This window comes from Thamnophis elegans, chromosome 12, assembly GCF_009769535.1.
Source record: "Thamnophis elegans isolate rThaEle1 chromosome 12, rThaEle1.pri, whole genome shotgun sequence".
Lineage (NCBI taxonomy): Eukaryota > Metazoa > Chordata > Lepidosauria > Squamata > Colubridae > Thamnophis > Thamnophis elegans.
Genome location: NC_045552.1, coordinates 54,027,577 through 54,157,156, shown reverse-complemented (window position 1 = coordinate 54,157,156; position 129,580 = coordinate 54,027,577). Strand labels below are relative to the sequence as shown.

Below are 129,580 nucleotides of genomic sequence, written 5' to 3'. Positions count from 1 at the left end.
ATGGGAGTTTAGAAGATCAACTGTGTTTTTAAAGGGAATTAAAAAAAAAAAACTCTTTTTTTTTTTTGCAGATCATCGGGTATCAGCCTGGCTACGGCACTCCAGTTAATGTGAGTTGCAAAATCCAGGTAAATGATCTTGATTTTTCTTGGTTCCATTTGCAAATTTGCACCAGGTATTCTTGGCAGCCAAAGCTATCCGACCTCCCAACTTTTTTCTTTTGAACGAGTCACAATTTTGACATAGTTCGGCGAGCGGCAAGAGGTGGTTCCTGTTTAAATCAGATTTTACCAGCTTGGGTACTCTGTAAACGAAGGGAGGAAGAGCTCTGGTTTAGCTAGGACATCCTTGGAAGTCTACAGAGTGGTGTGGTGCAGTGGTGGGTTGCTCTTACTGTCACTAGCGGTTCGCTGCTTGTGGTCTGTTCATGCACACTCACCGAACATGCGCTGCGCATGCGCCGGATGTGTGCTGTGCATGCATGCAGCCCCTCCACTGTTCCTGCTTGTTGGAGGTGGTTCACCCACAAAAGGGCGAATAACAAAAGCACGCCTGACTAAACCGCGGTGACAAAACTGCGAGTTCTAAAGCGTGCCGACGAATGAGCGCTGAAGCGCGCCGACAGAAGCGCGCTGTAACCCTAACCCTAACCCTAACCCTAACCCTAACCCTAACCCTTACCTTAACTTAAATCGTGCTTCTGTCAGCGCGCTGTTGTCGGCGCGCTGTTGTCGGTGCACTGTTGTCGGCACGTTGATGACATCGCAGTTTTAGCGCCGTCTAAATGCTTTTGTCATGCGCGCATTTGTCGGGTCACGGTTGTAGGTATGGAACGCGGGCAGGCAGGTGGGCCAAACGAGCTGCTCCTGACTACTACTGGCGTGGCTGCCCTGGGCTGTATCAGCCGGAACCCACCACTGGTGCAGAGTTCGATCCTAGGTAGAGACAGATAATCTGTTTCCTCGAAAATAAGACTTCCCCCGATAATAAGCCTAATCGGGTTTTTAAGAGCATGCGTTAAAATAAGCTCCCCCCCCAAATATTGCAACACAGTAGCAACCATGGGGTTCAAGTTTCAAGTTTATTAGAATTTGTATGCCGCCCACTCCCATAGGGACTCTGGGCGGCTCACAACAGACTACGCTCACTCCCTCCTGCACCTCAAAAATAATAAGACCTCCCCGAGCGCTTATTTCGGGGGTCGAAAGAAAATAAAACTTATTTTTGAGAAAACACGGTATTTCTCTCTCTGGGCACACTGAGAATATATCTGTTGAACAAAACTCTGCGTTGGTGACAGGAAGGGCATCCGGCTAATAATTGGGACTCGAACTTCAGTCGCTCAGCGATGTGGTCATTGAGTTGTGCCCAATTTTACATCTTTTGACCTTTTTTTGGCCACTATCTATGTCAAGCCCAAGGATCTCCTACCTCCCCTGATAGGCAATAATTTCTGTGGGATTTTTGGCAGGGAAAAACTGCACAGGCCTGTGTTCCTTAAAACAATTACAGGCAGTTCCTAGATTTACAACAGTTCATTCAGTGACCACTCGAAGTTGCGACGGCACTGAAAAAAAAATGACTCAGGAGTGTAATTCACACCCACAACCGTTGCAGCTTTCCCCGGGTCACCCAATCAAAATTCATGTGCTTGGCAAGAGACTCATATTTATGACGGTTGCAGTGTCCTGGGGTCGTGTGATCCCCCCCCCCTTTTGCGATTTTTTTCTGACCAGCAAAGTCAATGAGGGACCTAGATTCACTTAACAACCACGTTACTCATTTAACAGCGGAAGTGATTCGCTTAGCAACTGTGGAAGAAAGATCGTCAAATGAGGCAGAACTCAAAATGTCTGAGCAGCAGAACTGTTGGCCCCAATTGTGGTGGTTAAGTGAAGGACCGCTTGTAATCCAAAATACTCAGGGCATTTTGGAGAAGGGAAGGGCAATTTTTATACGATTTCTAGCCGGTTTCTACCAACGGAGTCGCCTGTTGTCGATTTGTTGAGTATGTTGAGTATAATTATCCTGTTTTGAATTGCAGAAAGGCGAACCAAGTCACCTCCAGTCACTGGACTTTTTCCCAAGCGAGACATTTGATCCCATGTATTTCCCTTATTATGGCAAACTTACGCACGTAAGTAGAAATTTAACAGTTAGATTCATGTCTGTGTGACTAACCCGTGGTATTTGAGAGGCTTTCTGGAGAGTAAGCCCACACTGGCAATCTCCAGATGTTTTGAGCTCCTGGAGATACAGTCTATACAATTCTGCTGGATTTATCCCTGCTCTGCTGGGATTGAGAAATTATTTTACGATTTTGTATCCAAGTTACAATTGTGTTTTTAATGACCTAATATCAGCTCACAGAGAATAACAGAATTCGAAGGGACTTTGGAGGTCTTCCACCTCCTGTTCAAGCAGGAGACTCGTACCATTTCAGACAGATGTTTGCCCAATAGAGGTAGTCATTGAGATAGATGTTAAGCCAACACAGTACTCCTTCAGACAGATGTTAGGCTGACACAGTACTCATTCAGACAGATGTTTACCAATAGAGGTAGTCATTCAGACAGGTGTTTGTCCAACACAGCACTCCTTCAGACAGACGTTTGCCCAATAGAGGTAGTCATTGAGATAGATGTTAAGCCAACTCAGTACTCCTTCAGACAGATGTTTACCCAATAGAGGTAGTCATTCAGACAGGTGTTTGTCCAACACAGCACTCCTTCGGACAGATGTTTGCCCAATAGAGGTAGTCCTTCAAACAGGTGTTTGTCCAACACAGCACCCCTTCAGACAGATGTTCGCCCAATAGAGGTAGTCATTGAGATAGATGTTAGGCCAGCACAGTATTCCTTCAGACAGATGTTTTACCAATAGAGGTAGTCATTGAGATAGATGTTAAGCCAACACAGTACTCCTTCAGACAGATGTTAGGCTGACACAGTACTCATTCAGACAGATGTTTACCAATAGAGGTAGTCCTTCAGACAGGTGTTTGTCCAACACAGCACCCCTTCAGACAGATGTTTGCCCAATAGAGGTAGTCATTGAGATAGATGTTAGGCCAGCACAGTACTCCTTCAGACAGATGTTTTAGAAATAGAGGTAATTGAGATAGATGTTAAGCCAACACAGTACTCCTTCAGACAGATGTTAGGCCGACACAGTGCTCCTTCAGACAGATGTTTGCCCCGACACAATATTCCTTCAGACAGATGTTTCTCCAACCCAGCACACCTTCAGACAGATATTTGTCCAAGAGTCGTTCAGACAGATGTTTCCCCAATACAGTACGCCTTCAGACAGATGTTTGAAAAATAGGGTATGACTCGCGTAACGAGGCTCAGCCATGGATGTTCCCAGTGTTGTCATAAATTGAGGACTCCCTGCCTGCCTTTTACGCCAAAGCTTTCTGTTTTAAATCATTGTCATTGCTCGAAGTGATAAGCCCACCTGTACAGGTTACCGCTTAGGTTGTTTTTCATTGCTTTCCGTTTAACGTCTGAAATAAAAGGTCTCGCTTGATTGCTCCTTTTCCAGGTGAACTACACACAACCTTTGGTAGCCATTCATTTCACAGGGATTACGAGAAACCAGACCTTGGACATTCAATGCCAGCTGAATGGCAAAGGGATTATCAACACGGTTAACAACGATCGTTTTTTGGGGCGAATCATTTTCACACTAACCGTCAACAGCTAAGGCCAGATCTCCCTGTCTGTGACGACCCTATTATGGCAATCCAACGTTCCTCGTTGCGGGGAGGGGGGGGGGGAAATAATCCAATTGGCCATCGACGTAGCAGCAGGAAACTCCAGGCCTATTTCGAGGGATGGTGTTTGGTATTCTTTGGAAAAACAAATAAACAAAAATAAAAATAAAAAAAAGATAGCTCCCAAGATAAGTCTACGGGACTCAACATCAAGCAATCAAAACATTCGCCCTGCAAATAAACCCACCAGCCCAATGAGAATTTGGTTTTAAAAATGCATTTTAAATTAAAAAACAACAACAACAGCGTTTTAGATCTTTTTCCCAGGGCGCATCGGAAGGGATGGTATTTGGCATCAAAGGGAGAGTCTTGCCATAACAACACAAATAATTGGTTTTATTGTTTCTCTCCCCTCCTTTCCATTATTTTTTTTATCTCCCTTTGGGGAAAAAGATAGCTTCACTGTCAGTACTGTATTTCGTGGGCCAGTATGGGATAGGTATGGAAGGAGTAAATTTGCAACATTTGAAATGGATATTCATAAATCCATTACTGAAAGGGCCACCCAAAACCTGTGTGATTTAACCACCGTAGAAGTCACGGCAACCCAACGTACGTTTAGTTGGCCTTAAGCATAATCTTTGGCCCCATCCCACCCCCTAGTTATTTCTGTCTTATTGCTTTTCCGGCTCAATATAGCGACAGTGATGTCCTCCTAGGCAGCGTAGGCCTTTTCAATCAAGATAGGTATTCCCTTAAATAGAGGGAATGTGGTTTCTTTTTTTTCCCCTGTTCACCAGCCTTGAATGCCTAAATCAGGTTTGCAAAGTGAAGACGAGAGAGGGATATCTAGGGAGGGGCCTCGTTCTTCCTCCGTCTTGACCATCTCAAGATGTTTGCTTGGAAGCCTTCACCCTCCACGCCGTTTTATTCCCACGGGGAACAGGACCTCCACGGAAGGCCCACCACCACACCATTGCGACATCAGAAACCGGGACTTCCGTTGGTCACGAAGCTTCATGTTCTTGGGACAGGGCGGTTAAGACATCTGGGTGAACCAGGAGAAACAGCATGGCACGGACTGATTTCTCGTTGGCCTCCCAATATTCCTGAGGCAGCATTTCAGACTGGGAGGGAAGGGGCTGGGGAAGGCGGTGGAAAGGTGGGGGGGGGGATCTCGGATGCTTGTACCCTGAAATAAAAGGACTGACTTACAGCCTAACAAAGCCTCTTTCTGTACTGCCCGTGGGCTCACAAAAGACTTGAAGGATGGCAGTTATATTGGCCCGCCAGCGGCCAGCAAAGTTGGCAGCAGACTCGGACAGTGAGGAGGTTGGGGAGGAACATGGGCCAGTACTGGTGTCTGCGGAAGGTTCTGATGAGAGCTCTGTGCCGGAGGCAGAGAGGGGGCCAGAGCCGTATGCCAGTTATCAGCTGCCTTCAGAGTCAGACATCAGTGAGGCAGACAAACAGCTGGAGCCTGTTCCCAGTGTGCGCACGCACAGAGTTGCCAGATGAAGGGAATAGCTAAAGGACAGGGGTCGACTTGGGAGTAAGGACACAGGTGGACAGTGAATGGCCCCTCCGAGAGGAAATAAAAGAGGAGTGAAAGGGGAGTGGTGTTTGCAGGAGACAATTAGTTCGCTTCATTGGTTCATGACTCTCCAAGACTCCTTGCCAAGTTTTGCAGATATCGGCCTTTCAGCTCTCCAAGCCAGATAAGGTCGGTGACTGTAAATCCTCCCTTGAAAGACTTTGCTGGATGTGAATGAGCAGATTTCAGTCAATTAATAAAAGGGGTTTTTGTTGGAACCAAGAGTTTGCTTCATGCTCATAGGAAGCCTCAGTCAGAACAGTCTCCTGGTGATTGGCCCAAAGCCCTCCAGTAGCTTTGAGGCCAAAGGTGGGTCTTGAACTCATTCTCTCCTGCCGATCGGGCCAAAGTCAACCGGCTCTAATGGTTAAAGCAGGACTAGAACTCACCGTCTCCTGGTTTCTAGCCCGATGTCTTAACCACGAGACCAAACTGGCTTTTGGGTCACAGCAAGATTAAGATTCCCACCTTGGAAAGCCAAGAGACTAGGAAGTTCTTTTGAACTCCTGCTTTTTTAAAACTTTGCTTAATCCCTCACCAAGGTTTCAGAGTTTGCCCCACATCTCTTCGTGGGAGGGAGAGTCAGCACAACTTCTTCCAGATATAACCAACTTTTTGCAGTCCACTTTCAGTAAAGATTTGAGCTTCCCACCCACCCATGACAACAGAATTCCAAAATGCAGCAATTCAGGAGTTTCCAGTCTTAATAGACAAAAAAAATTGTGGTGCCTTCCTAAGACAGGTTTCCCCAGTTCACAGCTACCTGGGGTTGTTGAGGCCTATCAAGTTGATCTCCTCTTCCTATTTAACCTCAGATCTGTTCAAAGCAGGCTTTCTCAACCCAGAGCTTCTGGGTGTGGTAGGATGAGAGCCCCCAACACGTAGGAAAGACCCATGAAAAGTATGTTGAGAAGGTGAGTGGTCTCAGTTTCTGACACCACCACAAACAAAACCTTGTGTCATGCCCCAGAGATTGAGAGGGCAGCCCTGTTGGCCTTGGAGGGAACTGGGGTAGGGCAGTCCAGGCAAAGTTTGGTGAATTAGTAAAGCCTGCAGACAGGGAGGAACAGGAGAGAGCGAGCTCAGGCAAAGAGCAAGGACCACCTCCTCCTGATCCAAGAGCAAGGAGAGGAGAGAGAAGGCGAGAACAACGCAGACTGAGCTGGCTACGAGGGAGGAGAGTGCCCCACCCACTTCCACAAGGCACACCTGGGGACTGAGATGTAAGGAGGTGCCGGTGGGAAGGGGCATTTGTCGGGAACAAACGTTGAATCTGTGGAGCCTCGCAGAGCCCTTGCCAATGCCTGGAGATTGCTGTACTCTGTCTTGTGGGACGAAGTTCAACTTCGCTGAACTTCTTGCTGTGGTTACTGTTTGACTAACCTGTCTTATTGGGATTGCTGGCCCTGGTTACTGTTTGATTAACCTGGGTTACTGGACCACTCGCAGCCACAAGGTGCGCGTGAGAGCTTTGCTCCAGGACTTGTAGTGAATGTGGGGACGCTTGGGGGGCACAGTTGGAGCAATAAAGGGGAGTTAGACCTGTTCTCTGGTTGTGTTACTTTCATTCCCTCCCCCTCCCCTTCCCGAGTCATCACACATTTCCTTAGGGGTCAGTACCACAGCATAACACGTCCCAAATACTCTCAACGACATGGATAGGTTTTTTTTTGTTTTAATTTTAAAAAGACAACATCCGAGTATCACATAAATGCGGAGGGAGAAATAAAAGGAAGGAAATGGGACCGAGGAGGGAAGGAGAGGAAGGGAAGGGAGATTCACACAGGATTATAATCCCCTTGACCCTTGCATCTGGAAACCATGAAAATCACAAAGCCAATAATCACCAAGACACCAGTTACCACACCCAGCACAATAGGGATGACAAAGAGAATCTCAGAGCTGCTACATTCTTCAGCTGCAGAGATAAAGATGGGGGGGGGGGGGGGGGGAAGAAAAACAAAACAAAAACAAAACAAGAGACAGAAGGTTAGTTAGTGACCAAAGCAAGTATTGGCAGTTAAATTAGCAGAAGCGCAAATAATAGTATTCTTAAATTTAATTGATGTTGGGTAAGGGGTTGGTGGGTTGGTCTTAACCACCTGGCTCTTAAGTTGTCTTCTTCCTGGTTTCCCAAACGAAAACTTACCAGACAGGACTAATTAGAGGAATCCTCTTAACCTGCAAAATTTGCACTTCTTGGTAGCTGATCTCGTGGGACGATAGGAAGACAAGGATCTTAACTGTGTTCGGAATGGCTAATAATCACCCAACCCAGCCTGATCCACGTGGCTTGGCTTACGATTACGATGATCATGTAGCCTTTCCAATAAACTGTGGCTTCGCACATGGGACGCCAACTGCCGGATTCAAAAATCTGGTTGACGTTTTCAGGCAGTCTAAGCCGAGTCAAGATCTTGGTTTAGGAATGCCAATGCTTTGCTGGTTCCAGCTCTCAACATCCCTCCCTCCACATTTATATAAATACATATTGCATTTGTGCTGATAAATAAATAAAGGGAGACAAGTAGAATCATTTCCTTGGCTCAGCTGATAAGGGAGGAGAGCGTGTGGCTTAGAGGCTAATACAACTGCCTAACATGTAAAACCAGCCCAGGTTCGAATCCCAGCAAGGGTATGGCTAGCTGATGAGAGCTAAATAGCTTGAAATAGATCTATACTAGTCTCCCTTTATTTATCTATCAGCAAAAATGCAACACAAAAATGGTTTTCTCTCTGGAAGGCTCCTAGGGGAGAGCTGAAAGGCAAAAGGGAAGCAGTATGCTACCTCCCATATTTGGGCATACCAGGTGCTTTGATATGTATGTATGTATGTATGTATGTATTAATAAAGGGTCCAACTTTTGCATGAGTTTGCAATTCTGGTTGGCTTCTTTGCAAAGGCGGTTTAAGCGAAGCAGCAGAGAAAACAAATGCAGGATATTTCAACACCCTCAAAATGCAACATCAACAGCGTTTTACAAATCTCCCCGTTTCAACAACACACTTTTTTATAAGTATGCAAGAGCACTGGTACAGAACGAATAAAAAAATATTTCAGAAGCATGCCCCGCGTCTCTCTTTCTTGAGTTTCCTTAGCAATAATTCTTCTTTCTGTTCCTTTTGAGCCCGACAAAATGATGCTATGAACATATTAAGGTTACAGCGTTGGCCGCATTTAAATCAACCCCCAAATGGGCACATCCTTGCTATGCTTCTATTGGCTTCGATCCAAATTCAGAAGACATCTCTTCCAAGCTTTTCATAACAAGCCACCAATCAACAACGGTTAACCCCAAGTTCCCTCTGTCAAGTAGAACAGCTGTTTTGTGTGATTATTTTGAAAGGAACAAACACGTGTGAGAAATAACACCTTTCAGGACACAAATCCTTCCTTCCTTGGTGGTTTGAAAAGGGAGGCCTTCACCCTGCATCGGTTTTCCGCCTCTAGATATGTCTATAGCCAGCACGATGCCGAACTTTGGTACAATATGCCATCACCACCAGCCAAACTAAGCCTACCAAGGCTATTGCCATCAGGAGTGGCACAAAGACGTTGTTGACCGCTGGGGTGCAATCTTCAGCTGGATGGAGAAAGGGTGATAAACAGAGTTAAGCAGGTGAGTTGACTTCTTCGAAGAGAACATCATTCTGGCCACTGGCCCAACTGGAGATGCCAGAGGCAGTCCACCCATGTTGCTTGGCCAACACAAACCACAACAGCAAATCAGACCTCCCCGTTTGCAAAGCCCCCAGACACCTTGGCCAAGAGAACTTCTTGTAGACCTAGGGAGCTCAACCAAGCCCAAACTTAAGGATTATGTTATGGTAACTGGATGTCCTCCAGAAATATAAAACTCAATTCCCAGCCAATATGACTTCTGATTGGAATTCTGGGACCCCAAGAGCCACAATCTGGAGGATGTCCACATTGAGAACTGTGGTTGTCAAGACTCAGTAAGGAAAGGCCAACTCTCATGTCCGTCACGTTGCTCCAGATGTTCCTGGAGAGTTGGAAATCAAAAGAAGGAAGCCATATTCCTTCTCCAACGGCCTCCACCAGCAGACACTATGGTGGTCGGGAAACCAATTCGTGGCTTAATAATAAACTGGGCCATTGCGGTTTCTTCAAGAAATCATTGTGCAGTATAAGCACCGGTAAAGCAAAATCTCCAGGAAATCTCTACACATCCCGATGAATCCATCTTCTTCCTCCTTGGCTAATTTCATTTCCATTTATTTTAGCCATGCAGGCGAATAACCAGCGCCATTTGCTTTGGGTAACAAATTCTAGCTTGTGGCTCTCACCATGGGGAGCAGAATAAGCTCTAATTCTTAGCTTCACCCAATAGACTAAGTTACAACTAAATGGACCATAGTGGCTCAATGCGCAGGACTGAAAAACACCATCGCCAGGTCTCCAACAAATGCCTACTTGGTTAATGTATGTTTCATTGGAGCAAAGATATATATATATATATTGGGGCTTACCAGGGGTTGTAAAAATCTAATAGATACCTTTCACCCTGGCTTCGGCTGATAACGGATAAGAGCCTGTGGCCTAATGGCTAAGATCTCTGCCTGGTGTGCCTAGTATGCCATATAGCCCAGGTTCAAATCCCAGTAAGGGTGTGGCTAGCTGATATATACACATATACATACATACATACATACATACATACATACATACATACATACATACATACACACATACAGAGCTCAACTCCTTATCAGCCAGGCCAGGGTAAAAGGTATATAGCTGTAGCTCAATGGTTAACACATTTGCCTAAGAGGCAATAGAGCACAGGTTCGATTCCCAGCAAGGGTATGGCTAGCTGATGAGAGCTAAATAGCTTGAAATAGATCTATACTAGTCTCCCTTTATTTATTTATCAGCACAAATATAACAAATGTAACAAAAAAGGCAACAGTAAAAAATATTGGGTTTCTGTCTGGATGGTCTCTTGTGACGAGCCGAAGGATAGAGAATGGAAGTGTGACCTTCCTCCCATATTTGGGCATACCAGGGGTTGTGACTTTAAATAAATATATATATATATATATATATATATATATATATATATATATATATATATATAGATAGATAGATAGATAGATAGATAGATAGATAGATAGATATAGATATAGATATAGATATAGATATAGATATAGATATAGATATAGATATAGATATAGATAGATATATAGACATAGATATAGATATAGATATAGATATAGATATAGATATATATTAATCTCCAAATGAACTGTATATTCTAAATTCTGGTAAGTGAAGTCCAGACATCTTAATGTATTGAGTTTGAAAATTCATTAGTGGTGCTAATAGTAACTGTGAGACGGATCTTGGGAGTCGTAGTGGACAATCATTTAAATATGAGCCAACCTTCTGCAGCAGCTGCCAGAAAAGCCAACACAGTTCTAGGCTGCATCAACAGAAGGACAGAATCAAGATCATGTGAAGTCTTAATACCACTTTATAAGGCCTTGGTAAAGCCACACTTGGAATATCTGCATTCAGTTTTGGTTGCCACCATATAAAAAAGATGTTGAGACTTTAGAAAGAGTGCAGAGAAGAGCAACAAAGATGATGAGGGGACTGGAGGCTAAAACATATGAAGAACGGTTGCAGGAACTGGGTATGTCTAGTTTAATGAAAAGAAAGACTACGGGAGACATGATAGCAGTATTTCAATATCTCAGGGGCTGCCACAAAGAAGAGGGACTCAAACTATTCTCCAAGGCACCTGAGGGTAGAACAAGAAGCAAAGGGTGGAAACTAATCAAGGAGAGAAGCAACTTAGAACTGAGGAAAAATTTCCTGACAGTGAGAACAATTAATCAGTGGGAAAATGTGCCTCCATAAGTTGTGAATGCTCCAACACTGGAAGTCTTTAAGATGATGTTGAATAACCATCTGTCTGAGGTGGTGTAGGGTTTCCTGCTTAAGCAAGGGGTTGGACTAGAAGACCACCAAGGTCCCTTCCAACTTTAATCTGTCTTTAATCATTTTTATTGCTTCATAGGCTTTTCACATCCAAAAATCTATGATTTATAAGCTTGGTAGTGCTTGGTACAGACCAGAACAAACCAAGGAGGAGGAAAAGTACTTCCTTGTATTGATATGTCTATCTTGAGAAATGCTTAAAGATACCTCCTGTCTCTGCTCAAATTGATCACAATAAAACCCCACCACTTTTAAAGGCAGGCTTCCTAGGATCTAATCTTGTTCTATCAATAGCGGAGAGCCGCGGTTATACACATCTGCCCCCTACTGTCCAAAATGATAGGAATGACCCAGCGGCTGGCTCACATCCACATGTGCAACAAGGCCTCCTCCTGGCCACCTGGGTGATGAGCCAGATGTTTAGCGAATTCCAACCTTACAACCATGGAACAGAAATTCTAATGAAGTCAACACTTTACCTTTCAGTATTGGCAGCTTCCCTGATAGGAGGTAGTGCTTGGTTGAGGATTTATGTGTTAATTTGTTAAGAAGGTGACATGAACCGACTCCCTATACAGGTGTGTCTCAACCAGGGCAACTTTTAAGATGCATGGACTTCAACTCCCAGAATTCTGTAAGATGTGTGGACTTCAACTCCCAGAATTCTGTAAGATATGCGGACTTCAACTCCCAGTATTCTTTAAGATGGGCTTCAACTCCCAGAATTCTTTAAGATGGACTTCAACTCCCAGAATTCTTTAAGATGGACTTCAACTCCCAGAATTCAGAACGTTGGCTGGAGGATTCTGGGAGTTGAAGTCCACACTATTTAAAGTTGCCAAGTATGGAAAAAACAACAACAATGGTTTACATTAAAAGACGCCTTAGCCAAACTGAGGCTCATGACAGACGATAATCGATAATAGTAAAACAATTTTCTGATGCAGAGCGCTAAAAGATTGCGAGTTTGCTTCAGACTCCAATTGAAACATGGGCAAGTTGTCTTCAAAGACTGCTTTTCTGAAGAAAGGTTTTCAATTAAGCATCACCAAATTTTCCTCTTGAACAGAAGAATTTTTATTAGAGAACTATGTGCAAACAGTCAAATTCCTACACAGAAGTACAAACATATTAAAAGACCATAATTGCGCCAATAAATTAAAAGCAGACATTTATCAGAATTGACACAGGCTGGTTACTCTATTGTTCCAACTTGTAGTTGGGTGCAAATCCAACAGAGGTATTGATATATTTTCAAGTGAAAGTACACGCTTGGTTCGGTCTTTGTAAATATCTACGGTAGCATATAAATAATGATTTGACAAACACACTAACTGGTACACACCAACACACGCAAGCACAAAAAGCTGTTGAATCCACCAAGAGAGTAATGCAAGAGTGATTTAGGTACAACCTTATTTATGGTTGCACATTGAGGAGAAAAGCAAGATATTAAACAAAGGAAGGATAGGAGTATGTTTTTAGAATATGCATCCTTATAGGGCTACGGTTTAATTCTGAGGAGAGGCCGACTGTCAGGCCTGCAGCCATATTCCTTTTAGGATCTTTGGCCTGCCACACACTCTATTATTTTACTATGCTGTTTCATTAGTGGGGTAATTGGGAGGGGGAATAGTAAGGAGTAGAATTGTAGAATGTGTTGTCAAAATAAAACATTCCTTTCTAGAAGCCCAAGATCATTCTTTGTCTCCGCACCTCTGCACCTGACTGGAACTAGATGGGTGGAAATGCCAGCGTGGCAGTGGGAGATTGGACCATGGGATGGACTTGGGGGCGTGGGGGACAAGATCATGACCTTTCAACTGGGTGGAAACCCCAGGAAGCTTTCAGATTAGGGTTTTCCACAGATGTACCAACATGTCTCTCTTATTAAATTGGAACTCTGCCTTGGACTCTGATTTAATTCTGGATGATATTTGGAATGCTGACAAATTGTTTGTAAACTAGTGAGTTCTAGTGCACTAAAAGTACCTTAAGATCCAGTTCTGAAAGTGACTGAAGTGGCAGAGAAGCCCACTGCTATGATGTTCGCTTACAATCATTAATGGTCTTTGTATGATGATTAAAACAAATAAGACCTTAAAAAGTAGCCCTTTGCACGCTGATTTTGTTAAGGCGGCTTACAATGGGGATGTATGTACTAAAATGTTACAGGCACTTGAAGGAGCAACTTTCAGAGACTAAGATCCTCAGTTCCATTTACACATGGCTGCAAATACAAAAAGTGCAAATTCTGGATTTTTGAACACCTGTCTTCTATTTGCACCCAGCTGGTAAGTAAAACCTTCAGCTAGAGAGGAATTTAAATCCTTGGACATCTACTTTTGGATTGTGTCCAAACTAAAGATAATGAAAATGACAATGTTCTCATTCTATTATTTGTTGTTGTTTAAAAAGAGGAGAGAGGGAGAGAGAGAGGGAGAGAGAATGCATTAACTAAGCTTACTCAGGCTGAAGTAGTTAACCCACTACTTTGTTCCGTGTCACACGCTGAAAGAAAACAACTTTGCAGATAGGCCTAGAATCCCAAGTTACAGTTGTTACGGCACGCAGGTTAACCATCAGTTTGTACACAGAATTAGCAAATGCTTTGATTTGCACCCCTATATTTCTTTAAAACCCTAAAATTGAGCCTGGTTAATTGAGCCGAGTTTGGCCATTCCTTAAGCTCTCCGCCGCAAGTTTGCAAAGTCCTTCTTACAATTAGATGCGATCAATTGTTGGCTGTGTTTCAGGGAAGAAGGAGCTCCCCCCGTTTCTAAACAGAGTCACAAATTTTACAGTTGGCTTCTAGGTTAATCCCCACCAGCACTGAAGAACAGTCATACCAGACTCTACAGAGTTTGGTAGCCCACGTATGTTTTCCTTCGGCCAATTAAATAAGTGGTCACTATGATCACAACCAAACCCGCCAGGGCGGCTCCAACTACAATTGGGATTAGAACAGTGTCATCATCCAGCAAACATTCTCCCGCTGTAGATGAAGAAAGGGGGTGGCAAAAAGAAAGATAGAAAGAATAAAAATCAAAAGAAGTTTGCTGAAAAGAGAACTTAACGAGTGTCAGTCTTCACTCGGACATTATAAAACCTAAATTAGAGAATCCAGATTAAGAGAGATCCTTTCGTAATATTTTCTGTGGAAATTGAAAAACAACAACAACAACACAACAGCCGACCAATTTGCAAGATGGCCTTTGGCCAACGATTGAAATGAAACCTGGCGGGAATCTCAAAATGGCTAAAAACCCAACCAGGATCCTTCATCCGCTTTTCTTTTAATATCATGGTTTCTCCCTTGAAGCTGTTGGCATCCCGGCTAGAAGTTTTTTATAAGCTCTTATCATGAGGACATCAAAAAACCTCATGAAATCTGATATCGTTTTTCTAAGTTACGGGGTTCCTTCTGCAAATATTTGGGGAATATTCTGGCTTTCTTGCATGCCAACTTACCAGCTTTTAGATTTAAATTTTCCATAGATGCTTAAAAGGGATGCAACTTTCATAAAATATATACATTAAAAAAAAAACCTGAATGTTTTGTTGGGTTAAAAGAGTGATGGGGCGGGCGGGGCGGAGGGGGAATGATCAAAGATTTAGATTAAAAGGCCATCCAAGATTCAGGTCAATCTTCTCTCAGTCCTGTCCATCATCTGAAAAGTTTTGGCTCCAAAAAAGAGGATTATGAGACATACAGAATAAACTTAATTGAACACAAAGCTACGTTTATAGCGTTTTACATTTATCTTAAGATCAATTTCTTTCAAGAGGCCCAAGAGTCTAAAGTTCTTAAGTGTATCTCTTAAAAGATATTCAACATTGTTTTGAGAAGTGGGACATAAGTGCACTTATCAACTTTGAAAGTTCTTTGCTAATTGACCCTGTAGTTTCACAGCAGAAATTTTGAATTTTAAAGGAACCGGCTACGGTTTCTAGAAGTTTCTCTTCCCTTTATGGAATTCACTCCTCTTCTGATATATCCCAAAGCCTCTGTCAGCATAAGCTCTTAATTGTTATCATTAGATTTTAAAAAAATCTATTCTCTAGCGATAACTATTCTGGCTCATGCAATTTAGGGACTGGAGTCCGTCCTGCATTTACAGCCAATAGCAATAGTTAGCAATAGTTAGACTTATATACCACTTCATAGGGCTTTCAGCCCTCTCTAAGCGGTTTACAGAGTCAGCATATCGTCCCCAACAACAATCCGGGTCCACATTTTACCCACCTCGGAAGGATGGAAGGCTGAGTCAACCTTGAGCCTGGTGGGATTTGAACAGCCGAACTGCTGAACTGCAGCCAGCTGAAGTAGCCTGCAGTGCTGCATTTAACCACTGAGCCACCTTGGCTCTTAGCCAATCCTTTAGCAGCCATTTTGAAGCTACCACCATACACTTTGGAAAATGGCGGCTTAGAACTGGTTTTTGCACTTATGACTATCATGGAATCCCCAGAATATGAGCCAAATATAGGCGCTTGGCAACTGGCACATATTTATGAGGGTCTTGTGATGGCCACTTGCGGCCTTCTGGGGAGGCTTCTTGAGAAGCAAAGTCCGTGAGGCAAAAATAAAAAAGTTGCAAAATCGGGATGGACTCTCTTCAAAAACCGCCTCCTTTAGCAAGAGAAATTCTGGGTCCAGCTTTGGTGGTTAAGCTGAGGTGTTTCCACATTTATTTGATTGTCCCTTCAATGTGCCAAAGCTGTTTTTTTTTTCCCCTTCAAGAGGCAACTGGACTTTCTGGTTTTCTTTGAAGATGTTTTGCTTCTCATCCAAGAATGGAATAAATGCATGGCACAACATAGGAGAACAAGCCCATCAGGACTAGATTCTGCATTTAAAAGACAAGACAGCAAAGTCCACATTTGGGACAGAGAGGACCGCTGGTTTGAAGGAGGGATCAGAGGCTCTCTAGGTCAAAATTGAGCAGCCCTCTCTCAACAGAAGGGGAGGGATATGACTTAATCTCTCTCCAGTTTACAACACGGTCCTCTCAACAATTCCAAGGCGGCTCCGCACTCATTTGCACCACTCAGGTGACCCTGAGGACACAGAGAAACCTCCAAGTGCCTCAACAACTCTCTAAAAGGATGCAAATGACCAGCTGTCTGCAAGGAGCATCAATCCTTCCCTTCCCCTGCTATCCTGTCAGAGCTGAAGAAGCTCCTTGGAGGAGAAGCAAAACATCTTCAAAGAAAAAAAAAACAAAAAGTCCAGTTGTCTCTTGAAAAAAAAAGCACCTTGGGGCAAGCAGGACCTTGGATGGCTGAGAATCTGCGTAGACATTTGTCCCTTGAATCTTTAGATGGAAGAGTCCTAAAACTTCCCTCGGCTTTTCTTTCTTACCTGCTGAGAATTGCCCTTCTTCCACTCCAAATGGCTGGATCTTTAAATCAAAGATGTTTATTTTATAGCCAGGGCTCACAAAGATCGATTCTTCTTTCCGGCAAAGGTAGGAGTTCCCCATGGTTGTTTCCCAGTTGTTGAGGGTGTGATTTGAGGCCGAAGTGTTAGCTGAAAAGGAAGAAGATGGTAGGTCAGCTTGGATGACAATAATGTGCTATGTTTATTTATTTTAAAATTTATATCCCGCCTTTTTTTAAAATAACTAGCTGATAACCCGATGTTGTCCGAGTGTTTATTTATAGAAGGAAAATGTCTGGACCAAACGTAATTTCTAATGTTGGGTTTTATCCCTTACCAGACGGAGACCCCTTGTGGAATACTGTGAAGTCGTTACCATGGAAACTCCATTGCGGTGTACAGTAGAAGCCATTTTATGGCAGTACAGTAGAAGCCATTTTAAGGCACAACAGGCTGTATCTTAACAGAACACCCCCCCCACCCCCACCCCCGAGTGTGGCAGCAAACAAATCAAATACTCCTTCCTCTTATTTTCCCCACAAGAACAATCCTGTCAGGTGAGTTGGACTGAGAGAGGATGGATCCCAAACTCATCCATATGACATTCATGCGTAAGGTGAGACTAGAATTCAGTGTCTCCAGGTGATTGGCCCAAAGTTACCACCTGGCTTTCATGGTTAAGTAGGTACTAGAATTCACTGTCTCCTGGTGATTGGTCCAAAGTCACCCATCTGGCTTTCATATATCTAAGGCGAGACTAGAATTCACGGTCTCCTGGTGATTTGCCCAAATTCATCCATCCGGCTTTCATGTCTAAGGTGGGATAGAACTCATGTTCTCTGGTCTTCTAGCTCAGTACCTTAACCACTAGACTAAAGTGGCTCTCCTTATATCTAATTTGACCACCTTGTTTTCTTTATACTATAGCAGAAACTATATTTCACAAGACACCTGTTTTGTGACAAGGGGAGGATTACTCATCTCTGTGTTTGACCATCATAAAAAAACTAAGCCAGGGGAAAAGTTTTCCAGATAACCTGGTCATATTTATAGGGAGTTTGTTTTGCTCAATAAAACATCTGTAACCACTTCTTTCTTTTCGTTTCAATGCTTAAGCAGTTGCTCAATATACTCTCTGCGGCTAAGGAAGCTGCTCAATGCACATTCAAGCCACCAAACGGTTTGCATTTCGTTTCCACCATTATTGAGTTATAATTATTAAAAGAAAAGCATCAAACGGGTCTCTAAGAAGCCGGAGTCAAATGAAGGACTGAAAACAAAAAGAAAGGGTATTTTTGCTGGATATATTTTTTTTTCTCGTTTTTGCAAACCATTTCAGGTAATGTTTACTTTCTCCAACCAAACCCAATTCCTGGGTTTGCCGATGACTCATTGTTCCTAGGAGCTGGGTGAGAGAAGAGAGTTACAATATTCTTCTCCGAGTCAATATCCTAAATTTGTGCCGTTCTCTTTTGGGAGGATTTCTTGCAACGTATTTTTTTTTATTAATTTTTTTTTATTTTGTTACATAACAACACACATGCCCACACCAGTGGGAAAAGAAAAAATCAAAACACAAAAAAGACAACAAAACAAAAAACAAGGCAGGGGAAAAAAAAGGAAAGACAAAAGAGAAAAAGAAAAAAAAACACAGGGATATATTATAAAAAAGTATATCAGCTGGTTACAACATGTTTTGGTGCATCTCTTCCATTAATTCATATTAATTCAAATATCTTAACTCAAATGTTTACCATATTGACATCATTATACCTCCACTTTTAGTTGACTACAGTTATTTAAGCATCTTTCATCCTTAACTATACCAAAGATTTAATCCATAACCACATGCTAGCATTTCATTTACTTGTTTGTAAAATCCTCTATTAACATCAAATCCTCATATCCTGTTTTAGCTAAACATCCATAATATTTAATACCAAAAATTCCATCTTCCATGTATATAGTTTATTATCATTCTCCTTTCTTTATGTGGATATATCGTATATCGTAACATTTTCCCCATATTAGTTAACATTTAACTGTATATAGTTTTATTTTATTTTTTAATAGTGATAATTATTGTGATTAATAACCTTTGTATATGGTCCAAAAATATTTCCAACCTTCCCTTCTCATAACCAATTATTATTTATCTATTATTTATCTATTATTTTTCTTGCAACGTATTTTTGTTAAGCAGCGCAAACTTTAAAAAAGCCTTTTACGGACAGGTGGGCTGCTAGGAATCTCTTGTTCAAAACACAAAACAAAAACATTCTACAAGGTAGCCCTCAACATACGGCCCTTGTAGGAAACCAAATTTCTGTGGCTTAAGGCGAGTCAACTCTTAAACCAGTGTGTCCCCAGTGAAATGTTGTAGTTGTTAAGTGAGGAACCCGGTCATTAAGTGAATCTGGCTTCCCCGCTGGTCAGAAGGTCGCAAAAGAGAATCACGCGACTGCCATAAAATATGACTCAACTGCCAAACGCCCGAATTTTGATCCCGCAACCGTGGAGATGCTCCAGCAGTCGTAAGTGTGAAAAACGATCATAAGTTCCTTTCCCCCCCCAGTGTTGTTTAACTTTGGTCACTGAACGAATGGGTGTAAGTTGAGGACACCTGCAGTGACTAAGCCTTTCTTACCATTTGGCGAGTCCGTCAGAGTGATATCCACTCCTTTCAGATAGAATTTTTCCGACGAGGTAGAATTTTTCTGTTTCACAAAAGGAAGCCCGGTTAACACATATACGACGACATATTTTTTACTGAGAATACTTTTCAGGGGGAAACCTAACAGCACAAACCTCACCATCCCCATTTAACGACCCCCATAATCCCATGCAGGGCGGAGTCTGGACCACTGAATGGAGCTAGTAGGGTGCTGACTGGCTGGATGCCCTTCCTTTCTCCAATGCGGAGTTCTGTTTGGCAGATGTATTCTCATTGTGCCCAGAGAGGGTGTGAAATATCCGCCCTCTACCTAGGATTGAACTCAAAGCCTCCGGATTATGAGGCGAGAGCCCCACCTCTATGCCACCGCACCATTCCTAACAGCACAAACGTACCGTACAATTTTATTTACTGTATTTTTCGGAGTATAAGACGCACCAAGATTTTGAAGAGGCAAATTTTTTTAAAAAAAGTTTTTGCACTCTGCAGACCTCCCAAAAACGGCCCATTTTTCGTGAAAACGGGCCTGTTTTTTTTTTTAAAGGGCATGAATAGCCTACTTGTATAGTGCTCCTGGGAGCTGGGGAAATTGAGCCAAAATCAGTCCTCCCCAGCCTCCAGGAGCACTCTGCAAGGCTCCTAAAGGCTATGCACGGCCATTTTGGTGAAGGGAGCGGGATTTCGGGAGGCAAAAAATACTGTATTCAGTGTTTTCAGATTTTCAGCCTCTTTTCTGAGGGAAAAAGGTGCGTCTTATACTCCGAAAAATACAGCATTTATTATGTGGGGAGAGGATTAAGGTGACCTTAAATCGCCGAGAAGCATCAGCGGAGCAGGGTGAGAAAAAAAATCAATTGCATGCTTGTTTCAGTGCAATTCACTGAATGCACTGAATCATTTTTCCTCCCTTTCTGTTCCATGAAAAAGGAGACGTTGGTTTCACTCACTCAAGCGCCTTTTAGCATGGAAGTAGATGTAAGGAATACCTAACAGACTGAACTCCCAATCAGGTATCTCGGTGTATGCTGGGTGTAATCCGATACTGCAACGGGCTGTTAATTCATGACTTAATGAAAGCGATCTAATTTTGAAAGATGGGCTGCATTTAAGGCTGGAGCAATAATTCTGGAGGAAGCTGGTTGGAATATATTGGCTTCCCGCAACACAACTTCCCAAATAGGTTTCCCTGCGTTCTCTTCCAGAGGCTTCTTGCTTTCTCAAGAAAGGGTGAATCAACTTGCAGGGGGAAATACAAACCAAATAAATAAAGTTGGCACATCAATTGGTACATGCCATGGTGGCGCAGTGGTTAGAGCGAAGTACTCCAGGCTACTTCTGCCGGCTGCCTGCAATTTGGCAGTTCAAATCCCACCAGGCTCAAGGTTGACTCAGCCTTCCGTCCTTCTGAGGTGGGTAAAATGAGGAGCCAGATTGTTGGGGGCAAGAGGCTGACTCTGTAAACCACTTAGAGAGGGCTGTAAAGCGGTATATAAGTCTAAGGGCTATTGCTATTTTTCCTTCCTTCCTTCCTTCCTTCCTTCCTTCCTTCCTTCCTTCCTTCCTTCCTTCCTTCCTTCCTTCCTTCCTTCCTTCCTTCCTTCCTTCCTTCCTTCCTTCCTTCCTTCCACCTTTCAGTGGTTAGAATGCAGTATTGCAGGACAACTCTGCCCACTGCCAGGAGTTCAATCCTGACTGGCTCATGGTTGACTCAATCTTCCGTCCTTCCGAGGTGGGTAAAAACGAGGACCCAGATTGTTGGGAGCAATAGGTCGACTCTGTGAACCGCTTACGAGAGGTTTAAAGCACTATAAAGCGGTTTATAAGTCCAAATGCTATAGCTATTGCTACTTACCACAGCAAAGAGAAAATCAACCTTATTGTTTCCGTCACTCAACCGAAGCACAGCGGTTGTCTTGCCACAATTACCAGAGGCCACTGTGCTGTTTGGATTGAAGTTGATAATTGTGGGAGCCTGAAAAACAAAACCCAGAAGCATTTCAGTGCCCCTTCAAAGTGGAGTTTCTTCCGTGTCTTTTATCTCCACCCACAAATATCTTCCCGTTTTGAAGCTCACAAAATTATCTCCAATCCGGTTGACCAAGAGAAGTGGGGTGATGCGGACACATCTCTCATGGGTGGGAAGGCCCACCAAAAATATTCGTGCTCTGTGGCAGGGGTCTCCAACCTTGGCAACTTTAAGACTTGTGGAGTTCAACTCCCAGAATTCCTGGCTGAACGCAAGAAATGAATACAAATAAATAAAGAGGAAGGAAAAGAAGAAAGGTTAAAGGAGAGGAAGCAAGGCAGGGAAAATAAGAGTAGGAGAGTGGGTGAGAAAGAGAAGAGTAGTAGTAGTGGGGGAGAGGTAGGGGAAGAAGAAAAGAGGAAGGAGAGGAGGAAGGAAGAAGGTAGAGAAAGGAAGTTGGAAAGAAGAAAGGAGCAGAGTTATTGCAAAATAAGATGGAGATACGGAGTGGCAAGAAAGTGATCCCAATTTTGTTTTTTATATTTATAAGCAGATGGTGATAAATGCTAGAAGTCAACAGATAAAATGTTAATAGTATGTACGAGGATGCATATTTGTGAATGTATATGGAAAGGAAAAAACTAAACTAAACCTTAAAAGAAATCAATAGAAATAAATATTGTGAGTTGCCAAGGTTGGAGACCCTGCTCTGGGGAACTCTGAGCTGAAGAAGCTTCTTGGAGGAGAAGCGAAATGCCTTCAGAGAAAAACAAGAATGTCCAGTTGCCCCTTGGGAAAAAAATAGAAGCACCTTTGGGATAACCGTGACCTTGGATGACTGAGAATCTCCACAGACATCTGGGAAACTCAAAATCTCTTCCAAAACCCACATCCCACCTTATTTAAAAAGGTATAGCGATGGCTAGGAGCAAGAAACGAAGCACGTCACCGTAGAAATTCTATTAAAATATCAACCCGGCCATCTTTTTAAAAAAAAAAATTAACTCAAATTTAGCTGAGGGATGGGGGGGAAGAATCTTTGGCCCTGAGAAAAAAAATACAGAAGTCATTTCTAAAAGGAAGGTGTTCCTCAAAGCCGCTGCTGCCTTTGCTTACTGATTTGAAAAGAAATTTATTCTTCTATCGCCCATAATTAACCAGCGAGGCGCCTTATAGTCTCAAGGAATCAGGATTCGCAGACAGCATTACAGGCGAGATTTGGGGAAATCTACGCTCCCTCTACTGGTGAGCCGGACACCCAAAAGCAACCAAAGCCCTTTTTTTAAAATTTAAGTTTAATAACTTTACATCCTCAACCTCAACTTGAGAGACCGCCTGCTGCCAATTACCTCCCAAAGACCCATTAGATCACACAGGGTTGGCCTCCTCCGGGTTCCGTCTACTAGCCAATGCCACCTGGCTACTATCCGGGGGAGGGCCTTCTCTGTGGCAGCTCCGGCCCTCTGGAATGAGCTCCCCGCAGGGATTCGGACCCTCACCTCTCTCCAGGCCTTCTGGAAAGCCGTCAAAACCTGGCTGTGCCGGCAGGCCTGGGGTTGATGAGTTCCCCTCCCCTCTCGACTTATATGGCTGTGTGATTTTCGTGTATTTTAATTATGTGTTCTGCTGTTTATGTTCCCTTTCCCCTTTGAATTGTTCGCCGCCCTGAGTCCCTCCTGGAGAAGGGCGGCATACAAATAAACCAAATACAATACAATACAACCTGAACTGCGACTCTGGCTCGCGTGCAATAAGGAAAACCAATCGGTAAATGTGCGCTTTAGCACAAAGGGAATGCATGAGCAATCGTTTTACAAGTTAACTCCCTGCTCTGGCTGGCTCTTGTCTTTTAACCGAGCAAGGATGGTAAGTGGAAGGAAAAACGGGATTGAAAAAAAACCCAATTTTTAGTTGTTTTTATACATCTCTCTCTCTCTCCTGTTAATGGTCAGGTCAGAGCAAGGGTTCTCTTGGCAGCTGAGAATGCTGAGTTTTTATCCTTTAAGACTTCTTTTCGTGCTGATATCCAGGGCTGGGTTTAACATGAGTCTTTCAATTTTTTCTCCTAGGCCTAGGATTAAACTTTTCCATGCTCCTTTTCAATTTTAGAAGAAAATGAGAAAAACCCTGAAACAATATATCCAGCCTTTTTACCACCCAATTTCAGCCACATTCTCATGAGAACTTTCAGAGAATTGCAAAAAATAGGGTGAAAGTCAGCCCAGAGATTGACAGAGAGAGAGAGAGAGAGGGAGAGAGGGAGGGAGACAGAGGCAGAGAGAGAGAGACACACACACACAGAGAGAGAGAGACACAGAGAGAGAGAGACACAGAGAGAGAGACACAGAGAGAGGTGGAGCCTGGGCTGTCCGTCAGCCCTCAGATGGAGAGTCAACAGCCCCCAGGTCTGGAGTGGCTAATGAGGAAGAGGAGGAACAGCTGAGTCCAGTGCCTGACGCGCGGATGTGCAGAAGGCAGAGGAGAGGAGAGCAGTGGAAATCTATGGGCAGATCCTTGGGAAGGAAGAGCCACTGCTGCTAGCGAAGCCCCACCCTAGCTCTGGGGATCAGAGGCAGGGGGCAAAGATGAATAGAAGTGGCAGACAACTATTCATCTCCCTGCCGGACGGACTTGTTAGTCTGAGGGGAGAGAGAAACTTTTTGCTGGGGGCTGCTGACGCCCCTAATAAAGAAATCTTTGCGTTAACTACAGAGGGTTTGCCGTGTTTGAGGAGCCGGGTCAGAACATCTGTGAGACACAACACTTCACAACGCCCAAGGAATAACCAAGACATTATATCTACTACACCTGCTGGGTGATGTTCAGTTGCAAACCCATGTTTGCCAAAATGCAAGTAACCGGGCCAGATTTGACGGTGTAGCTTCCTAAAGCAGGTTTCTCCTCTGGCTGGACGGTAGGAGATGGCGCTTCTGTGGCATTTGACTCTGGACTGCCAGCGGCCAAGAGGATGGATCGGCTGACTGCAGGGACAGTGGACGCTATCATGTCGTTATCACACAGAGTCTCTGGAGTGGGGGAGAAACAGAGAAGGTAGACGGTTGACTCATCCTTCCGAAATGTGGACCCAAATTGTTGGGGGGCAGATAAGCTGCTCAGTGGGGGCTGGAAAGCACTGTGAAGCGGTATATAAGTCTAAGGGCTCTTGCTCTTGCTACTCACTCTGGCTACTCAAGTGTCCATCTTGAAGGAAAGTTTGCAGAGTTACACTTTGGAACGTCTGGGTGACATCGCCACTTTTCACTATGTCCTCAGTGTCACAAGTAAACACCGTATTTAGCGGAACTGGGTTGGCAGGAAAATTGGCCACAACGGTTATTCGTTCTGTAAAGAAATCAACAAGTTTAGTCCGAGGCTTTGCAAATATAGAAACCTCCTAAATGTCTACGGAGATTCCCAACCATCCAGTTCGTGGTTGCCCCAAAAGTGCTTTTCCCAAAAGCAACTGGATTTTCTTGGTTTTTTTTTCCCCCTCTGAAAACATTTCGCTTTTGCTAGGTATAATTACAGCCTGTACAGTTATAGAGACTAATTTGATACTGAACTTAATAACGGCAGCAAGATTGTTGGTGGCGCAGTAGTGGAAGAAGGAAGAATTGCCTACTATTCAAGAATGGACGTTACAAGTAGTAAACTTAGCAGAGATGGCCAAAATCTCAGCATATCTGAAGGACCATTCAGATGAGAAATGTAAGTTGGAATGGAGAAGATGGATTGATTATATTCAAAATAAATACCGGACTAAGAAATTTCAATTAGCTTATGAATGAACAAGGAATGTTATAATTTATCTAAATTTAGTTTAACAAAAGGGGAGTTAAACTACAAGAGGTGGGTAGGATGCTATAGTTAGTTAGCTTATCTTAGTGTATGATTGTTAAATGTTTATACCCTGTATTTTGCTCTGGGAAGTTGGGGGGAGGGAGGGTTGGAGGGGGGAGGGTTGGAGGGGGGGAGGGTTGGAGGGGGGGGAGGGAAGGGGAAGAGGAAATATTTGTAAAATTTATTAAAACTTTTCAATAAAAAAAAAAAACATTTCGCTTCTCATCCAACAAGTTTCTCCCGTGAACTTCAGCGAGCTTCTTCTGAACTGAAGCAGCTTCTTGGAGAAGTGAAACGTTTTCCTGGAAAAAAAATCCCCGCAAAACTCCAGTTGCCTTTTGGAAAAAGCACCTTTGGGATTTTAAACCGAAAATTCGGTTCCACCACAAAACCGCGGACGACAAAATCGTGGTCGACGAAAGCGCGCATTTGACGTCATCACAGCGCGATGAAAACATCGCGCTGTGATCGAAAAATGTAAAAATAAAGCGAAAACCTTACCCTAACCCCCCCAAACCTAACCCTAAACCTAACCCTAAACCTAACCCAAGCCTAAATCTAACCCTAAACCTAACCCTTAACCTAACGCTAAACCTAACGCTAACCTTTAACGTAACGCTAAACGTAACCCTAACGCTCTAAACCTAACCCTAACCCTTAACCTAACCCTAACCCTAACCCTAACCCTTACCTTTATGTGAATCGGCTTGCTTTAATTTTATTTTTATTTCAATTTTTAATTTTTTTCGTCGTGCTGTGATGACGTCATATGCGCGCTTTCGTCGATCGCGCTTTTGTGGACCGCGGTTTTGACGGGTCACGGAAAATTCCTTGCAGGACACTAGAGACTGAGATAGGCAATAGTGCCCATTTGAACCAATTTAGCAATCAGGGCTTGCAAACCAGCAATCAGATTCAAATTAATAGGACAGTTGTGGCCCACCGTAGAGAGCTGGACAGTGAGGAGGTTGGGGAGGAACACGGGCCAGTCCTGGGGGCTGAGGAACGCTTAGACGAGGGCTCTGTGTCGGAGGCAGAGAGGGAGCTAGACAGCAGTGAGGCAGAGGAACAGCTGGAGCCTGTTCCCAGTGTGCGCATGCGCAGAGCTGCCAGAAGACAAGAACAATTAAGAAAGCAGGGTCAACTTGGGAGTAAAGCCACACCTTGGAGGTGATTCCCCCCCCCCCTGAGGAAACAAAAGAGGAGCGAACGAGGAGTGGGCTTTTGCAGGAAACAATTCATTCCTTCGGTCATTTCAGGAGTGGAAAGTTCTGTTTGTGACTATAAGAGACTCTGCCAAGTTTTGCCTTGCCCTTTGTTTGGAAACGAGTTATCTGGCAACTCTCCAAGCGAGATAAGGTTCGTGTGGATAAACATTCCTCTGAAAGACTGTTTGCCAAGCCTTGCTGACTGTGAATGAAAGGAATTCACAGGCGTGTAAATAAAAGAGGTTTTGGCCAGGACCAAGACTCTGCTTCATGCTTTTTAAGGAAGCCTATGCCAGAACAATGATAAGATAAATAGAAAAGACTTTCTATTAAGGTCCGTTGCAAAGAACTGTAAGGGAAGGAGGGAGAAAGTTAAGTGCTTTTAGCTCGCTCAGGAGAAACACCCAAAGTGGCGTCTTGCGTATAAGATGAGGATCAAGAAGAATGAAGTGCCCACTCAGTCTTGCTCAATTGAGCTCACCCATCTTCATGGCACTCCTTATAAAACATGAGGAAATTCTCTTTCAGGCCAGGCCAGCTTAAATTCTCAGGGAAAGGCAAAGCAAAACAATAAGTGAAGCAAACTCAGAAGCCGAAGAGTAAGAAGCGTGGGGTTTAGCAAGAGAAATGTTGCCACGTTCGGGTTTTGCAAGAAGCTCAGAGGGTGGAAATACACCACATATTTTTTTCCTCATGACAAAACCTCTTCCACATAAACCCGAGCACTTTGCACTGTGTTTAGACACCAAATTCTCCCCTTCGGGGATTGTTATGGAACAATCCATAATCCTGATACGATTCAGTTCTAGTTTCACTTCAATTATTATTATTATTATTTTTACACAAGATCATTTCTCCTGCTTTTGACGGCCTTGAGATATGAACTCCATGGGGCCTAAATAATATGAGCTGGGCGGATATGAATTTTATAACTTCAAATTTCTACCCAGAGTAGGTAGAATTCAAACTTTTGATCGTCTTTTTTGGGGGGTGGGGTGGGGGGGAAGCATTTTGAAGGAGCAAAACAAGGATTTTGACTTGTATCCAGAATGCAGCCGCGCGAGCGATATTGGGTGTACCTAGGTACACCCATGTCATACCTATCCTCCGCGAGCTGCACTGGCTACCTATTGGTCTCTGGACGCAATTCAAGGTGTTGGTTATTACCTGTAAAGCCCTGCATGGCTTAGGACCAGCATACCTGCGAGACCGCCTACTGCCACTTTCCTCCCAGCGGCCAGTAAGATCCCACAGGGTGGGCCTCCTTCAGATGCCGTCAGCCAGACAATGTTGGCTGGCGGCTCCCCGGAGGAGGGCCTTCTTTGTGGCTGACCCGACCCTTTGGAACGAACTACCCCCAGAAATCCGGGCCTCACCCACTCTCATGGCCTTCAGAAAAGCTGTGAAAACCTGGCTATTCCGGCAGGCCTGGGGCTGTTGACTTCATCGCTGAGGTCCAGCCCCGACTGAAATGAATGTATCTGTGTTGTTGTTTTTTAACTTGTCTATTTTATTTTTATTTTATTTTCTTTCCCCTCTCTGTAAGCCACCCAGAGTCCTTCGGGATTGGGCGGCCTATAAATAAAATTAAACTTGAAACTTGAAAAGCCCTGTAGATGTTTCAAAGTCAACGGTGGGAATAAGGCTGCTGGTTCATACATTAGATTGATACTGTCCTTCTTGCTGGGGACGGGGAATTCTGGGAGTTGAAGTCCACAAGTCTTAAGGTTGCCAGGCTTGGAGACCCCTCTGATCTAGCTCTATCCTGCCAGGTCAACCTCTTAATGACTCGGTCACCTAAGAGCATGACTTGTATCCTGAAGAAACCATGCCAAACTACTTAAAAAGGTTGAGGTTTTTTTAATGTGCTGGAGAACTACAATTAATCACGAAACAACCAGGCGAAGAAATCTGGCTGAAATGCTTTATTTTTCCCCGTTTTGGAAAGGATTAGGGGAATCAGGAAGGAGATCCAGTTTGTTTTTAAAAAGTATGCCAAATGTATCTTTAACATCCCACTTTTGAGATGTTTCCCCCTGTTAAGAGGGTGCATGAGCTGTTTCCAAGCTGCCACAACCCCCCAAAGGAGGTTAGAGGCGCCGTGAGAAAATGCAATGCTCCTTCAGTTGTGCGAATCATCACAGAATGGCAGATCCAAACAGGGGTGGGTTTCAAATCCCGTTCCAAGCGACATGGCGCAGAAGCCTTTAAACACCAATAAGGAGCTCGAGTGGGCGGGTGGGCCTTTCTGAGCACCGTACCAGAACGGTATCCAGTGCTCTGGACTGGCTGCCGTACGCCCATAGCGGGGTGTACCACCTGCAACCCACCACTGGATCCGAAGCAACCTGAAGTCCCCGCACCTACCTTTCCGTTTAGCATCCGGAAAGAACTTCGAGTCTCCGGTGTTATAGACAAAAGTGATGACTCCTTGATAAGTGTCTTTGGTCTTCGTAAAACGGATGGTCCAAGAATTCCCGTCCCCAAACTCGATGGAAAGGACGGGGTCCGAGGTGTCATTCCCGCAGGAGGTCCCCATGTAGCTCAGGTCTTCCGGGAGCATAAACGTAGACGTTTTCTGAAAAAGATTTCAAACCAAGCGGGAGCCTTTTTAAGCACGAATATGCACGAGACCACCGATCAGGGTGTGGGATTCAGTCGGTTTGGATCGGTTCGGGTGAACCAGATGCTAATTTTACATCTGGTTCGCCAAACTGCTAATTGCAAGAAGTGGCTGGCCTCGCCCACCCTGCCCTTCCCAGGAGTCCCCACGCCTCCCGTTTTGGATGGCAAGGAAGTGCAGGACCCACACGGAGGCTCGAAGAAGGTGAAAGACGGGCCTCCCTTTTTTGGCATCCAGAGGGCCTCAAGGGCCCAGGGGGAGGCTGTTTCTGCCCCCCTGGAGGCTCAAGGGAAGCCTCCAGAGCCTGAGGAGGGTGAAAACGCACCCCCACCACCACCGTGGTGCAGGAGGCCAAGTAGGCCACACCCACCATGGCAATTCTCACCCAGCAACCGGGGCAGAGAACCAGTTGCTAAAATTTTTGAATCCCACCCCTGCCACCGATGAACTCTCACTGGAAAGCATCCACGATCAAACATTGAGTTGGGTGGCGCACCCCATGACAGCAGTCTTCTAAGATTTGAAGCACCAGAAGGCAGGACAAGAAGCAACGGGTGGAGACTAACCATGGAGAGGAGCGACCTAGAACTCGGGAGGAATTTCCTGACAGCTGGAACAACGAACCAGTGGAACAGCTTTGCCTTCTGAAGTGGTGGGTGGAGGCTTTTAAGTGGTATTGGGAGTTGGACGAGAAGGCCAACGAGGTCCCTTCTGACTCCGTTATTTTGTTATCGCAACAAAAAACAGGGCACGGATTTTAAAGTAAAACCTTTCCTTACTGGATGGGTTTTTAAGGATGGGTGGGAATATGTTTTGCAAGCACGCAGGGAGTGCTTCTTAGAAGTCCTTGTTGCTTTTAAAGTGTGCAGATCCAGAAGAAGACACGGCTGCTTTAAAAGAACTGTAGCATACCTGCTCTCTCTCTCCCCCCAGAGGCCTTTTGGAATGAAAGCCAAAGGACTTTCTCAGCCTTCTCAGTTCTTCAAACAAATTTCCAACAGGATGGTGGAGATGCTTGCGTTTTCAGGATGTAGAGGCTTCCTCCGTATTGCCCACCGCTAGCTTAAATACCGGGAAACAACAACAACAACAACAACAATAATAATAACCAGGCATGCTTACAGTTTCATCGGTTCCTTCGTAGTCTAGAGAGAATTTCACCATCCATTTTGCAAAGAGACAAGACACGTTCAAGTCATCTTTCACCTCCAAATCTACCGCATAGGTCTGGAAAACAACTGGAAAATGGTTTGGCCAGTGAGCCAGTGATACAATTTGTGCTTAAAACATCCCACCAACCTGCAATTTAATTGATTTAATTGAGAAAAATTAAGCAGTAGAATGGTTTGCCTTCAGAAATTGTGGTTTGCTCCATCAACGGAGGCTTTTAAAGAAGAGAATGGTATTAGGGCCCTCCTACTCGAGCAGGGGGTTGGACTGGAGGACCTCCAAGTGGTTCCACCACAAAACTGCGGAGTACAAAATCGCGCTCGACGAAAGCGCGCATTTGACGTCATCACAGCGCAACGAAAACATCGCGCTGTGATCGAAAAATGTAAAAATAAAGCGAAAACCTTACCCTAACCCCCCCAAACCTAACCCTAAACCTAACCCTAAACCTAACCCTTAACCTAACCCTAAATCTAACCCTAAACCTAACCGTTAACGTAACGCTAAACCTAACGCTAACCCTTAACCTAACGCTAACGCTCTAACCCTAACCCTAACCCTTAACCTAACCCTAACCCTAACCCTAACCCTTACCTTTATGTGAATCGGCTTGCTTTAATTTTAATTTTATTTCAATTTTTTATTTTTTTTGTCGCACTGTGATGACGTCACATGCGCGCTTTCGTCGATCGCGATTTTGTCCTCCGTGGTTTTGACGGGTCAGGCCTCCAAGTTACCTTTCAACTCTGTTGTTCTGGTCTTCATTCGGAACATTTTTATATTCAGCAATTATTCAATTTTTATTTATTCCCATAGAATGTTCACATTCAGCAAACAACTTTGAATTTATAGAGGAAAACAGTTATCTGGGCTTTTCTGCTTCTCAAAGATTAATTGCGCAAAAAGCAAATGTATAAAATACATTTATAATAAATATAAATGTATAAAATACCCAATCTATTCCTCAGATGAGGGACGCGGTGGCGCAGTGGCTAACACGCTGAGCTTGTCGATCAGAAAGGTTGGTAGTTTCTTGGTTCGAATCCCTAGTATTGTGTAACGGAGTGAGCTCCCGTTACTTGTCTCAGCTTCTGCCAACCTAGCAGTTCGAAAGCATGTAAAAATGCAAGTAGAAAAATAGGAACCACCTTTGGTGGGAAGATAACAGCATTTTGTGCACTTTTGGCATTTAGTCATGCTGTCCACATGGCCATGGGGACGTCTTCGGACAGCGCTGGCTCTTTGGCTTTGAAACAGAGATGAGCACCGCCCCCTAGAGTCGGGAACAACTAGCACATATGTGCGAAGGGAATCTTAACCTTTATTCCTCAGATATTTTTAATCTGAGATCAGAGTCGGCCTTTGAGAATAGTTTGTTTTAGTTTACATTTAAATAAAGGTGCTCTGTGGTTATGTATGAATTGTAAGAAAGGATAAAAGCCAAGTTCTAGATAGCCATGATCATCTTTCTCCCTAAATTCATTTCTCTTTCGGTTCAGATTATAATTATGTTTGAACATAGGAGAGAAAGTAGCCGTTTTGTTAATGAAAAAAAAAAACTTCAGGAAGAAAATTTCCCATCCGTAATTATTTTTCAGTCATCATTCTGGTTTAAAACTGATTTTTATCTAGCCTGAATAAAACATCCACGCTTCATTAACTATGAAAAGACACTGCTGATGAAGATGCTGTTAGAGAAAGAAATATTTGCATTCTCACATTTCTTGGAGGGGTGGATGGAAAATTCATGGCACGTGCATATTTTAGAAGTCTCCCAAACCCATTTTATTTCTGCCACCCAATATTTAATAGACTGGATGTCACTCCAGTATGGTAGTACATTTTTGATGTAATTGCAATACACAAGACATGTCTCAGCCTGTCTTTCCCACAGAAAACTCCTGACACGACACTAAACAAACAGGTTTAAATGCTGGTTTAACATTAATTAAGCTCATCTTTTAATGATGTGTGGGTTTCCCCCTCCCCTTTCAAATGAGACGTGATGTGAGGCTTGCAAGTTACATTTTACCACCTGACACACAAATACAATAGCTCTTATTTAAAAAAAAACTTTTTAAAATAAGTTTAATAACTTTTTTGTAAAAAAAAATGCTCATTTGAGACAGAAACGACAGAGGTGTCTCTTGTGAAAGGCTAGGAGCATTGAAATGACAAGAAACGGGTGAAGATGCTAGAGTTTGAACGGGAAAACAACTAGAAAAGGAACTCATGCAGGGACCAAATTATTTCCAATTCTACTACAAAACTCAACAAAAAAAAAATGTAACTGGCACTACACCCCTTTCCCTAAAATGCAAAGCAAGGCAGTTATTCTATATGTAAAGATCAGCCATTTATCTATCTATCTATCTATCTATCTATCTATCTATCTATCTATCTATCTATCTATCTATCATCTATCTATCTATCTATCTATCTCCTATCTATCTATCATCTATCTATCATCTATCTATCATCTATCTATCTATCTATCTATCTATCTATCTATCTATCTATCTATCTATCATCTATCTATCTATCTATCTATCTATCTATCTATCTATCTATCTATCTATCTATCATCTTTCTTTCTTTCTTTCTTTCTCTTTCTTTCTTTCCTACTCTCTCTCTCTCTCTCTCTCTCTCTCTCTTTCTTCCTTCTGTTCATCTCTGATTTTTGGAGATTGCCAGGAGAAATCCCCACAATTCTCTTGGCAAGGTTTTTCAGAAGTGGTTGGCGCCATTGCCTCCTTCCTAGGGCTGTGAGAAAGGGACTGGCTCAAGGTCGCTCTCAGCTGGCTTTGTGCCTATAATAAGCTCGAATGTATGATATCTCCACATCTGTGGCCTGGTGCCTTGATCACTATGCCAAATGCCTCTCAAGGCCTCTACACAATGCATTTATTATGTCACCATGACACTTGTCTCCAGAAAACTGATTTCAGTCTACATTTAATTTGGTCTGCTCAAAATCTGTTGGGAGATGAAGTCCCCGAAATAATGTCCCGCTAATATTGGCTGAAGAATTGTGGTCCTCATGCTCTTAAAACTTCAAAAGATTTGGGTGACTTTTAGAAAACCTAGCTTTCTGAGAACTCATCCAAGGATGGATCTCATCGGATTCTCCCTTCGAGGACAGGGAATCCTCTCTGTCAATCTGTAGTTGACAACTGGATCATAAATGGCTGCAGGATTCAGAATCCGGCTAGAAATAAAAGGCTCATTTTATACAACATGGAGAAATTGTAAGCCACTCTTAGTTGCCGATGATGTCACAGCTAGTCACAAACAACAGCCCTGTATGCACAAGTCACAAAAGTTGACCCCTCCTGGATACAGACGAGCTTCTTTGTCCACGTCCAAGCTATGGTTTTGGCCCTTTTTCTTCTCCAACTTCTAAGAAGTCCTTCCACTCTAGAAACATCTTTTTTTTTAAACAACTTTCTCCTTAACATGTGTTTTGAAGACCATCAAAGTTTGACACGCTCAACTTACAGGGCACTACCTCTTTGCTCTTGGCAAAGTCAACCAAGTCAAAATTTGGAATCTGGGAGACCAGATCCAGAAAAGTCTCAGTTCGACTAGGGAGCTGAAAAATATCAGCCAGAAGAAGACAAGAACAAGTCAGCAGAAATCTACCTTTATCTTCTTCTTTCGCTGACAGCTCTACTTGCTTTTCAGCCTAAGTGGAGGAGGTCAGATTGAGTAAGGCTGCCTTAGTATGTATAATTTCCCTGAGCTTGTAATAATTGAGATGAGTAAGAGCACCTGACTTCTCTTGGCTAATCCCCAAAAACTACCCAAGGTTGGACCAGTTTGGTGTTTAGAAAGGAGAAATTCCAGGGCTTCAACGTAGCTTGGAAGTGAAACAGAAAAAACTATAGGTCTGTGACATCTTGTGTCCAAGAATGTTCCTGATCTTCTCAATCTTCTTCCAAGCTTTTTGGAGGGGTTTCTCCTTCTAACATCTATTGTTGACTTCTCCATTGTGAGCGGGTCAACGCAATTGCTAGCATCCCACTTCAGATGCAGCTTCATTCAATCTTTTGGCAAGCTTTTGAAGGCATCTCAGAAGCTTCCCTGCTTTTAGTGGAATCTCTCGCCCCCTCTTCTTCTGAACTTTTAAGGAGCTCTCATGGAAGCCTACATCCTTTTCACCTCCAACCATCAACTCATGTGGAAGATGCAGTCCAAGGACCCTCAACTTTTTTTTGGGGGGGGGTGTCTAAGTTGCATTTTACCTTTCTTCTATCTGCTGCCCTCTGTTTTTTCCACCCCAAATTCGGGGAAAGGGGCACCCATGAATCCTCTACAGCCCTATTCCAGGCATCCACTCACTACATTGGGGGTGTGTGTGTTCCCCCAGCACCCCCATTTTTAGGGTGTGCCAATCCCTCCACTTTCAGGGGAGCCCTTCTCCATCCCCTTCCACCACCACCCCCAAATTTGAGGGGGTTTCCCCGAATCCTCCACTACCCACCCTATGCGTCGACTCTCCAAATTTGGGGTGGCTTCCAAAATCCCTTTTAGAGCACCATCCCCAGTTCTAGGGTGTGCCTATTCCTGTTTCCACCTCCAGCTCCCCAATTTTAAGAGACCCCCATGCTCCTTTGCTCTCTGTTTCCACCCTCACATTATTTGGGGAGGGATGCCTGAATTTTCCATCTCCCCTCCCCCCTTCCAGGCAACCCTTTCTCCATCTTTAGGGTACCCCCAAGCAGCACCTCCATTTTTGGCATTCCTTCCAAGAGACTGCTTCCACCCCTCCCCATTGGAGACCCCCCTCCCCGAATGCTCCCTCCAACTTTTGGGAGCGTGTCACCCCCTTTTATCGCATTCCCAGAGCAGTCCACCCTCCCGAAAACTACTTCCGAAAGAGCCAAGGCCACTTCAATCCCGCTCCCATTGGAGATCCCCCTCCCCGAACGCTCCCTCCACCTATTGGGGGGGGTGTGTTCACCCCCTTATCGTATCCCAGCTCCCCCAAAACTACTTGCAAAAGACCCACGCTTCCACCCCCTCCCACTGGAGATCCCCCTTCCCGAATGCTCCCTCCACCTTTTTTTGGGGGGGGTTCACCCCTTTATCGATTCCCAGAGCATCCCAGACCCCCCAAAACTACTTCCAAAAGACTCTTGGCTGCTTCCACCCCCTCCCATTGGAGATCCCCCTCCCTGAGTTCACATTTTTTGGGGGGTTCACCCCTTTATCGATTCCCAGAGCATCCCAGACCCCCCAAAACTATTTCCAAAAGACCCTCGGCTGCTTCCACCCCCTTCCACTAGAGATCCCCCTCCCCAAATCCTCCCTCCACCTTTTTTGGGGGGGGTTCACCCCTTTATCGATTCCCAGAGCATCCCAGACCCCCCAAAACTACTTTCAAAAGACCCTCGGCTACTCCCACCCCCTCCCACTGGAGATCCCCCTCCCCGAATGCTCCCTCCACCTTTTGGGGGGGGGGTTCACCCTTTTATCGATTTCCAGAGCATCCCAGACCCCCCAAAACTACTTCCAAAAGACCCTCGACTGCTTCCACCCCCTCCCACTGGAGATCCCCCTCCCCGAATGCTCCCTCCACTTTTTTGGGGGGGGTTCACCCCTTTATCGATTCCCAGAGCATCCCAGACCCCCCAAAAACTACTTCCAAAAGACCCTCGGCTAATCCCACCCCCTCCCACTGGAGATCCCCCTCCCCGAATGCTCCATCCACCTTTTTTGGGGGGAGGGGGTTTCACCCTTTTATCGATTCCCAGAGCATCCCAGACCCCCCAAAACTACTTCCAAAAGACCCTCGGCTGCTTCCACCCCCTCCCACTGAAGACCCCCCCCTCCCTGAATGCTCCCTCCACCTTTTTTGGGGGGGTTTCACCCCTTTATCGATTCCCAGAGCATCCCAGACCCCCCAAAAACTACTTCCAAAAGACCCTCGGCTGCTTCCACCCCTCCCATTGGAGATCCCCCCCTCCCTGAATGCTCCCTCCACCTTTTTTGGGGGGGGTTCACCCTTTTATCGATTCCCAGAGCATCCCAGACCCCCCAAAACTACTTCCAAAAGACCCTCGGCTGCTTCCACCCCCTCCCACTAGAGATCCCCCTCCCCGAGTTCACATTTTTGGGGGGTTCACCCCTTTATCGATTCCCAGAGCATCCCAGACCCCCCCAAAACTACTTCCAAAAGACCCTCGGCTGCTTCCACCGCCTCCCACTAGAGATCCCCCTCCCCAAATCCTTACTCCACCTTTTTTTGGGGGGGTTTCACCCCTTTATCAATTCCCAGAGCATCTCAGAACCCCAAAACTACTTCCAAAAGACCCTCGGCTGCTTCCACCGCCTCCCACTAGAGATCCCCCTCCCCAAATCCTTACTCCACCTTTTTTGGGGGGGGTTTCACCCCTTTATCAATTCCCAGAGCATCTCAGAACCCCAAAACTACTTCCAAAAGACCCTCGGCTGCTTCCACCCCCTCTCACTGGAGATCCCCCTCCCCAAATCCTCCCTCCACCTTTTTTGGGGGGGGATTCACCCCTTTATCCATTCCCAGAGCATCTCAGACCCCCCCCAAACAACTTCCAAAAGACCCTCGGCTGCTTCCACCCCCTCCCACTGGAGATCCCCCTCCCCGAATGCTCCCTCCACCTTTTTGGGGGGGGGGGGTTCACCCCTTTATCAATTCCCAGAGCATCTCAGAACCCCAAAACTACTTCCAAAAGACCCTCGGCTGCTTCCACCCCCTCTCACTGGAGATCCCCCTCCCCAAATCCTCCCTCCACCTTTTTTGGGGGGGGATTCACCCCTTTATCCATTCCCAGAGCATCTCAGACCCCCCAAAACTACTTCCAAAAGACCCTCGGCTGCTTCCACCCCCTCTCACTGGAGATCCCCCTCCCCAAATCCTCCCTCCACCTTTTTTTGGGGGGGATTCACCCCTTTATCCATTCCCAGAGCATCTCAGACCCCCCAAAACTACTTCCAAAAGACCCTCGGCTGCTTCCACCCCCTCCCACTGGAGATCCCCCTCCCCGAATGCTCCCTCCACCTTTTTTTGGGGGGGTTCACCCCTTTATCAATTCCCAGAGCATCTCAGAACCCCAAAACTACTTCCAAAAGACCCTCGGCTGCTTCCACCCCCTCCCACTAGAGATCCCCCTCCCCAAATCCTCCCTCCACCTTTTTTGGGGGGGTTCACCCCTTTATCGATTCCCAGAGCATCCCAGACCCCCCAAAACTACTTCCAAAAGACCCTCGGCTGCTTCCACCCCCTCCCACTAGAGATCCCCCTCCCCAAATCCTCCCTCCACCTTTTTTGGGGGGGGGTTCACCCCTTTATCGATTCCCAGAGCATCCCAGACCCCCCCCCCAAACAACTTCCAAAAGACCCTCGACTGCTTCCACCCCCTCCCACTGGAGATCCCCCCTCCCCGAGTGCTGCCTCCACCTATTGGGGGGAGTGTCACCCCTTTTATCGCATTACCAAGGCAGCCCACCCCCCAAAAAACCCCTCCCCCCCGCTCTCACCCAGGCTGTCGAGCAGCAGGGGCAGGAGGAGAAGACAGCCGTAGAAGAACGGCGGTCGGAAGCGAAACCGAGGCGGGTCCATGCCGACGCGGCGAGAGAACCAGCAGCAGCAGAAGCAAAAGCCACGGAGCGGATCGAGGCAGCGAGACGATCCGCGAAACTCGCCCGGCCACCCAAGCCGGTCAGATGGCAAAGCCTGGGGGCGGGGCCCCGCGGGATGTAGGGGAGGAGCCTCGCGGCGGCGCCGACCAATCACGGCGCGGCTCCGCCCCGCGCGGACCTTGCGGTTCACGGCCGGCCTTTCTGCCGTAATAGAGCGGCCGGGTGGGGTTTTTTTCTCTTTTTTTCATCACAAAGGAAGGGTGGGAGCTGTCAAGTTTGTTTATTTATTTATTTGTTTGTTTGTTTATTTATTTTTTCTCTCTCTCCCAAATTGCTCCGCTTGCAAACTTGAAATGTTTAGACACACGCGCACCCCAAGCAGCCATGATTTGAAATACCAATAAAAGGAGAATCTTTGCAGCTCGGGGGTGGACGGGGCGTGGGGTGGGGTGGGGTGTCCCTTGGTGGTCTCTTGAGCTGGGTTGCTTTCTTGCAGACGTTTCGTGATCCAACTAGGTAATATCATCAGGGCTCGGAGGGTGGGAGGGTTGCGAGGAGAAGGAGGAGGAGAGGAAGAAGCTGAAACAGCAGCAGAGGAAGAAGTGGAGGAGGAGGAGAAGAGGGAGAGGACGAGGGGAGGAGGAGGAGGAGAAGAAGTGGAGGAGGAGGAGAGAGGGAGGAGGAGGGGAGGAGGAGAAGAAGAAGTGGAGGAGGAGGAGAGAGAGAGGAGGAGGGGAGGAGGAGGGGAGGAGGAGGAGAAGAAGAGGAGAAGAGGGGGAGAAGAATGGGAGTAGGAGGGGGGAGAAGAAGAGGGGGAGGAGGAGGAGGAGAAAAAGAGAAGAGAAAGAAGCTGAAGAAGAGGAGGGGACGAGGAGAAGAGGAGGAGGAAAAGAAGAGGAGAAGAGGAGGAGGAGGAGGAGAGGAGGAAGAAGAAGAGCAACAACTACAGGGTCCTTAGTGCTGTCTCAGCTTGCTAGTTTTCTTGCAGACGTTTCATTACCAAACTAGGTAACATCATCAGTTGACTGTTTGACTAGCGTAGATGTTACCTAGGGAGGGTAATGAAATGTCTGCAAGAAAACCAGCCAGCTCAGAGAGCCCCTTCTGGCGATTGTCTTGAAGTCACCCAGGTGGTTTTCTGGCTAAAGAGGGGACTAGAACTCCCAGTCTCCTGGTGATTGTCTTGAAATCACCCAGGTGGCTTTCGTGGCTAAAGAGGGGACTAGAACTCCCAGTCTCCTGGTGATATTCTCTTGAAATCACCCAGCTAAGAGTAACGGAACGCTGTTACCCTCCCATCAAAGGTGGTTCCTATTTTTCTACTTGCATTTTTATGTCCTGTCGAACTGTCAGGTTGGCAGAAGCTGGGACAAGTAGCAGGAAGCTCACTCTGCTGGGTGGCGCTAGGGATTTGAACCGCCGACCTTTCTGATTGACAAGCTCACAGCGTCTTAGCCACCGCTTCCCACTACGGTGTATATACAGCACCCAAATCGGCCTTATATGCAGCATATTCAACCGAGAAATGGCGGCTCGGCGTGTTAACCCAGGCATCGGTGCAGCACAAAAACCTTTTCGCAGAAAAACAGGCCAAGTAGCCGATCTTAATTCTGCCAATTGAGAGCTGCAGATCAGAAGGTATCTACGGTAGTTCCCCCGCCCCCAATCTTGGGAGATAGGAACTTGGATCAAAGCACCTATTGCAGTGTTTCTCAACCTTGTCAACTTGAAGATGTCTGGACTTCAACTCCCAGAATTCCCCAGCCAGCGAATTCTCAACCTTGACAACTTGAAGATGTCTGGACTTCAACTCCCAGAATTCCCCAGCCAGCATTTGCTGGCTGGGGAATTCTGGGAGTTGAAGTCCAGACATCTTCAAGTTGACAAGGTTGAGAAACACTGACCTATTGTGAACCAAACCAACTTTGAATCAACACACCTGTCTATCTTGCGCTATTGCCGAAAGCCCTTGTTTTCGTAGCAAATTCAGGGGGGGGGAAATGGTTTGCAATGAGGCTGGCAGAAGTCAAAAACAAAACAGCCAAAAACAAAGCATCAAAGTTAATTAAGTAAGCCAGGTGCTTTATTTCCACCCCACCCCCAAGGAAGAGCCTTCGGCATTTACAAGTTGCAGAGTGTTTCCCATTGCATGAGATCAAGGAAGGGCCGTTGGCAAGCCGACGCTGCTGATGGCCACGAGACTTTGCTATTTGCAACCTTGCCAGGCAGCCTTGCTCTGCGTAGGCTGAGATGGCAACTCCGCCAATTCCAGCCCACGTCTTTCCGCTTGTGCCAAGAGGTTGTGACTTCCCCGTTAGTGAAAGGCAAATTTACAACTTCCTAAAGCAGTGTTTCTCAACCTTGGCAACTTGAAGATGTCTGGACTTCAACTCCCAGAATTCCCCAGCCAGCGAATTCTCAACCTTGACAACTTGAAGATGTCTGGACTTCAACTCCCAGAATTCCCCAGCCAGCGAATTCTCAACCTTGACAACTTGAAGATGTCTGGACTTCAACTCCCAGAATTCCCCAGCCAGCGAATTCTCAACCTTGACAACTTGAAGATGTCTGGACTTCAACTCCCAGAATTCCCCAGCCAGCATTAGCTGGCTGGGGAATTCTGGGACTTGAAGTCCAGACATCTTCAAGTTGCCAAGGTTGAGAAACACTGTCCTAAAGCATTTAACTAGCCGAATAGAGTCCTTGACTTACAACAGTTTGCTCAGTGGCCGTTCAGAGGTACGACAGCACAAAGGTAACGATGACTCGTGATTGTTTTTCACACCTTAGGGCTGTTGCTACATCCCTATGATTACGCGATCAAAATTGAAATCCTTGGCAACTGGATCATATTTATGATGATTGCAATGTCCGGGTGGGGTAGGGTGGTGATCATGTGATCTCCTTTTGCGACTGGATGTTTTAAAGAAGAGATTGGGACAGCCGTCTAGTCCAAAATGGGATAGTTTCCTGCCCGATCAGGGGGTTGGACTAGAAGACCTCCATGGTCCCTTCCGAACTTGGGTTATTCTAGCAATTCAATTCTCACCTTCCGACAAGCGAATGGGGAAGCCAGATTTGCTTAACCACGGGGTTGCTGGCTTAACAACTGCAACGATTCACTTAACTGTGGCAAGCCATAAAATGGGACAAAAGCTCCCTTAACAAAGGTCTCACTTAGCAACTTACGTTTTGAGCTCAATTGGGGTCGTAAGCAGAGGACTACCATGTTTCCCCAAAAACAAGACAGGGTCTTATTTTCTTTCGACTCCCGAAATAAGCGCTTGGCCTTAATTTTCGGGGAGTTCTTATTATTTTTGAGGTGCGGGAAGCTCCTTAACCTTGGCCCGCGGCCCACGTTCAGCTGATCCAGAGAGCGCCGGAAGTTGTGTCTGTTTCTGGCACTCTTGCCAGCCCTGGCGGGCGCTGGGCCTACTCCTCTTTTTCTGGCCGCCACTAAGATAAAAGGCGCAATAGCTAGGGTTTGTGGTAGTAGTCTCTGCGGGGCCGTTTCAAGTGGATGGCAGGTACATGTGGGGCGTGTTCCCCCCTTCCTCCCCCAGGAAAGGGCGGGGACTGGCTGCGCATGCGTTTAAATATTTTAAGAAGAGGGCTTATTTTTGCACACGCGCTCAAAAGCCTGATTGAGCTTATCATCTGGGGAGGTCTTATTTTTGGAGAAAGAGGGTACACATCAATGAGTTTTTTGTTTTAAGGGGAGGGACCAGCCCAATGTCAACCCGAGACGCACCGTCGTCACAAACTCGCTCATTTCCCACACACGACCGAGGAAGACTTTAGCAACACAAAACTGTTTATTTATTTATTAAATGACACAAAATACCTAGATAACAGACTCACTCTTTTTTTTTAAAGGACATGTATTTACATTATTTACCAAAGAGACTCTCTGTACCCCATTTCCACTTTTACTTAGGAAAGCGTTTGAAAATTGTTTCGGGTTTGGTATTTTATTTGCATTGAAGGAATTAATGCGGACATGTCCCCTTTGCAGACCTGTGTAAATAGAACACTTCTATGCAATAAACAAGCACAATCTTAAATAGCCTACTGAAGTGGCTTCTTAAAAGAAACAAGGATTAATTTTTTTCCCCTCCCACTGCTGTCTGTTCCCTCCCTCCACCCGTTGCAAAGATATTCTTTTTCAAAGAATGTGTTTATACAAAAAAGTATATTACATTTTTGAATGCTGCTGGACTCTCTTCTAGAGTTTTAAACATTTAGAGGGGTGGAGGAGATGTTCTTATATATATATATGAAGTCACTAAAAGTAAAAGTGGTATTTTTCCAATGCACAAAACCAAAAATAACCCCACATTTTTATTTTGAAGAAAATTAGAAAGACAAAATGTTTTGCGTTTTGGAGAAATCGAGACAGGAGGCATACATTAAACACACAGAAATGGGGCACGCATTAAGACAGATAAAATGAGCATCTGAATGATGAATAAAGGTAAATAAAACCACAGCTAAAGTAACGTTAACAACTGTCTATTTTCTTTAAATTAACTATTGCGTACTTTGGCACCTTTGTGTATACTATAGAACAAATAATTTTGTACAACACCTTTGCCATTCATTTTGAAACCATGTGGTCGCTTAAATGTAAATCAGCAAAAAATAAAATCATTCTGTTGGCTATAAAGTTGTTTTTTTTTTTTGTCTGTTAAAAAAAAACCTTCAAACTAAAATCAACCGAAATTCCGATTTCATACAAAGGAGGCTGCTCTAAACTGCATGCAACAGGAAAAAAAAAAAAGATTTTAAAAATTTATGTCCAGACAAGCTGTGGGTCTCTGCTTTAGCCCCCCGTTAGGGGGGGAAAAAGTCAAAGTAAGTTTTATATACATATCTATTATAAATATTTGTATGGCTCCATAAAGCAGGCACATGATGCCAGCGGAAAGAAAAATTGCTGGCCGATATGGCTGAAAAAAATTGCTATTATTCAGCATCACTTGGGGAAAAATGATTCGGCGAACTGACTTAACTATGAACATTTCTCCTTTTTACGGAGTCTCTTTAAGGGAGAAAAAGAAACCCAGCATCACTCGATGATTGGAGAAAAGGTTTGTTTTTAATTTAAAAAAAAGAAACCAATTTCACTGAAGAGTGCTTGTCTCCCTGAGTTCCTAAACACAGATGTGCCAGCAAGATGGCTTGCTAAACTAGCTTACATGAAAAGTAAGACACTCGCACTTAAATGTCGCTCTTAGGTAGGAAATATTCAGTTTCATAAATTGACCGGGTTAAGGAGGTCGTGGTTAGCAAAATATTTCCACAGTGGTCTGTGCCAGGAAGGGAGGTGGCGGCTTAACGCCTGAGTAAATTTTCAATCCAGAGGTTTTCTGGGTTGGACATGGTATAGAAAAACCCTGCCAGTTCAGCTCTAAAGGGCCAGTTATGATTAGCCGCTGCATCCAGCTGTTCAGAGAGGACATGGCCACTGAATGTGGATCCTGGTATTGAAAGCGTCCGATTAAAAACAGGAGTTTGGATGGGATGCATGCACCCGGGTAACAGTGCAGGGCCTCCTGATGGAAAACCCAACTTGGGCTACCTGCGTATTTGGTGTAATAAATTAAAAGCAACGAAGGTTGCTTTTTAATATCACCCTGATGTTCTCGTAGAATTAGACACACCTGAAGAACACTCACAGACACTGGAAGAGCTGATAAACAGCTCTTAAGACTTTCCCTGCTAGTTGACTGGGGAAGTCTGGGACTTCTAGCCCAAGAACTGGACCAGGTGGGAATAGGATGGGAAACCATGTTCGGCAAATCCAGCCTGTCTAGAAATGGCCTCCTCCGCCTTCTCTCCAGAATCCAGCATGACTCAGCGAAGAGAGAGAGCAGAGGCATTATTTAGGCCAGTTTAAAAAAAAAACAAAAAAAAAAACTTGCCAACTTTTAAAACTTCCAGAATTCCCCAGCCAGCAAAGTCATCTTAAAGCTGCCAAGTTTGAGAAATGTTGGTTTAGGCTACAACTCTCCTCTTGGCTGTGGCTGGATGGGATGGAAAGGCGCTGTTTTAGAAATACCTCTTCAATTCTTGGTCTAATAATAAAACATGTGCAATTCAGCAGAAGTATAAAACCTCTAATTTTGCATTGCAGGGGAGGGAATAAACATCCAGTGCGGCTATCACATTACACCCCGATGTTCATTAATGAAGTGTTTCTGAAATAATGAGCCTCTAAAATCCCTCCCCCTTCCACACACAATTAACTCCAATATCATGAATTGTTTTCTTTTTTTTAAAAGTACTTACACTTGAGGACGAAGGAAGTGAACAGCAGCCTAATTCCCTCAAGCTTTTCACAGTAATGTTTACACCACAACTCCAAGCATTTTAGGCCGGTCCCTTTTCTGAACCTTGGGAAAATCCAGTGGCGTGTTTTTCTTTCTAACACCTACAGAAGAATTTTGTTATGTTTAGGAATACGAGCGCGGCTTTTCAATCTGAAGGCTGTCAATCCACACAGGCTTTGTTGTCCAATAAACAAACCCAATTATTTCGTATAGCGGTTAGAAATTTGCATGCAGTTTAAGCGTCTTTTTTTAAAAAAAAAAATGGTTGCAACTTGGGCTTTTTTTGTTTGCTTAATAAAAACGCCACACATTTTAAGGTTTTTTTTTTTTCTTTTCCAAAATGGGATGAGAGCGATGTGCTAAAAGAGAGGCTGTGCCTTTAGCCCTGAAGGAAAGGGTGGAATTAGAGAGACTGGATGCTTCCTTGCAATCTTCCGCAGTTCATATCAAATATCATGCAAAGAGTTCAACAGCATTCTTCGTAAAAATGTAAATACTACTCTTTTAAACTGGGCATGTAAAGCCACTGGAAAAAAAAAAAGACCACTCGACTATATTTCTTCCCCCCTCTGCCCACAATCCCATTAGAGGTTGCTTTTCATTCAGTCATTGGTAGTAGAAAAAAGGTTAATTTAATGGGATCAACAGGCTTGTTTATCCATCAGTAACCAAGAACATCGGTGTGCAGAAAAGGAAAAAAAAAAAAAAAAGGCCCATTGTGTGTTTGTTTATGCAATGTAGTTGTACTGATTGGGATTCTCCTTGTCCCTTTCCATGTAGTCTCTGTCAATTAACGACTCTATTCTCTTCTTAAGGTCAGCAGGCTGAAAAGCAATAAGAGAAGTCAGAAACGTTGTCTGCGTAAGGAGAAGGGAAAAAAAACAGATTTAAAAGAACCAACGAAGTACGTTCAAAAAGACACATTTCACATCAGTATCTCATTCTTTTGGTATGCCTGGCTTCGCAAACAGAAATGTGCTCGCACATTACATTACATAACACCACATGTGCTGACAGCAACAAGAATTGTATTTGCACAACATTGGAAAAAACGAAGACGCTCCTACTGATGAAAAGATAATTAGGAAAATGTTACGACTGTGCGGAGACAGGATAGAATGACATTAAAAATAAAAGACAAGGGAGAAACAGAATATTTTATAACACGGGACTTATTTTATCAGTGGTTAGATGAAAGAGATAGAAATTAGAAGATAAACGATTATTGTTATATAAAGGTAAATGATGAAAGATTATTATTACATATAAGTATTACCATTATCACTATTATCACTATTTATTATTATTATTAGCACAATTATGATTTTGTATAAGTAAATGTACTCAGACAATACACTGTTGACTAAAGTACTCATGTATATCAAAGAAAAAAATGTACAAATATTTTTTTTTTATAAAAAGAATTGTGCTTGTACTTTTGAGGTCTACAAAACGGGGGCATGTATTTATGTCTACCTGGGTAAATAACTACTTTTAACTTCATTTGGAATTTTAAAAAAAGGTTATCTTCCTGAGAAAAATCCTCTGTCACTTTAAATGAAGCAAATTATTTAGCTATGCTGGACCTTAAAAGTAAACGGACCGTTTGGGTTTTGAGAAAGTACCATAAGAAGCAAAGGACGGTTTGCAAAGGGCTTTGGCTTATTATTAAGTCTGCTTGCCAGTCTAAACCAGTCTGGCTAGATTTTCTTGTTAATGGGCCCAGCTAACAGCCAGACAGCTCCACCTATGGTAGCTGCACTGACTGGAATCTAACTCTAGTTTGTTCCTATCGGGAGAAGCTGAAGCTGGAAACAATGATTTGTCCTTAGATCCAGGAGTTCTTCTGTCCTGAGAACAACAACTCAAAAGTCCCTTGCTTGAATGAAAGACATAGTCATTTTTGTTTCATCATTTATAAAGAGAAGCCAATGGGCATAATAGAGCCAGTTTGGTCCAGGAGTGAAGGCCCCAGGTTAGAAAATGGGAGAAGGTAAGTTCTAGTCCTGCCTTGAGCACAAAAGCTAGCTGGGTGTCTTTGGGCCAATCGCCAGGAGACAGGGAGTTCTAGTCCCGCTTTAGGCATGAAAGACAACTGGGTGTCTTTGGGCCAATCGCCAGGAGACAGGGAGTTCTAGTCCCGCCTTAGGCATGAAAGACAACTGGGTGTCTTTGGGCCAATCGCCAGGAGACAGGGAGTTCTAGTCCCGCCTTAGGCATGAAAGACAACTGGGTGTCTTTGGGCCAATCGCCAGGAGACAGGGAGTTCTAGTCCCGCCTTAGGCATGAAAGACAACTGGGTGGGCCAATCACCAGGAGACAGGGAGTTCTAGTCCCGCCGTTAGGCATGAAAGACAACTGGGTGTCTTTGGGCCAATCGCCAGGAGACAGGGAGTTCTAGTCCCGCTTTAGGCATGAAAGACAACTGGGTGTCTTTGGGCCAATCGCCAGGAGACAGGGAGTTCTAGTCCCGCCTTAGGCATGAAAGACAACTGGGTGTCTTTGGGCCAATCGCCAGGAGACAGGGAGTTCTAGTCCCGCCTTAGGCATGAAAGACAACTGGGTGTCTTTGGGCCAATCGCCAGGAGACAGGGAGTTCTAGTCCCGCCTTAGGCATGAAAGACAACTGGGTGGGCCAATCACCAGGAGACAGGGAGTTCTAGTCCCGCCGTTAGGCATGAAAGACAACTGGATGTCTTTCAATCGCCAGGAGACAGGGAGTTCTAGTCCTGCCTTAGACATGAAAGCAGGCTGGATGACTTCGGGCCAATCACCAGGAGATGGTGAGTTCTAGTCCTGCCTTAGGCATTAAAGGTGGCTGGATGACTTAGGGCCAGTTCCACCTCACAGGCACAGGGTTGTCATTGTGGATAAAATAGGAAGAGGAAGGAATATTAGGTATCTTCACCGCCTTGAGCTATTTATAAAAATAACCAAGGCGGGATAAAAACAAACAATGAGAACAACAAGCCAAAGTTATGAAGGAGTTCTATCTTAAACACACACACTACTTCAGAAGTAACCCTGGGACCTACCTTTACTGGGAATTTCAGCTGGTTGTATACTTCGGAGACAAGCAGATTGTGGGTAAGTGTCTTGCGCATCTTCATGATTCTCACAATGGCAGCATCAATTTGGTACTGACGATCCTGAAAGACTCTCTCTGTAGTGCTCGCTTGTTCTTCTACCTGTGGAAGTAAAACAAATAAACAAAAAATAAAAGTTTGGCCTCAAAAAAGCGAACAGGAGATTAATCCATTAATTCAGGCTTTCCCAGCCCCCGCGCCAAGAGCTGTAATTAAAAAACCCGAGGTGTCGGGATTAATTTCAATTGAAATTCATTTATAAATTAATTTAAATTATAGTTCGTTTATGACCCACAGTGGTGTGGTGGTTAGAGTGCAGTACTGCAGGCTGCTTCTGCTGATTGCTGGCTGCCTGAAATTTAGCAGTTTGATTCTCATCGGCTCAAGATTGACTCAGCCTTCCATCCTTCCGAGGTGGGTAAAATGAGGACCCAGATTGTTTGGGGGTGAGAGGCTGACTTGTAAACTGCTTAGACAGGGCTATAAAGCCCTGTGAAGAGGTATATAAGTCTAAGGGCTATTGCTATTTTTCCTTCCTTCCTTCCTTCCTTCCTTCCTTCCTTCCTTCCTTCCTTCCTTCCTTCCTCCTTCCTTCCTTCCTTCCTTCCTTCCACCTCCCAGTGGTTAGAATGCAGTATTGCAGGATAACTCTGCCCACTGCCACTGCTCCTGCCCACAGGAGTTCAATCCTGACTGGCTCAAGGTTGACTCAACCTTCCGTCCTACTATAGCTAGCTAGCTAGCTCCTTCCTTCCTTCCTTCCTTCTCCTCTCCTCTCTCCATAGATCCATCCATCCCAGCTGAAGGTTGACTCATCCTTCCGAGGTGGGTAAAATGAGAACCCAAATTGTTGGGGGCAATAGACTGACTCTGTAAACCACTTAGAGGGGGCTGTAAAGCAATGTAAAGTGGTATATAAATCCAAGTGCTATTGCTATGTTTGGGATGTTCAAAAATATCGGTGTTTGGGTTTTAAGGGTACCAATTTCTTTTCAATCAGGGTGCTCCAATCTTGGCAACTTGATGACCTGTGGAGTTCAAGTCCCAGAATTCCTCAGCCAGCCATGCTGGCTGTGGAATTCTGGAAATTGAAGTCCACAAGTCCACAAGTCCACAAGTGGCATGGTTGGAGACTCCTCGTTTTAGACCAGGGTATTTCTGAAGAAAGCCAAACAAATTACCGTTTCTTTCATCTGGATCTGGTTGATTTTTATCCGGAAGAGTTTATGCCTGAAGTCGTCATTGCAAGTGAATTTGTCTCCATCTTCTACGTCTTTGCCTTTGGGACTTTTGGCCAGGACTCGGGCCTTGCCGCAGGCTAATGACTGGAGGGTTCTCCTTAGCTCTCCGTCCTCTGTAGCAGGGAGAGAGAGAGAGAGAAAGAGAGAAAACAGAGAGAGAGAGAGAGAGAGAGAGAGGGAGGGAGGGAGGGAGGGAGGGAGAGACAGAGAGAGAGAGAGGAAGAGAAATGCACACGTCAGCATCTGAATTGTGCATGCTCGGACATTACAAGCAGCCCTAAAATACTGACCTATTCCAGTCGCTTGTTTTATTTCTTCTAAACTGAATTCTTCGCCTTCGTTAAACATAAGTAGCACTAAAGTCTGGAACAAGGACACCTGGAGCTCTTTCTTGCCCTGCCGGAAAAGAAAAGATGAATTGAAGAAAGACGAATGGGTGAAAACGTCATGGTGAAAGGCTTCCTTCAAGGTTATTGGAGTACTTGCAGAAACAACACCTGTCATTATCACTGTTATCATGATACTAAAGTTCTTATGATCTACCGTGTTTCTCCGAAAACAAGACAGGGTCTTATTTTCTTTTGAAACCCCCCACCCCCCGAAATAAGCGCTTGGCCTTATTTTCGGGGAGCTCTTATTATTTTTGAGGTGCGGGAGGCCCCTTAACCTTGGCCCGCGGACCACGGATTAGCTGATTCAGAGAGGGCTGGAAGTTCTGTCTCTGTTTCTGGCAAGCTCTTGCCAGTCCTAGCATTGCTGGCCTCTTTTTGTGGCCGCCACTAAGAGAAGGGGCACAGTAGCTACCTCCGCAAAGCCGTCGATGGCAGGTCCATGTTCACCCCCCAGGAATAGCAATAGCAGTCAGACTTATATACCGCTTCATAGGGCTTTCAGCCCTCTCTAAGTGGTTTACAGTCAGGATATCGCCCCCAACAATCTGGGTCCTCATTTTACCCACTTCGGCTCTTTGGAAATGGTGGGGACTGGCTGAGCATGCGTCTAAATATTTTAGGGGAGGTCTTATTTTCGGGGGAAGGCTTATTGTGGTGCATGCGCTCAAAAGCCTGAGTGAGCTTGTTACCTGGGGAGGTCTTATTTTTTGGGGGGGGGGAACAGGGTATGTTGGCATTTCTCAAGCTTGGTAGCTTGAAGATGTGTGGACTTCAACTCCCAGAATTCTCCAGCCGGCCATGACAGTTATATTGGCGCTGAAAAAAGTGACTTACATCCGGTCTTCACACTTACGACCACTGCAACTGCCTTGCTTAGCCACAGGAATTCTAATCCCAATTATGGTCATAAGTGGAGGACTATCTGTAAAGCATTTAAAGCTCAAGACAGCTGAACACAGTTTAGGGATATAAGAGTTGGCTTCAAAGATTTTGGCACGTCTTTGAAATCAGAAAAAACGATTCCCACCTACGGGGGGAAAAGAATACCCCAAAGCAAACCTTACCTCTTTAAATTCTGCTTTCAATACACAGTGTCCCAATGTTGATTGCCACTGAAGTTTCCTGCCACTGTGTTTTCCCAGATAAAAAGTCTTAAATATTTCCTGCAGCTTCACCATCTGAACAGAATGGAAACACAGACTTAAAAAGATAAAACAAATCTATTTTTTTCCCCCTTCTCTTCTTTCTTTTTGCCCGACTCAAGCTGAACCTATAATCGCACTTTTTAAATCCGAGTGCCGACTTAGCTAAAATGGCTTTCATGCCGGCCTTTTTTATATAACAAAACCGATGAGATTTACGTGGTCACCTTCGGTTCGGGATTGTTAAGTTTCACCTGAATGGAAAAGGGGGAATGATAACCTTACGGATATCTTTTAATTATTAACTATGGCATTTACTCTCCTTATCTGATCCTTGAAGGACAGCTGCAGAATCCCTCTGTTTCAAAACTACTGTACAATTCTCTTACCTCTGATGGTAGATGGACCTCCATAGGCACGTATGTAGGCCAGTATCCCATGGTCAAGATATTGACAGTGAGTTCAATGTTGCCAGGTACATTCTGATTTTGCATATACTACGACAGAACCAAAGACACAAAGGGTGACCGTTCAGAACTACAAGCACAGTTGCGTTATAGTTTTCTCCCAACTACTCAGAAAGGAATTGGCGACAGGAAGGGCATCCGGCCACTTGGCTCCATTCAGTTGCCCAGACTCCACCCCGCAAGTTAAAAGAGGATGATGATGACTTAGAAAGGAATTCTTTAGATCTTTTCCTATTTTATTCCCGCAGCCCTTTTAAGGGTGCGCAAGAAAACTGGGAAGGTCACCAGAGAAAGCCCTTCATGGTATTGGACCTGGGTACTTGAGAGACCGTCTGCTGCCAATTACCTCCCAAAGACCCATTAGATCACACAGATTAGGCCTCTTCCGGGTTCCGTCTACTACCCAATGTCATCTGGCCACTACCCGGGGGAGGGCCTTCTCTGTGGCGGCTCCGGCCCTTTGGTACGAGCTCCCCGCAGAGATTCGGACCCTCACCTCTCTCCAGGCCTTCCGAAAAGCCGTTAAAACCTGGCTGTGTCGGCAGGCCTGGGGTCGATGAGTTCCCTTCCCCTCTCGAATTGTGTGGCTGTTGGTTGTTTTAAATTCCCTTGTACTTTTTGTTGTAGTTTTTGTGTTTCCCTTCCCCTCCTTGGGTTTGTGCGCCGCCCTGAGTCCCGCTGGGAATAGGGCAGCATATAAATAAAATGAACCTTGAACCTAGAGAATTATGCAATGAATCAGTGACCCAGTTCTGTTAGGCACGGCTCTCCCAGAGTAACTCCATAGTAAAATAGGAAGGGGATTACAAAAAAAGAAAAAAGGAATGAAGATAGTAGGAAAATAGAAAGGTCTAGAGAGGACAGGATTGTCAAAGGGAAATAAAAGTACGATGGCAGACTGCTTCCTTACTTGCTTAAACTGTATCATTATGTCTTTAGAGAGCTCCATGTCCTTAAACATTCCTTCAAGTTTGCTGGTGAAAGCAGCGCCACATTCTGCAAGAGAGCAGAGTTAGATTAAAAGCGCGATCAAAAAGCGTTTGGTCATTTGTTGCCTGCTTAATGTCATGCTTTAAAGATGCTTTTCAGAAGTATTCTGCTTTGGAACTGCTGACGATTAGGGCAGCACTGTTAGCGTCATTCTGGATGCCAGTCGCATTATACACAGGTAGCCCTCGTTTAGTGACGGCACTGAAAAAAAAGCGACTTATGCCCGTCCTTCACCCTTAGGACGGTAGCTGCATTCCCGTGGTCATGTGATTTGCATTTTGACGCTTGGCAACGGGTTCATGTTTATGACGGTGGCGGTTTCCTGCGGTCACATGATCCCGTTTTGCAACTTCTGACCAGCAAAAGGGGGAAGCTGGATTCCCTTCCCAGGTGGGTTACTAACTTAACAACCTCAGTGGTTCCCTTAACAAATGTTGGCAAGGAAAGCTGTAAAATGGGGCAAAACTCCCTGAACAAATTTCTCATTTAGCAGCCCACATTTGGGGATCGGTTGTGGTGCTACGTTGGCATCCTTTGATATTATGGTTGCAAATTCGTGGCAAAGTTTCCTCTATTCGGAGGCAGAAAGTTTTATGAAAACCTGTTGTGTAACTGCTCAATTGCCAGTATAAACAATTAGCTCAAACTCCCAAGGGGGAAACAAATGCCTATCCTTGTTTTACAAAACTGACATATTTACTTCTCTGTAGCTGCCCCGGCCCTCTGGAACGACCTACCCCCTGAGATCCGGACCCTCCCCACTCTCTCGGCCTTCCGAAAGTCTGTTAAGACCTGGCTGTTCCGGCAGGCCTGGGGCTGCTGATCTCTGATTGAGTTTCAGCCCCATTAACATCGAGTGTATGTTGTGTCCTTTTTTTAATCTGCTGTTTTGTATTTTAACTTTTTTAGTATTTTGTTTTTTAAACTGTTTTTATGTAAGCCGCCCGGAGTCCTTCGGGATTGGGCGGCATACAAATCTATTAAAACTCAAACTTATTGTGTTACAGTGGGCAAAGGTTGTAAATGGTTTTTTTTATATATATATAAATTTTTATTTCTCATATATACATTCACAGTTATATGATCTCATAACTGTTATTAATAATGTGTTTGTAACAATTTTTCTCCCCTGCAATTGACAATATAATTGAAATTGCTTTCTTACCATCCCATAGACCCATCTTATTTTACAACAATCCTACTTCTTCTTCCTTCCTTCCCTCCTTCCTTCCCTCCTTTCTTCTCTCCTTCCTTCCCTCCCTCCTTCCCCCTTCCCTCCCTCCATTCCTCCTTCCCTCCTTCCTTCCCTCCTTTCTTCTCTCTTTCCTTTCCTCCTTCCTTCCCTCCTTTCTTCTCTCCTTCCTTCCCTCCCTGCTTCCCTCCCTCCTTCCTTCCCTCCTGTTGTAAATGGTTTTAAAAACAAAATGTAATATATTTGTAAGCATTTCGCTCCTTCTGTGCTTTGGTTACAGGCTAGGAAAACTACCCTGTTTCCCCCAAAATAAGACCTAACCAGAAAATAAGCCCTAATGCAACTTTTGGGAGCAAAAATTAATATAAGACTCAGTCTTATTTTTGGGGGAAACACGATAATTGCAAAAGAATCTAATGGAAGGCTATAAAACAGCTTCAGAAGATTCAATCCCAGATTTAGGATGCAGAATGTGACATAATTAGCATGCCTTGACTGGGATCAGACAGGAATCCCTCAGAGAAGAAACAGCATTTCTTTGCACCCATTTTGCAAGCAGAAATGCTTCATCAATTCTGGGTGGTTTTTGCTCTTTAAACACAGGTTTAACTCTATACAGGAAAAGACGCGATATTAAAACAGGTAAATTGTCAGGTTCCATGAGCAATGTTTGTGGAAGGTGTGTAAAAAAACAAAACAAAACATGAAGCCGACCTGCTGGAAGTGCAAAAAAGTACAAGGGACCTATTATCACATATGGTGGACCTGCCCGGAAACACAAAAATATTGGACAAAAATTGGGAAATGGGTGCAAGAAATTACAGGAGAACAGATAAAATACAAACCCGAAATCTTTCTACTGGGAATAATCAAAGGGAAATATACAAAGAAAGTAGATATTAACACATCTGCTAACTACAGTTAGAATAGCATTTGCCCAATGCTGGAAACAAAATAATACCCCTCGGACGAATTAGTGATAAAAAAAAACTTTGGATTGTGCAGAGATGGACAAATTAACACTGAAATTAAAAGTTAAAGAAGAGTCGGAATATTATGAAATTTGGAACAATTGGTTCAAGTGGCTGCAAAACAAGAATAAAATTAATTAAGCCAAAAAACAATATATATAAAAATATATAGAGAACTGTGCATAAAGGTGTGTAAATATAGAAGCGAAATATTATATTCATGTACAGATATGATGACATAACAATGTTGATGTAATGACTGTAAGGTGTTGTAGGAGGGAAAAAATAATAAAAAAACAAAATGAAACCTTACCATGTTTGAGTTTTGACAGCATGGATTTTTCAGCATCTACAGATGCACTCTTGCCTACCAGGAGTCGCTTGGCGAGATCTTTTTTGTAAAAGGCCTCAAAAACATCTTTTCCTGTAGAAACGGAAAGTTGGGTTTGGACACATGAAGCAGAGGTGTCCAATGTTAGCCAACTCTTAAGATTTCTGAGCTTCAACTCCCAGAATTGAAGTCCACAGGTCTTAAAAGTCACCAATGCTGGACATCCCTGGTCTAAAGCAATCATCTCATCGTGACCCGTCAAAACCGCGGTCCACTAAAGCGCGCCCGATTAAAGCGCGTACGTGATGTCATCATCAGCTCGACAAATACGACCGCGGAGAAAAAAGGGCGCTTTAAAAAGCGCTTTTAAAGCAAGCCGATTCACATAAAGGTAAGGGTTAGGTTTAGGGTTAGGGTTAGGTTAAGGGTTAGGGTTAGGGTTACGTTAAGCGTTAGGGTTAGGTTTAGGGTTAGGTTAAGGGTTAGCGTTAGGTTTAGCGTTAGGTTAAGGGTTAGGTATAGGGTTAGGCTTAGGGTTAGGTTTGGGGGGGTTAGGGTAAGGTTTTCGCGTTAATTTTAAGTTTACCGATCACAGCGTGCTGTTTTCGTCGCGCTGTGATGACGTCACATACGTGCTTTCGTCGAGCGCACTTTCGTCTACCGCGGTTTTGTGGTGGAACCGATCTCATAGACCTCTAGGCATCAGCCACTTGTTGGTTTTGGACATTCCCCGCCCCCCCTGGGGCATCACCATGGGAAGCCAATCTGCATTCCCTCCAACCCAATTTACTTTTATGAAATGGGGAAGAGTTGGCCTTAGTAGTTGATTTGTAATTTTTTTAATTCGTCAAACAAAAACTACAAATTCAAATGAACAAAATGAGAAAAATTAAAATGGGCCAGGGACAATAGGCACGTTAGTGCACTTACGGACGTCCCCTTAGGAGCCTCTTAAATTTAATGGGTTGAGGTCCACAGAAGTGAAGTTGGAATTAAAATGGAGAAAGTTTAGTAGCTGAGACAACAGAATCGAGCAAGATATTCCAGACTTTGACAACTTTGTTACAAAAATCAATGTTTTTACAATCAAGTTTAAAGTGGTTTACATTAAGATTAAAGCGCTTGTTCACAGGTGTTACGTTACGATTAAAACTAAAAAAAAAATCATTTACAGGTAATACATTAATGTTGTGGCCCGCCAGCAGAGCTGGCGGCCGATTCAGACAGTGAGGAGGTTGGGGAGGAACCTGGGCCAGTCCTGGAGTCTGGGGAAGGCTCTGAGGAAGGCTCTGTGTCGGAGGCAGAGGGGGCCAGGGCTGTATGCTCGTTATCAGCTGCCTTCAGAGTCAGACATCAGGGAGGCAGACAAACAGCTGGAACCTGTTCCCAGGGTGCGCAGTTGCCAGACGAAGGGAACAGCTAAAGAACAGGGGTCGACTTGGGAGTAAGGGGCTGATTTGGGAATAAGGCCACAGGTGGACAATGAATGGCCCCTCCCAGAGGAAATCAAAGAGGAGCGAAAGGGGAGTGGAGTTTGCAGGAGACAATTAGTTCGCTTAATTGGTTCATGACTCTCCGAGACTCCTTGCCAAGTTTTACAGATATCAGCCTGTCAGCTCTTCAAGCCAGATAAGGTCTGTGACTGTAAATCCTCCCTTGAAAGACTTTGCTGGATGTGAATGAGCAGATTTCAGTCAATTAATAAAAGGGGTTTTTGTCGGGACAAGGAGTTTGCTTCAAGCTCTTGGGAAGCCTGGGTTAGAACAATTAGTATGTATAATTTTCTATGCAATACCTAAAATCTGGCCACAAGCAATGGCTGAACAATGTAAAAACAAAGCTCAGCTCTTACCATAGATGAATCTAAATATGATCATTATTTTATCCAGCATTTTTTCAAGCTCTTCATCGGTCGCTTCTTTGTTGCCCGCGCGAAGTTTTGAATCCACGTATTTAGCTGAGGAGGAAGAAGGGGAGAAAACAACAACAGTAGTAAAGGATTTGAATAATGGATCCAAACTCTGATTCAAGGTCAGAGGTAGGGAACCAACCTTGGCCAAGGAACAGCCGCTTGTACATCTAACTGACAATCATTTATCCTACTTAAAACCCAATTCTTTTAAGCCAGGGATGGGTGGGCGGATGGATGAAGCAAGGAGCGCAACCTGCAGCCTGAAATATCTTTCTTTTCTGCTTCTGAAGTTCCCTCCAACTATAACTACAAAACACCTTCAGTTTCTTGCCATTTTTATAATAACTGCAGTGCTCAAAAAGTTTTAATTGACTAGGGGTGTTAGATTTTAAAGTAATATGATTGCACATGTATACTGTCTTCTCTTATTTTTTCTTTAAAACTAAGATATGTTAAGTATATTGTAACACCGTTCGCTGACGGCCGGCCCTGGTTGCGAGACTTTGCCCAGTCGGGGGTGAGTGAAAGGCTGGTGGCACAGGAAATCACATCACGTCGGGGTCACCAAATGTAACGTTCCCGTGGTTCGTCCATGAGGCCAATGTGGAGAAAAGACAGGACACGATCTTTCTTGGGATGGAGCGACGACCCAGATTGGGGGTCTGAGAGCCCCTTTTATTGAGATAGGACAAAGGCAGGAGGAGCAATAGCATGTGCTTAAAAACAGCCTGTAAAAGTACAATTTCTAATCTACTGCTCAGAGAAGTTCTGTCTATATATGGTCAAATCCTGGGCGTCATTGGTAGGGCACATCTCAGAATGTTATGTTATGCACTATCAGGATGTTATGGGGTTTTAGGAGTTTGTTTTCTCCTGTGTGGTTCAGCGTGGCTCTGCAACTATATTACAACATCATATTGATATGGAAGCATAAATACCATCAACATAGAATGGAGTTTGCTCAGAAGCGGAAATACACCAATGAGAGGAAGAGTGGGAAACAGAGGAGAGAAGAACGATAGGAAGAGAGGGGTAGGAGAGAGGGGAAGGGGGGAAGATGAGGAGGAGAAGGAGGAGTGGAATGAAAAGAGAGGAGAGGGAGAAAGGACGGGGAAGTAGAGTAGGAAAGGATGATGGAGGGAAGAAAGGAGGTAGGAGAGAGGTAGAAGAAAGAGGTGTATGGAGAGCAGAAGAGCTAATAATGGGTTTTTATCTTTCTGGGCATTGATGGCAGGAGGAACTGATACTACTTAATACAATAGGCTATGTAATAGTATACATGTGATTATATGTCATGAAAATGGAAAATAAAAAAAGTATATTTCAGAAAAAAAAGTTTTAATTGACTAAACATCACCTCCAGGGGCGGTATTCATTTACTTTCCCTACCGGTTTGCAAATGTGAGCGTTCACGCATGCGTTCGCCCTTCTGTGCGTGTGCTTTGACTGCGCACGGGGCTTGCACGCATGCGCACGGCTTGAAAACATGCCTAAATAGGACAGCATAGAGCTGGGATGGGTTGGTAGGCCCACCCGCAATTTCCACTAGCGGTTCGGGTGAACTGGTTCGAACCGGCTGAATACCACTTCTGACCACCTCCCATGTCCTTTTTCTCCCCCAAATCAGAGAAAACTGGCCTTCATTTTTGCACAAGACAACCCTAGTCTATCACTTCAGTGCTCACGAGAGCCTTTGCCCTCCTCCCCAAATGTTAAGTGAAATTTCTTACAGGTAGTCCTCGATTTACAACACCCCGTTTAGCGACTGTTCAAAGTTACAACAGCATGGGAAAGAAGTGAGTTACGACCGCTATGACTTTTGACCGTTGCATCATCCCCAGGGTCAGGTGATCGAAATTCAGACACTTGGCAACTATCTCATATTTATGACGGTTGCGGTGATCCACTTTTGTGACCTTCTGACAAGCAACGTCAAAGGAGAGCCATAGTCACTTAACACTTAACAACCATTGTTACTATCTTAAGAATTGCAGGGATTCGCTTAAAAACAGCGGCACGAAAGATGGTAAAACGGGCCAAATTTCACCCCAAAAAAGGTGTCTCGCTTAGCAATGGAAATCTGGGGTTCAATTTGGTGGCCGTAAGTTGAGGACAACTTGTATTTAGGCTCATAGTTTTTTTACATCTCTTTTGGAAGAAAAAGGGATACCAAAGCTGTGCCTTCTCTAGCCCTGAAAACACACCCTCGGGGATTTTGAGTTATAAATCCATCTTAACGCCCTATTTGGCAGCTCCTGGAGGAATGACGCTGTACCTATGAGTTCAGCTGGTTTATTGGGTCTTTTGTTGATGAAGGTTTCAAAAGCTTCTTTCATGGCGTTGACAAACTTCTCGTTTTTCAAGAAACAGATGTCGATGATGTGATCCACTTTATCCTTGAAATCTAGCAGCTCCTGGACCATGGTCTTGTCCTTTTCTGGATTAATGACAATGGTGCTACCAAATGCCTAAAAGGAGCACGAGAAACATCACAGGGTATTTGCCCCTAATATAATCGATGGCAAGTTAATAAAAACCCACCAAGGAAAATTAGAAAATCAAGTAACGATGCCCGTTTATATGCTAGCGTGCTCAGGCTGTTTAGAAAACCCCTTTATACTTGGGGTAGAAATGTTTTCCAAATGCAACAAGGTTTTCTGAAAAGACAGGCAAGGAGAATGCTCCACTTTGGGAGCAAAATCCAAATGATTCAACAAAGATGAAAGCTGCCCAGTCAAGTTCCAAAATTCCTTCTACAAGCTGGATTAGAGAAGAGACTGCACTGCCATCTTTCAGAAATGGTGTAGGGTCTCCTGCTTGGGCAAGGGGGTTGGACTAGATGACCTACAAGGTCCCTTCCAACTCTGTTAATCTTCAAAATTCTAGGGTTTATACACGTTATGTGCTATGAGATCTATCTCTATCCATCCATATCTATCTATCTATCTATCTATCTATCTATCTATCTATCTATCATCTATCTATCTATCTATCTATCTATCTATCTATCTATCTATCTATCTATCATCTATCTATCATCTATCCATCCATCCATCCATCCATATCTATCTATCATCTATCTATCTATCTATCTATCTATCTATCTATCTATCTATCTATCTATCTATCATCTATCTATCTATCTATCTATCTATCTATCTATCTATCATCTATCTTCAATCTATCATCTATCTATCTATCTATCTATCTATCTATCTATCTATCTATCTATCTATCTATCTATCTATCTATCATCTATCTTCAATCTATCATCTATCTATCTATCTATCTATCTATCTATCTATCTATCTATCTATCTATCTATCTATCTATCATCTATCTATCTATCTATCTATCTATCTATCTATCTATCTATCTATCTATCTATCTATCTCTATCTATCATCTACCTACCTACCTACCTACCTACCTACCTACCTACCTACCTACCTACCTATCATCTATCTACCTATCAACCTATCAACCTATCTACCTATCTACCTACCTACCTACCTACCTACCTACCTATCTATCTATCTATCTGCAATTTTCTTTAACTTCTACATTTATTACCATGCAAGCATTTTTCTTTAACAGATTTTAAAATTTATTCCTGCAGCTAAATTTAAGAAAGTTAGCCGGACACAATTACCTTTATGTATTCAATCCACTGTTGCAAAAGAGCCTGTACTCCATTTTTGACCCGGCTGAACAACTGATAGAGTAGTGACAAATCTTGAATTCGATTTTCATCCAGGAGATGATTTAAACCTGCAAAATAAAGGAACCACAATTCTAAGTTAAAGGCAGGCTGACGGAGACAAAACATTTCAAAATTAAGTTTGAAACGTGTGAAGAACACCCCCCTCCCAAAAAAACCCCCGTTTTGGAATCAAAGCATTTGTCAACTAAAACACTGAATTTTGCATTACAAAAGAACATAACACATGTTTTTTTTTTAAAGAAAGGCTATTGCAATTCTAGGATGGAGAAAATAATACTCTGAGAGGGAAATAACTATGCTTCTTGGACCTTCTTGGAGGAAGAATATTTAAAGAATAGTATTTCAATATATTTTTATTTTTCAACATATAAACATTCCATCTTTCCTTAAACAGTGTGTCGTTTGGGTATAAATATCTCTGTACAGCAGCTTTCAGCCTTTACAACATCATTCATGTGAATATTAATTCTCTAATCTTAAAATTGTAGCATATGAAAAAAATGAACATTATTAACCTATTCATTTTCCAGTATTTCAAAAAATATTAACACTGTGGTTAGACAGAGCATATTCAAGATATTAAATATTTGTTTAATATTCTACACTGTTAGGAAGGATAAAAAAAAAACCATTTTACTTTCAGAAGCATTTCTGAATTTCCACAAGAGTTCCCTTGACAGGATTTCCATCTGTAATAATAACCATGATTCCCCCCCCCCGCCCCTCAAAGCTGGCTAGGGTTGTCTGATAAACCTGAATTAGCAACTCTTTAGGAGAGAGCTCCTCTTAACTTTTGGGGTCTGGCAAGAGGCAGTGGGCAGGGCGATGTAAAAAGGAGGGTAGGGTCACATCATCTGCATGACCCAGAGAAGGATTTTCCCTATTTTCATAAAGGTTTGGAAGAATTATAAGGTTTTTTTCCCCCTAATGTATTGAATCTATTTTAAGATTTAGAAGACCCCCGTTGTGTGGGTTCCCACCTCCATATGCCACCCCAAGAATGACCCTTGTTTCTAGCAGTTATACCCTAAACAGGATCTGAGGCTGCAAATAAAGGTCCTGAGTGGACCCTGCCTACAATTCTTAAGATTCCCCCTTAAGACAATCTTTTGTTTAATGGAGAACAACTCAAAAGTTTAAAAGGGAAAAAAAAAAATATGAAGTGTCTGTTTCGGCATTTTCTCTGCCCTTGTGAGGGCTTGGCAAATGTTGGGCTCACCCAAGGCTTGGCAAACGCTGTGCTTAAAATCCTAGAGTTGGCAGTTGAGTCTGATCCAGCCACCATTGTCCTTTTGAACTACCTGCATCCCTATTTCCTGCCCAAACAAGGGGTTGGACTAGAAGACCTCCAAGGTCCCTTCCAACTCTGTTATTCTATTCTTCTCCTCCTCCTTTTTTGTTGTTCAATGACCATGTAATCGCTTGCGAGATGGAGTATGGGCAATTGAATGGAGATGAATGTTTACTGGCCGGATGCCTTTCCCTGTTGCCCAGGTGGAGTTTTATTCAGCAGATATATTCTCATGGTGTCCAGAGAGAGAAATATCTGCCTCTGCCTAGGATCGAACTCACAGCCTCCTGATTGTGAGGCGAGAGCTTCACCCACCTCTAGGCCAACGCATCGCTCCGTATTCTATTCATATTCCCCTCGGCTATTCTTAGCATAAGTTGGTATTGCAAAATGCAAAGGACGGCATTCCTATGGTTCCTTTCTTCTCATAAGGAGAAGAATGTGTCCTGCAGGCCCCTCTGGAGCACAATGTAATACAGTGGTGGGTTGCAGGCGGTATGCCCCGGTACGGGCGTACCGGAGCCTGCCCAGAGCACCAGATACCGTTCTGGTAGGGTGCTCCAGAAGGCTCACCTGCGCTCCTTACTGGTCTTTTAAGTCTTTGGCGCTTCCGCACATGGTGCATACAGCGCCTGCGTGATGCTCCGCTGAGCAACTGGGGTGTCGCGGAGGTGCTAAGATGTACCCACCACTGATGTCATGGTATACGGAGACAAGGGTGTGTCTGGGTGTGTCAGAATCAGCACCCAATTGGGCCATTTCCACCTAGCCCAGGGAAGCAAAAAGCCCCGAAGAAGCAGTAAACAAAGTATTTCCATAATGATAAAGATGGGTTACCTTTCTGTAGGATGGATGTTAAATGTTCCCCCAGCAACTGTTTTTCTACAGTAGCGATTAGTGGTTTCCTACAAGAGAAAGCGTTTAGAATTACAACCCTTTCTGCTCATTCTTTAACTGTTCAAATTATTCCTCTAAGGCGAACACCAAGAATTGCCACAGGTTAAGAATCAACATTCTCCAACAACATGACTGTGGCCTATCCACTTACTGAGTGCTTTGATCCAGGTACGTTATAATCCTGTCTGCCTCTTCTTCCAAGCGTTTGTTGACATGATGAAGATATTCAGGGACCTGGAAGGTTTGAGAGAGTTATGGAGAAAATCATAAAGTGAGGTAACGTGGTGACGCAGTGGTTAAGAGTGCAGTACTGCAGGCTACTTCTGCTGACTGCCGGCTGCCTGCAATTTGGCAGATCGAATCTCAACAGGCTCAAGGTTGACTCAGCCTTCCATCCTTCCGAGGTCGGTAAAATGAGGACCCAGATTGTTGGGGGCAAGAGGCTGACTCTGTAAACCGCTTAGAGAGGGATGCAAAGCACTGCAAAGCGGCATATAAGTCTAAGTACTGTTGCTATTGCCCTTCCCTCCTTCCTTCCTTCTTTCCCTTTCCTTCCTTCGGTTAGACAACCGAAAGGTTTACTGAGTCAGTTGCTTCATGGATTGAGGTTCTCCAAGATGTGATGCTGGGATGTTTCTTAACCCTCTTTCAGAGACATTCAGTCTGGGATATTTAGCATGCCAAACTGATGAGCCACAGTGGTGCAGTGGTTAGAGTGCAGTACTGCAGTCTACTTCTGCTGCCTGCCTACAATTTGGCAGTTCAAATCTCACCAGGTTCAAGGTTGACTCAGCCTTCCATCCTTCCAAGGTGGGTAAAATGAGGACCCAAATTGTTGGGTGCAATAGGCTGACTCTGTAAACCGCTTAGAGAGGGCTGTCAAAGCACTATGAAGTGGTATATAAGTCTAAGTGCTGTTGCTATTGCCCTTCCTTCCTTCCTTCCTTCCTTCCTTCCCTCCCTCCCTCCCTCCCTCCCAGTGGTTAGAATACAGTATTGCAGGCTGACTCTGCCCACTGCCAGGAGTTCAATCCTGACTGGCTCAAAGTTGACTCAGCATTCCATCCTTCCGAGGTGGGTAGAATGAGGACCCAGATTGTTGGGGGGAAAATGCTGACTCTGTAAACCACTTAGAGGACTGTAAAAGCACTGTGAAGCAGTATCTAAGTCTAAGGGCTATTGCTAAACAGAGGTTTCTTTGGAAGGGCGGATAGCAGGGAAAGACATCTATCTGCTTGCAAAAAGAAGGAATTAAGAGAACTGGGGCTTCGGTTATAAGAAAATACCTCTCTTTCTTGCATAAGCCGCTGTCCTTCTGCGGCATAGAGACGGTTTGTTTCTTCCAAGAATCTGTGCTCGAAAGAATCCTGATAAATCTGAAGGGAAGAGAAATAAGATTGTTACTTTCAGAATACTCCGGCAGCTCAATTTTTTTAAGGCAGATTTTACCCCGATGGCTGGCTCTTACTTGCAAATCTGAAAGCATGCTTAGGAGGCTACGGAGCAGACTCCTGTCAATAGCCTCTCCGTTTCTTTCCCTCTCGATCAAGAGAAGAATGCCATCGATAGTTTTGTTCTGGACTTTCTGATCGCTAATTATATGAGTCCTAAACAATTCCAGCCCCATATCCCTGAAGGGGTGGAAGAAAAAAAAAGAAAGAACGTAAGGTTGTTGTGTTCGCTGGTTTTGGTAAGTCATGATTTAATTCCAAAGGTGTTTTTTTTTTCCCAAGAGGCAACTGGACTTTCTGGTTTTTTTTCTCTGAAGAGGTCTCGCTTCTCATCCAAGAAGCTTCCTCAGCTTCTTCAGAACTTCTTCAGAGCTGAAAAAGCTTCTTGGATGAGAAGTGAAATGACTTCAAAGAAAAAAACAAAACCCAGAAAGTCATATTCACTTAGCAACCACGATCCTAACTTAACAATAGCAGTGATTTATTAAGTCACTATGGCAAGAAAAATAATAAAATGGGGCAAAACCCACTTAACAAATACCTCGCTTAGTAATGGAAGTTTTTGACTCAATTGTGGTTGTAAATTGAGGACTGCCCCCAATGAAGAATGAGTTGGGTTGTCAGAATGTTCTGATTTATAAACTGTAGCTTTTAACCACACAGTTTTGTAACTTAGGGAAATAAACCACTTCAGACATTACAGTTAGACCCAAGTAACCGTTACTGTAGTCATAATTTCACTCTGACATTCATGCAACATATTTTCAAAGAGTTTGCTATTTATTTGAACTGGCTTTTGAATGCAACTCAAACGCCATACATTTTAATAAAGATCTGGGCAGGGGGAAATATTCAAAGGAAAGAGAAAACATTTTCTTGGTTTTGTTCTCCATCCACTGTGGATCGCTCTATCAGGATAGAAGGGGAGAAAAATGACAAATCAATAGCTCGACAAAGAGTTCGCAAGCGGGAAATCAATACTACTATTTTTCCACCCTCACCAAATTGATGGCAGCATTGAATTTTGGAGAACGTAAGTTCGATCCAGGAACAAAAAGATGCTTCTAATCATTATCTGCAAGAAAGAACGAGAGAAAGAAAAAAAAGCGTTACGTGTTGACTGATTTTAAGGACGATATTTATTGGATGAATAGAATGTAAGATCTTTCAACTGCCTTCATCTAGATACATTAATTTGGAAGGGAGAGCCACTTAATTTAAGGGAATTTACTTCCAGATATCTGTGTGTATTGACTGCCGCTGTGAAAAGTCAAACACTTCACAAAGAATTTAAAGACTGATCTCGTTTATTATAATGGCACAGATATTTTTAATGGCCCGAGATAAATATTTCAGGAGGGTGAAAGGTTTTCTCAACAGTTATTCTCCCATTTCCTGTCCCCAAGGAAAAAAAAATACTTATAGAAGTTTCCTGCTATTGGCTAACTTTCAACAGAAAGAGCTGATACAGTAGAGATAAACCTGAATCTAATTCTTAATTTCCCCTCAATATGACACCCACCAAATTGTTCCTAAATACAAATTACTGGAATCTTTTTTTTGACATAGTTAACAATATGAAAAGATTAGTTAAACTGTCCATGAATGTCCAGTTCTCTTCTCCTGAGGAACCATCTAATCCAGAGGGGTCCAATTTTGGCACCTTTAAGAATAGTGAACTTCAACTTCCAGCATTCCCTAGTCAAGTCATTCTGGGAGTTGAAATCCACAATTCTTAAAAGTTGCCAAAGTTGGACACCCTGATCTACTCCTTCAGTGCAGTCTCAGATAGACTCAGTTCCTCCAGGGAAAAAGTTTTCAAATGGCATAGAAGATAACCATCTTTAGTTCTAAGCTTTTAGAAACATTTAGAAAATAAACAAGACTTACCATCTGTCTGCAATGGTCTTGCCAACATTTGTCTATTTTCTTAAGAAAAAGAACACTGTCCAACGAATCCTTGAGGAAGCAGTTAAGAATATTTTTAAAAAACATTGTCATTGATACCGCTTTAGTGGAAGTTTACTTAGTAGTTTAATATTCTGCTCCCAAATGTTTAAAGGTGACTACCCCACGTACACATGGCAAGTTCCAGTAAGAATATGTTTATATGCAGTTCAATGATTAAACCAATTAGTTGGCAGGTAACATACGTTTATTTCTCTTCTGCTTCTGAAATACTTTTAAGTTATTTCATAGCTGCCCAAAGAATCTACAAGTGCCACATTTCTTAAGCCACGAGAATTGCTAAAACAGTTAACAAGGCCCTGACATGCTTTCCATTTATTAAAAAGGATATTCTCTGAACTGATGGATCTGTGCTTTGATATGGTCTTCACAAATCTGCCTTAATTGCTTGTACAAATTTGCAGAAATTTTGTAGGAGCAAAGGTTTTCAACAGCCTAAAAGAAGAAAGAAAATACAAGAATGACATACGTCACTGTCCTCCTTATTTTGTCTTAACACATTAGCAACGGAGAATACAATTTCTGTTTGTTATGTTCATGAATACGAGGTAGTGTAAAAGCAAATACAAATCTAACAAGTGCAGGCTTCCTAAAAAAAACCCCAGCATGTTACAAGTCTTTGTTATTTGTCAACAGACACATCGAGAGCAATGAGGCTCCAATAAGTTTTCCGATACATTCCTTTTTTATCATAGCAATAGCACTTATATACCGCTTCACAGTGCTTTACAGCCCCCTCTAAGCAATTTACAGAGTCATCTTATTGGCCCTGACAATCTGGGTCTTCATTTTACTGACCCTGGAAGATGGAAAGCTAAATTAATCTTAAGCCGGTCAGGATCGAACTCCTGGCAGTGGGCAGAGTTTGCCTGCAATAGCAAAAGCACTTAGACATAGCAATAGCACTTAAGACTTATATACTGCTTCACCCTGCTTCACAGCCCCTCCTAAGAGGTTTTTAGAGTCAACCTAGTGCCTCCAACAATCTCATTTTACCAACCTTGGAAGGATGGAAGGTTGAGCCAACCTTGAGCTAGTCAGAATCGAACTGCTGGTAAACTACAAAAGCTTGCAATATGTTATAAAAAAAATTTTTTTTTTAAATTGAAAGTTGCCCAGAGTCATTGACTGAGATGAGCGGCTATAGAAATTGAATAAACAAACAAATAAAAGCTTTAAATTCCCTACTGAACATGGCTACTGCTGGTTCACAGAACTCAAATATCACCATTTAGAGGAGACAGCCCGTGGAATGATTGTTCTACTGTCTTAAGACACATAGCGCTAACTTCAAGAGCAAAGAAATGGAAAGGAAAGAAGGATCACTACGCTAGACTTATAACAATGCTATTTCAGACCAAAGTTCTACCACTTTATGGATAACCCCACAGCAGGATTGGCTGCAAAGATCTTTTAAATTTTACATTTATTTATTTATTTAGCCAGCAGAGGAAGGAATGTGTCAAGAAATGTATTGGGTTCTCACAAGAGGTATGTCTCAATTCTTTGATGAGAGAGAGGGAGAGAAGGAGAGGGGGGGGGAGAGAGAAACCCTGCCATGATTTAGATAATGGTATTAAAAAAAAACATAGCTAGAAGAAGCATTTACCAGTTCTGCTGGTCTTAGAGTGAATGGTTTTATTTTAGTCATTAGTTACCAGCAACCATGTGACTATTTTTAACTCAAGGCATTAAAAATAGACCCAGACAAATCATGTCGACAGAAAATGCAGCTGCTTTGCCTTTCAATTCCAATACAATTCCATATGTATGTATGAGTGTGTGTAATGATGCACTTTCTCTCTCTCTGAGAGAGAGAGAGAGAGAGAGAGAGAGGGAGGGAGGGAGGGAGGGAGAGGGAGGGAGGGAGGGAGAGAGAGAGAGAACGGGAACCTGAACAAAACAGAAATAGAGCAAATATTGTTTACCTCCCTTCCTTCAAACACATTAAGTCACCTCAGTTAGATAAAATTCTAAAAGATTGTTTTAATAGTTAAGATGCTTTTCCTGATAAACTGAATGCTTCCCTTAATAGGTCTAGTGGCTCAAGGACTACCCCCAGCATCATGTGACTTGTCAAAGCTGGCACTTTCAAAACTGGCATGTAAACTGGCTTTCTCTAACAAGACTCAGCTACGAAAAATGCCTCCCCTATCTGCAAAGTCCACATTTCAATCCATAACCCACAAACAGGTCCAATTTTGGTTCAACATGCTCTGGGGATTGCTGTGAGGTTCATAAGATGGAAGTTAACAAGCTATGCTTTCTTGCATTTAGATTATACAACAGTGAACACAAGATTCATACCATTTGATGTTATTATAAAATTTCAATCACTTTAAAAAAGAAAATTCTAACACTTTCAACTTAAAAAATCCTCAAATGCAATCCTTTTTAAAAAAATAGTTGTGCTTCATCTAAAAAAAAATAATAATCAGAGTTTTCTAGCCTAAGGAAATAATGCATCTATTTGAAGTAAACGGTAATTTTCAAGATCTAAAATCCTACACAGTTACACAATGATCCTGGTGGGTTGGGAACGCACTGTTAATGTCCTGCCAAATAAACCTTTTAACACCGAAAATCTGTGCCTGATACCCTTGGAAGGTAAAACTAAAAGGGAAGATATAAACAGAACAAGATTGAGGGCAATTTATAGAAGCATGCATAATCATATTATGAAGACTTAAGCAAAGACTTAGCGGGTTTTTAAAGTATGTTAAACCGACTGCAAAGAGATTCTTCGGGATATACCAATAAGGCTCGCCGTACACCTACTAAATCCCACAAATTTACCAAGTCTTCAGGTAATGCTGCATTTAATTCTCAGTGTAACTAGTAGATCTAAACTAAAATTATCTACCTTTTCTTTTTCATAATGCTAGTACAGATCCTTAAACCAATGACAATCAGTAAAATCAACGCATGGAAAAAAGAACTGAAAGTTAAACTGTGAAGAACAGAGAATGAACCTGTTAAATAGCCATGAAATGGTATCTAGAATTTGATACTTACTGTATATACTCGAGTATAAGCCTAGTTTTTCAGCCCACTTTTTGGGCTGAAAAAAGCCGCCTCGGCTTATACTCGAGTCAGTGAAAAATTTGCCCGAAATGGAGGAGAAAAAGGGGCGGGGCCATGCCGCTGGGTGACACTCGTGAATGGCCCAGTGCCCCTGTGAGTTTCCCCTCCCTCTGTGTCAGTTTGCCGCGCAGCGCGCACCGCACCATCCCCCCTCCTCACGTTCTAATGTAATGCAGGGCTGTCTTACGATTCCCCTTCCTCCCCCTCCTGCCGCTCTGCAACGATGTCCCACCTCCTCCTTGTTATGGCAAGCAGCCACATAGCGATGTCCCACCTCCTCTGGTACAGTGATCCAATGATAGGAATCACTGTGCCGTGTGTCATAGGAGGCGGGACATCGCTCCCGCGGCTGCACAGGACATCATCATCACAGCGGGACATCAGCATCATGAGGTGAGTGAAGTATTTCATTGAATACACCGCTAGTTTACTGTTTTTCTTTGAAATAAATATTCAAAAACATTATTGGTATCTATTTTTATTTTTGAAATTTACCGGTAGCTGCTGCATTTCCCACCCTAGGCTTATACTCGAGTCAATAACTTTTCCAGTTTTTTGTGGTAAAATTAGGTGCCTCGGCTTATATTCGGGTCGGCCTATACTCGAGTATATACGGTAAGCAGTTTAAGTTTTTAAAATAGAGGATTGCCATAATTTTTCAGGCAGTAAAATATTTATTACCGTAAACTTAAATGTTATGCTAGGAAGCTACATATCAATGTCTTAATATTTTAATTGTATTTAAAATATTTATATAATTTAATAAACCAGCACCTTTTATAATAAAACTGATTTGTTTTGGTTCTTTTACTTAACAAAGCTAATAAGATACCAGATGTGTCCCGAGGGCAGGGCTTGAAATATTTTAACCTCTGGTTTTCAAATAGGTAGTCAAAAAGGCTTAATTTTCCTAGGAAAACTTCCCTTTGGAAATTCTGTTATGTACTTTCTTCCTTTGCCTTTTTTCAATGAAAGGAATGCAGGTGTTTCATTTGTTTGGAACTAGTCGATAATGGAACTTTTACTGGTGGATTTTATTTATTAAAATTTCACATCACCCAGTTCCCTAGAATTCCGGGTGCTTCACAGATAAAAACACACAGAACAAAAGAACACCATGATTAAAAACAAAGAACCAAAAAATTGGCATGAACTGGAAAATAACTAAAACAAACTAGCATTACCTAGAAGGGGGCTTCGATCATCCCCAAATAGGGAATTCTCTACTGTATCTATCAAGGCAATTGTGGCTCAAGCCAGCACTGCATCCCAAAAATGTGGCTGGTGTGCAGACAATTAAAGGGGACACTTCACAAAAACAAATTGATATTGTACAATTTCTATGGTGAGAAAGCATGAAGATCAGCTCATCATGAATTCTGAAGATGTTCTTGTTAATTTTCTCATCTGTCTGAGATGGCATCTCATCTAGAACGTGAAGATGGGATCTCAATGCCACATGCCAAGAAAGTGGAGAAAATCCTTGGAATTATTGCAAAGTCTACTGGTGGATTGAAAGTATATCCATGAAGGCTTACCTGGTAAAGCTCTTCTAAGTTGTATTTAATTGAAGTACTGTTCTGAATTGCTTCTACAGCTTCTTTCAGTTTTTGCCAGGTTTCATCCGTATAATTTTCAGGCAGTTTAGGTTTATCTGGAAGAAAACAGAATTCTTTACAGCAAATGTTATTGTCATTTAAAATTACAGAAAAATGATTTGGTATAGTGCTTGTGCTTCCCAACAGTAACTTCAATAATTATTTTTTTGGGGGGGAACAGGACACCTCATAAACCAGAAAGAATGTATTTTCATACTCAAGAGAAAAAAGATTACCATTTTTTGCTCTGTAAGCAGGAGTGGTAATTGTGGTGATTTGGCCCTTGGTAAAAGCTCCAATGTTTCAAACCAATAAATAAGTCAGTAAGGTTTCTTATTTCATCAGTGTATTAGTACAAAATACTAATTTTGATTCAAGGTTTTTTTAAATGCAAACTGAAAAGGAATGCTACTTGGATATTTCTTCCTTATGTCTTGTCACAATCTGTCAGAGCCATTTCATGCCTTCTATGTACCTAGTCTGTTCCACTTTAAAATCACAAGATTTTCTTGAATATTATTTTGTACCAGCTTAAAATAGGGAAAATCAACTAGGGACAGCTGATTACTTTGGCTTTCAATGACAGACTGTACATGATGTATAATTTTAATTTAGATTACATAAGCCAAAAAAGAAACAAGCAAACAAACAAACAGTCAGCATAATATTGATCTACTATATGAAATGAATTATATGCTAAAATTATCCTTATCAAGTGAAAGCAAGGAAATGTAAAATTGTCTACAAAGTCAGAAATTGATCTATATAGCTTAATGTTGAACTTTTCAGATAAAAAACTTCAGTGTATTTCTTCAGCTAAAATTACAAAACTAAGGCATGTCTGAGTAATTTGTTAATCTACAAAAGTTATTTAACAGAGACAGCCAGTACAATATACGATGCATTTATTGCCTGAAACAGAATTACAAAACAGCTTTATTTTTTCTTATAACCAAAAACTATATAAGCAGGAAATAATACAATGTATAAAAACACTTAAAATGTCAGTTCATTACACATAATGTACAATGTAGTATCTTTTGATTTTAAAAAGCATGTTTAAATATCTCTTACAAATGGATGCTTTTCTTAGATTATATATAGTGTTAAGTACCCTAACCTTTTTCTCTTCAACTTCACAGCCACAGGAAATTACCAAAGAATCTAAAGGTGTTTGTTTGTCTCAACCTTAGAGGAGCAGAATATTCATGTGTTGTTTTATCCATTATTTCAAAATTATGCCAGGATAATCTAGTTTCAACTTGACTTAAAATGAACATCAAATCCTCTCCACTCCCAATCAATTCTAGAAGATTTTTCAGATCAGCTGGGGAAGTTGTTGCAGAAGGCCATTTAAACAACCCCCTGCTCCCCCACCCTTGATTTGGATGACTGCTTAGGCCCAAAGCCAGCTGGATGACCCTGGGCCAGTAACTCTCTTCTCAGCCCCAGGAAGCAACAATGGCAAATCAATTCTGAAAAACCTTACCAAGAAAATTGACGAAATTGGAACTGGTCCAGTTACCAAAGAATCAAAATGTGACTCAAAAGCACATAATACAGAAGACAACAAAACACAAAGAGCTGCAAATGGAAACAGAAGACTGTGACAAAAGAAAAAAAAAGTATCAAAAGTAATAAGGTACCTTGGATGTAATCCCAAAACAACTGGAGCACCACTTGAACGTTGAGCATTGACAAAATCACCACCAGTCAATTGCAAAAGGCAGCTTTATTTAGAACACAGCTTACATCCTATGAGGATACCTTTAGTACTATTAAACCATGTCTGCTTACCCCAGATCCTTAGGTAGCTAAAAATGCTAAATCCACAGTTTGAACATCTGCCTAACTACTGTAACAGACCCATGGGAAAGCAAACTGATTGTAGAAAGGGAAAACACAGTTAAGTAACATCTCATTTTGTACTACTCTGCTCTAATACAAACTACAACTCTACTGCATAGATTCATAAATACAAATTTAACAAAGCATGCAGGACAATTTCCATTTGTTACAGAAACATTTGGGAAGTGTCCACCTAAGCAAGTACTTTCTTCAAGTTGCCATTAATATCTATTTATATTTAAAATACATATATCCATCTTATCTCCTTTAAATTTTTTTTGCCATACTCTCCAACTGGGTGTAAAAATGAAGAGAGACTAGTTCCTTCCTCAATGGTTCCCATAGACTCAACCAAAGTCATGGGTTAACAAAAAAGGCTACAATACAGGTAAGAAAGCACCTTTCCTCAAACAATGATTAAGAATAACCTCTGAAGATGTCTTCCTTTCTTATCAGAAAGCTAGCTGGGTTTTGCACGTAGGCAGAAAACCAGCTACCCTTGGGAATAATAAAGCTGTAGTAGAGGAATAAATCCTGTGGCAAGAGCTACGGTGAAAAAGGTGCCTTACGCTGTGGTTTCCCCTTCAGATATTGGACGTTAAAGAGATTACGTGTGACAGCAACCGGTTACCTTTAAAGTTCTTGATCACTAACTTCTTGGCTGACCCAGGTTTACTGTTTGCAAAACTGGAGACAGTGGAGGAGGCAGCTTTGGTCAGGCCGTTGGCATGGTGTCCCACCGCTACTGAGGAGATTAAGAGGCTTTTGTTTTTGAGCTGCTGGTGCTGCTGCGAAGACGCAGCCGGCGATGAGGACGACGACGAAGAGGACGACTCCTCGGCCATCTTCACATCCAGTCCGATAAAATCCAAGGAGTCCTCGAAACGCAGCTTCTTTTGCAGGTGGTGGTTGGAAGAAGCAAGCCCTGAGGAAGAGGAGGAGGAGGAGGAACAGGAGGCCGTGGAGGCGGTGATAATGAGAGCGGGCAAGGAGGAACCGCTGTTGCGAGACAGGAGGGACGCACAGGAGGAGATGGAGTCCACGTCTTCTCTCTCACCGCTGTTGCTGCTGCTGTTCAGCTTTCTCTTCTTGGTGGCAGAGGAGGAGGAAGAGCCACTGCTGCTGCTACCATCCGTGGCAGGTCTGACCTCCTGAGCCGCCGCTGCTGCTGGGGGGTTGGGGGAAGAGAAACCTGTGGGAAACATGAACACCACAGAGGTGAGCAGGCTGAAGGGCATCAAATCCTCCTGGTGTGACAGGCACGCAGAGAGGGGCGGGAGCAGAGCTGGGTGTTACGAAAGGTCGACGCTGCCTGGAGGTCGGGAGTAGCGGGGGAAGGGGGGTAATGAAGCCCAAAGGGACGACGCCGGGCGAGGCCTTCTCCTCCTCTTCCTCGTCCCCCCTTTTTTCCTCCTCTTCTTCTGGGAGGGAAGCCCCCCGTCCGACTCTCTCTCTCTCTCTCGCTCTCCCCTTCGCCTTTCGGGGAGGGGGGGACGTTTTCCCTCTGGCGCTGGCTTATGTCGACGGGCCTGCTCCCCTTCCTTGACCAACCCCGCCTACGTCTGCCCCCTTTTTCCTCAAACGGGCAGAGGGGTGGGGGGAGAGAGGGTCCTCTCGGTCTCTCCCGCCCGGGGGCCGCCCCCCTTCTCTCTCTCTCTCTTTCTCACGCCCGGCCTCGGAGAGCTCCGCTTCCCCCTTCCCCGCCTCTTTCGCGGCCCGCAGAGGGGAAGGAGGGCCGCCGGGCGAGGAGCTCCGCTTGTTATTGTCAATACTAGGAGAGAAGGGGAAAAGGAAGGGAGGAAAAAAAAAGGGAAAAAAAAAAGCAAGGGGCCTAAAGATGGCGGCACTTCCGGCCGCGCGGCATGCCGGGAGGCGGCCCGTCCGGAAGTAGCGCCGCTACCGCCAGGCAGGGGAAAGACGACGACGCTGACGCCGCCGCCAACGCTCGCGACGCACTCGGGAGGGGTGGAAGCGCGGGGGGTGGGGTGGGGAGAGAAGCCGGTGGGGAACCGGTTTGCCGCGTCTTCCCCTTTGCCCGCCCCTCCCCCCCTCCGGCCCGCCCGGCGTTTCCTTTCACCCCCTCCCCCCGTCTCACCCCGCTCGCTGGCACCCACTTCCCCTCTGCCCTCTGCCCTACCGGAAGTGATTGTGTCGCCGGGCGGCTGCTGAAGCGGCGGGTCCCTCGAGCGGCCGGCCATGGCGCGCCAAGCCGCGCTCGCGGGCCCGCGACTGGGTTGCCTCTTGGACGCCGAGGGGGAGGCGGGGCGGCCACGTTCTCGCTCGGCGGGAGGGGGGGAAGAGAGAGACCCCGAGGGCCTCGCCGGCACCCGTAGCTGTGCTTCCTCGCCTTCCTTTCCCTCGGCGTAATCCAGATGCTGGGAGGGAAGGTGGGGGGCGAAATGGGACCCCTTTGAGTTTGAGCCTCGTCGGCTTCCGTAGTTGGGGGTCTCCCACGTGACGAAGAGCGGAAGCGGAGTGGGAGAGCGGCTAACTCTTGCGGCGAGGATGGAGAGAGGCGGGACCGCCGACCTTTTCTTCCCCCAGCCGGGAAGGGACGGAGGAAACGGGGAGGGGAAGGCTTCGGTCTCCGCCTCCAGGCTGTCGTGGGTTTGGCCCGTTGGGGTCGCGCGGGCTTTCCTCTTCCTTCCAAGGAACGCCGGACTCAGTCTGCTTGGGCACAGGCTCTGCCTTTCGGAAGCGGGGAGGAAGCGTCCGTGGATGGGCGGGCGGGGAAATCGGTGGCCGTAGCTGGATGCTTCCCCATTTCTACCTCGTGGAAACTCGAGGTAGAAATGCTCGAGCAAACTCCATTTGGAAGAACAGGAAATTGTTATTATTGTAATTTTCATGTTTAATTAATAATAATAAATAATGCGTTTGCGAATGTTTGGTTGCCTGAGTTTCATGTTTGGTGAATAAAAGTTTTAATAATAATTATAATGATAATAAAATTGGAGCCCTTGGAACAATACCTAAGGGGCTACCTCGCTATTTGGAAATTCTAAATTTACCTGACTTGAACATTCTGATGCTATAAAAAACCACCCTACTTGGAACATCTTATATCCTCCGACGTTACCTTAACAGTTCCTAGGTCCTTGGTTAGGACTCGAGCTGTTGAGCCACCAACCAGCCCCAAAGGCTGTGAATCTCACAAAGATTAACCACATAATAACAACAACAACAATAATAAGCAATAATAATATGCAATAATAACGATATGCAATAAATTGCAACTTCCTGTTATTTGCTGTTCCGGTGGAACAGCAAAAAACTGCTGTTCTTACGGTTTAAGAAGATACTTGGTTGATACATAGGATGCTGGCAACAACCCCTATCAACCATTAGCACCATCCATTGGTATTTGTGATGCATTTTTGAATGTTCAGTTGACGGAGTTTCATATTTAATGAATAAAATATAATAGCAATTAAAAATTCGCTTCTTGATGCCAGAAATTAACGGATGGAGGAGAATAATTCCCGATTTGTTTAAAATTCATATCTAAAATCCACCCATCGATGCTTCCTATTTTTTTTAAGGGCAGTTTAATATTAATGACCTAATTTTAAGGGTTCTTGCCTTTTTGACTACTACTTAATCTGGTTTTAGGTAAAAAAAAATGGTTTCAGTTTTCACACACTGACATCAGTTTCAAGATATTGTGGGAGACTGTTCTTTAATCTTTTTAATAAGGTGAATGTTTAACCTGGCTTTTTCTTGGTGTTCTTTGTATTTATTAGGGCAGAAATGGGGATATAAATTAAAAAATGTCCACTTTTCAAGTTACTCTGTACTGAAGCTTTCTTAGTCGTTTATATTCTGATTCACCTGGTTTTAGTGTGAAAGTGGCTTGGAAAAGAGTGAATATTTACTATCAATAAAAACTACATTTTGTTTTTGGGCCTGTCATGTCTATTAATTATATTATCCCTGCTCCAATAGCTTGGAATGAATGTCTTTATCATGTAATCTCTGTGTATCATGTTTTTAACATATTAAAAGATTAAGTATTTTGATTTCAGTTTTCTTTATTTCTTTCTAATTTTATTTTCTTAAATATACTATTGGTAGATAGTATATTTTCATCTCTGTTGGTTTTTGGAACCTGTGTATCCATTAGTAATTTAAAGTGTATACTTTAAAAATAAAAAAAATGCAGATTCAACTTTGAATATTTTTTATTCATAAATATTGACTTATCCAAGATGGAAATAAAAACAATGATCTCGTGCAACAGTGGTAATCTTATCTTCAGACTAGATTTTTGTTACCACTTAACATTTCCCCAGTTTAAAAGGAATTATACTGCATTTTAATAATGTAATAACACGCCTAAAGACAATTCTTTTTAAGGCAGCAGGCTAGAACCAGGAGATGGTGAGTTCTAGTCCTGCCTTAGGCATGAAAGCTGGCTGGGTGACTTTGAGGTAGTTCCTATTTCTCAGCCCAAACCACCTCATAATTTTATTGTGGGTAAAATAGGAGCAAAGAGTCTTAATATGTCCATCATCTTAAGTTGTTTATCAAAGTAAGAAAAATGGGATATAAAATCAGCTTCTAAAGTTAATCAACTTTGCATCCTCTATTAACCTAGTGGGCTGGGAAATAAAGATCTTTATGGCTGATTCCAAGGCTAATGTCATTGCCTGCAGTCCCTAGGTCCCAACCTATTTAAATATGAAAACTCTTGACATCGGAAGCAAATGGCAACTAGAATCTCACCAGGCTCAAGGTTGACTCAACCTTCCATCGAGATTGATAAAATGAGGACCCAGATTGTTGGGGGCAAGATGCTGACTATAAGCCGCTCAGAGAGAGCTGTAAAACCACTGAAGCAGTATATAAGTCTAAGTGCTATTGCTATTGCTACCCAGTACCATGGATACCAACTAATATTGTCGTGCATTAAACCATGGTTTAACCAAAGATCCCCAATAAAGATGCTGGGTAGGGAATTCTGAGACTTGAAGTCCACAAATCCTGCAGTTGCTAAGACCATTGACTGGATACATCAATAAATTTCAAGGAGATGCTAAGGTCGAGAAACACCAATAATAAAATCTGCAATTTAGGCTTAGATTCCATTGGATGCATTTTATATCAGACACTCCTGTTAAAAGGAACAATGGAACCATATATATATATCCCAGTAAGGGTATGGCTAGCTGATGAGAGCTAAATAGCTTGGAATAGATCTATACTAGTCTCCCTTTATTTATTTATCAGCACAAATACAACATATATATGTGTGTGTGTGTGTATGTATGTATGTGTATGTATATGTATGTATATATATATATATATATATATATATATATATATATATATATATATACATACATACATACATACATACATACATACATACATACATACATACATACATATATATATATATATATATATATATAGTGTCACACAACCCCTGGTAAGCCCCAATTATGGGAGGAAGCTAACTGCTTCCATCATCTGTCAATCGGCTCGTCACAAGAGTCCATCACGACAGAAGCCCAATATTTTTTACTGTTGCTTTTGTTATATTTGTGTTTTTTTATTTGTGCTGATAAATAAACAGGTTCGAATCCCAGTAAGGATATGGCTAGCTGATGAGAGCTAAATAGCTTGAAATAGATCTATACTAGTCTTCCTTTATTTATTTATCAGCACAAATAAAAAACATATATATATATATATATATATATATATATATATATATATATATATATATATATAACATAATGTATGATATATTTTATATAACATATAATTAATATCTTAATTATAATATCTTAATTATATAATTTCCTCCCGCAGCGGCCCCTTTAAAAACTAGAGCTAAGGCCGCCTAGGCCCCGACTTGGATGCGTCTCCATAGTAACGGCCGCTCGGGCTCAACGCGCCTGCGCCATCCGTGGCGCGCGCAGCCTGCCGGGAACGGTAGTTTTGAGCTCCCCTCCCCACCCCCGGGATCTCTCTCTCTCGTGTCTTTCGGGAGGCTTGGGGCGCTGCCTTTCCCTCGCTCGGCGCCAGCAGTTTTGCGACGGCGGCCGTAAAGCGCGCCGCCCTCCCCCCACCCCGGCCTCCGCGCGGTTTCCTTTCCGGCGAGGCGGGCAGACGAGAAGGAAGGGCCGGAGAGGCCTTTGCGTGAGCGCGCGAAGAGGGACGACGCGGGGGTTGCCAGCCCTCCCCCCAGCCGCCCCAGCCCTCGCTCCGCCCGGCCTCGCGAGGAGCGGCGCCCCGTCGCCCCAGGATGTTCAAGAAGTGAGTGGGGTCGGGGGGGGAGGGTCGGCGAGGAGCGAGCCCCTCCCGGGTGAGGGGAGGGGGTGGACTCCGCCGAGGAGGGAGGGGGAGGGAGATGGGAGGGACTACAACTCCCATCATCAAGGCCCGCCTGGATCTCCTCGGGGATCAGGGAGGAGGGGTAGGGGTGGGGTGGGGTGGGGAGGGGGCAGAAATGCCAAATCTCTGCCTGACTGCGAGGAGAAGCGTCATCTCAGGGTGGGATGGGGTCTTAGAGGTCGTCTAGTCCAGCCCCCTGCCCCAGAACACTCCCCACCTCCCTCCACTACCGCTAAATGTCACCCCAAGTCTCAGATCCATAGTGAGATACTGTTTCAATGCAATCAGAAATAGGATCACAGGGCTGGAAAGGGACCTTGGAGGTCGTCTAGTCCAGCCTCTCCGCCCAAGGGAAACCCCCCCCCCCCATCAAGCCCATTAATATTTCACCCTATCTCTCGGATTCATACTGAGATACAATAATGCAATCGGAAATAGGATCACAGGACCTGGAAGGGACCTTTGAGATCTTTTAGTCCAGCCCCGCTGCCCCAAAACACCCCCCTCCCTCCGCTATCACTAAATGTCACCCCAACTCTCAGATCCATACTGAGATTCAATATCCATGCAATCAAAATAAGATCACAGGGACCTTGGAGGTCTTCTAGTCCAGCCCCCCCCCTGCCCAAGGCACCTCCACTCTCATCAGATTTCAACCTTAGCTTTTTTTTTTTTTTTTTTTTTATCATTTTATTGAGATTTATAGGCCGCCCTTTTCCCTGAGGGGACTCAGGGCGGCTTACAATCAAAGGGAAGGGGGTGCACTATCAAAGACAAACAATATGTGAACAAAAGAAAGAGAATAATAAAAACACAACTTGCATTCAACAGTCAACACTCGGGCGGGTAAATTGGGAACCTATCCCCAGACCTGATGGGAGAGCCAGGTCTTGAGGGCTGTGCGGAAGGTCTGGATGGTGGTGAGGGTGTGGATCTTGACGGGGAGGTCGTTCCACAGGGTCGGAGCTGCAACAGAAAAGGCTCTCCTCCGTGTAGTCGCCAGTCGACATTGACTGGCAGATGGAGTGCGGAGGAGGCCCAGTCTGTGCGATCTAATCGGTCGAAGGGAGGTAATCGGCAGAAGGCGGTCTCTCAAGTACCCAGATCCACTACCATGGAGTGCTTTAAAGGTGGTCATCAATACCCTGAAGCGCACCCGGAGATCGACAGGTAGCCAGTGCAGCTCGCGGAGGATGGGTGTAACGTGGGCGAACCGCGGTGCGCCCACTATCACTCGCGCGGCTGCATTCTGGACTAACTGCAGTCGCCGGATGCACTTTAAGGGCAACCCCATGTAGAGCCCATTGCAGTATTCCAGCCTAGAGATCACAAGGGCTCGAGTGACTGTTGCGAGGGCCTCCCGGTTTAGGTAGGGCCGCAACTGACGGACCAGGCGAACCTGGGCAAATGCCCCCCTGGTCACAGCCGACAACTGGTGGTCAAACGTCAGCTGTGGGTCCAGGAGGACTCCTAAGTTGCGGACCCTATCTGAGGGGTATAAAATTTGACCCCCCAGCCTAAGTGTTGGAACATTGGCCAAATTTTTGGGAGGGAAACACAACAGCCACTCGGTCTTGTCCGGGTTGAGTACCAGTTTGTTAGCGCTCATCCAGTTCTTAATGGCCTCAAGACCCTGGTTCATCACGTCCACCGCTTCACGGGGTTGGCACGGGGCGGACAGATACAATTGCGTATCGTCCGCATATTGGTGGTATTTTATCCCGTGCCTCCGAATGATCTCGCCCAGCGGTTTCATGTATATGTTAAATAGTAGGGGGGATAAGACCGAACCCTGCGGCACCCCGCATGTTAGGGGGCTCAGGGACGATCTCTGCCCCCCGACCAACACCGACTGCGACCTGTCCGAGAGGTAGGAGGAGAACCACTGCAAAACAGTGCCTCCCACCCCCACCTCCCGCAGTCGTCGCAGAAGGATACCATGGTCAATGGTATCGAAAGCCGCTGAGAGGTCAAGGAGAACCAGGATGGACGCATGGCCTCCATCTCTGGCCCTCCAGAGATCATCGGTCAATGCGACCAAAGCGGTTTCTGTGCTGTAACCAGGTCTGAAGCCGGACTGGAAGGGGTCAAGATAACTAGCTTCCTCCAAGGCCCGTTGGAGCTGGAAGGCCACCACCTTCTCCACAACCTTCCCGATAAAGGGGAGGTTGGAGACAGGACGATAGTTGTTTAAAATGGCTGGATCCAAGGATGGTTTCAGGAGGGGTCTCACCACCGCCGTTTTGAGTGCGGCGGGGAAGTGCCCCTCCCAAAGGGAGGCGGTCACGACCGCCTGGATCCAGCCATGTGTCACCTCCCTGCTGTTGGCAACCAGCCAGGAGGGACACGGGTCCAGAATGCAGGTGGAGGCGCTTACAGCTCGAATGGCCTTGTCCACATCCCCAGAGGCAACATCCTGGAACTCAACCCAGTGATGGTTTGCCAAGTAATCCTCCTGTGTCTCGGCTGGATCTACTGCGGTGGAGTCCAAGTCCGACCGAACCGAGCCACTTTGTCCGCCAAGAACTGAGCATAGTCCTCAGCCCTACCCTGCAAGGGGTCTCCCGCATCCCTCCTATTGAGGGATGGAGATTCATACTGATGTACAATATCAGTGCAGTCAGAAAAAGAAGTAGGATCACAAGGTTGGAAGGGACCTTGGAGGTCTTCTAGTCCAACCCGCTTGCCCATTGCGGGAATCCTTATACCATCCCGGAACAAATGGTTGTCCAATCTCTTCTTTAAAACCTCCTCCTTTGCCTCCTGAAGCACCTACTGCTTCAGGAGGCAAAACAGTTCCACTGATTAACGGTTCTCACTGTATGGAAACCCTTCCTTAATCCCAGGTTGGGCATCCCTTCCGGCAAACTTCCACCCTGCCTGCAGGTGCTTTCGAGAACAATTCAGGGCTGGCACAGCTCTTCAAGTATTGATATACTGATATACTAAATGTTTACATCCCCTGACTGGTTGAAGTGGTGGTGGTGGGCATCCCACATCCATACGGAAAATAAACTCTTTATCCCTTTTATTGGCAGGACTTCTGACCATTCCCTCCCTGCCCCCCTTCTAGGGAGTTCACTGTAATACAGGCTACCCTCCTCTTCAATTTGTCTTCCCACATAGGTTGGGGTCACACAACTATTTTGGAGATGTTGGGGATTATAATGGTACTAATCTTTTATATTATAATGGTACTTATAATGCTACTAATCTAGAGGATGGCTTAGTAGCTAAGATGCTGAGCTTGTCAATTAGAAAGGTCGCATTTCGGCGGTTCGAATCCCCAGCGCCGTGTAACAGAGTGAGCTCCCTTACTTGTTCCAGCTTCCGCCAACTTAGCAGTTCGAAAGCATGCAAAAAATGCAAGTAGAAAAATAGGAACCAGCTTTGGTGGGAAGGTAGTAGCATTCCGTTCGCCTTTGGCGTTGAGTCATGCCGGCCACATGACCACGGAGACGTCTTCGGATAGCGCTGGCTCTTCGGCTTTGAAATGGAGATAAGCACTTCCCCCTAGAGTCGGGAACGAGTAGCGCAGATGTGTGAGGGGAATCTTTACCTTTACCTTAATCTTGGCAAGATCCAGCATACCTTATTTTAATACCTTTATTTGTAAAAGTGATACGCCATCCAACTTGCGCCCAAGGGGGCTGCAGGCGATTACAATCAATTAAAAACAAGATAAAGTATTTAAAATGATGCCGATGTTATTCTAAACATTAATAATGCATATTAATATTGATAAACATGGTCTTTGAGAAGGAATTCTGAACAGATGATCTGAAGTAAAATGTGAGAGAAATAGAACTTCTGCATATTTTTTTCTTTTTCTTTTTTAATGCTTTGAAATCTGTGTGGCTTCTTCATCTGGATTAGTCACTGCAGTTTTGTTGGCAAAGAAATATGTGCCTAACCTCATTGTCAACGGATGAAGAAGTAAAGGGCCAAAGGTTGTTTCTAACATTATTTTATTTGTTGGTCAGATTCGATGAAAAAGAGAATGTATCAAACTGCATCCAGTTGAAAACGTCGGTGATTAAAGGCATTAAGAACCAACTGATAGATCAATTCCCGGGTATTGAGCCATGGCTAAACCAAATTATGCCAAAGAAAGATCCTGTTAAAATAGTACGATGGTAAGTTCATTCGTTCCTTTTGCTCTTTTACTGTCATTGCACCTGATACAACAAAATTAAATGCCATCTTCAGTGTACATTGTTAACTATAAAAATAAAAACACAAGCACACATATCCTTCACATTCTATATAATTGAAATTGAAAACCTGATATTGCAATAACATTGCACTCTACTGTAGAATTCAATATAGTTTACTGCCCTAGGATAGAAGCTGTTTTTTCAGCCTATTTGTCCTTGTTTTTATTATCCTGTACCGTCTGCCAGATGATAATAGTTAAAGAAAAAAAAGGATGCCTAGGATGAGACAGATCTTTAAGAATGTTTTGAACTTTCTTATGGCAGCGGGAATTATAAAGCTCTATTGTTAATTTTTAGATGTGAGAAATATGTTTCTAGATTGAAATTGTATTGGTCAAAATGAAAACAAATGCTGGCATACTTACAACATTCTTTCTGAATTGGAGGCTACCAGGATATTCGTGTTTAATGGAAACATTAATCTTGGAGAGTTATTTTATTTATTAAGTTTTTATTATGCCCATTTTCCCTATAAGGCGGCTCTGGGTGGCTTACAGATTATCCCCAGTGCCCCATTTGAAAAATGTAAAGTTTTCTCTTTTGTGATTATTTCTAAATGGTTATGAGACATACTACTCTTAAAAGAAAATCACATGTGTTAATTTTGTACGTTTCAGTCATGAACATATAGAAATTCTCACAGTAAATGGTGAACTGCTGTTCTTCAGACAAAGAGAAGGGCCCTTTTATCCCACACTGAGGTTACTACATAAATGTAAGTATTTTGGAGGAAAAAGGGTTATGGATTGGAGAGAAATCAAAGGATGGGCAACTTTTGAGACTAAGCGGACTTGTTTTAGATTGGTATACTGAAGAGAAAAGGGATGCAATGGCTCAGTGGCTAAGACGCTGAGCTTGACAATCAGAAAGGTTGGCAGTTCAACGGTTCGAATCCCTAGCGCTGCATAACGGAGTGAGCTCCCGATACTGCCAACCTAGCAGTTCGAAAGCGCGTAGAAAGGCAAGTAGGAAAATAGGAGCCACCTTTGGTGGGAAGGGAACAGCGTTCCGTGCGCCTTCGGCATTTAGTCATGCTGGCCACATGACCATGGAGACGTCTTTGGACAGCGCTGGCTCTTCGGCTTTGAAACGGAGATGAGCACCGCCCTCTAGAGTCGGGAACGACTAGCACATATGTACGAGGAGAACCTTTACCTTTACTGAAGAGAAATTCACAGAGAGCCCATGTAGTATAGAATGTGCATAATATGTTTGCATGTCCTCTGCTGTACAGGTAGCCCTCAACGACCAAAATTTGGATTGCTAAATGAGAAATGTGTGAAGTGAGTTTTGCTCCATTTCACGACCTTTGTTGCCAGATTTATTAATAGTCAATCGCTGCGGTGGTTAAGTTAGTAAGCCAGTTGTTAAGTGAATCCGGCTTTCTCCCTTGACTTGGCTGGTCAGAAGGTTGGAAAAGGGGACCGCGTGACACTCCCTCTCCCCCGGGACAGTGCAACTATCATAAATGTGAGTTGGTTGTCAAGCATCCAAATGTAAATCACATGACTGTGGGGATGCTGCAACAGTCACAAGTGTGAAAAAATGGGCATAAGTCACATTTTTTCAGTGCCGTTTTTAACCTCAGAATGGTCAGTAAGCAAACCGCTTGTTCTCTCTATGCAGTTTATCTCTTTGCCTTGTGCAATCTGACATTTCTCCTATTTCAACTGGAATGGCCTCATTTTTTTATGATGATCTTGTGACCTTTTCTCTGTTATTTTCTGTTCATTCCATTCTGAATCGGCAGGCTTCATCTTTCCTTCCCCTCCCTCTGTATTTTATGAACCTTTCCCCCTTTTCCCCTCCCCCTCTCAAAGGCAATGGTGTATGTAGTATGTATGTATGTATGTATGTATGTATGTATGTATGTATGTATGTATGTACAAACCTTCCTGATTTAGAAGAGCAGGATTCAGCCAGAGGGTTTTTGTTTGGGTACTGCTGGTCTATTCTTCCTGTTTGATTTTCTTTGGCTCTTCTATTCTGTCGCAAGCAGCTCATTCCTTGCATTTAGCACACACACAGAGTGCCTCTCTGCCTGCCTCTCTCTCTCTCCTCTATTTATCTATCATCTATTTTTCTATCTATTATCTATCTATCAATCCACCCACCCACCCACCCATCTATCCATCCATCTTTATCATCTACCTATGATGTCTCTCCCTCTCCTTATCTCTCTCTCTCTCTCTCCCTACCTATCATCCATCTGTCTGTCTGTCTGTCTGTCTAACATCTATTTATCTATCTATCTATCTATCTATCTATCTATCTATCTATCTATCTATCTATCTATCTATCTATCATCTATCTATCAATCATCTCTATCTCTCTATCATCCATCTGTCTGTCTATCTATCATCTATTTTTCTATCTATTATCTATCCACCCACCCACCCATCCATCTCTATCATCTACCTATGATCTCTCTCTCACCTACCTACCTACCTACCTACCTACCGTCCGTCCGTCCGTCTGTCTATCATCTATTTTTCTATCTATTATCTATCCATCCATCCACCCACCCACCCAATCATCTCTATCATCTAACTATGATCAATCGATCTCTATCTCTACCTACCTACTTATCATCCATCCATCTATTTTTCTATCTATTTTTCTATCACCCATCCATCTATATCTATCCTTTATCATCCGTCTATCCATCCATCCATCTCCTCCCTCATCTATTTATCATCTATCATCTATTTTTCTATCCATCCATCCATCTCCCCCTCCCCATCTACCATCTATCTGTCATCTATATCTATATCTATCTATCTATCTATCTATCTATCTATCTATCTATCTATCTATCTATCTATCTATCTATCTATCTATCATCTATCTATCTATCTATCTATCTATCTCTTCTGTCTGTCTGTCTGTCTGTCTGTCTGTCTGTCTGTCTACCTACCTACCTACCTACCTACCTACCTACCTTCCATCTATTCATCCAACCAACCTTAATCAGAGCACCATTCAGAAAGAAGTTTCACAAGATTGCATTTTGAAGGCCTATGAGAAAAAATGGGAGAGAAAAGCACGTCGGGGATATAATTTTTCTTGCCCACCTCATACCTCTGGAAAGGCTTTGCCTGCTGGTCTCAGCTAAACGTACCATGTTTTAGAAGCCTTGATACTGTATTCAACCCTGTTGCTTTTTTTAAATCTCCCCCACTAACCTTTTTCTACTCCGTAGATCCCTTCATTCTACCACATCAACAAGTCGATAAAGGAGCCATTAAATTTGTACTTAGTGGAGCAAATATCATGTGTCCCGGCCTGACGTCTCCGGGAGCCAAACTTTATCCTGCTGCTGCTGATACGATTGTGGTATCCTTGGAGAGGCGCTGTCTGTGGGTCGCAATTGCTTTCTCAGAATGTGGTAGAACAGTGGTTCCCAACCTTTCCTTCACCACGGATCTCCCCTTTAAAGACCTTTAAAGACCTCACCACCAAGACTTAACCCCCAGAGCCGTGGTGCTGCCGTGGTTGGAAGGAAGGATTGCAGGCTAATTCTGCTGACTCTTAAAGGGTCAAACTCAATTTCATTGAGGGCCGCATCAAGGCTGTGGTTGACCTCGGCGGGCTGGGTGGGCGTGACCGACTGGGTGGGCGTGGCCAGCTTGATGCCACTCCCCAAACTGCTCTAAGCGGTTTACAGAGTCAGCCCATTGCCGCCCGCGATCTGGGTCCTCCATTAATGACCCCCGGAAGGATGGGAGGCTGAACCAACCTTGAGTTGGTCAGGATCCAAGGAATCGAACTGCTGGCAGGGTGAGCGGAGTGAGCCTTTCATTCTATACAGATGCTGCCCGTTGCTCCACCCACTGTGGCTCTTAGAAAATGCAAGCGCGGTTTGCTTAGCCTGCTAGCAATTTGGTTTTTTTAAGACGGCTCCTTCTGTGGCTTTGCTTACCGACGTCGCGATGATTTTAAATGACCACAAGCCAAGATCTTTTCCTTAGCAGACTTCCCAACAGGCAATAATGGCGGAAGGAAAGCAACATGCACTATGCGTCGGGGTCATGAAGATGGCAGCAGACGATATGTGAGTTCTTGCTTTTTAAAAAGAAAACCGGATCTTTCTTTAACTTGGCTCTCCTAGATCCAGTGGCAGTTAGCATTCCCAGGCTTCTATACCCAGCCTGCTAGCTTTTTTGCAGACAGCATGTTTTCCAAACACTTTGAGTAGGTAAAAGTAAAAGGCCTATCCGTCGAGGTTGGCCCAGTCCCAAAAAAACGTCTATTGCGATAAAGAACGGCTTTACTTAATCTATTTTTATTCCAACTTCCTTCTTAAGAACGTAAGGGGACAGTCCTTTTCTTTCAACTCATTTTATCCTCTCAATATGTCTCCGTGGAGATTCTCAAGTCATCCAAGCTTCAGGTTGTCCCAAAGGGGCTTTTTTTTCAAGGGGCAACAGGACTTTTCTTGGAAGACGTTTCACTTCTCACCCAAGGAGTTTCTCCAGCTATTTCGGAAGCTGAAGCAGCTTCTTGGATGAGAAGCGAAACGTCTTTAAAGAAAAAGACAGTCCAGTTGCCACTTGGAAAAAAGCACCTTTGGGACATCCAATGATTTTCTGAATGTGGTGACCGACTTGAAGCCTTTTTATCCTTTCTTCTCCTGCCTGTGTGATCTTTTAAAAGGGCAAGAGATAAGGCGTGGACCGGAGGCCATGATTAAACTTCCCCTCTTCCTTTTTTCTTCTCTTTAATATTTGCATGTATTTTTTAAAAGGCTGAAAATGGGATTTTTTTTTCTAACTTCAAGATCAGTAGGTTGGATAAGGGACTGGGAAAAAAAGTGCCCAAAAATCTTCCCCATTCAGCTGCTTGTTATAAAGACAGATAGTCCTTAACCCAGTGTTTCTCAACCTTGGCAACTTGAAGATAGCTGGACTTCAAGTCCCAGAATTCCCCAGCCAGCGAATGCTGGCTGGGGAATTCTGGGAGTTGAAGTCCAGCTATCTTCAAGTTGCCAAGGTTGAGAAACACTGCCTTAACCATACAGTCCAGCCCCAAATTTAATGTTGTTAAGTGAGAAAGACGAGATGGTTGGGAAGCGAGCTTGGCCCCCCCCCCCCCCCCATTGCCCAACTGTCCTTGCCACCTTTGTTAAGTGAATCACAGCAGTTAAGTTAGCGCACACGGTTGTTAAGTGAATCGGGTTTCCCCTTTGACTCGTCAGAAGGCCACAAAGGGAGATAATGTGACCCCCGGGGCACTGCAACCGTCGTAAATGTGAGTCAGTTGTCAAGCATCAGAATGTAAATCACGTGACAGTGGGGATGCCTTTTTCAGTGCCGTTGTGACTTCGGTCACAAAAACGAACTTAAAGTCCAGGACTATCTGTTTGGGAGTTGTATTTGCCCATTTGCATTTTATCCAGAGCAGAAAAACTGATCTTTCCTTGTCTTTTCCACCTTTCCCTCCCCAGAGAGAAAGTCAACAAAGGGATCGGCATTGAAAATATTCACTATTTAAATGACGGCCTGTGGCATATGAAGACGTACAAGTGAAATCAGCGGGAAGGATGCGGTTTGCTTGCCAGCGTGGACTACTCTGTAATTCTGTTTTTAAATGTGCACCTGAATGTACAAATTTATTTTGTTCTGTGGCTAATGCTAAATAAATCAAGTGAATGCTAAAAGTCCCGTTAGCTTTGTAAAATAATAGCAATGGCACTTAAGACTTATGTGCCACTTTTACAGGGCTTTACAGCCCTCTCTAAGCGGTTTACAGAGTCAGCCTCTTGCCCCCAACAATCTGGGTCCTCATTTTATCCACCTCGGAAGGATGGAAGGCTGAGTCAACCTTGAGCTGGTGAGATTTGAATTGCTGGTAGCTAGCAGTCAGCTGAAGTAGCCTGCAGTACTCCACTGTAACCACTGCGCCACCTCGGTTCTTATAAATACACTTCGGCCCGTTTTAAGAACGCGCGTGGCGGCGTTAGCGATTGCAAAGCTGAGAAGGGAAGCAGGGATTTAGGCGTAAAATGTTCTCCTGTCTCTTTCTATGGTGTGATGGGCATCGCTGTGCAGCGCTGCGCTACAGACGACGCAGGATGCCCGCCGTTGCAAAAATAGATTTAATTTACAGTAGATTCATCTTGATTTTAAATATTTACATACCCGCTACGCAATTGTCAACAAAAAGAAATCTTCGGAAGTTTTTGTTTTTCTCCCCTTCCCTCTCCAGGTGACATTCACAGGTGTATAAAAAGGGCTTGTTGGTTGAAAAAACGGGACCCCCCCTCCCCTCCCTTTTTGCAAAGATTACAAAACCAGATTGTGCAAAAAAAGAAAAAAAACGAAAAAAGAGAGAGCTAACACCAATGCTAATAAAATTAAAATTTGGAGCCGCCCTCAATACATGCTGCTTGCCGAAGGGCACCGTGTGCTACAGACGACGTGTTCTGGTGGGCCACTTTTCAGTCGTTATCAGAGTCTGGCGGAGGGAGGAACATTAAGGCATCGTTGAATGTGTGGCCGTACGCTCGGAGCCTGTAGACTCCGTACATCATGACGTGCATGTGGTTTGGCGAGAGGCCGCTGAATGTGATGGCCATATCTGAACAGCAGCCTTCCACCACTTCCTGCGGCCGATTAGCCATAGCCTCCTTAATCAGGGCGCCCACCGGCTTGGTGTTGAAAATGTCCTTCTTCTCCAAATCTTCGGCGTTTTCGGCGTGCACCCCGCCGTACTTCAAGCACAAGGCCAGCTGTTTGTCTTCGGAAAGTTTCCAAATCATGCCTCCGTGTTCGGGGCACTTATCCGGCTCTTGGAAAATCCGGTAGAGCCGCCGCAAGGATTCCACACTCAAGACAATCCCGCCCGCGCCGTTGACGTACTGCAGATCTCCTGAGGATTCGGTCTGGCCCGTGTAGAACGGCTGGGCGGGATCTTGCTTCAACAAGAAGTATTTGAGGTTCTCCACGATGGCGAAAGTGGTGGGGTAGGCGAGGAAGTACCAGTTGTAGCTGTCCCGGTAATTCTCGTAGGCGTTTTTGTAGGCCTGGCGCATCATGGACCACATGTCGTCCGTGTTCAGCACGATCGAGTCGAAGACCTTGACGTTCTCGGAGCTGTAGAATTCGGCTCGGTCGCAGTGTTTGCTCCAGGTTTCCTTCACGGCGGCCCAGTGTCCCAGATCTTTCGGCTTGACCAGGATGATGCAGTAGACACGGAGGCTCTGGGTCAGCTCCAGGCGCTTCTCTTCGGAGAGGTTGAGGATGTCCTCTTTCCTGGGCGCTTGGAGGTGTCGGTGCTCGTGAGATTTCGTGGGCCGGCCCGTTTTAATGTGTCCTAGAAGGGTCACCAGGACGCAGCAAATTGCTCCAAGCAGCATGCCTTTTAGGAAGGAGCCGCTTTCGGGAAACATGATTTCTAGATATTATACGGAGCAGGAAAAAAAGAACACAGGGTTATCGAATGAAGGTCCAACAGGTTCCTCATCTTGAGGGCATCCCCAAAGGCGTGACCCGTCAAAAGCGCGAACGTCATAAGCGCACTGACAACACCGCGGCGCTAAAACCGCGCTGTCAAAATCGCGCCGACAACAGTGCGCCGACAACAACGCGCCGACAGAAGCGCAATTTAAGGTAAGATTTACAGTTAGGTTTAGGATTAGGTTTAGGGTTAGGTTTAGGGTTGCATTACAGCGCGCTTTTGTCGGCGCGCCACCGCGCTTCAGTCAGGCGCGCTTTTGTTGTGCGCGCATTTGTGGTGGAACCCAGCAAAGGTGCTTTTTTCAAGAGGCAACTGGATTTCCTTGGTTTTTCTTTTTGTTTTGCTTCTCATCACAGAAGCTTCTTCGGTTCTGACTGGATGGTGGGGAATGGAAGGGTTTATACTCCTTGCGGACAGCTGGTCATTTGCATCCTTTTTGCATCTCATTTACATGACTCAGGCGACACAGATAAACCTCCCAAGCGCTTCAACGACCCTCTGAAAGGGTGCAAATGACCAGCTGTCTGCAAGGAGTGTCAATCCTTCCATTCCCCACCATCCAGTTCAGAACCGAAGAAGCTCCTTGGATGGGAAGCAAAATGTCTTTAAAAGCAAAAAACAACAACAGAAAATCCAGTTGCCTCCTGAAAAAGCACTTTTGGGACAACCAGGACCTGGATGACTGAGAATCTAAAAACTCCTCAACTTTGGACCAAAATTGAGCTCAAAACCTTTGTTGCCAAGCGAGACATTTTTACCTTATTTTACGACGTTGCCACAGTTGTTAAGTGAATCCCTGCAGCAGTTAAGTTACTAACACCCGTTGTTTAAGGTGGATCTGGCTTCCCCATTGACTCTGCTTGTTAGAAGGTCTCAAAAGGGGATCCGCATGACTCCCGAGACACTGCAACCGTCTTAAATATGAGCCAGTTGCCAAATGTCTAAATTTTGATCATGGGGATGCTGCCAGTGTCATCAGTGCGAGGAATGAGTAGCTTTTTTCAGTGCCATTTTAACTTTGCTAAACAAACTCTGGTTAAGTGAAGGACTACCTGTTGTCAGGTTTCCTAAAAATGCCCTAATTGATTCATGAGTATCGAGTCAAGTTTCAATCGTGGCACGACAAAACCGCGCTCGACTAAAGCGCGCCCGATTAAACCGCGTCGCTGACGTCATCAGCAGGGCGACAACAGCGAGCGCGGAGAATGAAGTGCGCTTTAAATAGCGCTTTGAAAGCAAGCCGATTCAAGTTAAGGTAAGGGTTAGGTTTAGGGTTAGGTTAAGGGTTAGGGTTAGGTTAAGGTTAGGGTTAGGTTTAGGGTTAGGTTAAGGGTTAGGGTTAGGTTTAGCATTAGGTTAAGGGTTAGGGTTAGGTTTAGGGTTAGGTTTAGGGTTAGGTTAAGGGTTAGGGTTAGATTTAGGGTTAGGTTAAGGGTTAGGTTAAGGGTTAGGGTTAGGTTTAGCGTTAGGTTAAGGGTTAGGTTTAGGTTTAGGATTAGGTTTAGGGGGGTTAGGTTTAGGGGTTAATTTTAGGTTTAGCGTTTACAGCGTGCTTTTTTCTCCACGCTGTTGTCGCGCTGTGATGACGTCAGCTACGCGGTTTCGTCGAGCGCCCTTTAGTCGAACGCGGTTTTATGGTGGAACCGTTTCAATACAAAACTAGCCATTGATTAGGAGCACCACGGGCAAGATTTTTGCTTTGTTTGAGTTACAGCTGAACTTTAACCCTGTTCCTTCCCTCCCCTCAAGTCTGTGTCATAAATCACATTTCCCAATGAAGTGCACCCCTCCCAAGCCTGCTGTGATCCGACTTCAGCCGACAGGATGCGTGGCACGCGCTCCCTCCCTTCTCTCTCACTATGACAGCCTTAGGAATTGACACCTGTCTAATTTCTGAACACAAGTAGTGGTGTGAGTTTACACAACACGGTACGCTACAATTTTGTAGACCCAGACCTAAAATTATAACTTCAAACGGTCACTAAATAAGTCAAAAAAATTTCTGTATAATTTCTGAATGCCACAAACAATGGTCTGGATTCACACAGCATGCTTAAACTCTGGTGGGTTTGCCAATATTTTACTACTGGTTTGGGCGTGCGCGTGATGCTTCTGCCATGTGCAAAAGCATCCGAGCGGGTGGGCAGAGCCCCCCACCGTTGCTACTCCCGGTTCTCCGATCCAGGCCGAACCGGCAGCAACCCATCTCTGATGCTAAAGCTCTCATTTTGCAAACCCAGGCCTGAAATTTTAAATTCATTTCATAAATGATTGGTTAACAACACCATTACGAGTGAAGTGGACTCTGCAAATAACAGCCACTGTGGATTTATTAGTTTCGGATTAATGTATAAGGCAGAGACAACAAGGGAAGGGGTTGTGTTACTCCAAGGGAAAACTGCACAAGGTAAATATTTCCTTGATTCAACTGATATGCTCTGGGTGTGTAAAAACACACTGTGACACTAGTTGCAGAACAAGCTTGGCCAAAAGCAAATATGAATCAAACACATTATGCGAACTAGACAAGAGAATATAGGGGATATAGAGAATATAGGAATATAGAGAATATATAGGGGATCCAGGAGAAAATTAAATCATTTTCAATGCCGAAAACTGGTGGAGAAAAATGATTTTAAAGGCAGCTTAGGAGACCACACCTCTTTAAACATACTTTTTACCCCCTCCTCCCCACCAATACACCTACAAGAAACATGACGTCATTTCTGTTTCCAGTAAGCCAAACTCGTTAATATAGTCTCAAAAGAGCAAACGGCGGTTAGCTAAGTTTTACACAAGCAGCCTCTTTGCAAAAAGATCGTGGTTTTAAAGTGGCTTATTTGACCAAAGTCCTGAAAACTAGGCTTGTGTCAGAAAATTACACCTGCCACCGATCAGCCAGAAGGGAATTCAGACTGCTATCAATTAATAGGCCACTATTTGTCAAGAGGAACTAAAGAGCCTCCTGATGGGGGTGAAGGAGGAGAGTGTAAAAGTTGGCTTGAAACTCAACATTACGAAAAATTAAGATCATGGCATCTGGCCCTCTCAATTCCTGGCAAATAGATGGGGAAAGAAATGGAGGAAGTGACAGATTTTATTTTCCTGGGCTCCAAGATCACCGCAGATAGGGACTGCAGCCAAGAAATTAAAAGATGCTTCCTCTTGGGAGGAAAGCTATGGCAAATCTAGACAGAATACTAAAAAATACTAAAAAGTGTATCTAGTCAAGGTTATGGTTTCCCCAGTTGCAATGTATGGCTGTGAAAGTTGGACCATAAGGAAGGCTGAGCACCAAAGAATGGAGGCCTTTGAACTATGGTGCTGGAGAAGACTCCTGCAAGTCCCTTGGACTGCAAGGCTATCAAACTGGTCAGTCCTAGAGGAGATCCACCCTGATTGTTCTTTAGAAGGCCAGATCCTGAAGATGAAACTCAAATACTTTGGCTACCTAATGAGAAGGAAGGACTCCCTGGAGAAGAGCCTCATGCTGGGAACGATGGAGGGCAAAAGAAGAAGGGGACGGCAGAGAAGGAGGTGGCTGGATGGAGTCACCAAAGCAGTCGGTGTGAGCTTAAATGCACTCCGGGAGATGGTAGAGGACAGGAAGGCCTGGAGGAACGTTGTCCATGGGGTCACGATGGGTCGGACACGACTTTACGACTAACAACAACAACAATTTGTCAATGAAGGCAAGTTCAAGAAGTGTGAACTTCAACTCCCAGAATTCCCTAGTCAGCCATGCTGGATGGAGAATTCTGGGATTTTGAAGTTGACACATCTTGAAAGTTGCTAAAGTTGAAAAACATTGTGTTCCTTTTTTTTTGGGGGGTATTGGTAGCAGGAAAAGAGGCCGGAAGAGCTTTTCTATATCAAAAAAGGTCTCTGATTTAAAAGCCTGGGGAATTTTAAAAATTGGGAAATGTGATTTTTTTTTTTAAAGCTACACTCCCATTATCTCCCTAATTTAAGGACTATAGCTAATCCTAGTCTTAGGACAATTGAGTCCCAAATTTCTGTTAAGCGAGACATTTGTTAAGTGAGCTTTGCTCCATGTTACAACTTCTCTTGCTGCAGTTGTTAAGTTAGTAACTTCGCTGTTAAGTGAATCTGTCTTCCCCATCGACGGCTTCCCCATCACGCGACCCCGGGGCACGGCGACCGTCATAAGTATGAACCAGTTGCCCAGCGTCTGAATTTTGATCACATGATGATCACAGGGAATGCCGTAATGGTCATAAGTGTGAAAAACGGTCGTAAGTCACTCCCCGCCCCACCCCGCTGTCACTTTGAACAGTCATGAAGTGGAACTGTTGTAAGTCGAGGACTACCTGTAACAGTTTCCCAACCCAATTATTTATTTATTTAATGAAGCAAATTAAATAAATTACTCCCCAGGCTGCCAAAGGTGAGACAGCACTGGAGGCTGAGCCCAGAATATTCTTTAATTTAAGGTATCCCACCCCTAGCTTTTCCTCCCGGGTAGGGAGAACCGCAGGAGGGAATCCATAAGGTCTCAAAAGGCTTTTGACTCTGTAGACGGGGAATCGAAGTAGAGCCTCCAGATGCCAGAGCAATCTCTCTGAACCCCAGAATGAGTGTGGGGGAGCTCAGGGGAGACGGGGCTGCATAGAGACCAGCAGGGCTGGCTGGGGAAGGGTCGAGGCAAAGAGGTGCAGCAGCCCCACCCCCCGCCCCTCCAACCTCCCCAAATCCGGAGTCGAACCACAACGCTACCAACTCACCTCCCTGCCAGCAAGAGAAATCCGGATCTAGTTCCGCTCTCTCCCCTTGCTCTCTATGGCGGAACCTCCCTCTCCCCTGGACACGCCTCCTCCCGGAAGGCGAAGCAGGGGAGAGAGAGACAGACGCGTAAGTCACTCTGGCCACGCCTCCCACCGGCGGGCGGGGCAGGGGAGAGACAGAAGTGTAAACGTCACTTTGGCTACGCCTCCCGCTAGCTAGGCAGGCGGGGCGGGAGAGACAAGCGTAAGCGTCACTCTGGCCACGCCTCCTGCTCGCGGGCGGGGCAGGAGACAGAAGCGTAAGCGTCACACTTGGCCACGCCTCCTGCTCGCGGGCGGGGCAGGAGAGAGTGAGAGAGAGAGAGAGAGAGAGAGAGAGAGAGGCGTAAACGTCACTCTTGGCCACGCCTCCCGCTGGCGGGCGCGGCAGAAGAGGCCGGAACGCCGCATTTCCCATCCTCCTCCTCCTCTCTGAGGGCGGGGCAGAGCAGGGGGTGGACGAAGCTTCTATAGAGATCAAAGAGGAAAATCAAGGGAGCTGCAGCTAACACTTCCGGCACTCAGTCGACCGCAGCAATACCCCTCTCTGCTTCCCCTTCCTAAATGGGTTGTATGAGGTGGTTTGCGGTTGGAAGAAAGATACTGGCTCAGGCAGCTTGGCAGGTCAGCGGGGATTTGAACCCGGGCCTTCGCCTTTTGTCGTTCTAGATATTCCTAAACGCAACGTTGAGAATGGGTTATTTCCCCTCCACTTGCATCGGTGACAGTCCATTGATCACCGGAAGTGTGCATACAATTATTTAGACTTGCTTTGCTTCTCCTTAGGAGTAATGCCATCTCTCTCTCTCTCTTAAAAAAATCCTCAACAACAGATCTATCTATCTATCTGTCTGTCTGTCTGTCTGTCTGTCTGTCTGTCTGTCTGTCTATCTATCTATCTATCTATCTATCTATCTATCTATCTATATCATCTATCTATCTATCTATCTATCTATCTATCTATCTATCTATCATCTATCTATCTATCTATCTATCTATCATCTATCTATCATCTATCTATCTATCTATCTATCTATCTATCTATCTATCTATCTATCATCTATCTATCTATATCATCTATCTATCTATCTATCTATCTATCTATCTATCTATCTATCTATCTATCTATCTATCTATCTATCTATCTATCTATCTATCTATATCATCTATCTATCTATCTATCTATCTATCTATCTATCTATCTATCTATCTATCTATCTATTCTATATCATCTATCTATCTATCTATCTATCTATCTATCTATCTATCATCTATCTATCTATCTATCTATCTATCTATCTATCTATCTATCTATCTATCTATCTATCACCTACCTACCTACCTACCTACCTACCTACCTACCATTCACTTAGCGCAGAATAGCCTTTGCCTAACTAGAAATTCACCTCTTTCTGGGAACCTCTGAGCATGTGCAGAAGTCTTTCCAACCGATTTTAAATTTGCATGAGGTTAGGCATCTCTGAGCATGTCTAAAGTTCTCACCAAACAGGAGGCTCGCCTTCCCCCTTTTCAATTGCTCAAAGCATGACTTTTCTCTCCCTCCTTCCTTCTCAGCTGGCCAATTAAAAAAAAAAGATTTTAGATATCAGAATAGGTTTTATACAGATAGTATAGTCCTCATCATATTACCGTAAATGGAGCTTGCTCATTGTGGAGGTAAGTCAGGATGGTGGTTAAAAACAGATTTCTTTCCAAAGTTTCCAAGAAAAATCTTGCCTCCTTTGGTGTTTTCTAAGGATGATTGGTCAACATCTGCAGGTGGCAACCTTTTTTTTTTTTGCTGTGTGGATGATGGGAGTTGTAATCTGGCACACCTGGAGATTTGGAGAAGGTTGTCCTGAGTTTGTAACAGAAGGGAAAGCAGAATTGATGAAAGAAGAAATGGTAGGTTGCCATCTTGTGGCCAAAAAGAAAGAAATGGAATTACTGCTTGCTTATGTATTTATTTTTTGGGGGTGTTGAATCTGTTCTTGCAAAGAATGGTGGTTTCTTCTTCTTCTTCTTCTTCTTCTTCTTCTTCTTCTTCTTCTTCTTCTTCTTCTTCTTCTTCTTCTTCTTCTTCTTCCTCCTCCTCCTCCTCCTCCTCCTCCTCCTCCTCCTCCTCCTCCTCCTCCTCCTCCTCCTTCTTTTCTCCTTATCCCCATCTCCAAAGCCATCATGTAGTCATTGCAACAAATGTAATAAACCTTCCTTCTAAGTTTACAGTCTAAAAAAGGAGGCTAAACACATTTAAAACAAACAAACAAACCAGAAGGTAGATAAACACCAAAGAAAATCAGCAAAATGCAATGAACTCAGCTGCACTTCCCCTGGGATTCTCCCCCTCCCCCCCTGATCCGAAAACAGGCCTTCCTTACTGCTTTTGGACTGTATGAGGAGGTGGGAAGGGTGGGTGGGTGGGTGACAGAAAATTCCCCGCAGGTGTCAGGCCTGGAAGCCATATTTTGTGTTGGGCCTTCAAGCTGGCCACAATTATTGCCGTGGGAAACTGGGAGGGGGGATTACATGGAATATGGTAGTTATAGTTAAAATAACATTCCTTTCTCTGCGAGTCAAGGACATCCTGCCTTGCACATGGAGTGGCGTGACTGGGAGGCATCTCCAGTTGGGACGGTGCCTGTTTGGACCATGTGATGGACCTGTGGGTGCTGGGCAGGGACCTGAACTTTCTTTTGGGTGGGGAAAACCTGGAAACTTTCAAATTCGGGTTTTCCCAGATGTGCCAATATGACATCTTCTTTTCTATATTCTTTCTATTAATATTTATTATTTAAGGCTGTACGTATGTGTATATGTTCCGGGATAACTCTTGAGCACCTTGAGCAATCTCAACCAAACTTGGCACACAGATGACTTAACTTCTGGAACTTCTGCGGGGGGGGGGAGACACCCCTGGTATGTGTGTGTGTGTCTGTCTTTGTGTGTGTTCTAGGATAACTCTGGAACGCCTGGCCTATTAAGGAGAGTGAGTGCGGCGTCCTAGAGCGGCAATGGTTTGAGATGTCATGGGAGGGAGAAGGAAGAGCCTGGGCCGTTAAGGAGAGCAACCGTGGCATCCTAGAGTGGCAATTGTTTGTGATGTCAGTTCCTTCGCAGTTTCCTCTGGAAAGCCAGCCGTGACGTTCGCCCTCTAGTGGACCAATGCGGAAGCGCTTGATGGATTGGGGGCAATGCGCCAGGATTGTAGGCAGGGCGGAAAAGAGGAGCGCATCGGACGGGGAAAGCAGAGGGCAGGCATGATGGGCATGGGAGTAGGGGGAAGAAAGGCCCCTTCCAACGGCTCACTGTCAGACAAATGCTTCGATCTCTATAAACACCCAGGCAATGCCCGGTTATTAGCTAGTTTCTAATTAAATGGATCTTTGAGGACACTCAAGCCTTGGAGTCTTCTTTCGTTGCGGGTGTTATTTGGAACCCTGACAGGAAGATTTTCCCCTCTGCAAAAAGAGCGCTAGGAATCGCCGTGTTCTGTGGTGTGTCTGAATTCAATACAATACAATACAATAGCAGAGTTGGAAGGGACCTTGGAGGTCTTCTAGTCCAACCGCCTGCCTAGGCAGGAAACCCTACACCATTTCAGACAAATGGCTATCCAACATCTTCCTAAAGACTTCCAGTGTTGGGGCATTCACAACTTCTGGAGCCAAGTTGTTCCACTGATTAATTTTTCTAACTGTCAGGAAATTTCTCCTCAGTTCTAAGTTGCTACTCTTCTTGTTTAGTTTCCACCCATTGCTTCTTGTTCTGCTCTCAGGTGCCTTGGAGAATAGCTTGACTCCCACTTCTTTGTGGCAGCCCCTGAGATATTGGAAGACTGCTAGTCCTTCTTTTCATTAAACTAGACATACCCAGTTCCTGCAACCGTTCTTCATCTGTTTTAGCCTCCAGTCCCCTAATCCTCTTTGTTGCTCTTCTCTGCACTCCTTCTAGAGTCTCCACATCTTTTTTACATCGTGGCGACCAAAACTGAATGCAGGATTCCAAGTGTGGCCTTACCAAGGCATTATATAGTGGTATTAAGACTTCACGTGATCTTGATTCTCTCCCTCTGTTTATGCAGCCTCTGGAAATCCATTCCTACTCCCACAACATTCTTTATAAGGTTCTTCTATAATACAATAGCAGAGTTGGAAGGGATTTTGGAGGTCTTCTAGTCCAACCCCCTGCCTAGGCAGGAAACCCTATACCGTTCCAGACAAATGGCTATCCAACATCTTCTTAAAGACTTCCAGTGTTGGGGAATTCACAACTTCTGGAGCCAACTTGTTCCACTGATTAATTGTTCTAACTGTTAGGAAATTTCTCCTCAGTTCTAAGTTGCTTCTCTCCTTGATTAGTTTCCACCCATTTCTTCTTGTTGCCTCACTTCTGCTTCAGGCAGCAAAAGGCTTTTTGGCTTGGACTCTCTCCTCAGTTGTAAAAAAAGAGAGAAATGGCACTCCTGTGTGCACACTTCTGTTCATGATCCGGCTTCTTTGCACGCAGGGGGCGGCTGGCTATTTTGCAATGCACTTCGGCCGGGTTGGGCCATTCGGCTTCGCACCATTCCCCCCCCCCCACGAAATCCCACAAATGGCTGCCAAGAGCTGCCAGCATCGGGCGGTGATCCCATCCCACGGGCACCAGGGTCAGCTCCGACAGGGCACGCGATCCATTTCCTCTCTCTCCCCGCTCTGCCCAGCCGCATCCCATCTTTCAAGCTTCACTTCAGCAGCTGTTGAGTGTGGAACAGGACGCCGGGAGGGGGGGCTTCGGAATGAATTGCAACTCACTGCTTCAGCAAATGGTTTTTCCTGCCGGTGCTCAAAGCCGCCTTCGTGCCCTTGACAGCATGATAAATGCGGCAACAGATACTCCGTGTCAGATTCTACAATAGATTTTCTCTCTCTCTCTCTCTCCCTCCCTCCATTGGGGTGGAAAAAACATCACGGAGGAAGTTTTGCAAATCCTACTCTGTCTGACTTGGAACTATTGCTTAACCTATGTTTGTTTTCTTCCAAACAAAGTTAAAATACAGAATAAATATCTATATACCTATGTGTTTGTGTTTATGTCTGTATGTATATATGTATGTATGTATATGTATTGTGTCCCTGGCTTAGCTGATAAAGGAGGAGAGCCTGTGGCTAAGTGGCTAATATAAGATAACTGCCTATTATGTAATACAGCCCAGCTTCAATTCCCAGTAAGGGTATGGCTAGCGGATGAGAGCTAAATAGCTTGAAATAGATCTATACTAGTCCCCCTTTATTTATTTATCAGCACAATTGCAACACGTATGTCTGTGTATATGTATGTATGTTGCATTTTTGCTGATATATAAAAGGAAGGGAGACTAGTATAGATCTATTTCAAGCTATTTAGCTCTTATCAGCTAGCCATACCCTTACTGGGATTCGAACCTGGGCTGTTTTTACATGTTAGGCAGTTGTATTAACCTCTAAGGAAAAAGGGAAGCAGTATACTCCCTCCCATATTTGAGCATACCAAGTACTTTGACATAACACTTTATACATACATACATACATACATACATACATACATACATACATACTCACACACACGCCTGAAATGTTACAGGGTTTCCTGCCTAAGCATGAGGTTGGACTAGAAGACCTCCAAGGTCCCTTCCAACTTTGCTATTCCAACCCTGCAGCCGAAGGTTGAATGGGGGAGTCCCCGGAAAGGAATTTTTGACAGCAACTTAGAAAAAATAAAATAAACCCCCAGCCTCGTCTTTCCCTTTTCTTTGGAAACCGTTTTGTTGCTTAACAAGCCAAGGTTGGCAAAAGATACCTGTGGGCCTTGGAGTGATAAATCACTGAAATAGGAAACAGCGCCTTTGCGAGAGCCGGAGGGCGGATGGGAATCCCATTCAGGAAAAGAAAATGAATAAATAGAAGGAGAAGCTTAGACTGTTTTCTAGCCAGTTTGCTTTTTTTTTTCCTAGCTAGAGGAAGACAATGCAGAGAATGGAATTGGTCCTTTTTTGTTTTGGGGAAATTCAGATCAATAGATTCTCCTCCTCCTCCTCCTTTCTTTTCTTCTCTTTCTTTTTGTCCTCCTCCTCCTCCTCCTTCTCCTCCTCCTCCTCCTCCTCCTTCTCCTCCTCCTCCTCCTCTCCTTTCCTCCTCTTCCTATCCTCCTCCTCCTCTTTTTCTCTCCTCCTCCTCTCCTGCTCCTCCCCTCCTCCTCTAGTTCTTCTCTTCCTCCTCCTCCTCTCCTCCTCCTCCTCTCCTTTCCTCCTCCTCCTCTCCTCCTCCTCCTCCTGTTCTTCTCTTCCTCCTCCTCCTCTTCTCCTCCTCCTCCTCTCCTTTCCTCCTCTCCCTTCTTTTCCTCCTCCTTCTCTTCTCTTCCTCCTCTTCCTCCTCTTCTCCTTTCCTCCTCTTCCTATCCTCCTCCTCCTCTTCTTCTCTCCTCCTCTCCTGCTCCTCCCCTCCACCTCTAGTTCTTCTCTTCCTCCTCCTCTCCTCCTCCTCCTCCTCCTCTGCTTTCCTCCTCTTCTTCTCCTCCTCCTGCTGTTCTTCTCTTCCTCCTCCTCCTCCTCCTTTCCTCCTCCTCCTCTCCTTTCCACCTCTTCCTATCCTCCTCCTCCTCTTCTCCTCCTCCTCCTGTTCTTCTCTTCCTCCTCCTCCTCTTCTCTTCCTCCTCTTCTTCCTCTTCTCCTTTCCTCCTCTTCCTATCCTCCTCCTCCTCTTCTTCTCTCCTCCTCTCCTGCTCCTCCCCTCCTCCTCTAGTTCTTCTCTTCCTCCTCCTCTCCTCCTCCTCCTTTCCTCCTCCTCCTCTCCTTTCCTCCTCTTCCTCTCCTCCTCTTCTCCTCCTCCTCCTCCTCCTCCTCCTCCTCCTCATGCTGTTCTTCTCTTCCTCCTCCTCCTCTTCTCCTCCTCCTCTTCTTCCTCTTCTCCTTTCCTCCTCTTCCTATCCTCCTCCTCCTCTTCTTCTCTCCTCCTCTCCTGCTCCTCCCCTCCTCCTCTAGTTCTTCTCTTCCTCCTCCTCTCCTCCTCCTCCTCCTCCTTTCCTCCTCCTCCTCTCCTTTCCCCCTCTTCTCCTCCTCCTCCTCCTCCTCCTTTTCTTCTCTTCCTCCTCCTCCTCTTCTCTTCCTCCTCCTTTCCTCCTCTCCCTATCCTCCTCCCCTCTTCCTCCAGTTCTTCTCTACCTCCTCCTCCTCTCCTTTCCTCCTCTTCCTATCCTCCTCTTCCTCTTCCTCCTCCTCTTCCTCCTCCTCTTCCTCTTCCTCCTCCTCCTCCTCCCCCCCTTCTCTCCTCTCCTCCTCTCCCCCTCCTTCCCCTCCTCCGGGCTACATTGAACAAGTTGCTATTCCAAACACGGCCAGTGTTTGAGATGAATGAATAGATCAATATTTCCAGGCAGGGCCGAAAAAAAAAAACAAATGAGTTCAAATAATAGTAGGAATTACTTCACCTTTTGGATTTTCCCCGCTCGCTTCTCGTGGCTGTCAATGACTTTGGCGGATCAAGCAAAAGAAAGCAGAAAGGAAGACGCTGACAAAGAGCCTTTGAGTGAACGGTGGCCTCCCTCTCAGAGTTTGCCTGGAAAAATTATGGTTCAGCACATGGAAAAGAATAAAACAGGTTGCTCAAGACGAATTTAAGATGTGGCGTCCCCTGAACCAAGAATGAAATATCGTTCGGTCACAGATGTCCGATGATTTGGTTATGTAGTGCAGTTTTGATTGACAAGGAAGATGTGGCACTGGTAGACCAGGCGAGGAAATAAAAGTCCTTGACTTATGACCACAATGAAGCCCAATGTTTCTGTTATTAAGTGAGGTGTTTCTTGAGTGAATTTTGCCCCATTTTATGGCCTTTCTAAGCCACAGTTGTTAAGCGAATCACTGAAGGCATTAAGTTAATGATGGGCTCATTGTAAACAACTTATAGTTATTCAATAATAGTATTAGCCAATAGTTTCAACCCAAATCTTGCCCCTCTATAGGTATTAATACAATATTAGCTTCTTTCCAAAATCTAGCATCTTTCCCCTGTATAAATTATTTTATTTACTTCTCTATTTTAGAAAGTTTATATAATTAGAATTCATTTTATTTATTGTAGGTGGGGTCGGGTTTCCAAAAGACGCCCTTAATCAACTTAGGAGCCTCTAGCCAAGTTTCAAAAGAAACCCAGTCATTTATTAGGAACAACATCTCGGCAATAGCTGCGTGGAGTCAGATCTAACCTCAGTTCTATTATGACTGAATTTCACCCCTGTTTCTCCCCCTCCCCTCAGTCTGTGTCATAAATCACATTCACCAACGAGGTGCTGCAGCAGGTTGTGAAAATTCTCACCTCACAAGCCTGCTGTTGGAATCTGAGAATCTGACTCTAGCAGAAGGGATGCGCGGAATTCTCCCCCCCCCCCCATTTCTTCCAATGTCAACTTGATCACAGACATGGAAATGCTTTACAAGTTGACAGGCGGTACCATATGACCTTCTCTACCTCTTTTTTCTTCTGCTTTTTTTCTTTCTGCACCTTTAGCTCTTCCTTCCTTTCCTCCCTCCCTCCCTCTTTCTTTTTCATTAGTTTGCTTTAATTCCTATTATTGTTGCTCAAATTTTGAATTGCATAGAAAGGATCAACCCCTACATTGCCAACTGATTTTTAATCTTGTTGGTTAATTAAGATGCATGAGTTGGCATGCCCGCGATCCTGCTGGGGGGGGGGAGGGGGGGCTGGAAAATGCAAAGGCCCACGTTTCTCACCACCCAACCACTTCTGCCATTATTGCTCAAAAGTCTTCCGAGGGTTTGTGTAAATAGCAACGAGGGTTTGTGCAAATGTCAACAAGAGGTTGTGCAAATGGCAACGAGGGTTTGTGCAAATGGCAACGTGGGTTTGTGCAAATGGCAATAAGAGTTTGTGCAAATGGTCAACAATGGATAGAGTGGATGGAGGGAGGAGTAGAAGGAAAGATAGGAAGGAGAGGAGAAAGGAGAGGAATAGGAGAAAGGGAAAGGCAGAGGAAGAATGGGAGGGAATGTAAGAGTAGGAAAGAGGGGAGGAATGGGAAGAAGAGGGGAAGGGTAAAGGGGAGGAAGGGGAAGGAGAGAAGGGAAAGGAGAGGAGGAAGGAAGGAGAGAAGAAAGAGAAGAAAGGGGGGTAGGAAGGAGGGAGGGAAGCAAGGAGGGAAGGAAGGAGGGAAGGAAGGAGAGAAGGAGAGAAGAAAGGAGGGAAGGAAGGAGGGAAGGAAGGAGAGAAGAAAGAGAAGAAAGGGGGGTAGGAAGGAGGGAGGGAAGGAAGGAGGGAAGGAAGGAGAGAAGAAAGGGAGGAAGAAGGGAAGGAAGGGAGAAGGAGAGAAGAAAGGAGGGAAGGAAGGAGGGAATGTAGGAGAGAAGGAAGGGGGGAAGGAAGGAAAGGAAGGGGGAAAGGAAGGAGAGAAGGAGAGAAGAAAGGAGGGAGGGAAGGAGGGAAGGGGGAAGGAGGGAGGGAAGGAAGGAGGGAAGGAAGGAGAGTAGGAGAGAAGAAACGAGGGAAGGAAAGAGGGAGGGAGGGAAGAAGAAGTAGGACCGTTGTAAGATAAGATGGATCTATGGGATGCTAAGAAAGCAATCTTCAGGTATATTGTCAACTGTAGGGAAAAAATTGTTATAAATACATATTATTAATAACAGTTATGAGATTATATAATTGTGAATGTATATATGAAATTGATAAAATAAATTTTTTTTAAAAAAAAAGAGTTTGTGCAAATGGCAACGAGAGTTTGTGCAAATGGTAACGGAGGTTTGTGCAAAAGGCAACGGGGGTTTGTGCAAATGACAATGAGAGTTTGTGCAAATGGCAATAGGGTGAAGAACAGCCAGGGTTGTATTTTTTGAGCTTCATCCCTGACAGAATTGGTTAAAACGGAGAACCGTTGCAGCGTGAAGATCAGAGTTAAAGACTTTGGCAAAGTGCAGGCTGTTTGCACCAGCCTAGATTAATCCATCATCATTGATTTAAAACCAGAGTGCACCGTTATCAAAGTCACCCTGGAGAAGCCACAAAAACCAGAACTTCAGCACCAGCTTGTGCCTAGTTAGCCGCAACGGTCAAATGGATCTATTAGAAGGTTCTCAGGCTGATTGCATTTCCATGCTCATTTTTAAAAAAAATAAATGCATGCATTAATTTGACCACTTTGGCAAGGTTTGATCCTTTGGGGAGATGAGAAGGGGAAAAAAAAGTTACTTCCTATGGTACATATTGTAGGAAGTTATCATCCAGCCCTCTCCCAGAAAAATGAAATATCCTAGGAAATATTGAAAAGGCAGAATATTTATCTGGATGTGAAAAGAAAGAAACATGTTTTAAGAGACAGAATAGCTGCCTGTAGCTTCCTGCCCATCCCCACTTTGTTAATGGGCCATTAAGAAGGCCAAGCTAGTCCACTTTACATAATAAAGACTTCTCCACTTCTGCTACAGGAAAGCATGATAATATTGGCCCCAACTGACCACATGGCATCTGAGAACTCAACCAAACCTGGATTCAAAACGCAGTCCAGAGAGTTGCCCCTGCATGGCCCTATGGGAGTCTGACAACCAATCAGAATACATTTCTTACACAGGAACAGGAAACAGAGAGGTGGGACTGAACAGGTTATAAAAAGCCTAGCAAGCCCCTTTCTCAGCCCTTCTCTTCTTCTCCACCAACACATGAAGCATGTGATCACCTTTTATGTTAAGGGCTCAAGCCATGTGGTCCTATCCAACAATAAACCATCTTTCCAAGCAGCCTCCATGTCTCCAGTGTCTTTTTCCCCACCTGGAGCCAAACCCAGAAGGACATTTCTTTCATCAATAGGAAGCACGGCTTCCTATGCTGGTTGGGGAATTCTGGGAGTTGAAGTCTACACCTCTTCAAGTTGCCAAGGCTGAGAAACGCTGGTCCAGGTGATATTCTACAGTGTGAAACCAAAGAGTTGAAGAAGCTTGATGACAATTGAAATGTCTTAAAAGAAAAATCAGGAAGTCCAGTTGTCCCCTGGAAGAAAAGCACCTTTGGGACAACCATGACCTGGATGACTGAGAATCTCTACAGACTTTTAGCTATACAATTTGGGATGGACATTCTTGGAATGGAATACTAGTGGGCAACCATTTAAATATGAGCCAGCTGCCAAAAAAGCCAATACAGTTCTAGGCTGCATCAACAGAGGGATAGAATCAAGATCACGTGAAGTCTTAATACCTCTATATAATGCCTTGGTAAGGCCACACTTGGAATCCTGCATTCAGTTTTGGTCGCCACGATGTAGAAAAGATGTGGACACTCTAGAAAGAGTGCAGAGAAGAGAAACAAAGAGGATTAGGGGACTGGAGGCTAAAACAGATGAAGAACGGTTGCAGGAACTGGATATGTCTAGTTTGATGAAAAGAAGGATTAGCAGTCTTCCAATATCTCAGGGGCTGCCACAAAGAAGAGGGAGTCAAGCTATTCTCCAAAGCACCTGAGGGCAGAACAAGAAGCATTGGATGGAAACTAATCAAGGAGAGAAGCAACTTAGAACTGAGGTGAAATTTCCTGACAGTTAGAAAAATTAATCAGTGGAACAACTTGCCTCGAGAAGTTGTGAATGCCCCAACACTGGAAGTCTTTAGGAAGATGTTGGATAGCCATTTGTCTGAAATGGTGTAGGGTTTCCTGCCTGGGCAGGGGGTTGGACTAGAAGACCTCCAAGATCCCTTCCAACTCTGCTATTGTATTATAGAAGAACCTTATAAAGAATGGTGTGGGAGTAGGAATAGATTTCCAGAGGGGCAAAAATTGCAGACTACAGGAACCATTTGCACCACACAGGTGACCTCAAGGGCACGGATAAACCTCCAAGTAGCAATAGCAATAGCAGTTAGACTTATATACAGCGTCATAGGGCTTTCAGCCCTCTCTAAGCAGTTTACAGAGTCAGCATATCACCCCCACAGTCTGGGTCCTCATTTCACCCACCTCGGAAGGATGGAAGGCTGAGTCAACCTTGAGCCGGTGAGATTAGAACCACTGAACTGCAGATAACAGTCAGCTAAAGTGGGCTGCAGTACTGCACCCTAACCACTGCGCCACCTCGGCTCTTCAAGGGCCCTTTAAAAGGATGCAGATACAATACAATAGGTTCACCATCACAGTACTAGATTGTGCAGAAATGGATAGATTGATGTTGAAAATTAAACCGAAAGAAGATGAGGAATATTATCCAGCGTGGAATCTATTTTACCCAGGTTTGAAAAAAAAAAGGGGTGGCAATTAAGAATGTAAATTTGCATTGGTAAGCAAATGAAATACCAGACTCCACAATGTTTATTAAGCACTAAGAAATGTATTTAATAGAAAACTAATTAAAATAAACAAATGAAACCCTTTTAGTTCATCTATTCCCTGCTTGCTCTTTGGTTCTGCTTCCTTGCTTTCTTATCCTCCCATCCCCCCTCCAAAAAAATCAGTGAAAAAGATTTATTTACCTTGTCCATCTCTGAACTGGGTTAAATGAAGCTTCTTGCTCGGAGGGTATTACCGACACTTGAAAAAAAATTGCCAGCAACACCGATGTCCCGGGCAGGCATTCATCACTGTCAAAAGCAGCATAGTGGGGAAAAAAAAGAGAAGAAGAAGAGAGAATGAGATTGAAAATGAACCCATCCATCTCATAAATATGCTTTTAATCTCCCGCCCAATTCAGGGGGAAAAAAAATCTACCAAAACACAGTTACCGATTTGTGCTCTCACAGGTTTCAATTTAGTGCCGAGAAATTTTTTTTACCTGAACCCAGCAAACCTTCGCAGATTTGTTCAGGTGGTCCTGGACATACAACAGTTTGTTTAGTGACCATTTGAAGTTACAACGGCACTGGAAAAAAGCAACTTAGGAACTTTTTTCACTGATGACCGTTGGCAGCTTCCCCGTGGCCATGTGGTCGAAATTCAGATGCTTGCCAACGGACTGGCTTTTACAATGGTCGCTGTGTCACGCGATCTCGCTTTGCGACCGGCTGACAAGCCAAGTCAATGGGGAGGCCACACGAACGACGCGTTGCTAACTTAATAACTGCAGTGAGTCGCTTAACAGCGGAGTAGAGTAGGGTAGAGTAGAGTAGAATAGAATGGAATCTATGTATAAATGGCTGTGTATGTGTGTATGTTCCAGCATAACTCTGGAATACCTCGAGCAAGTTCAACCACACTTGGTACACAGAGGACTTACTCTCTGGAAACAAATACCGTGGGGGTAAGACACCCCTAACACCTCTCGAGGTGTGTGCTTTGTTAACATGCAGCCTGTTGTGCCTTAAAATGGCTTCTACTGTACAGCACAGTGGAGTTGCCATGATAAGAGCTTCCCAGTACTTCACAAGGGGGCTCCCTCTGGTAAGGGGGAAAATCCAGCATTAGAAATTGCATTTGGTCCAGACATTTGTGAATGTCTAATGCAGGATTGGGATAAACAAATACCTGGGCTTATTCTAGCTAGTAGAATATACTCGAATTTATGACGGTTGCAGTGTACCGGGGTCACCTGATCCCATTTTGCGACCTGACGAGCAACGTCAATGGGGAAGCCCCATTCACTTAACAACCACGTGACTCACTTAACGAGCACAGAGATTCACTTAACAATGGCGGCAAGAAAAGTCATCCACTGAGCAAAATTCACTTAAACCGCCGCCTTGTTTAGCAACGGCAGTGGGTTGAAGGCAGTACGCTCTGGTACGGGCGTACTGGAGCCTGCCCGGAGCACCAGATACTGTTCCAGTACGGTGCTCCAGAGGGCTCACCTGCCCGCCCGAGCTCCTTACCAGTTTTTTAAGTCTTCAGTGCTTCCGCATACCCGCAGGGTGCGTAATTGCCTGCGTGATGCTCCACTGAGCACCTGGAGCGTCGCAGAGGCTCGCGGAGGCGCTAAGACATGCTGCCGGGACGCCACTGGGCCCGTTCCAACAATACTGGTTGGAATGGGATCTGGAACCCACCACTGAGCAATGGATGTTTTGGACCGAATTGTGGCTGTGAGTCAAGGATAACCCTCAGTTTTACTTTGTAAGAGGATTTTAAAAAGAAAAACAAAGGCTATAGCAAAAAAAAAGATTATAGATTTCATTTTGCTTGGGAAGTTAGTTAGAGAAAGTTATTACTAAGTTTTAAAAGGTTGTCATAAGTGACTCGATAGCCCGATGAAATGCAGTCTATAGTATTTTGGTTTTCGTTTTTAAAAAACCCCAATGCTTTTTAGAAAATGCTTCCCTTGCAAAGAACACTCACACAGGTGGATATTATTATTGTTGTTATTTCTCCTCCCCCCTCTTTTCACCACAGAACGAATTTAATTTATTTTGGGTCAGAAGGTTGATGTGTCAAAGCAGAAACGGATGTATCGGGAGGACTGAGGTGGGAGCGAGGATATTTATCATGTCTTCTAATTTGTATTCCCCTTTTTTGTTGGGGGAAAAAGATGTCAGTGTTAAAGGGATTTTAGGGGGCTTGTGGGTGGTCTGCAACCTTGGAAGGCTTTGTGGGAGTGTGTGTGTGTTTGTGTGTGAATGTGAAACTTGGCAAGATGTGGCCACTAGCAGTTTCTCCTCCTCTTCATTATTAGACAGGTCACATTCCTTTCTTTAAAGGGTGGCTCAGTGGCTAAGATGCTGAGTTTTTCGATCAGAAGGTCGGCATTTCAGCGGTTCGAATCCCCAGCGCCACGTAACGGAGTGAGCTCCCGTGACTTGTTCCAGCTTCTGCCAACCTAGCAGTTCGAAAGCATGTAAAAAATGCAAGTAGAAAAATAGGAACCACCTTTGGTGGGAAGGTAACAGCGTTCCGTGCACCTTCAGCGTTTAGTCATGCCGGCCACATGACCACGGAGATGTCTTTGGACAGCACTGGCTCTTTGGCTTTGAAATGGAGATGAGCACCGCCCCCTAGAGTCGGGAACAACTAGCACGTATGCTTCTGAAGGCCATCTACCAGATTATCCTCTCCCAGTCCAGTAAAGTTGGAAACTGGGGATGAATTTCCCTGGACTGGCAAGTCAGTGAAAGAAGAATTAAAGCCTCGATTTGATGTATAGTGTAGAATTAGTATAGAATAACAGAGTTGGAAGGGACCTAGGAGGTCTTCTAGTCCAACCCCCTGCTTAGCCAGGAAACCCTACACCACTTCAGAAAAATGGATATCCATCATCTTCTTAAAAACATCCAGTGTTGGAGCATTCACAACTTCTGGAGAAAAGTTCTTCCACTGATTCATTGTTCTCACTGTCAGGAAATTTCTCATCAGTTATAGGTTGCTTCTCTCCTTGATTAATTTCCACCCATTGCTTCTTGTCCTGCCCTCAGGTGCTTTGGAGAATAGCTTGACTCCCTCTTCTTTGTGGCAGCCCTTGAGATACAGGAACACTGCTATCATGTCTCACCTAGTCCTTTTTTCCCATTAAATACCCAGTTCCTGCAATCATTCTTCATATGTTTTAGCCTCCAGTCCCCTAATCCTCTTTGTTGCTCTTCTCTGCATTCTTTCTAGAGTCTCCACATCTTTTCTACATCGTGGCGACCAAAACTGGATGCAGGATTCCAAGTGTGGCCTTACATGAGCATTATAAAGTAGTATTAACACTTCCTGTGATCTTGATTCTTTTGATGCAGCCTGCAGCATCGGCCCAGCCTTATATTTTTTGTTCATTCTAGCAGCTCTCTTGGTGATCAAAACCTTTCTTTTCTCTTCCTATCCTTGTTCTTTGAAATACACATTCAGGAAGAAAAAAATATCATATTTTTAAAACCCTTTTGTAGGCTGAATGAAAAGGCGCCTGCCAAATTTGATTTCCTATTCCCATTAGCAAGCCCCATCATTAATAAATACAATTAAAATCGCAGTGGGAGATTGACAGGGCTGTCACATTATAATAAATGTATTATCTCCCCCCCCCATTCCCTTGGCAAGTTAGAGTAGCAGTTTTACACACTCACAACTGTAAGGTCTGCCAGTGGTAACTCTTAAAAACAGTTTTGAAAATTATCCAGGCAAAGAAATAAAGGTTTTCCGTAACGATGATATCAAAAATACTATTGAAGAAGTGAAACCTCTGAATGTCACAGTGATGTGAGTTGAAAAGCATTTATGCAGATCGAGTAAAGTCTTAAAGGACAATTGAATGAAACTGAAGCCATGTTAATTCTATGCTGAATACGGTCCAGCTACTTCTAAGTACATAGAGAGGGGATTGCATCGTTAAAATTGAGATTCTTAATACTAACGGCCCATAATCCTGGGATTGTTTTGGGGAAACTGGCTGCTGATGAAAAAAAAAACAACACAACCCAGTTTAAATTATATTGCGAATACACAATAAAAATGTTTAGAAGTCAGATTGAATGCGGAACGGCAAACAGCGATGAGAACACATTTCCTTCAAAGCATCCTTATAAAATAATTGAAGGGGAAAAAAAAATGAGCCACCAGTCTATGGATGGAAAACCCTGGACAATAATCTGGTAAATGTATTTATCTTCGAACGAGATATTAGAATAAAATAGAAAAGGACAGAACAACAGACTACCTACAATGCTTCTGAAGGCCATCTACCAGATTATCCTCTCCCAGTCCAGTAAAGTTGGAAAATGGGGATGAATTTCCGTGGACTGGCAAGTGAGTGAAAGAAGAATTAAAGCCTCGATTTGATGTATAGTGTAGAATTTGTATAGAATAACAGAGTTGGAAGGGACCTAGGAGGTCTTCTAGTCCAACCCCCTGCCTAGGCAGGAAACTCTACACCACTTCAGACAGATGGTAATCCAACATCTTCTTAAAACTTCCAGTGTTGGAGAATTCACAACTTCTGGAGGCAAGTTGTCCCACTGATTAATTGTTCTAACTGTCAGGAAATTTCTCCTTAGTTCTCCTTGATTAGTTTCCACCCATTGCTTCTTGTTCTACCCTCAGATGCCTTGGAGAATAGCTTGACTCCCTCTTCTTTGTGGCAGCCCCTGAGATATTGGAACATTGCTATCATGTCTTCACTAGTCCTTCTTTTCATTAAACTAGACATATCCAGTTCTGCAACTATTCTTTATATGTTTTAGCCTCCAGTCCCCTAATCATCTTGGTTGCTCTTCTCTGCACTCTTTCTAGAGTCTCCACATCCTTTTTACATCGTGGCAACCAAAACCGGATGCAGTATTCCAAGTGTGGCCTTCACCAGGGTGGATTGCTACTGGCATTACTGTCGGTTTGGCATGCAAAATATTTTGCATTCTTCCTCCCTCCCCCCTTTTTTCTTTCCATTCTTCCTTCCTCCCTTCCTTTTTTCCTTCCTTCCTCCCTGCCTCCCTCCCCATCCTGTATTCATTTCCTTCCTTCCTTCCTTCCTTCCCCCTCCCTCTGTCTCAGGCAGAGATGAATAAAAATCTCTCTTGCAACGATCTTTGCCCATCATTATTTACGTTGAATTCCTTCTCCCATGCATTCCCAACCCTTCCCACGTTTGTGAATCCCACGTGGGGCATTCTGCATTCAGGGCAGGTCCTCCTGTCTCGTTGGCTGCATAGGCTTCTCCTTACCTCATGAGTTATTAAATTTAAACTTTTCCTCCCTAAACGCAATTACTGTCCTAATTAACAATATGATGAAAAGTTCCAGCCTCTGTTGGAACTGGAATAATTAGTCAGGACTTTCTATCTGGCGCTTCCTTTCCCTTTTTCCCCCCTTTCCCTTTGAATTAGCTCAAGAGAAAAAACGGATACAGACAGTTGAAGGGGAGGATCAATTTGGTATTTGAAGAATGGCAGTCAAAGAGATGGCTAGCAATTACGAAAGGTAGAAACAACCAGACTACAGCTAGTCCAGAATGCAGCCGCGCGAGCGATACTGGGTGTACCGAGATACACCCATGTTACTACACCTGTCCTCCGCAAGCTGCACTGGCTGCCAATTGGTCTCCGGATGCAATTCAAGGTGTTGGTTATTACCTTTAAAGCCATACATGGCTTAGGACCAGCGTATCTGCGAGACCGCCTACTGCCACACACCTCCCAACGGCCGATAAGATCCCACAGATTGGGCCTCCTTCGGATGCCGTCAGCCGGACAGTGTCGGCTGGCGGCTCCCCGGAGGAGAGCCTTTTCTGTGGCTGTTCCGACCCTGTGGAATCAGCTACTCCCAGAGATCTGGACCTTGCCCACTCTCATGGCCTTCAGGAAAGCTGTTAAAACCTGGCTGTTCCGGCAGGCCTGGGGCTGTTGACCTTATTGTTAAGGTCCAGCCCCGATTAGATCGAATGCGTGTTGTGATTTTTAAATTATTCTTTTTACTTTTCTTTCTTTTTTCTTCCTCTTGTACGCCGCCCGGAGTCCTTCGGGATTGGGCGGCCTATAAATTCAATAAATAAACAAACAAACAACAACAACAACAACCAGGCCTGGAAGAAAATGTTATAAAAAGTTTATTTTTATCGTTCGATTTTAAATAAAAACAATATACTGCTGCCATCGTACGACTCTTGGCCACGTACAAAACCATGGCAATAAACGCCAACATCATATCCATCCTATATCATAATAATGAAAATGTAATACAAAAAAAAAAATCAAAGCGCTAATGATAAAGCTAAGTAAAGGTAAAGGTTCCCTTTGCACATATGTGCTAGTCGTTCCCGACTCTAGGGGGCGGTGCTCATCTCCATTTCAAAGCCGAAGAAGCCAGCGCTGTCTGAAGACATTCTCCGTGGTCATGTGGCCAGCAGGACTAAACGCCGAAGGCGCACGAAACACGCCCACCGAAGGTGGTCCTTATTTTTCTTCTTGCATTTTTTTACAAGAGAAGTAACGGGAGCTCACTCCGTTACGTGGGCGCTAGGGGTTTGAACCGCTGAACTGCCGACCTTTCTGATCGACAAGCTCAGCATCTTAGCCACTGAGCCCCCGCGTCCCTAAATGGAGGCCTATAGAAGGCATTTCTATCACATTCCGATGCACAAAAACTAAAATCCACTGCAGCAGCGCCAGGGGGTGTGTGTGTGTCTTCTGTTCATTATAGCCACGTTTTTGCCTTTTTAAAATAAAAAACTCTTTTGAAGAGTAGGGAATTTTGCCTGTCCTCTTCGTGTGGATAATGCAGGAAAAGCATCACAAAACCATCCGGAAATAGTAGTTGGTGAAGACGGGAGGACCCATCAGGCTTGACTTCAAAGGAACTTGAATCCCACCGTAGATCTTAAGCCGATGCGAGACTTCACGTATTTTCCATGGAGAAGTGATGGAGTACGTGTGAGATGCACCAGTGTTCTTCCTTTCGAAGCATCTGCAGTGCAGAAAAATCTCTCCTCTGCAACGCAGCTGTAGATGTCACTGTTTAGCTAGCAGAACATTCCCACCATAGCTTCATGCTCCTTTCCTCCTCCTCCTCTCTCGCCGTGCTCGCTTTTCTCCCTGCACTGGCGACAAATGCTTCCCTAAAAAAAAGTGGAATTCCACAGCTGACTGACAGGGGCACCGACCTGCAAGAAAGCAAGCAGACACCCCCCCCCTCCAGCTCTACCCCCCACTACTTGGCGGTCCTCTCAAGCTTTCTGTAGCTTTCCTTATCACTTATTCCCTCCGTGGTGTTTCAGCTCAGCTGAAGATCTTGGGAACAGGCTGTCTCCAAAAAAAAAAAAAAAAATTGCCCTGCAGTCTGCTGGATGGGAAGATGTTTTCCTTCTTTAAAGATGGAAAATTGTGTTCCAAAGGATGTGAGATGAATCGGAGGGGCAGTTTGGATGTTTTGCAGTCTGGATTTCATGAACACTCTTAGGAGATGGCTAAACAATGTGGTGGCTCAGGGGTTAAAAGTTGCTGAGCTTGACAACTGGAAAACTCGTAGCCCGGGTTCGAGATCCGAGCACTGTGTGACGGGGTGAGCTCCCGTTTCCTGCTCCGGCTCCTGCCAGTTCGAAAGCATGCAAATGCGAGTAGATAAACAGGTACCACTTATTGGAGGGCAGGTAACAGCGTTCCGTGTGCCTCGGCATATAGTCATGCTGGCCACGTGACTACAGAAGTGTCTTCAGACAACGCTGGTTCCCTCATCGAAGAAACAGAGATGAGCATCGTCCCCTGAGTTGGACACAACTGGATGGGAAACTTTTACCTTTAACTCCTTTTAGTTGAGAATGCATATGGATCCACCTTCAAAACACGGAAAGCCATCCCTGTTGCATTGGAAGATGAAGCAGGAAATCGAGCATCGGTCCAGAGATCAAGAAGAGGGGCACCTATAAAATATCTGCATATCTTAAGGACCACTCAAATGAGAGATATAAACGAGACTGGAAAAAATGGATCGATTGTATACAAAATAAATATGGGACTAAGAAATTCCAGATAGCTTATGATTAAGATCAGGAATGATATAAATTGTTTAAAGTTAGCCTAGCAAGGAGGAGCTAAGTTCAATGTAAAAATGTTATCAATTTTTTATTCTTTTTTCCAATATATTTTAGACTGTTTTTGTTAAAGAGTTATACCGTGTATGGGTTCTGGGAAGTCGGGGGAGGGAAGACTGGGGGGGGTGTGTGAGCTGGGGAGGAGGGTGGGAGGGAGGGATGAATATTAGGCTTGATGAGGGCTGTTAGATTTTAATGTAATATGATTGCACATGTATACTGTCTTCTCTTATTTTTTCTTAAAACTAAGATATGTTAAGTATATTGATATGGAAGCATAAATACCATCAACATAAAATGGAGTTTGCTCAGAAGCTGAAATACACCAATGAGAGGAAGAGTGGGATACAGAGGAGAGAAGAAAGATAGGAAGAGAGAGATAGGAGAGAGGGTAAGGGGGGAAGATGAGGATAAGGAGGAGTGGAATGAAGAGAGAGGAGAAGGAGAAAGGACGGGGAAGTAGAGTAGAAAAGGATGATGGAGGGAAGAAAGGAGGTAGGAGAGAGGTAGAAGAAAGAGGTGTATGGAGAGCAGAAGAGCTAATAATGGGTTTTTATCTTTCTGGGTGTTGATGACAAGGGGAACTGATGTAATTACTACTTAATACAATAGGATATTGGCTATGTAATAGTATACATGTGATTATATGTTATGAAAGTGGAAAATAAAAAAAAGTATATTTAAAAAAAAAAGAAGAAGAGGGGCACCTGAGGGCAGGACAAGACCCAACGGATGGAAACACATCAAGGAGACAAGCAACCTAGAACGAAGGCTAAATTTCCTGACAGTGAGAACAATCAACCAGTGGAACAGACGTTGCCTTCAGGGGTTGTGGGTGCTCCCAACATTGGAGGCTTTCAAAGAGACTACTGGTCAACCATTTGTCTGAAATGGTAAAGGGTCTCCTGCTTGAACAAGGGGTTGGATAGAAGACAACCAAGGCACCTTCTGACTCTATTATTCTGTGTTCTAGGAAGAATGTTTCCATTTTGTTTTTCAGTTTGGACACCATTAGATGTTTGAGGTTGTGTGTGACAAGAGTTGTGCGTGCTCCATCACTGGAAGCTTTCAAGAAGAGACTGGACAGCCATTTGTCTGAAATGGCATAGCGTTTCTTGCTTGAGCGGGGAGGATGGGTTAGAAGACCTCCAAGGTCCTTTCCAACTCTGTTGTTCCGTTCATCTGTCAAAGGGACAGATTTTGGGGTGACCTTCAGAATTCCTGGTGGTTGTTCACGAGGATCAAGTAGGCCTTGAGAAATCTCCAGACCCACAGCACTGATCATCTGCAACTGGCAGAGGCGGAGATGACAGGTGACAAGAGCTATCATTTGAAGGCATCCTCAAGGTTGGAGATGCCGCAGTGTTGTGTATTTCATGTTCACACTCAGATTTCTGGCTCTGCCGCCCTTTCTCCTTCAGCCAGCAAAGTAGTGCAAGATCTCTTTTGGTGTGCTTTCAGTTGGTTGACGTAGGCCATGGTTCTGAGGCAAATGAGTTCCTTCAGATTTTGGGCTCTGCACCTCCAGGAATCCTTTTCACGTATGCATAGTTTAACAATGTTGGGCTTTGATCAGTGGTGGGTTTCAAAAATTGTTCGAACCTACTCTGTGGGTGTGGCCTCCTTTGTGGGAGTGGCTTGCCGCCCATGTGACCGGATATGAAGATGCCGACGACACTTGTCAGAACCACCTTAAATTACCTCACACACAGCACTGGCATGCAGAAGAATAGGATGTCAACTTGTTTTTTAAAAGGCATCTTTGGTTTGCGTTAAAACAACTTCAACACACGCAATGTTCTGATTGCACCACAAACGCAGTAGTCATCCTTACCTTTCACAGAGGCCCTGAGTTTCATAAATATGAGCATGATAGTGTAGAATAATCATATCCAAGGACCAGTGGTGGGTTTCAAAAAATTTTGGAACCTCTTCTGTAGGTGTGGCCTGCTTTCTGGGTCTCCTGGTGGGACCTCTTCTAATCGGTTTGGTAGATTTGACGAACCGGTTCTACCGAATAGGTGTGAACTGGTAGGAACCCACCTCTGGCTTTGATCCAGGGTGGATATAGGTTTAAGTTTTAAAGCTGTCAAAGCTTGAGAGGCGAATATTGGATTGGGTTGGGTCAAAGCTGCTTTGAAGATCCATCACCAACCCAGATCACGCAACGGAAGTCATAAAAGGCAGAACCGCTGATTGACATTTGTGAAGAGCCCGCCAACGTTCTGCTCTCCTATACCTTTTGTTTTCTAAATATTCCCCGAGATATGATTTGCTTTCTTGGCAGTCTGACATTGCTGTCTTTCTTTCACGCACCATTCGAGGTTGACAGATGGGATCAGAAAGTTCAAGACATTTTGGGGCAAATACCTGGTCGATCACAAAAAAAAAAGATTTCTCACTGTTAAAAGACGTTTCCTCGGTGTCTATGTGCTGCAAGACTGTTAATGAAGGGGCTGATTGTCACAGGTTAACCTTGCAAGGGGAAGAAAGGTATAAACCACAAGATTTTAAATCAAAACAAAGTGCATTTCGCTAGAGTGAGGAGAACAGGGGCCCAATGGTAGGCTAGGTAGACATAGATACCTCATGAAGACTATATTTTTTACCTCAGGATCAGAGGTGGGTTCCTACCAGTTCGCACCTATTCGGTAGAACTGGTTCGTCAAATCTACCGAACCGGTTAGAAGAGGTTCCACCAGTGGACCCGGAAAGCAGGCCACACCTACAGAAGAGGTTCCAAATTTTTTTGAAACCCACCACTGACAGAAACACACACACACAGACAGACAGACAGAGAAAGAAAGGAAGAAAGAAAAAAAAAGAAAAAAAGAAAAAGTGAGAGATGAAAGAAAAAAAGGAAAAAGGGACAGAGAGACAAAAGGAAGGAGAGAGAGAGAGAGAGAGAGAGAGAGAGCACATGGCTGGCAAGCCACTCCCACAAAAGAGGCCACACCCACAGAGTAGGTTCGAAAATTTTTTGAAACCCACCACTGCTCAGGATTGAACTGTGGGCTTTCTGAAGGACTTTGAAATTTTCACCCTGCAACCAGACCTAGACGTCTGAATGAGGTGTGGTACCTAACTGTGGGGTTCTTGGAGCTCTCTGAGCTTGGTTTCCACCCCCAGATGTTTCATTACCCAACCGATGATATAATCTAGCTGGATAATGAAATGTCTGCAAGACATTGGGGGTTTATCTGTGCCCGGAAGGTCACCTGAATCAAGGTGAAATTGGTTGTGGAATCTTCCTGGAACTATTACAAGGATTGCATTGTAAACCAGAGATAAGCAGGGTCTTATTCCTTCCCCTCTGTTGTGGAAGGGGGTGTTCAGTTCTAAGATAGAATAGAATAACAGAGAGGGAAGGGACCTTGGAGGTCTTCTAGTCCAACCCCCCACTTAGGCAGGAAACCCACTTCAGACAAATGGCTATCTGACATCTTCTTAAAGACTTCCAGTGTTGGGGCATTCACAACTTCTGGAGGGAAGTTGTTCCACTGATTCATTGTTCTAACTGTCAGGAAATTCCTCCTTAGTTCTAGGTTGCTTTTCTCCTTGACTAGTTTCCACCCATTGCTTCTTGTTCTACCCTCAGGTGCTTTGGAGAATAGCTTGACTCCCTCTTCTTTGTGGCAGCCCCTAAGAGATTGAAACACTGCTATCATGTCTCCCATACCGTGACCCGACAAATGCGCTCACGACAAACGCACGCTGACGAAACCGCGGCAAGAAAACCGCGATGTCATAAACGCATCCACAACAACGCGCCGACAAAACCGTGCCCACAAAAGCATGATTTAAGTTAAGGTAAGGGTTAGGTTCAGGGTTAGGTTTAGGTTTAGGGTTAGGGTTAGGTTTAGGGTTAGGTTTAGGGTTAGGGTTAGGGTTAGGGTTAGGTTTAGGGTTAGGTTTAGGGTTAGGTTTACGGTTAGGTTTAGGGTTAGGTTCAGGGTTAGGTTTAGGGTTAGGTTTAGGGTTAGGTTTAGGGTTAGGTTTAGGGTTAGGGTTAGGGTTAGGTTTAGGGTTAGGTTTAGGGTTAGGTTTAGGGTTAGGTTTATAGTTAGGTTTAGGGTTAGGTTCAGGGTTAGGTTTAGGGTTAGGGTTAGGTTTAGGGTTAGGTTTAGGTTTAGGGTTAGGTTTAGGGTTAGGTTTAGGGTTAGGTTTACGGTTAGGTTTAGGGTTAGGTTCAGGGTTAGGTTTAGGGTTAGGTTTAGGGTTAGGTTTAGGGTTAGGTTTAGGGTTAGGTTTAGGGTTAGGTTTATAGTTAGGTTTAGGGTTAGGTTCAGGGTTAGGTTTAGGGTTAGGGTTAGGTTCAGGGTTAGGTTTAGGGTTAGGTTTAGGGTTAGGTTTAGGGTTAGGTTTAGGATTAGGTTTAGGGTTAGGTTTAAGGTTAGGTTTAAGGTTAGGGTTAGGATTAGGGTTAGGGTTATTAGGTTGTTATTACTTGTTTGTTGAAGGTGCGCTTTTGTCAGTGCGCTGTTGTCGGTGCGCTTCTGCGCTCATTCGTCGGCGCGATTTCGACCTTGCGGTTTTCTCGCCGTGGTTTCGTCGGCGCGCTTTTGTCGAGCGTGCATTTGTCGGTGAACCCCCCCCGTACTCCTTCTTTTCATTAAACTAGACATACCCAGTTCCTGCAACCGTTCTTCATATGTTTTAGCCTACAGTCCCCTAATCCTCTTGGTTGCTCTTCTCTGCACTCTTTCTAGTGTGATAGATGGATTATTTTACCCCTATTTCAAACCAACACTCCTCTCTATCCAAAAAAGGGGAAGAAAGAGACGACCGTGACCTGGATGACTGAGAATCTCCATAGACATATGGTACTGGTAGCACAGAGGTGTGTTGTGGACTATCATAAAAAGAAACCATGTTTCCTGACTTCAAGAGAGAACATATATCCAGAAGCTTCAACCTTTTGCTCTTCTCCATGCTGGTTGAAACTAATTGCTCCCCTTCAAAGAGCAATTATTTGCTTTTAAACTCCAGCCATGCAACCATTATGGAACGGAGAGTCCAAATCCCAGTGACAAATGCTATTCGCCGAATGGAAAATGCCCGGTGGTTGATAAATTATAGAAGCTACAGCAAATGGCGAGGTCGAGGTTTTTTTTTTTTTAAAAAAAACCCACGCAGATGCCACATGCGTAAATCCACAGTTTACCCTCACCTGAACTCTCCTTTATTTTCATTCCTTAGCTACTGAAGGCTGAGAGAGGGGCAGTCTGCAGGAAAAAGATCCGCCAAGGTTGGTGATCCAGGGACGTTTAGGAGAACATTCCTACATTTGATAACCGCTAACGTTAAAATAAGAAAGGCTGAGCGCCAAAGAATGGAGGCCTTTGAACTCTGGTGCTGGAGAAGACTCCTGCGAGTCCCTTGGACTGCACGGCGATCCAACCGGTCAGTCCTAGAGGAGATCAACCCTGACTGCTCTTCAGAAGGCCAGATCCTGAAGGTGAAACTCAAATACTTTGGCCACCTAATGAGAAGGAAGGACTCAATGGAGAAGAGTCTAATGCGGGGAAAGATTGAGGGCAAAAGAAGAAGGGGACGACAGAGAAGGTGGTGGCTGGATGGAGTCACCGAACCAGTTTAAATGGACTCCCGAGGATGGTAGAGGACAGGAAGGCCTGGAGGAACGTTGTCCATGGGGTTGCAGCTAACAACAACACCACCACCACTAAAATTCATGGGGAAAGACAATGTCTATTGCTTGGGGATGGAGTGTTAAGTAAAAATTTTCAGATTTTCCCCCTTAACCTCTGTAAGACTAACAATCCTGAGCTAGAAAAATTCAGTTTGTAAGACACGCTGATTCCTTATGAATACTTCAGCCAGTTTTGGTCACCATATTATAAAACAGATGTTGAGACTTTAGGAAAAAGTGAAGAGAAGGGCAACTAGGATTTTTAAAGCTCTGGAGACAAACAATGGTTGCAGGAATTGGGTATGGCCATTCTAGAGAAAAGAAGGACTGGGGTGGGGGGCATGATAGCAGTGCTCCAGTATTTGTGGGGGCTGCCACAAAGAAGAGGGGAGGGGTGTCAAATGATTCTCCAAAGCACCAGAAGGCAAGGCAAGAAACAATGAATGGAAACTAATCAAAGAGAGAAACAACCTAGAATGAAGGAGAAACTTCCTAACAGTGAGGGCAATTAACCAGTGGGACAGCTTGCCACCAGAAGCTGTGGGTGCTCCAACACTGGAGGTTTTTTAAAGCAGAGATTGGACAGCCACTTGTCTTCAATGGTATGGCAGCCACTTGTCTCAAATCGTAAAGGGTCTCCTGCTTGAGCTGGGGGTTGGACTAGAAGACCTCCGAGGTCCTTTCCAGCTCTATTCTGATTGATCTAATTGAATGGGATTTTAGCAATACATCCGAAGAATGGGGAAAAAAAAAATTGTGATCCAGTGTTCCTGCTATAGATAGCCAGAGTAATTAGCAGAGTGCTGTTGAATCATATAAAACCAGGCACACCACCAGAAGGAAAAAAAAATGTCAGGTGTGCAAATTCATTGGATAAGGCAACAATGAAAGGGATAGTTAGTGGGACAAGAAGAAGGGGCAAGCAGAGAACTTGCTGGCTTGAGAACATCAAAGGTGATACAAAGATGAACATCCCACAATCGAAAGAAGCTGCGCTGGACAAGCTAGCATGGAGAGCACCTGGCTGTAAAGTTGCCACGAATCAGACACAGAGGTGGGTTCCTACCAGTTCGCACCAGTTCGGTAGAACCGGTTCGTCAAATCTACCGAACCGGTTAGAAGAGATTCCACCAGTGGACCCAGAAAGCAGGCCACACCTACAGAAGAGGTTCCAAAAATTTGGAACTGACTGACACACACACACACACACACACAAAAACACACACACAGACTCACACAGAGAAAGAGAAAGAAAGGAAGAAATAAATACATGAAAAAGAAAAAAAGAAAGAAAAGTGAGAGAGAGATGAAAGAAAAAAAGGAAAAAGGGACAGAGAGACAAAAGGAAGGAAAGAGAGAGAGAGAGAGAGAGAGGGAGAGAGAAAAGACATGGCCGGCAAGCCACTCCCACCAGGTCACATGGCCAGCAAGCCACTCCCATAAAGGAGGCCACACCCACAGAGTAGGTTCAAATTTTTTTTGAAACCCACCACTGGTCAGACACGACAACAACAACATTGCAGTTATGTCCTCTTCTTGAATTTCCGTACAAGACTCATCAATACATGTTGCATCTTTACAAACACATGTCTCTTTTCTGGGCCTTTTGCTGTTTCTCAACATTTTATCCCTTGCATTTTTCAATCTTGGCCAGAATTTGGGAGTTTTTAGACCTTCGCTGGGTCTCCATGGAGATAAGAATCAGGTTTCTGGAAACTGGTAGTTATTTCATGACTAATGGAGGCAGACATTTCAACTTGAATGTCTGATTTTCAAAATTCAAGATGTCATTTAAAAGATGGGAGACTTGAACATGATTTAATTTACATTTAACTCTTCAGAAGCCTTTCCTTCCCTTCCCTCCCCTCCTCTCCTCTCTCCTCTCCGCTCCTCTCTTTTCTTTTCTTTGCCTGAAAGTTATTGCTTTGGATTATCTGTCTAATGGCAACTCGCAAAGCACCCCTGGCCTGCTCTTGAGTTGCCATAGGAAAGGGGGAGATGGGAAACCAATGAAACTGCATGGCAGCCAAAGACAGATGCATATTCCAGACTTATCTCTCTCAAGGCTGTCTCCCAAAGTAACTTACAACAGCTGGAGGGGAGTGATCTCTACAATCCATGAAATTTCACCGTTGATGAATGTGATTGATGACACATCATGGGGAGAAGGGGAGGAACAAGATCATGATTGGGGCTGTAAATTACATGGGGTCAGGGCTGGCTTCACTTTGGTATGTGCCGACATGAAGCTCCGAATAAACAACTGGATTTGTTTTGACGCTTGGCTCAAGGCTCATGATTTAACCCTGACCTCTAGTTTGTATTCTTTTGATAAACTGAGATTGCATTTGGAAGGGGTTTAATAAACATAATGCATGGAGAATAGAGTTCCACACTTTTTGGAGGAGTTAGCACATCTGGAATTAGTTAAACGGCAGCTTCTACCATCGTAAAACAACTGCTATGCAAATTCTGCCTCTCTATAATGCTCCATTGTTTAATCAGAATCTTGCTATCCCAAAGGAGCTTTTTCAAAAGTCGATGGAACTTTCTTGGTTTTTTCCCCCCCCTTGAAAATGTTTCGCTTCTCATCCAAGAAACTTCTTCAGTTCAGTTTTCAAGGAAACGTTCAAGAAAATCCAGTTTGCTTTTTGGAAAAGGACCTTTTGGGGCAACTATGAACCTGGATGATTGAGAATCTCCATAGAAAGGATCATGCCATTTTTAGCCAAGTATTATATGGTCTCAAGTCAAGATAAACAATATTACAAGATAGGGGACTTATTTTATCAGTGGTTAGATTAAAAAAAACCATGGAAATGAAAGAGAATTTTATAATACAAGAATTATAGAATGATACAGGATACAATATAAAGATACATGATTATTGGATAGATTTAAGATGATGTAATGAATTATAATAATATAAATGAATCCCATATCTAGAATATCTCCTTTAAAATGAAAGAATAATAGTTATAGTCAAATAAATGATGGACAATGATAATAGTGTATACGTATTCGATTGATAATATGTGATTTTATATAAATTGTAAGTGAGGACTAAGGAAAGGTTGCACAAAAATCTTGTAACCAATCAACACTCTGTACAAAGATGGTTTTATGTTTCGTTTTTAAAAATAAAATCTCTTTTAAAAAAAGAGAGACTCTAATGAATTTCAGAGCCCAGAACTGGATGATGTTTGAATGAAAAGCTGGGATCATTCCCCAAGAAAAAGACCAGATCTCAGCAAAAGAAAAAAAAAAAACTAAAAATGGGTTTAATTTTGCTGAAATGGAAGCCAGAGCAAATAACATGTATAGTTAATTGGATTATTTCCTATACCCGTCATAATTTTCTCCCTCGGCCCACTCAACATTTTAATTATACTTTTGCAAGACTTTGCTCCATCCCATCTGATGAAATCAACAGGATCCACAAAAGCTCACGCTAGAATAAAATAATGCGTTCCTCTTTAAGGAGTCCCACGACTCTTAATTAAAGAGCAAGAATTAAAATGATAAAAGTCACATTCAAAGCTTCTGGGGAATTTTTTTGTCAGCTGGGAGGCCTCACATGATGGAGTTTGAGGGTTGATTCTTCTTCTCACCAAAACCGGGCGGAGTTTGGAGAAGGCGTTTTTCTTCCCCGACAAAGCCTATGGGCGTAAACCATCATAATGCTTCAAGGCGCTAGTCGTCACTTATAAAGCCCTTCATGGTATTGGACCTGGGTACTTGAGAGACCGCCTGCTGCCAATCACCTCCACTAGACCGATTAGATCCCACAGATTAGGCCTCCTCCGGATTCCATCCGCCGGCCAGTGCCGACTGGCGACCACTCGGAGGAGAGCCTTCTCTGTGGCTGCTCCGACCCTCTGGAATGAACTCCCCATGGAGATTCGAACCCTCACCACCCTCCAGGCCTTCTGCAAAGCCCTTAAAACCTGGCTGTTCCAACAGGCCTGGGGCTAAAGAGCTGTTGCCCCCGTCTCAAATGGTATGACTGTTGTGTCTTTTTAAATTATGTATTGTTATGTTTCGTCTTTTAGTTTTTGTCTGTACCCCCCTTCCCTGATTTGAATTTGTGAGCCGCCCTGAGTCCCCTTCGGGGGAAAAGGGCAGCATATAAATATAATCAAATCAAATCAAATCATAACTTGGGGATGGAGTGTAAGTACACATTTTCAGATTTCCCCCTTGACCTCTGTAGGACTAGCAATCCTGAGCTAGAAAAAATACAGAGTCTATAAGGCACACTGATTCCTTATGGACACTGCATCAAGTTTTGGACACCACATTACAAAACAGATGTTGAGACTCTAGAAAGAATGCAGAGAAGAGCAACCAAGAGGATTAGGGGACTGGAGGCTAAAACATACGATGAACAACGAAATGCACAGGTACAGTATAGGTGGTGCCTCGCTCAATAGTAGTAACTGTGAGAGGGATCTTGGAGTCCTAGTGGACAACCATTTAAATAGGAGCCAGCCGTGGGCAGCAGCTGCCAAAAAAGCCAACACAGTTCTAGGCTACATCAACAGAGGGAGAGAATCAAGATCACGTGAAGGGTTAATACCATTTTATAAGGCCTTGGTAAAGCCACACTTGGAATCCTGCATTCAGTTTTGGTCGCTGCGATGTAGAAAAGATGTGGAGACTTTAGAAAGAGTGCAGAGAAGAGCAACAAAGAGGATTAGGGGACTGGAGGCTAAAACATATGAAGTTGCAGGAACTGGGTATGTCTAGTTTAATGAAAAGAAGGACTGGGGAGACATGATATCAGTGTTCCAATATCTCAGGGGCTGCCACAAAGAAGAGGGACTCAAATTATTCTCCAAGGCATCTGAGGGCAGGACAAGAAGCAATGGGTGGAAACTAATGAAGGAGAGAAGCAACTTAGAACTGAGGAGAAATTTCGTGACAGTTACAACAATTAATCCGCTGAACAGCTTGCCTCCAGACGTTGTGAATGCCCCAACACTGGAAGTCTTTAAGAAGATGTTGGATAGCCATTTGTCTGAAGTAGTGTAGGGTTAGGGTGTAGGGTTTCCTGCCTAGGCAGGGGGTTAGACTAGAAGACCTCCAAGGTCCCTTCCAACTTTACTATTGTATTGTATTGTATTGTATTGTATTGTATTGTATTGTATTGTATTGTATTGTATTAGTTGCAGGGATTGGACATGGCTAGTTTACTGAAAGGGAAAGACGAGGGGAGACATGGTAGCAATCTTACAATATTTGAGGGGCTGGATTGTGGGTCATAAGTCAAGGACTACCAATAAACCAATAAAATAACTCGGTGCTAAAGAAAGGCCTCAGCAGAAGACAGTTTCCTAACCTTGCTCTGGATTTTCCTTTTTATTGTTCCAGGGGCCGAATCTCCTGGAGAAGAGAGTGCCAGCGGCGTTAAGCGAGACAAAAATGGACATCTAAACCTGTACCTTGAGCATGGCCAAGGAATCTAATCCCGTTTGACAAGCCGGAACTAAAATTGAGCTGTAACAAGCTGTTCCCAGCGGTGTGTCAACTCCCAGTCGATGCTTAATCTCACTGATACAGATCCTGCCTCTTCCTCTTAATAAGTCAAGTTCCAGCAGATTCGGTGAGCAGGCCCATATCAGATCGAGAGAACTGGGACACAGCAGATCAAAGATCAGCAGTATTTTGAGATCACAAAAGCGTGTCGGTTAGAATTATCTCCTTGGGTGAGATGCTTCCCCAAGGAGAAAAAGGGGGAGTTAGTGTGAAAACAGACTTGGTTGTGGGCTGGGTTCAGAAGTGGGTCCCTACCAGTTCGCACCAGTTCGGTAGAACCGGTTTGTCAAATCTACTGAACCGGTTAGAAGAGGTTCCACCAGTGGACCTGGAAAGCAGGCCACACCTACAGAAGAGGTTCCAAATTTTTTTGAAACCCACCACTGACACACACACACACACACTCACACACACTCACACTCACACTCACACAAAGAGAGAAAGAGAAAGAGAAAGAAAGGAAGAAATAAATAAAGAAAAAAAGAAAAAAACAAAGAAAAAGTGAGAGAGAGAGAGATGAAAGAAAAAAGGAAAAAGGGACAGAGAGACAAAAGGAACGAAAGAGAGAGAGAGAGAGACACAGAGAGAGAGAGAGAGAGAGAGAGAGAACGAGAGAGAACACATGGCCGGCAAGCCACTCCCACCAGGTCACATGGCTGGCAAGCCACTCCCACAAAGGAGGTCATACCCACAGAGTAGGTTCGAAAATTTTTTGAAACCCACCACTGGCTGGGTTCAAGTCACCACTCAGAAGATTAGATTAGATTAGCAGGGACCTTGTAGGCCATCTAGTCCAACCCCCCCCCCAAGCAGGAAACCCAACACTATTTCTGATCAATGGCAGTCCAGTCTCTTCTTGAAAGCTTCCAGTGATGAAGCTCCCACAACTTATGAAGGCAACTTCTTTTCCATCGGTTGATGTTCTCACTGTCAGAAAGTTCCTCCTTGTTTCTAGATTGCTTCTCTCCTTGATTAGTTTCCACCCTTTGTTTCTTGTCTTGTCTTCTGGTGCTTTGGAAAATAAGTTGACCCCTCTCTTCTTCTCAAAGGAGAAGGGGGTCAGCCTATTTTCAAACCCACGGGAATCACGAGCTGTAGATTTTGGATGCATTCTGTAAAATTAGCTGTAAATTGATTACATTGATTAAAAAAAGTGATTGCCTTGTGATGCATCATTATGCTCAATGTAAGGTTACAAAGAGCCACAAGAAGCTTTGTGCTACAAAGCTAATAATAACAACAGCAATCGCATTTAGACTTATATACAGCTTCACAGTGCTTTGCAGCCCTCTCTAAGCTGTTGACAGAGTCGGCATTTTGCCCCCAACAATCCTCTTTTTACCCACCTCGGATGGATGGAAGGCGGAGTCAACCTTGAGCCTGGTCAGATTCGAACTGCTAAATTGCAGGCAGCCGGCAGGCAGCAGAAGTAGTCTGCAGTACTGCACTCTAACCACTGCGCCACCACAGTTCTTATTTTTATTTATAACGATAATTTTTAAAATTATTTTAATAACCAAAGGCCAGTAGAATGTATTCTGAACTTGCACGCAATGCAACTGTTTAACGGGTTTCAATACTTTCCTGGCATCCCCAGGTCTGATAGCAGTTAAAATATTATTTTTTTTTTAAAAAAAAAACATGGTTAAAAATGCTCCCCACCCAACCTGGAGTTGAGAGATAGGATGACATTTTCTGCTGTCCTCCTTGCTGATCCTATCTGCGCTTTGTTGTCCATCTGTGACAGTTCCCTAACTTTCCTACAAGATCACGGGCGGCAAAGCATGAAATGATTTATGTATCTCAAGGCTCCCTTTGGACAGCATCCAAATAAAAGAGGGGGAAAAAATACTGCCTTAACATTGATAGTCTGTTTTGCACTACTGCCTGTACTATTCCTATGCAGTCCTAGAGAAGCTGCATCTGCTGTATTTCTTCCCTGCCAGGCAGAGGTGGATTCCTACCAGTTCGCACCTATTCGGTAGAACCGGTTCGTCAAATCTACCGAACCGTTTAGAAGAGGTTCCACCAGTGGACCCGGAAAGCAGGCCACACCTACAGAAGAGGTTCCAAAATTTTTTGAAACCCCCCCACTGTCCCCCCCCCCAGACAGACAGACAGACAGACAGACACAGAGAGAGAGAGAAAGAGAAAGGAAGGAAGAAATAAATAAATGAAAAAGAAAGAAGAAAGAAAAAGAGTGAGAGAGAGAAATGAAAGAAAAAAAGAAAAAAGGGACAGAGAGACAAAAGGAAGGAGAGAGAGAGAGAGAGAGAGAGAGAGAGGGAGAGAAAACACTTGGAACACAAGTATTTGTACTGGGTTCTCCCCATCTTCCTTTCTCTCCAGCTGTTCTGTATGCCCAACCCTTCTGCCATTTTGAAAAAGGTAGTAGGAGGTATTCTTCTAGAAAGAGTCTGGAATTCTGGGAGTTGGAGTCCACAAGTGTTAACGTTGCCAAGGTTGGACACCTCTGTTTTAGAATGTTGCTGAGAGAACGTTCTTCTCTTGTCCCTTCAGGAGATCCATTTGGAGCTCTACAAGTTCCTGTTTTCTCCACATTTCTCCCTTAACTTTGCTTGGTATTGCTAACACCTCCATGTCTCAGCAAGAAAATGGAGCATTAACATCATGCCGGTGGTGAAATTCAATTTTTTTTACTACCAGTTCTATGGGTGTGGCTTGGTGGGCGTGGCAGGGGAAGGATACTGCAAAATCTCAATTCCCACCCCACTCCAGGGGAAGGATACTGCAAAATCTCCACTCCCTCCCCATTCCAGGGGAAGGATACTGCAAAATCTCAATTCCCGCCCTACTCCAGGGGAAGAATACTGCAGAATCTCCATTCCCACCCAGGGGAAGGATACTGCAAAATCTCCATTCCCACCCCATTCCAGGGGAAGGATAGTGCAAAATCTCCACTCCCTCCCCATTCTAGGGGAAGCATACTGCAAAATCTCCATTCCCTCCCCACTCCAGGGGAAGGATACTGCAAAATCTCCATTCCCGCCCCATTCCAGGGGAAGGATACTGCAAAATCTCCATTCCCGCCCCATTCCAGGGGAAGGATACTGCAAAATCTCAATTCCCGCCCCACTCCAGGGGGAGGATACTGCAAAATCTCCATTCCCACCCCACTCCAGGGGGAGGATACTGCAAAATCTCCATTCCCACCCCACTCCAGGGGGAGGATACTGCAAAATCCCAATTCCCACCCCACTCCAGGGGGAGGATACTGCAAAATCTCAATTCCCGCTCCACTCCAGGGGAAGGATACTGCAAAATCTCCACTCCCTCCCCATTCTAGGGGAAGCATACTGCAAAATCTCCATTCCCTCCCCACTCCAGGGGAAGGATACTGCAAAATCTCCATTCCCGCCCCATTCCAGGGGAAGGATACTGCAAAATCTCCATTCCCACCCAGGGGAAGGATACTGCAAAATCTCCATTCCCACCCCATTCCAGGGGAAGGATACTGCAAAATCTC

The 129,580-nt window shown here is 44.3% G+C and overlaps 5 protein-coding genes across 6 annotated transcripts in view; 2 read left to right on the top strand and 3 right to left on the bottom strand.

Moving 5' to 3' along the window:
- The window catches only part of ATP1B4 (ATPase Na+/K+ transporting family member beta 4), a 24,310-nt gene extending 20,602 nt beyond the window's left edge, over positions 1 to 3,708 (top strand). Inside the window, exons 7-9 of the mRNA XM_032228547.1 lie at positions 72 to 128; positions 2,045 to 2,137; positions 3,547 to 3,708. Of these exons, the coding sequence (XP_032084438.1) occupies positions 72 to 128; positions 2,045 to 2,137; positions 3,547 to 3,708 (312 nt within the window). The remainder of the gene's footprint in view (positions 1 to 71; positions 129 to 2,044; positions 2,138 to 3,546) is intronic.
- A 4,379-nt stretch (positions 3,709 to 8,087) lies between these two features.
- LAMP2 (lysosomal associated membrane protein 2) lies at positions 8,088 to 37,835 on the bottom strand. Of its 2 annotated transcripts, none has more exons than XM_032228580.1 (9): positions 37,660 to 37,835; positions 30,094 to 30,209; positions 28,716 to 28,926; positions 24,481 to 24,642; positions 24,109 to 24,326; positions 21,187 to 21,306; positions 19,308 to 19,377; positions 16,643 to 16,810; positions 8,088 to 8,896 (listed from the first exon to the last, which is right to left on the bottom strand). In XM_032228580.1, exons 1-9 carry the CDS (start codon positions 37,739 to 37,741, stop codon positions 8,760 to 8,762), a joined length of 1,284 nt encoding a protein of 427 aa, XP_032084471.1. In that variant the 5' UTR covers positions 37,742 to 37,835; the 3' UTR covers positions 8,088 to 8,759. The 2 variants fall into 2 exon arrangements, with proteins under 2 accessions (XP_032084471.1, XP_032084470.1); XM_032228579.1 differs by lacking the exon at positions 8,088 to 8,896 and adding an exon at positions 13,168 to 14,272.
- A 3,728-nt stretch (positions 37,836 to 41,563) lies between these two features.
- On the bottom strand, positions 41,564 to 73,491 carry CUL4B (cullin 4B). Its single transcript, XM_032227363.1, has 20 exons — positions 72,309 to 73,491; positions 69,770 to 69,885; positions 65,479 to 65,582; positions 65,070 to 65,139; positions 64,181 to 64,254; positions 63,197 to 63,359; positions 63,015 to 63,104; positions 61,880 to 61,962; positions 61,669 to 61,736; positions 59,469 to 59,587; positions 58,093 to 58,285; positions 55,758 to 55,862; positions 53,888 to 53,998; positions 51,332 to 51,417; positions 50,344 to 50,451; positions 49,877 to 49,990; positions 48,711 to 48,816; positions 48,361 to 48,533; positions 47,129 to 47,281; positions 41,564 to 44,917 (listed from the first exon to the last, which is right to left on the bottom strand). Exons 1-20 carry the CDS (start codon positions 72,913 to 72,915, stop codon positions 44,822 to 44,824), a joined length of 2,739 nt encoding a protein of 912 aa, XP_032083254.1. The 5' UTR covers positions 72,916 to 73,491; the 3' UTR covers positions 41,564 to 44,821.
- A 4,133-nt stretch (positions 73,492 to 77,624) lies between these two features.
- On the top strand, positions 77,625 to 87,895 carry MCTS1 (MCTS1 re-initiation and release factor). The gene is made up of 6 exons (XM_032228640.1): positions 77,625 to 77,941; positions 82,003 to 82,155; positions 82,854 to 82,951; positions 85,439 to 85,572; positions 86,223 to 86,290; positions 87,683 to 87,895. Exons 1-6 carry the CDS (start codon positions 77,931 to 77,933, stop codon positions 87,762 to 87,764), a joined length of 546 nt encoding a protein of 181 aa, XP_032084531.1. The 5' UTR covers positions 77,625 to 77,930; the 3' UTR covers positions 87,765 to 87,895.
- A 424-nt stretch (positions 87,896 to 88,319) lies between these two features.
- C1GALT1C1 (C1GALT1 specific chaperone 1) lies at positions 88,320 to 94,542 on the bottom strand. Its single transcript, XM_032228680.1, has 2 exons — positions 94,440 to 94,542; positions 88,320 to 89,631 (listed from the first exon to the last, which is right to left on the bottom strand). Exon 2 carries the CDS (start codon positions 89,624 to 89,626, stop codon positions 88,676 to 88,678), a length of 951 nt encoding a protein of 316 aa, XP_032084571.1. The 5' UTR covers positions 89,627 to 89,631; positions 94,440 to 94,542; the 3' UTR covers positions 88,320 to 88,675.
- Positions 94,543 to 129,580: the final 35,038 nt, after the last annotated feature.

Coding starts and splice junctions, on each gene's coding strand:
- LAMP2 (XM_032228579.1), bottom strand. CDS start 37,741: ATGGACCCGCCTCGGTTTCGCTTCCGACCGCCGTTCTTCTACGGCTGT. Junction 30,210..37,659: donor CCTGCTGCTCGACAGCCTGG/GTGAGAGCGGGG, acceptor ACCATTTTCCAG/TTGTTTTCCAGACCTATGCG. Junction 14,273..16,642: donor AGAAGGGCAATTCTCAGCAG/GTAAGAAAGAAA, acceptor CTTCATCTACAG/CGGGAGAATGTTTGCTGGAT.
- CUL4B (XM_032227363.1), bottom strand. CDS start 72,915: ATGCCCTTCAGCCTGCTCACCTCTGTGGTGTTCATGTTTCCCACAGGT. Junction 61,963..63,014: donor GGCTTATGCAAGAAAGAGAG/GTATTTTCTTAT, acceptor CAAACCTTCCAG/GTCCCTGAATATCTTCATCA. Junction 53,999..55,757: donor CATATTTAGATTCATCTATG/GTAAGAGCTGAG, acceptor CCGTTTCTACAG/GAAAAGATGTTTTTGAGGCC.
- MCTS1 (XM_032228640.1), top strand. Junction 85,573..86,222: donor CTGCTGCTGATACGATTGTG/GTATCCTTGGAG, acceptor ACTTCCCAACAG/GCAATAATGGCGGAAGGAAA. Junction 86,291..87,682: donor AAGATGGCAGCAGACGATAT/GTGAGTTCTTGC, acceptor TTCCCTCCCCAG/AGAGAAAGTCAACAAAGGGA.
- C1GALT1C1 (XM_032228680.1), bottom strand. CDS start 89,626: ATGTTTCCCGAAAGCGGCTCCTTCCTAAAAGGCATGCTGCTTGGAGCA.